Raw genomic sequence first — 144179 nt, 5'->3', positions numbered from 1 at the left:
CTCATCGCCTGCTTGTGTCACTCGAGAATTTCAGACATTCACAGGTGAAGCCACACAGCACACTCTGGACCACGGCACTTCACTCTTGCCCAGAAGTGGTGGGAGGAAGCAGAGCCTCAGTGGGCCCATCAGGTCAGGGCTGCCTGCTGGAGCTTCTGTGTCTCCATCCAGTGGTGACACAGGGGTCCTTCCACATGCCAGCACTCACCCCGGGGGGAGGATGAGAGAGCCTGTGCTGTGAGATGATGGGGCAGTTGTCATGGTTTGGAGGTGGCAGCAAAGGCTGAGACTGGCTCCACAAACAAGCAGCCAAAAGCTCAAGACACAACGAAGCCAAGAGAAATGTGACCCACATGCATCTAACCTGGGCAGACTCTGACAAATGAAGTGTCAACAGGATAAAGCATCCCAAAGAAAATAATTCTTCCCAAAGGGGAGATAGAAAGCTGTAGTACCCTGGAGTATACATTACTGCAATATACAGCCACCTGCCCTCCCGACAGAGTGAGCAGAATACAATCATAATGCATAATAATCGGAATCCTCAAACCATTTGTCTTCAGCTGGTGTGAGTTTAGACAAGCAACAGTGAAAATAATTAACCTACCCTGAGATTAGGATTAATCTAGGCTGACCAAGGCAAAATATAAAGAGAACTTAAGACATTTTTAACATCTGAAGAAAGTTATTTTGAGGGAAAAGATCACTACTGCCTTTGATGAATAAACACAGTCCTACACCCACAACAAGGAAAGAGAATTCATTCAAGGAAAAGCCAGGCTAAATGAGACGTCACAATGTTTTCAACTGTTTGACTGCATAAGAAAATACTAATATTAATATTCTAGTATATATTTGTTTTACAAGAACTTAGAAAATTTCAATTCAAAATTGATCACAAAGCATGTTTATTTTCAGTCTCTGAGCTATGAATGAATCAGGTCCTGGGCACATCATCCTCTAAAGTGGTCCTGAAACATGTTAATAAGAGGACATTAAAGCTAATACATGTGGGATATGCAAATATTTGGATACTAGATTCCTCCTCCCTCTATTTCTGTAATCCCTGTAGCATGCAGCACAGGAACGAGTTCCTTGTTTGTGTTCAATAAAGCTTCAGATATGAGAGGGCACTGCTGCCACCTCTGTCCTCCTCCCCGACTGCCCAGGCAGGGCCTCTGCTCTCATCCCTTCGTGGGGCGCCTTCTCCAAACGACACCACTTACTAGTAAAACACTTCCAGAGACAAGACGACTCGTCAGTCAAGGGCAGCCTTGTGTCTTAAATCCCCAACTGGTGCCTACACAAACTAATGACTGATTAATTTCACCTGCAACAAGATGTCATGGACCCCACAGTGGACTTGGAGTTAAAAGATGTGCTTTAAATGCTGAGTAAGAGACTTTCAGCCCTGTGATGTCGGGAACATAATTTTACCTAAGCATCGGTTTCCTCACTCAAACAAGGGAATTCTAGTACCTAGTTAGAATATAGAGCTGATAGTTGTAACAAACTCAAAACAGGAGAAGCTTAAGCAAGGTAGAAGTGGGCACTGCAGAAGGATCCTGAGACATCCACGCCTGATGTGGCAGCTCCGTGGGGCTAGGAGCTCAGGCTCCTTTCTGGTTCTCCCATCACTGACGATGTAGCCGCGTCCTCAGGTGAAAGGAGGCCCATAATCACACCGGCTGGGCTCACATCCCAGCTGACAGGAGGAATATGGGAACGGGACACAGACCTCTCTCTTCTAAGCGCACAAGCAGTGCTCTGCTGGGGGTGGTCAGAACCAGCCTCTGAGAGCCAGCTGTCCACTTTTCAGAAATTAGAGGAGGTGGTTGTCAAACACAGCCTTTGTTAAAAATTATAATAATTCACAAATTATGTAAAAAACAAGGGCAGCAGATGCTCAGAGCTCAACCCTCCCGAGTTACGGCACTGCCCTGCACCGCTACCCCTGTTCTGTGGTTATCTGCTGTAGTGTCTGCGTGCGGGCACACGGCATCACCATGTGCTCCTGCAGGCCTGCAGACAGTGACGAGCCTTCATCATGCTGCAACTTGAAATCCATCATGGTCGGTGTGTTTACACCATGGAAATTGGCAAACACACCAATTCAGGCCTCAATTTATTGTTCTGCGGATTGTCTAAGATCAGGATCTAACAAACCACACAGAACGTTCAGTCCTTACGGTAAGCAGCGTTTTTGTTTTTTTTTTTTTACATTTTAAAGTATAGAAAGAAAGAAGGAAAGGGAGGAGGGGGAGAGAGCAGGAAAGCATGAAAGCAAATATGTGACAGAGGCAGACGATGAGTGGTTGCAAGCAATGCTCCTGAACCTGATGGAGACACTATTAACACTGCAAATGAAACTGAGAGGCCTCCTTGCTGGCTGTCACTCTCAGGGGATGGAAGCAGCCTCCCTCCCTGTCACGTGTCCCCTCAGAGCTTCAAAGCCAGCACGGGAGGACACCCTGGTGTTGAACCCCTCTCAGGCTTTGACTCTCTTTCACCAGGAAGCACCCAGTGCCTTCCAAGCGCTCACCTGAATAGCTCAGGGGATGCACGCCCTCCTGGAAGCCAGCTGTGCCTCATCCCACGCTCTCACCACCTGCGTGAAGCCCCCCTCCCCCATCTGTCTCTATAGTTACAGGTCCCGCCCCCAATCAAGAGGATGGATTCCACGTGACCTTGGATCGCTGCCATCCTAGAATTCTTCCTACTACAAGGGGAACTTCACTGTTGGTGCCACATCTACCTCTTTTATTTACACCATTATTTTGAGAATTTAATGAGATCATGGACATATAAAAGCACTTTATTACAATATAAAGGCTATAGCATTAAAAAGTGCTCTGTAAAAAGTCACAAGTGCTATGAAGTCTAAAGTCATTCCTACTGACCTCTACTCCTCCTCAAATTCATGCATCTGAATGCTTGATAACAGAGCTCCTTTCCAATTCCTAGTTCAGAACCCATGATGCAGGTGCATCTCTGACCCTGCTCTGGTTTTGTAACTTCTTCCAAGTCCCCCTGAAGAGCTTACTGAGCCCAGACATACGATGTGATCTGAGAACTGAGGAATGCAAGACCCCTTCATAAGTTCACTGTTTACTGAGTAAATCCTTCCTTTGGTAATGAGAACTCAAGATCTTCCACCCTTCCTTCAGTCCCTCTGCCTCCTTCTCCTCCTTTTACTCCCCCTTCTCTTTCTCCTTTTTTTCTCTCTTTCCTTTTACCTCTTTCACTAACACATTAGGAAAGTGTATCAAAAAGCCATCCAGAGTTTGGCAATAGGACGTTAGCTCACACCCCTAGTGAGCTCCCAGTCACTGCTGCTTCGTCCAGAAGCCAAAAGATAATTATTACAGTGTTTTTAGTCATCTGTATAATGTGCATCTGCCACCCACCATATCTATTCATAAGCTACTTCTAAATTTTGTAAGGAAATGAGAAGTCAAACGTAACAGATTCTCCCCCCAACCCAGAGGAGTCCAGCCTTTCAGTGAGATGCTTTTATGCGCCCAGGAACACGAGAATCGTTGAGCCTTCTTTCAACAGAAAGAGTTACAACATTTGATCTGAGCTTCTTTTCTAACTGAAAGCAGTATTTTCAGTATTGATGGTTATTTTGCTCTATTTCTGCACTTCAGGTGCAGGAAAAAAGCAAAGACCAGCCAGCTGTACTTCTCACAAAGGTCTGCAGAACCACTGGGAACCCACGCGCACATGGATCACATGTAAACAAAGCTTGCTTCCCATGGGATTGTATCCTTAGGAATATCTGAGCAGTCTCAATAATGACCATCCTCAGTGAGATTAAAATCGTGTGAGTGAAACACCACCTCTGTGTCATCAGGTCGACATTTTATTTACTAAAGTAATTATGTAACCTAGCTGACCCCTTCCTAATCTCCCAGCAATAAACAAGTGAACAGAACAAAACAAAAACAAAACTCCCATCTGCCACGTCAGATGCCTGCGGTGTCACCTCCACCCCATCTTTCTAACAGAGATAAAGACAATGTCCCCAGCCTTTGTTAAAAACAAGACAGCATAAGGTAGTTTATCCTAAGCCCCATATCACCAGACAGAGAGTTTCAGCTCTCCCAGAAATGGAATCTTAACTAAGTCAACCAGAAATCCCCTGATCAGCACTCGTCAGGCAATCTGACTGATGGGCTCCTGCCATTCCCTAGGGCAGGGGGGGTCCCCAACCTTTTTGGCTCCAGGGACCGGTTTCGTAGAAGACAATTTTTCCACGGACAGGGTGCGGGAGTTGGGGACCCCTGCCCTAAAGGCAAGTAACTTTGCAGTAACCAACCGGCTTTTTTGACTAATAAAACCTCCTTGTTCCCGCTCCCTTCTGCCTATAAAAGTCTTACATTTCGTACAGCTTCTCGGAGTTTCTTTCTACCTGCTGGATTGGATGCTGCCCAATTTGAACCAACGTTTGCTCTTAAAATTTTTCAATGTCTTGGTTTATCTTTTAACAGTTCTGGTGTCAGAGAGGGAACCTAAGGAGACCCCCTCCTCCTGAGGAGCCCCCAGGAGCACCGAGCAACCAGGGAAGGTACCTGCTGAGTCCCTGGAGCTGGCTGTTCTCTTGCTGCCGCTGGAGGTGCTGAGCAAGGCCTCTCGGTCCTGGGTCCTGGATCCTGAATCCACAGCTCTTGCCTTATGAGCTTTCAGGCCATTTGAGCACCTCTTTTTCTGGTCTGGGTCCGGAAACCTCCTGGAGGCTGACTGGTTTGACGTAGAAAGGACCACGCCTGAGGTCAGACTGGATCTGACTTAAGCTGGAGTGGAGCCAGCGTGAGGCCTCAGGTGAATAAAATTGTGCTTCAAGGTTGAAAGAGCAGGTTAAACTTATCAACGGTGATCTTGAATTAGAGTGGCCATAGCGGAGAACTTTTTAACCTAGTTAAGTGTGAAATAAATATATATGAATACATATATATTGGTCTCTGCCCCTGGTTCCCAGCGCAGAGCTCCTAAAACCCTTATAAATTCCTCCGTGATAAGAACACTAGGAGCAACTCTTGTTCTAATATCTGGTGTTGACCCTGGCCCTGACACAGGACTCCTAAACCCTTGTGAATTCCTAAGTGACAAGAGCACCAGGAGCATGTTTTTTCTAATGAGGCAACCCTGCGTGGTCTCCTGGTGAGATCCTGGATGGGGACTGGTCACCAGAAAGACCAAGTCATGGTTCATAACTTGGAATTTGCAGTCCTACCCCTCATTCTTCAGAGAGGGGCTAAACACAGAGTTAATCATTGATCATGCCTACGTGAGGAAGCCTCCATAGCATCCCAATAGCAGGGGATTCGGAGCTTCCAGGTGGGCGAACTATCTACACCAGGAGGGTGATGCTCCCCAACTCCAGGGGGACAGAAGATCCTGCACTTGGGACCCTCCCAGACCTTGCACTGTGTATCTCTTCAGCTCGCTCACCTGTATCCTTTATCATACGTTTTAATAAACTGATAAATGTAAGCAAACGTTTCCCTGAGTTTATGAGCTGCTCTAGCAGGTTAATCTCATCAAACATGAGGGGGCTGCTGGAACCTCCCATCTATAGCCAGTTGGTCATGAGCGCAGGTGATAACCTAGCTGCCACTGGTATCTGAAGTGTGTTTGGGGGTACAGTGTGCGGAGCAGTCTCGTGGGACTGAGCCTTTAATCTGTGGGATCTGACACTCTCTCTGGGTAGATAGTGTCAGTTGTAAATTGTAGGACACCCAGCTGCTGTCTCAGAGAATTTCTTGGTGTGGGGAAGAAACTCCACACATTTGGTGACTGGAAGTTTTAGAAGTGACGTGTTCTTTAGACTCATAGGAGAGGAACACACAGTGGGGAAGAACCGGGGCTTTCTCCAACCAGGAGTAGGAAAACTGAGTTTTTTCCTAAAGAATAAGCTTATCCAATTATGAAGTACCCTACAGAAAAAGAAGTCTCAGCCTAGTACTTACCATAAAGGATGGAGGGAAAATTAACCTTCCTCTTTTACAGTTTCTGGTGACCAGGATGAGACCCCCTTGGAAGAGTCCACTCACTCCAAAGCCTGCAAAAGGCATCCTGGGAAAACTGGCAGAAACCGGCAAAGGGCAAGAATTCTTACCAAAGTCAGCTCCTCCAGATCTCTATCTGGAGTGCCTGGTTGAGAGAGAAAGATAAAATTTCATGTTGCCCTTCCCTTTGCAGATTCAAACTCTTGTGAATTTGGTTTTGGGGTACCTGTTGTTGAATCTTTCTCACCCAGGATGGCTATTGCCTTGTTTGTCTTGTTTTCTGTCCTGAGAATTTAGCTTCACAACCATCAGGTTGGGGGCCCCAAGATGTGCCCAGACAGAAATGCAGGTTGCACTAAATTGGCAACTAGGGTTCTGCCAATTGCTGCCAGGCTCTGGGGGAAATTGTCTACATCTCTCTTCCCTTTGGCTGTCTTTGGGAGTGGCTCTGGATCTTCGGAGAGTAGTGTCTGTCTTTTGCATCCTCTTTGGGGACATCTCTTGTATCCAAGTGGTTGTTCAGTACTGCCAGGAGTATTTACTGTTTGTCCTGGCTGAAACCCAACAAGATGTTTGTAAGGAATTTTTTTTTAAAATTGGTCAGAATTGATCAAATTGGAAGCCAATATTCAGAGCCCAAGAGGAACTTTTCTTTTTAGGTTTTCTCTGCTAACCTAAAATGAAACTATGTACCTAGAGGGAAAGAAAGAAAAATTGAAGTCTTTGTGGAAAGATTTACTAAAACATTCCAAAGACACAAAGCTCTAAATCTAGAACATAAGAATATTTTGATTTCCATTTTAGTTGAAGATCTTCTCCCTGATATAAAGAAGCAAACTGAAAATAATGTAGTTGGATGGGTGGGTCAGCCTCCATATCATTCAGGTGAGTCCCAATTCTTTGAGATATTAAAAAGAATTGTAGGGGCTTTCCTGGTGGCGCAGTGGTTAAGAATCCACCTGCCAATGCAGGGGACAAAGGTTGGAGCCCTGGTCCGGGAAGATTTCACATGCCACGGAGCAACTAAGCCCGTGTGCCACAACTACTGAAGCCCATGTGCCTAGAGCCCACGCTCAGCAACAAGAGAAGCCACCACAATGAGAAGCCCGTGCACTGCAACGAAGACCCAACGCAGCTAAACAAACAAACAAACAAATAAATAAAAGAATTGTACTAGTTTTATAACCCTAGCTTTAGAAGATAAGAAATGTAGCCCTAGAAATAATTCAAAGCACACCTATCCTTTTTACCAAGCCCCAAACCTCCCTTACTCATCTCAAAAGGCTTGCAGAAGGCCTTCTCTGGTGCTCCAGGGGCTAAGACTCCACACTCCCAATGCAGGGGCGGGGCCTGAGTTTGATCCCTGATTAGGGAACTAGATCCCACACCATGTCACAACTAAGAGTCCACATGCTGCAACTAAGAGTCTGCATGCCACAACGAAGATCCCATGTGCCACAACTAAGGCCCAGCACAGCCAAAATTAATAAATAAATACTTAAAAAAAAAAAAGGCTTGCAGAAATTGTAAAAGATTTGGATTTAGGAAACAAAAGCCCTTTGTGATGGAACTTGTATTGTTTTTCAGTGCCTTTTGAGATGTAACTACTCTATGTGGTTTTCTTCAGCAGCCAATGTAATTGTTAATGGGAAAGAAAAAACAACATAAAGAAAAGCTATTTTGAAAACTAGGTCTATAAGAAAATCTTAAAAATCTCTTCCACAAATATTTGTAAAAAGCTTTAGCCATCTGAGCAAGTAATCTTAACTTATTCCATCTGCCAGAAATGCAGTCTGAATCCAATTGCTCTTTTATAAACTAGTGAGTTTTGCATTAGTGTACTTATATTGTGGCTAAAAATTTTAAAGGGAAGTTATAAAATCTCTGTTTGCATCTGTGTATATGTTTATGTATGTCTAGGTATGTATGTTATAAATGTGTGATTTTTCTCTAACTTCAGATATGTTGCCAAAATTAATTTGTGAAGAGTTCTATTTGACTTAAAGACAAATGAGTGTTTATATGTCAAGTATAGTCTCAGAAATATAGAAACTAACTATATTCAATAGCTTATAATAAATCATAATGGAAGGGAATATGAAAAAGAATATATATATGCATCACTTTGCTGTACCCCAGAAACTAACATAACATTGTAAATCAACTATACTTCAGTTAAAAATATATATATGTATAGAAACTAACCCAGATATTTTATAAGTTTACATGACCTAGGATAATCTTTGGTAAATAAAAGCTAGCTTAAGTTTGTTGGTTTAATTAAAACAGACATGTCTTTAGAGTTATCAGCATTAAATACAATATTTTCATTCTACCTAGGTTTACTAAAAGTTAAATAAACTCGTTTTTATCTCTGTTACAGAATTTGTCAGCAAAAAAAAGATAACTTAAGATGGTGGTTAGCTGTTTAATGTCTCATGAAAATTTCAATGCTAATCTATAACTGTTGATCACAAGTGAATTAAATAAATGTAAATAAGATAAAAGTTTATAAATGAGCTTTTCAACAATAATTATGCTTTATGGTATGTTTACTTAAAAATGGTTTCCACAATTTTTAAAGTAACTTTAAATCTGAAAGTTATACTGAGGTAAGTCACATGATGGGTATTCACTGACGAGATCATTTCCAAATAAGATAAAACACTGAAACATTAATTACTGAACATAGGTTTATCCATTTTTGTTCTTTTTACAGAGGAACCAAAGATATTTGGGTCTATTAGTAAACACATCTTGTGCCACATTGAAAATTTTACTATGAGGAAGATTATACTTCTAGAAAGTGTGAAATGTACATATTTATAAATTTTGCAATCCACAGAATGCTAGTGTAACAGACAGTCCACAATGGCTGACTTCTTAGTTTTCACTAGAAACTTAGGATTCTAAGGGTTCATAATTCTAATTAATCTGTATAATTAAAGCTACTTAGAATTAATAAAGGTGAAAGGAAACAACTGTGTACGAAAAGTAAGAAAAGTAAAATGACTGATGGGTCCAGAATGAGACAGAGGAAAAAAACCTAGGGCTGAATCTAAAGGATATAAAAAAGTTGTAGCAGGCGTCTGGGAAAAGAATCTTGGGAAAGGAATTTTCTGTGTGGCCACACTTGCTAAGATTGGAATGGATTTATTTAAGTCTTTAAAAGAGTGAGTTTTAATATCAAATGTATACTGGAGCAAAGTTGGAATTTAGTTTTCTTTTAAAATGACAAAGTTTTATTGGACTATTGGTCTGCTCTTGATAAGTGATTGTGAGAGATTCAGGGGGTGTTTTTATTTTGTTTTGTTTTTGAGTAATCTACATCTTTAATTACTCAAGAAAACCCAGGCTTCTCAACGTTAAAAGGGCTAAGTTTTGCTCACACTATGTAACCTTCTGTATTTGCCTTTAAAATCTTCTATTGATTACATAGATCATTAAATATTATTTCATAATGATCTGTGTTCCTACTTAATCAAAGGTTCAAACATTTGATCTTTTCCCAAAATCAAATTCTAAATGGAGTCATTTGGACCACCAACTAACTTCAAGATTTCCCAGAGGACCCCTGGAAAACCTCAAAGGATTTGTCTCTGACCTTGTAAAAGTGAGATGTTAAACTAATTAGATAAATAACCTATAACTTTAAGCCTTTCAACAAGTAAACTCCACATCCTCTGTGTAATGAATATTGTGTTGGCAACCAGTGTTTATTTGATTCTTTTATTTTGCTCTTCCAAGCATCACCTGACAGTTGCATTTCTCACATTCCTTTGATGCCAAGGTTGTGGATTCACTTTAAGTTTTGCCATTGAGATTCATTTCCTTGGGAATTTGCAAATGCAAAGACGACAGATGCCATATTATTCTTCTTTAGATCTGGTAAGCAAAGGCTCACAGTGGCAGATAGGAGGTTGCACTCCCACAGGTTCTTACCCTGATTCATTCACTTCAGTGACCATTAGCACTGGTTTCCTACAGTTTTTCCTTATCAGAGCAACACCAGTATCTTCCTGACTCTCTGGCCCAGAACTGTAGTGATAAGCATGGAAACAAGCTGCAGCCTGGAAGGACTTCTGCAGCCTCTCCAGCATTTTTTAACCCCAAATTCCCTACATAAACCACTTTCTGCTGCAAATGTCTAAAGCGGTGTTATGTACTATGGAATAATATTCTCTTAATCTTATGACTCAGATAATGAGCAAAGGCACATCCGTGTTCCATCCCCCAAACTACATTTTTATTGGGAAAAGTGCAACTGTCCAAGTAAGCTAGGTTATTTGGGTCAAGATGAATAGCACTTCTTACCAGTCTTTGATACACTCTTAAAGAAAATGCATCTACAGAAACTTACTTCACTCCAGATTTGAATTCTCATTATTATACTGCAACATACTGAATATTGAATATGTCTATAAAACTTTAACAGTGTGTAAAAGTCAATAATGTCTCATGTAAAATAGTCTTAATTATAGCTATGTGGTAAATTTCTTTAAATTCTGCACAAGATCATCAACCTTGGGAAATAAGGAAGGAGAATGAGCTCTTGACCTATAATTTTATAATACAAACACTGTCACAGGAAAGTAATATTAATCACCTTGTGCTGATCTTCTATTGTGGACTGCAAAACCGACAAGGGATTAATTTCCAAAATATCCAGACAACTTATATAGCTCAATATCAAAAAAACAAACAACCCAATCAAAAAATGGGCAGAAGACCTACACAGACATTTCTTCAAAGAGAACATGCAGATGGGCAACAGGCACATGAAAAGATGCTCAACATCATTAATTATTAGAGAAATGCAAACCAAAATGACAATGCGATATCACCTCACACCAGTCACAATGGCCATTATCAAAAAGTCTACAAACATTATATGCTGGAGAGGGTGTGGAGAAAAGGGAACCCTCCTAAACTGTTGGTAGAAATGTAAATTGGTGCAGCCACTATGGAAAACAGTATGAAGTTTCCTTAAAAAACTAAATACAGAGTTACCACATGATCCAGCAACCCCACTCTAATTTGAAAAGATACATGCACCCCAATGTTCATTGCAGTACTATTTACAATAGCCAAGACATGGAAGCAACCTAAATGTCCATCAACAGATGAATGGATAAAGAAGATGTGGTATATATGTGTGTATATATATATATATATATATACACACACACACACACAATGGAATACTACCCAGCCATAAAAAAAAGGAATAATGATATTTGCTACAACATGGATGGACCTAGAGATTATCATACTAAGTGAAGTAAGTTAGAAAGAGAAAGACAAATATCATATGATATCACTTATCTGTGGAATCAAAAAAAATCATGCAAATGAATTTATTTATAAAACAGAAGTAGACTCACAGAGAGAACAAACTTATGGTTACCAAAGGGGAAAAGAGGGGAGGGATAAATTAGGAGTTTGGTATTAAGAGATACACCCTACTACATATAAAATAGATAAACAACAAGGACCTACTGTATAGAACAGGGAAATATATTCAATATATTGCAATAACATATAACAGAAAAGAATCTGAAAAAGAATATATATGTATGTATATGTATAACTGAATCAGTTTGCTGTACACCTGAAACATAAATCAACTATACTTCAATTTTTTTAATTGTGGACTGTAAAAATAACTTATTTCATGATATTACCAAATTTAGTCTCATTAAACAAGATAAACCAGTCTAGGCAGTAGGAAATGGATCGCTTTTTCTTTTTTTTTTTTTTTTTTAATTGGCTCTGTTGTGTCTTTGTTACTGAGCGCGGGCTTTCTGTAGCTACAGAGAGCAGGGGGCTACTCATCATTGTGGTGCACGGGCTTCTGCTGGTGGTAGCTTCTCTTGTTGCGGAGTACGGGCTCTAGGAGAGTGGGCTTCAGTAGTTGCGGCACGTGGGCTTAGTAGTTGTAGCGCAGGGGCTTAGTTACTCTGTGGCATGTGGGATCTTCCCAGGCCAGGGCTCGAACCCGTGTCCCCTGCATTGGCAGGTGGATTCTTAACGACTGCGCCACCAGGGAAGCCCCTGGATCCCTGTTTCTAATGATGCATTTAGAAATAAACAAGTGCACAAATCCTGGTTTGTGCTACAGCAAGCTTGGGAGACAGAACTAGAAGAACCAGACCCTGCTTCTGATAACAGGAAGAGAATGACACTGTAAAATGTCAGAGACAGGTCATATGCTAGGGCTTCCATGAATTGCATTCTGTTTGTGGATAAGATACTTTGAATTTTATTCAACTGTAACATGTTCTCCCCCTCAACCAAATAATCTAATCAGGTTGGACAGCAAGAAGCAGCCAGATACAACCCAAGAAGAATCATCATCAGAGCCTTGGGCGCCCTATGTTAGGATAAAGGGACCATGAGGGCCCACCACCCCAAGAAGAAGACCAGGAGATTGGAGAGTTGGCGCCACTAGTTTGTGTTAAGGAAAGAAAAATTAAAGCAATGAAAGCCTCTCATGCCAGACTTACTGAATCAGAATCTGTCTTTTAACAAGATCCCAGGTGATTTATCTGCAAATTAAATTTTGAGAAGCATGGATCTATGATTCATTGGCAATTATCAGTTGTACTCTCAGAAGAACAAAGTAAAGAGAATAATACTCGGCTTTGTAACGGAGAAATGTATTCCTAGTCACAGGAGAAAATGCTCTGAAAAATAAATACAAATATATGCCAAGGGTGTGGGAAGCCAACCAACATATTTTGAATAAAATCAGTGCTGGACTGAGGATCCTGCTCTACGAAAAAGTCATGTCAAGATTATCAGGCCCACATCTTACAGTTTAATAGCGCTGAAATGTGTCCTGTGAGGGAGGAACAGCATTATTCTGCTATAAGCCAATTCAGATATAGTTTAATTAAGTAATATGCAAGGTCATGGAGTGTGACTGGCAGAGTGATTTAGAACAGAATTAACTACTCCTTTCATTGTGGCCATTTCTGGTTGTCATCTCACACTACAGCATATAAACTCTAAGAAGGGTTCTGGCATTGCAGATTTATCCCTGCAGCCAGGGGAACTGAATTCTCTCTCTCAGAAGCCATAGAAACCCATCCCATCCTTCTGTTTTTAATCCTTTGCTGATTCTAGAGGCTTTCTACCAAGTAATTTGTTGCCAAACAGTTGTTCTCCTTGCGGCTGCCAAGCAGACTGGCACTTGCAGCCTCGGCTTGTGTCCTGTGCTGGCTCTCTCCCAAATGTCATTCCCTATGAGGCTTTCTTTCAACTGATGCATTAGGGTCTTGAATGACTACATGAAATTAAATGGAAACTGACATGCATAAGAAAAGATATTCCTTTCCGATACTGAGACTCTCCACCCATCTGTCATTGCTTCCTTCTCTATCAGCCTCCTGGTTTTCCACAAATTCCAAGCAGCTTGATACAAATATGATCATCAGAGGGTTTTTGTACATAAAGCAAAGTATGCACTAGCAACATTTAGGATATTCTGCCCAGACTAGACTAGACCCTCCCATAAAATATTGTTTTTCGAGACAGTGCAAAACCAAGCCACGTTCCTTTGAATTAGTTCTCCACTAAAATTATTCTAAAACATTTCCAATAAAATTATCCAAAAAAATGTAAGGTCCTTTAATTAATTTTGATGACTTTTGTCAATTATACAATTAAATCAAACTTTCTTATAGTAAAAACACATCACCTGCTAATATGAGAGAGAGAGAGAAAACAGAAAGACAAGGATAAATGATTGATTGATTGATTGACAGACAGATAGATAGATAGATACATGATGTATAAACATGCAACAAATGTTGAGATCCAAAAAGAGGGCTAAGAGATGTTAACAGTGCTAGTTACAATAGAAGATCCAGAAAAATGAGAAACCCTATTTTCAAGGAAAATTAAATTAATTAAAATTTGTTTCAAGAATAAATATTTGGGCTCCATAAAAAATAAGTTTATATACAATAGAAAATATGTGGCAGGAATTGGAGATCCACATAGGTATGAGTTTATAAGATATAGTTAAAGATTAAGGAAGAATATATGCTTTGCAGTGAGGAGAAGAGAGCTGAATATTTAAAGCAAGCCACACAAAAGAAAGCAAGGTGGTGAAGCAGAAAATAAGACCAGGATTTTTAGTCATTCATTAATTCAGTCAGTAAATAATCATTAATCCCCTTCTCCTGGAGGAAAGACCAAGACAGATCCAGGTCACTCCATCCCCATTCTGTAACCACATATGTTATTTCTGCTGGGAGAAATAAACCCATGAACTGATGAATGAAAGGAACACGCAATTCCACTGACTATGCTTTCAGGCCATTTTAAGTTGGAGGCCACAGATAAAGTTCGGGCAAGTTGGTTTAAAATTGGATCCAAACAACTCTTTAAAAGTTAGGGTGATTATTCAGTTTTTCATTTAATTTTTTCCGTTTACCAAATTAGGTACCTTAAGTTTACATTAAATTTCTAGTTTCAGCAGTGGACTCAAAATACATGATTAAAAATATCATCTGGGCCTCTTGCCTTCTGAGACGGCCCATACTCTGTCTGTGGAGTGTGTTTCTCTCTAAATAAATCTACTTCTTACCTATCAAAAAAAAATCATCTGTGCAGCTAAATATTTTCAAAATTATTTTAATTCGTTTAAATGGCAAAGGCAAACATTACTTATAAAAGAGGTTATCAAAATAGGCCAAAAGTAATGCAGTAGGCGGAATAATGCTCCCCTCTCTTCCCCCCGCCAAAAAGATGGTTATGCCCTAATCCCAGAAACTGTAAATACGTTACTTCATGTGATAAAGCGACTTTGCAGATATAAGTAAGTGAGGGCTCTTAAAGCAGGGAGATTATCCGGGATTACCTGGCTGGGCCAAGTGTAATCACAAGGGTCCTTAAAGATGGAAGAGAGAGAGTCAGAATCAGAGAAGGAGACGCGATGTTGGAAGCTGAGGTCAGAAACAGAAGGAAACAGATTGAAAGATATTGTCATTGTCTTTGAAAATGGGAGACGGGACCAGGAGCCATCTAACGCCTGCGGCCTCTAGAAGCTGGAAAAGGCAAGGATACAGATTCTCTCCTAGAGGCTCCAGAAGGAATTCAGTCCTGCTGGCACCTTAATTTTAGGACTTCTGACCTCCAGAACTGTAAGATAATAAATCTGTGTTGTTTTAAGACATTAAGTTCCTGGTAATTTGTTACAACAGCAACAGGAGACAAATGCAAGTATGTAAAATGTTAACATCGTTCACTGACATTAAAATAGAAAACAGTTTATACACACCAGACTCACGAAAAATCACATAACCACCAAAAAGGAAACTGTCGTGCACTGGGGAGGCTCTGGAGTAAGAGAAGCACTCATCCTGGCGGTAGGAACATAAGTCAGTGCAGTCACTGTGGCAGATATGACCCCAATGGCTCCCATTTATGTTGGGCACGGTCCTGTGACTTGCTTGGCCAATGAAACATCAGCTAATGTAAACAGAGGCTGGGTAAGCGCCAGGATGTGGGAGCCCTCTTGGGATAAGGCTGTCACCATATGAGGAAGAACTGTATAGTATCTTGGGGTATGGGAGATGACCTGTAGACAGAGGGACGGGCTCAGTTATTCTAGCTAAGCCCCTCCCTAGTCAACCTTCTGGGTATATATGCAAAACCAGCAGAGGAACACACCTGCCCAGAGAATTGCGAGAAATAATACACGGTTGTTATTTTAAGCCGCTAAGCCCAGAAGGCTAGTTTGCACTTCACATCCCATAAAGCTAAGGCAAGGGAAGCACCAGGAACTTCTAGAAGCAAGAGTGCAGAAGCATTAGGAGCAGAAGAATCGGTTAGAGGCCCTACGTTTCCATAACCCCCTGCATCTGGTTGCCTCCCTAACTCCCCTGCACTCTGGAGAGGCACTAGGGCTCCAGGCCATAAATCTTATGCTGAAAACAAAGGGATCAGGTGAAAATATCTATTGAAGAGCAAGACTCCAATGTGTCAACCAAATTCAGGTAACCGGTCTTAGAATTCCCAGCCACATTGGGAGGGACAGCAAACCAAGACGTATACAGCTGGAGGTCCCTTGTGAGATAGCTCTGTTGGGTCACCACATAAGGAGGACCACTGGAGGATAATACCCAAGCTACCCTCACTCCTGAGTTTCCAAAAAGTTTTAAGTAACTTTCTCATAAATAGGAGTAGACAGGCAAGACCAACCAGCTTTGAGGTAAAGCTCCTACCATAACAGACAAAAAAACAAAAACAAAAAAAAGAGAGAAAGAGAACAAGGGAAATTGGTGCTTGGAGCAGATTTATTTTAATGCTCTAATTGATATCCTCAAAGAGATTTGAGAAGGTATTTTATTGAAGAAACAAGAACAGGAGAATATAAGAGAAGAATATCCAGAGGACAGTAAAGATAGCCCCTGGAAATTGCAATACCATAACAGAAATGAAACTTTTTTTCTTTCAAAAGAAAGTTTGAAAAATAAACTTAAGGGACTATCCAAGAAGATAAAGAAGATAAGAAAACAACAGCAAAAACAACACCCCCCCCCCCAGAAAAAAGGGAAACAGTAGAGGAAAGAGAGGAAAATTAAAATAACTATCCAAGAGGCCCAAATCCAAATAACAGGATTTCCAGACAGATAAAATGGAAAAATTCAGGGGAAGAAATTGTCCAAAAAAACCAGTCAACAAATTTCCCCAGAACTGACATGAAAGTTCAGATTGAGATGACTCCCCCAAACCCAGCATGATATAAAAACCATGTTAAGCAGGTTTTCAGAACTTTTCAAAAAATAAAAATTTGAAAGTGTCCAGAGGGCCAGGTATTCAATCTTCAATCAGATGGAAAATCAACATGACATCAGACTTCTCAAAAGAAACACAAAAAAAGATGCTGGAAAAATCACTTGAGAGTTCTAAGGGAAGATTATTTTCAGTGGAATGGGATCCTGTTTTTAATATATGCAGGTTAAAGTTCTGACTTTAGTTTCTGCTCTCCTAGCACTTGGGAGGATCAGAGACAACTGTCTACTCTGTGCTGCCAGTGAACGGGCCATTGAAAAAACAATAAAAGGAATGTTCACGGATGTCCCCCAAGATGTGTATCAATTTCCTAGCTGACGTATTTGATTTGATTTGTATTTCACGCTTCCTAAATAATAGTCACAGCAATAGGATAATAAACTTTTGCACCAAAAGGAACAATGCTCTGCGACAGAAGAGCTAGACAGTCTGTATTCTATAGTCTAGATAAAAATTCTTATTCTATATTCTAAAATAAAATGTTCATTGAGGCTTTTAAACAGGTCTGAACTCATACCAATCAGAAGGAATGTTCAGATGAATCTCTTTCCTTTACACAGGAGAAATGGCATTAATTTTTTGAACAATATTTAGCAATTTATACACATCAACTCTTTAAGTTTTTATTGCAGTATAGTTGATTCACAATGTTGTGTTAGTTTCGGGTGTACAACAAAGTGAATCAGTTAAACATGTACACATATCCACTCTTTTTTAGCTTCTTTTCCCATATAGACCATTACAGAGTATTGAGTAGAGTTCCCTGTGCTGTGCAGTAGGTCCTTGTTGATTATCTATTTTATATATAGTGTACACCCACCAGCTCTTAAAGCTCAGCCATTTATCCTCAGTAAGAAATTACTAAAGGGGTGGTAAGTATTTATCATTTAATATGACATCACAGTTTTTCCTTTATCAAATTCTGTGGATTAAAAATATACATTATCATTCAGCTTTTCTGTGGAACACATATGTGAGATATATAGTTGGGATAGATTTAAATAACTTACTACATTTAAACATTCTGGAGGCACACTCTCACTTTATTTTTCCCTATATGACTTAGAACCCCCTAATGTAGTTCAGTATGAAGAGAAGATTTTCAATAAATACATAATAAATATGAGAACAAAAATTTTAAAATATTTTCCAATATATTTGGAAAGTCTGATAATAGATACTAGACAAGAAGTTTAAATAGGATGAATTTTATTTAATTTTATTCCGTAAACTTAGTTTTAAAAATATTTCTACTCTGGTGGAATTCTATACAATCGAGTGTTTGGTTTTATAGAAATATCTCCATGATGCTTGTGATTCATAAGGTCCTGCAAGATTTGGAGAAAAGCCAGGGAAGAAACAAAATTTACCCACCTACCAAAATTTCCCAATTCTACCATGAACTAAATGACAACATATACAGCAGTCTCTCCCTCTATCTCAGCATCTAGAAAGGTTGTCTCAAAAAAAAAAAAAAGAATTACAGTGTGCCACTACAGTCCATAATAATTTGACATAAAATTTTTATGTTCTCATTCATTCTGTACCAAATTTCAATGTAACTGTTAGCAAGGGAACATAATCCCATGTCTGTGTGAAAAACTGGCCATGTCTCCTTTATAATGCATTCCAGAGCTCTCCCATCCAAGTGTTATTTCTTTATTATTAATTCTGAGTCTCTGGTTGCCGGTGAGGCAGTGAGAATGGAGATAATAAGCCAGTGTGTCCTCTTGCCCCGAATGTCTTCTTATAAGTGGCCGACTGTATTCTTCCCTGCACTCTTCTCCATCCCATCCTGTTCTGGAGGATGCCACATCGAGACCGAAAATATGTATTTTTATTATACCTCCTCTAGTTTCTAGGCTCCTCTCCTAGCTCCAAAAGTTTTTGAAGCAGCTCAGAAAACATGAAAAGAAGTGAGAAAAGAAAAGATACACTATGACCCAGATCCTATCATAATGCAGGTGCTAAGCTAGACACTGCAATCCGTTCATTTTAGCTCATATTCTCTCATATTAAGAGGATTATTATTTTATTGCCATTTTATAGGTGAGTCGATTGTGACTGAACTTAATTTCTGCAGTTCGCAGAGCTAGCAAACGGCAAAACCAGGATTCACAACCCAGACCACTGGCCGCCCCACTGGGGCGGGGGGGGGTGGGGGGGACGTTAGCCTTGCCAAGCTGCCCCAGTGGGTCTCATTCTCTGCTGTCTGTCTCTTCCTTGCTGTCCCCCAGTGAAATCAGTTTAGGGCTCCAATGCCTTTGTACAGTTTGCCATTTAGAATTGCTGTTACTGAAGATAACTGGAAGTCCATGTGACGCACCAGGTTTTGAACAATGATCTCCAAGCTCTGTGTCTCAGAATCTCAATATATTTAACCAGGATCAAAAAGAAAACTTTACAAATACCTTAGGAAAAAATCAAAACACAATTACTTTTAATTTGCTGATTTCATTTCCCTATAGGGCTTTTAGAAAAATAATGAGATAAATAATTACAAAGTCATAACTAGACAGCATTTAACAGTTTACAAATGCACTACTTTCAGAACCACCTGAAATAAGGACAGTATTCATTCCTATTCATCTTCTCCTACTTGCACGCAAGAATAAAAATGGAATGTTCTGGTTACATTTCATTTTTCCTCTTCTTCCATTCCGCCCTGCTCTATGCCCTGCGAGGCTGAAATCTACAGACTACTTTCCCCAGGCTTCCCTACCTTCAGCTCCTCATTAGATTCAGCCAGTGAGAGACACAGGAACGTGAACTGTGGAAGGAGAAAGTCAAGATGTTTTTATTACTGTCCCTGCCCCGCCCCCACCCCCATATTAGGGCATTGTCACCCATCTTTTGGCATTGTCACCCATCTTTTCTCTGCAGCCACAGCTCCTGTTGTGTCGCTGCTCTGGCTCTGCTACAGCTTCCATCGCATCCCAGGCACAGCTTCCTCTCCACAGCCCTTCAGGCCGGATGGAGGTGACAGCTTTGAGCAGTTATCAGTCCCTTGGTGACTCAACAACACATCATTAAACTCTCCTCAATTGATTCTCTGGTTGTGACAACTGTCTCCTCCAGGAACCCCTGTGAGAGTAATGACTACTAGAGATACTCCCAAAGCGTACCCCTGAAATAGGATAACGGGATAGGATTGCTCACGTATTCCATCAAGGCAGAGAACGCCTCCCTGATAGGGAAAATGGACCTTGCAGCTCTGTGGCCTGTAGTGGCATCCCTGTTACTCACACAAACACTCCTGGCAGCATGGGAAGAGGTCAGGGGGAGGGTAAGATTGGCACTTAGTTACCAAAGCAGCAATACTATTTATCAAGATGCGAGGAGGGATAGCTAATCCTGACTGCTCTGGGGACAGATACATTTAAAGTGTTGACTTCATTCAAAGTACTGGGGATTGCAACCCTGTAACCCTTACAGGCTGATGTTCAACCCTGTCTGCCCTATAGGGTTAAATATGCAACTTGCAGGTCTCCCAGACTAAGGTAAAGCCTTGGTTGAGAAGAAGCGGGATTCTGCATGGCAGTGGCAGAAGCATACTTGAGGCTGAAAAATCAGAATCTCCAAATCTCTCTGTCACCATCAGAGGTATATGAATGAAGAAAAAATAATCTTAACTTTGGGCTAAATTTATTTATATGCATCCACTCTCTTGGGATTTGGGGTTTAATAAATTGATTTAATACTTGGGAATGGTATTAGCAGTCTGCATGATGGACCTTTCTTCTGTAGGCATTTATAGTTAAAAAAAAGTTAAAATGAGAACTCCTCAAGGTAAATCGTGCATGAATAGGGACAGTGACTTAGAGAATGGACCTAATCTATGCAAACTGCTCAGCTACCCCTAACCATTCCCCAGGAAGGGACAGGATATGACTTTCACAAAACATTAAATATGTTGCTGTGAGGTTGACACCATGGTGAAGAGTTTTTCCCAGGATGCCCTCAATGGCAGCTGCCCAGATGACCCACCCCTGTGGACCCAAGGCATCCCCTTTTTCCAGCTACCCTACAAAGGAGCCAAGGTAGCAAGAACAGAGGCTCTGTGTGAGCTCAGTAGCAGCAACTCTCCACATCTGACCTGGCTGCTGCTAGTCCTGAGTGTCCAATCTGCCAGCACAGAAGCCAACACCAAAGCCTGATATGGCATCATTTCCCTGACGGCTGGAACCACCTACAGTAATTCACCAAAATGACCAACACAAACGGACAGAGGAGAGGCCCCGCTGTCTGCTCTCCAGGCCTTTTAGAAAGCACGGAGCTGTTCCTCTGGTCACATATGTGCAGATCTTCCAGAAAGGCACGGTTGCAGGCATCACGGGAACTGCACTGTTCACAAAGCAGCCCAGCCTGTGTTCCTGCGGCGAAACCCGAAGAGTCCGCAGCGTCAGGCAGCAAGCCATTGCCATTGATTCTTGCCAACAGAATTAATTTACGAACTGAGTGCATACACCCGAAGAGCAGAGACAGCTCCCGGAAACGTGGGAAGGAAAAGACTGGAGAAAGAAGGAAGCTGAACAGCAAGTACTTGGGTGGGGCTGAAGCGCCAGCCTGCTCCATGCAAGAGAAGCTGCTTTGTGAGAACCACCAAGCAAAGAAAGGGCTGAGCTGCTGGAACCCACTCCCTACCAGTTCATGGTGCAATAGCCATAAAAAATTTTAAAAAACAAAGAAAGGAAGAAAGAAAAAGAAAGAAAGAGAGAGAGAGAGAAAGAAAAAGAGAAAGACAGAAAAGACCAGGAAGTAGCACTCTTCCCACTGCTAAAGCTCTAATCCATTTCCAGACCAGCTTCTTGCCCCTCGGGCCTTGGCAGGGGACCTGCTCTCTGCGGTGACTAGACCCTGGTGACTTCCCTCTGCCACTGCCTGCTCTTCACTCCCCCCCCCACCATGGGCTTTTCATGACACTCTCTTAGCTCACTCAGAGGGTGCCATCTGCTGCCGGCCATGGACCAGCTCTTCCACAGCTGTCACGTCTGTGAATATCAGGTCAGCTGTACGCAGTGACTCAAGACTTTGGGAACAATACACCTTCAAAAGGTATTATTATGTAATGTTTTCTTTTATGAGCTAAAAAAAAATTTTAAGCCTTTGTATAAGGGATGGCTTCATTTCTTCTAACTAAAGAGGTTACTGTTTGATGATACCATAAATTATATACAGTTGATCCTTGAACAACAAAGGGACTAGGGGTTCTGACCCCCATGCAGTTGGAAATCCATGTATAACTTTACAGTCGGCTCTTCGTACCCACGGTTCTGCATCCACGGATTCAACCCAACTGCAGATGGTGGACCCTGTAGTACATGGTTTTTTTTTTTTTACACAAATTAATAGGAGTATAAAATAGCAAATTTCTATTTGGAAGAGAACCAAAAAGTATTTTTGAATTGAAGACAAAGCTTAATATAGCAGGCTTTTTTTTTTTTTGCCTACTTTCTAATTTTTTTTTAATTGTATAGCAGTTTTTTTGTTTTTTCTTTTTAATTTTTTTATTTATTTATTATTTTTTTGGGGGTACAGCAAGTTCAATCATCTGTTTTTATACACATATCCCCATATTTCCTCCCTTCCTTGACTCCTCCCCCCTCGAGTCCCCCCCACCCTCCCCGCCCCAGTCCTCTAAGGCATCTTCCATCCTCGAGTTGAACTCCCTTTGTTATACAACAACTTCCCACTGGCTATCTATTTTACAGTTGGTAGTATATATATGTCTGTGCTACTCTCTCGCTTCGTCTCAGCTTCCCCTTCACCCACCGCCCCCTCCCAAACCTCGAGTTCTCCAGTCCATTCTCTGCATCTGCATCCTTGTTCTTGTCACTGAGTTTATCAGTACCATTTTTAGATTCCGTATATGTGAGTTAGCATACAATATTTGTCTTTCTCTTTCTGACTTACTTCACTCTGTATGACAGACTCTAGGTCTATCCACCTCATTACATATAGCTCCATCTCATCCCTTTTGATAGCTGAGTAATATTCCATTGTATATATATGCCACATCTTCTGTATCCATTCATTTGTTGATGGGCATTTAGGTTGCTTCCATGTCCTGGCTATTGTAAATAGTGCTGCAGTAAACATTATGGTACATGTTTCTTTTGGGATTATGGTTTTCTTTGGGTATATGCCCAGGAGTGGGATTACTGGATCATATGGTAATTCTATTTGTAGTTGTTGCAGGAACCTCCAAATTGTTTTCCATAGTGGTTGTACCAACTTACATTCCCACCAACAATGAAGGAGGGTTCCCTTTGCTCCACACCCTCTCCAACATTTGTTGTCTCCAGATTTTGTGATGATGGCCATTATGATCGGTGTGAGGTGATACCTCATCGTGGCTTTGACTTGCATTTCTCTGATGATTAGTGATGTTGAGCATCTTTTCCTGTGTTTGTTGGCCATCTGTATGTCTTCTTTGGAGAAATCTCTATTTAGGTCTTCTGCCCATTTGTGGATTGGGTTATTTGCTTTTTTGGTATGAAGCTTCATGAGCTGCTTGTATATTTTGGAGGTTAATCCTTTGTCCGTTGTTTCATAGGCAATTATTTTTTCCCATTCTGAGGGTTGCCTTTTAGTCTTGTTTATGGTTTCTTTTGCTGTGCAAAAGCTTTTAAGTTTCATGAGGTCCCATTCGTTTATTCTTGATTTTATTTCCATGATTCTAGGAGGTGGGTCCAAAAGGATCTTGCTTTGATGGATGTCATAGAGTGTTCTGCCTATGTTTTCCTCTAGGAGTTTGATAGTGTCTGGCCTTACATGTAGGTCTTTAATCCATTTGGAGTTTATGTTTGTGTATGGTGTTAGGAAGTGTTCTAATTTCATTCTTTGACATGTTGCTGTCCAATTTTCCCAACACCACTTACTGAAGAGGCTGTCTTTTTTCCATTGTATACTCGTGCCTCCTTTGTCAAAGATAAGGTGCCCATATGTGTTTGGGCTTACTTCTGAGTTCTCTATTCTATTCCATTGATCTTCCTTTCTATTTTTGTGCCAGTACCATACTGTCTTGATCACTATGGCCTCGTAGTATAGTTTGAAGTCAGGAAGCCTGATTCCACCAACTCCATTTTTCCTTCTCAAGATTGCTTTGGCTATTCGGGGTCTTTTGCGTTTCCATACAAATCGTAAGATTTCTTGCTCTAGTTCTGTGAAAAATGCCATTGGTAACTTGATAGGGATTGCATTGAGTCTGTAAATTGCTTTGGGTAGTACAGTCATTTTCACGATGTTGATTCTTCCAATCCAGGAACATGGTATGTCCCTCCATCTGTTTGTGTCGTCTTTGATTTCTTTCATCAATGTCTTAAAGTTTTCTGCATACAGATCTTTTGCATCCTTAGGCAGGTTTATTCCTAGGTATTTTATTCTTTTGGTTGCAATGGTGAATGGGAGAGTTTCCTTCATTTCTCTTTCTGCTCTTCCATTGTTCGTGTATAGGAATGCAAGAGATTTCTGTGCATTAATTTTGTATCCTGCTACTTTACTAAACTCTTCAATTAGTGCTAGCAGTTTTCTGGTAGAGTCTTTAGGCTTTTCTATGTATAATATCATGTCATCTGCAAAGAGTGACAATTTTACTTCTTCTTTTCCAATTTGGATTCCTTTGATTTCTTTTTCTTCTCTGATTGCTGTGGCTAAAACTTCCAAAACTATGTTGAATAATAATGGTGAGAGTGGACACCCTTGTCTTGTTCCTGTTCTAAGAGGGAATTCTTCCAGTTTTTCCCCATTGAGAATGATGTTGGCTTTTGGTTTTTCATATATGGCTTTTATTATGTTGAGGTACTTTCCTTCTATGCCCATTTTCTGGAGAGCTTTTATCATAAATGGATGTTGAACTTTGTCAAAAGCTTTTTCTGCATCTATTGAGATGATCATATGGTTTTTATCCTTCAGTGTGTTGATATGATGTATCACATTGATTGATTTGCGTATATTGAAGAATCCTGGCATCCCAGGGATAAACCCCACTTGATCATGGTGTATGATCTTTTTAATGTGCTGTTGGAGTCTGTTAGCTAGTATTTTGTTGAGGATTTTTGCATCTATATTCATCAGTGATATTGGTCTGTAGTTTTCTTTTTGTGTGACATCCTTGCCTGATTTTGGTATCAGGGTGATGGTGGCCTCGTAGAATGAGTTTGGGAGTGTTCCGCCTTCTGCAATATTTTGGAAGAGTTTGAGAAGGATAGGTGTTAGCTCTTCTCGAAATGTTTGATAGAATTCGCCTGTGAACCCATCTGGTCCTGGGCTTTTGTGTGTTGGGAGATTTTTAATCACTGCCTCAATTTCCGTACTTGTGATTGGTCTGTTCATGGTTTCTATTTCTTCCTGGTTCAGTCTTGGAAGATTGTATTTTTCTAAGAATGTATCCATTTCTTCCAGGTTATCCAATTGATTGGCATATAGTTGCTTGTAGTAGTCTCTCATGATCTTTTGTATTTCTGAGGTGTCCGTTGTGACTTCTCCTTTTTCATTTCTAATTCTGTTGATTTGCATCTTCTCCCTTTTTTTCTTGATGAGTCTGGCTAATGGTTTATCAATTTTGTTAATCTTCTCAAAGACCCAGCTTTTAGTTTCATTTATTTTTCTTATGGTTTCTTTCGTTTCTTTTTCATTTATTTCTGCTCTGATCTTTATGATTTCTTTCCTTCTGCTCACTTTGGGGTTTCTTTGTTCTTCTTTTTCTAATTGTTTTAGGTGTAAGGTTAGGTTGTTTATTTGATCATTTTCTTGTTTCTTAAGGTAGGACTGTATTGCTATAAACTTCCCTCTTAGAACTGCTTTTGCTGCATCCCATAGGTTTTGGGTTGTTGTGTTTTCATTGTCGTTTGTTTCTAGATATTTTTTGATTTCCTCTTTCTTTAGTGATTTCTTGGTTGTTTAAGAGTGAATTGTTTAGCCTCCATGTGTCTGTATTTTTTGCAGTTTTTTTCCTGTAATTGATATCTAGTCTCATGGCGTTGTGGTCTGAGAAGATGCTTGATATGATTTCAATTTTCTTGAATTTGCCAAGGTTTGATTTGTGCCCCAAGATGTGATCTATCCTGGAAAATGTTCCGTGTGCACTTGAGGAGAAAGTGTAGTCTGTCGTTTTTGGATGGAATATCCTATAAATATCAATTAAGTCGAGATGGTCTAATGTGTCATTTAAAGCTTGTGTGTCTTTATTTATTTTCTGTTTGGATCATCTGTCCATTGATGTAAGTGGGGTGTTCAAGTCTCCCACTATTATTGTGTTACTGTCGATGTCCCCTTTTATAGCTATTAGCATTTGCCTTATGTATTGAGGTGCTCCTATGTTGGAGGCATAGATATTTACCATTGTGATATGTTCTTCTTGAATGGATCCCTTGATCATTATGTAGTGTCCTTCCTTGTCTCTTGTAATAGTCTTTACTTTCAAGTCTAATTTGTCTGATATGAGTATTGCTACTCCAGCTTTCTTTTGACTTCCATTTGCATGGAATATCTTTTTCCATCCCTTGACTTTCAGTCTATATGTATCCCTTGGTCTGAAGTGGGTTTCTTGTAGGCAGCATAAAGAAGGGTCTTGTTTTTGGATCCATTCAGCCAGTCTGTGTCTTTTGGTTGGAGCATTTAATCCATTTACATTTAAGGTGATTATTGACATGTGTGTTCCAATGACCATTTTCTTAATTGTTTTGGGTTTGTATTTGTAGGTGTTTTCCTTTTCTTGTGTTTCCTACTTAGAGAAGTTCCTTTAGCACTTGTTGTAAGGCTGGTTTGGTGGTGCTGAATTCTCTTAACTTTTGCTTGTCTGGAAAGCTTTTGATTTCTCCCTCAAATGTGAGTGAGATTCTCGCTGGGTAGAGTACTCTTGGCTGTAGCTTTCTCTCTTTCAGGACTTTCAGTATATCCTGCCATTCCCTTCTGGCCTGCAGAGTTTCTGTAGAAAGATCAGCTGTTATCCTGATGGGTTTTCCCTTATATGTTGTTTGTTGCTTTTCTCTTGCTGCTTTTAATATTTTTTCTTTGTGTTGAATTGTCGTTAGTTTGATTAATATGTGTCTTGGTGTATTTCTCCTTAGGTTTATTCTGTATGGGACTCTCTGTGCTTCTTGGACTTGGTGAATTATTTCCTTTCCCATGTTGGGGAAGTTTTCCACTATAACCTCTTCAAATATTTTCTCAGACCCTTTCTTTTTTTCTTCTTCTTCTGGGATGCCTGTAATTCGAATATTGGTACGCTTAATGTTATCACTGAGGTCTCTGAGACTGTCTTCTATTGTTTTTATTCTTTTTTCTTTTTCCTGCTCTGTGGCAGTCATTTCCCGCATTCCATCTTCCAACTCACTTATTCGTTCTTCTGCCTCAGTCATTCTGCTGGTTATAGCATCTAGAGTATTTTTAATTTCAGTTATTTTGTTTTCCATTGCTGTTTGTTTTTCTGCGTTCTTATGAACTGCTTCTTGTACTTTATTTTGCTATCGAGATTTTGTATCATTTTTACTATCATTACTCTAAATTCTTTTTCAGGCATTTTTCCTATTTCCTCCTCATTTACTTGGTCTTGTGGGTTTTTTTCCTGCTCCTTTGCCTGCATGGTGTTTCTTTGTTTCCTCATGGTTGTCCAAACTTTTGAGGTTGCTTGTCCTGGCTATAGAGGTGTTTACAGAAGACTGTCCAAGCCTCAGACTAATGTCCAAGTATTTGTAAACGAATATTAAGTGTAGGAAACACATACATGTATAAGACACACAATTACTGAATCCATAAGGCTCTAGAAAGACCTGACAGAACCCCAGTGTGCTATCAGATATTCAAAGAGAAATCCAACAGAAACTGACAACTGAAACAGAACAAATCAGAGACAAAAGCAAAAGCAAACAAACAAACAAATAACACCTTACGCATACAAACATTAATTCAGGGAGATTTTGTAAGCTAGGATCAAATATAGAAAAGAGCCAGAGTACCACCAGAGAGAATGGAGATTCTCAGAATGTAATTAGACAACTGTACTAAGAACTAAGATAAAGAGAAAAGGCTAATATTAAATACCAAGGCAGTGCATCATCTAGAGAATAGAGCAAGGAGTCTGAGCAGATCGATAGTGTTGCTTATAAGTATGTTAAGATAAAATAAACTTAAAAAGGCTGGAAGAAAGGGGAACAGAAGAGTGTAGTGTGGTTGGAAATATGCAAATAAAAAGAAAGGAATAGAAATTTATAAAAGATAGGGATGAAAGGAAAGTATGAGAGATATATTGTCCGTACTACCAAAAACTTAGCTAGATATAGAAGTATATAAAAAGGCAAAAAATAAAAAAATAAAAAATATCATTAAAAAAATTATGTTATAAAACTTATAGATCCCTTAGGGCTAAGATCGTATTTAATAAAGAAAAAAAAAAAAAGGAGAGAAGAAGAAAAAGAAAAAACCAGAACTGATCCCAGAATGGACTAGTTCAATAGGAATTGATACTAATATTTCTGTTTCCTTAGAGTCTCAGCTGTAAGTGTCCTTCTCCTCGCCTTGGGTTTTTTTGCATTATTCTGTGACCAGCAGAGGTTCCTTTATTGTTCGTCTGTAAGCGTCGGTGTGTGGGGAGGGAGAGGGTACAATAGTGGCTCCTTCTCCTGGGAGTGATTGAGCAGTGGCGCACTGTTGTTTCAGTTGTGCTTGGAGGTGCCTGTTGCAGAGGGATGCTGGTGGCTCAGGTGTAAACAGAAAGTCTTAGAGTTGGGCCTCTCTCGGGTTTTTTGTTGTTGTTGTTGTTGTTGTTTTTCTCGGCAGCCTCCCTGCTGCCAGTGTTCCAAGGGGTTTTAATCTAGCCCCGCCCGAGCGCCTGAGGGTGCTTGTTATCCCTGAGCGCCTTAGGTGGCCCACGGGAGTCTCCCCACTGCCTGTTGCAGAGGCGCCGAAAGAGAGAGAGAGGCTATGCGCGCGGCTCCTCCTCCCTGCCCGTGAGCCTGCAGCATCCAGCCACCATCATGGCCGGGCAGCTCTCAGCAGCAGGCACTCCTTGCCGCAGACCTCTCCCCTTCTGTCCTCTCGGTCGTCACCTTACTGGCAACAATGTTTCTCACCCTGAACCAGCTCTCCAGTTCCCACGCTCCCGCTCCTGGACCCTCTGTTCAGCTGTGGATCGACGTCTCGGTCCGGGAATGCTGAGCTGCACTACAGACACTCCGTATGTTTCTCACTCCCTCCCGTCTGCCACAGCTCCGCCGCTTCACCCTCTTTGAGCCGTCGTAGATGCCTCCCTACCGGCTATGTCGGGCTCCTTACGGTACTTTCTGGTGTCCGAGGCCGTCTGCTGGTGTTCAGCTGGTTCTCTGTGGGAATTATTGCGTCCTTCGGTGCATTCCCATTGCATCTGTGGAGAGGGATGCATTCCACGTCCCTCTACTTCGCCTCCATCTTTTTCCTTCTTTGTAGTACATGTTTATTGAAGAAAATCCATGTATAAGTGGACCCACCACCAGTTCAAATCAGTGTTGTTTAAGGGTCAACTATAATTCCCTATTTGTCATTATTTGTTCAGTAAACATATTTACTATTCATCTCCACTGTGCTTAGTACTAAGGATACAGCAGTGAACATGGTCCCTACTTTTATGGAATTTCAAGACGTTAAAAAAAAATCAAATTAATGAAATAAGTAGAGATGAGTCCTGGTGTTAGGAGAGGAGTAAGTCAGGTGATGCCACAAAGGAGGCTACTTTCGATCTGAGGGACAGAAGCCGTGTGCAGGGCGGGAGTGGGGGTGGTGTCCCTCTCATTTTCCATTTTCTGCTTTAGTTCAGCTGTTTACATTCTCAGGTACCCAAGAAAACAGCTCCTCCCCGGCCCCAGGAGGTAAATGTTGGTGACTCTAAGCCAGTCGTGGTAATTCCATCCCCTTGACATTGACTTGGGCATGACACACAACCCTATCCAATGGGACACACAGGGATATCTGTGGGGCGCCTTCCTGGAAGGATTTTTTCTCCCTAAGAAAAAAAGACATAGATATAAAGGTTCCTTCTTTTTTGTGTGAATGGCACCATAAACAACTGTGTGCTCAAAACTGCGACAGACACCTTCCAATCATGAGGTGACAAGACTGTGTCCAGCCATGTGCTGAGGACAGCAGAGCAGAAAGATGAACAGAGCGGGGTCCTGGATGCCTCTGCTGAGCTGATAAAGCTTGGACTCCCCAGCCCTTTAATTACGTACGCCACGCTTAGTTAGCTTAAGAGCATTCAGGTGGGCAAGAACTCAAGGGAGCCATCACATTTAAGCCAAGACCTGAGAGTCGACAAGAGGCCAGCAATTGAAAACGCAGGGGGCAGAGTGAGGGAGAAACAAGGATAAAGACCCACTATCTGAGAAGGGCAGGGCCACCAGCTGCCAAACAGCCCCAGCCTAACTGGGTGCACGCGTTGTCAGTCAGCCGTGTCCCCAACTTTTTCTTTCCTTCACATTTCCTTTTCTAAGATCGAATATTTATCCTATACATATTTTTGTAGGCTGTCTTAAATAATATTCAGAGAGTATAAAAAAGTACAGAAAGAAATCCCCCAAATTCTACAGCTGTTCCAGGTTCAAATACTTTGTCTACTTTTTTCTACTATATTTTACAGAACTGGAATCCCAGTTTTGAAGGGAAAAACATACTCACTGTAATCATTATTCATGTTGGACACCAATCCCAATGTTTGAGTCTGATCTGACTCACTGAGATAGCCCAATAGTTATCAGCCATAGTTTATTCTGATAATAATTTAGGCCATTGTAAAAGATAAGTGAATTTACATACATCAGCTGTGATTCCTGTTTTGACCATCTTGAGTGTGCCCTTCTATAATTTTTCCTATTATTTATTTTTACAAGGCCCATGGGGTTGGCTGAGTCTGTGGAGAAAGGCTTCCAGACAGTCATTAAATGTGCTTTAACATAATCCCTTTGTTAACTGCCAGTATACTCTCTCCAATAACTATTAAGCTTCAAAACTCATGACTTACTGTTTGTGGTTTGTGACATTAAAACATGCAGGGTCTGTAACAGTAAAATAAGAAACAAGCTGAACGGTCTTTGAATTCTAACCCTGCAAGACTGAAACAGTTCCCTGATTTTGTTCAAGACGACTGTTTCCAAAATAGCAGAAAAAAAGCACAACGTGCAATAGGAAGTTTAGCCATAATTGATTTTGAAGCAAGACCCATGGTCTGGAGAGTGTGACTTCATTTATTCTGTGGTTTTCTTTGCTTCTCCCTCCTTTATTTTTCTCTTTATTTTTGTACCTGAATAACTCCAGGAAGGGTGTTTTGCCATTAGTCTGCAGTGACTCAAGCCTTCTCAAGTTTATTATAAATCCAATACAGTTGTGCAGTTGCATTGTAGGTGTCTGATTTATGGATTTCAGCTAAAGAAATACACCCAATGAGTATTTCCACCTGTATGTACAGTAAATATTTGGTAAGGCACAGTTTAAATTAGGTTTGGTAGAAAAAGAGCTATAAACACATTAGAACAGTTTTAAACAAACTATTCCAAAACGTATGAAAGCCCTATAAGTGCTAAGTTATAGCACTGCTCAACACATTATGCAGTTAAGAGCCTGTGGGTCTCATCATTAAAAATCCTTTTTTCAGTGCTGTTTAGCACCCGTATAAATATTCCATCTGAACCAAGATTAAGGATATAATGCCTCAGTGAAAGAACAAGATATTTCGGGTTCTTAAAAGCTTTGGGGGTTTTGTTGTTGTGGTTGTTCAGTTAATATAAACCAACAATCTACAGAGTATATTCACTTTGATTTTGCCCTTTTATTTGTGAAAATACAATGACATGTTTTGTTGATGCGAATTGACAAGATTCTAAATAATAAAAAAGTGCCTTACTCCTATGGTAGTATTTTTCAGTCCAAGTAACTAGCTATGAATTGGTTTGTCACTGATTAAAAGTAGACACTGCTTTTCAAAATATCATCCCCAGGAGTTCAGAATATTTATGGCATATCCATTAAAGTAAACAGATCATGGGTAATGCATGCAGTAGATGTATTTTCCTACTTTTGCCCAAGCCAAATAATAAACATCTCTCATCACTCGTGTTCTACTGCCACATGGCAAAGCTCTTGAAAGCCTACTGAGTAAGACCATGTGCGTGCTTAGATTTTTAATTTGTCTATATAATCCATAACATTATTCTTTGACTCACACAGTGGTAACAATGGTGAATGGAAAGACTTAGGCTAAAGCCCACGTTTGCGAGGTTACACTGGCCGGTCCTTTATTACCTGTGAGTAGCCACGTCAGACCAGCATAGGGTTCCAGTAGCTGATGTGCTATAACAACTGGTGTCCTTTGGTTTGTTGATAATGGCATTTCTCCTCTCTCACTGATTTTAATCAATTATTGGTCTTAGTATTATTATATTATGTATTTAAATCCTGCATAACATTTTAATATTTAAAAATTGTAGAGGAGCAGGAAGCAAGTCGCTGTAAGCCATACCCAGGGGGAAGAAGCAGGATTCAGGCTTCCAGATTACTCAAGAATCTTGTAGAATGTCTCATCTGCCCAGAGCAGGAAAGAAGGGCAGTGCAAGCAGTGCAGGCATTCAGGAAGACCCAGATGACCCTGGAGACCCTCAGGGTACGCAATGGAAAGTTTCACCATCTTCCCACGTCTGCTCAGAAACTCACTTTCCGCACTGAGCTTGGCCAGAGATCAAGAGTTGTGATTTTTCCCTCCTAGGTGAGCAAGATGGCGTTTGCTGCTGCCAAACCAAACATCAATGCTTTTTCTCCACCAAGAACTAGACCTGCCCTGCCCTCACTCGCCCCCACCCTTGTATGATTTTAATTCCTTTATAGAATGACCAGCAGCACAGGAGACTGGAAGAAGACCCTCCTGATAATGGGTGGGCAGTCCAGTTTCCATTCTTGAGAAATGTCCACCTTTAAGAGATAGGTCACGTTTGTTTCCCACGGAATTGCCTGAGCCTCTGGCTCTCTTACCAAAAGTCTAGATGCTGCCGCCTGACTTCCTGAGCAACCAGCACAGCAGGCGCAGTGGACGTAGAATGAACAAAGAGGCAGAATCAGTCCCGATGAGTAATCTGGCTTATCTCTGAAGGCGACTGGATGAGACTTGGAGAGACCCAAGACATATTCTGTTCCTGCCCTCAAAGACGGAACACAAGACAGAAACTTCAGTACTGCATGATGAAGTCTGCACTAGGGCATTAAAAAGAATGCTACAGAAGATCAAGACAATGGGATCTCACAGAGGTGGGCAGGTGGGAAGAAACCCCTGTAGGCGAAGCCAGGGAAGTCAGTCTGGAAGAAGATAAGCATTTAGGTGAAGACTGGAAGGGCCCCCATCCACTTGAGAGCCTCCCCACCAAAAATAATTAGAAATAGATTTTTCACTTCCAGCCAAATCCCATCGCTTGGCTTACTTCCCTGGTTACTGTGAAAAGTTGACTATAATTAATTTGGGCTCTAAATTGTTCTCAACTTTTTTTCTGGGTAAAAAAAACACTGTCTCCGTGATTAATTGATATCTCCTTGAGGGCAGTCGCTGTCCTGGTCGTTGTCTGCAGTCCCCAGTGTTTACCAATGCCGGAAACGGTGAATTTAATTAATAAAACTCTTGATACATGAATGATTGGTTCACATTTTAAAAAATAATGTTCACCAATATTTTATAAATGTCGACTACTATACTCTGTCATCTTGAGATGAGGGAATCTCTTCAAATGAGTGTAACCTGTGTAGTGCTTTTTAGGTCCATTTATCACTTTTATCTCTTCTTTAAAAGCATGAGAATTATTGATATTACCTTAGACACATAATTCTACGTCATGACCTAAATCTACCAAAAATATCCTTTTTCATAATGCAGATTGACAGAGAACTGGATTTTCCACACCATTGTTGCTAATGAGAATTTTCATGATTAACTTTAAAAGCTAAAGCACACAAACCCTAGCGTGCACTAGCCATGCACCTCAAGGACTGTCTTATCAAGTTCTTGGACAAACTGCCACTGAACACTATTCTCTTTAAACGCCCTCATTTCCAAACTAGCAAATATTTTTCAACAGAAGATATCAGTCAACAGCGTAAACTAAAAAGAGTCCTAAAAATGGCCAAATCAATATAAACAAAATTTATTTAGTAGCAGAAAATTGCTTCTGTGCAATTATCTCGTACAATGTGTTTTAACTTAAAGAGGATATTTGACAATGATAAGCAGCTGGTGACAGCTCCACAGCTCTGTCACCGACAGCACATCTCTGGCTCCTAAATTACTGTCCTGTTTTTGAGTTTAATAATTTTTCTTGGCGGGTGGGGTGGGGGGGAGATGGTGGCGAAGTAGAAGGGCGTGGAATGCATAGCTCTCCACAGATGCATCAGGAATACATCAAAAGATGCAATAATTCCCACGGAAAACCAGCTGAACACCAGTAGCCGACCTTGGACACCAGAAAGGACTGCAAAGATCCCAACGTAACTGGCGACCTCTGAAGTCTGGATTCCTCGACCAGAAGTCAAGTTGGAGACTCTGGGGAGGGAGCACCGAATCCAGGACGCTAGACCGCTAGAGAGTCCTCAGCCACAGGGAAGATTAACTGCAGAGAATTCTCATGGAGTCCTGTATCAGAGTCTAAGACCCGACTTCGCCCAACTGCCTGCAACTGCCAGTGCTGGCTACCTCACACCAAACTACACAAAGACAGGACACAAACCCACCCATCAACACACAGACTACATAAAGCCATATTAAGCTCACAGATACCCTAAAACGCGCCACCTGACACGGCCCTACTCATCAGAGGGAAAAGACTCAGATCCACACATCAGAAAGCAGGCACCAGACCCTCCCATCAGGAAGCCTACTCAAGACACTGGACCAACCCCACCACAGGGGGCAGAGAGCAGAAACAAGAGGAATTACTACTAGGCAGCACAGGGAAAGGAGACAGCGGATACTATAAATTAGACAAAATGAGAAAACAAAGAAACCCCTTGCAGACAAAGGAGCAAGATAAAAACCACAAGACCAAATAATTTTTCTTAAAGTAATTATAATTGTTCAAAATGTAGTCCTAAAATAAAATACAGACCCATATGAAGAAGCATCATGTCTGAAACTAATACAAAATGAAATATAAAATTAAAAGTATTTAGAACTATTTTATAAACAGAATTGTTTGATTTGTTATTTCTTCTAAGAAAATTACTTTTGTGACTCAATGTGGGCAAGAGGTAAAATCTTTCAAAAATTACACAGAAAAATATGTTTTTGAGCTTTACAAAGATGCCTGAAAACCCCTCCTATAGTTTAAGTATATATTTATAACACATACAGTATTGATAATGTAACAAATGTAATGCTAATAATATCTTTTCCCACACTCACACCCCCCCTCCCCCGACCATGTAACATGATTTACTGGGAAATGGTACTAATTTGGGCTCTTCCTCTCCTATTCTTATAATTGTCTGAACTTGGAAAACAATGAACATGGGCAAGCTATTTAACTTCTCTCTGCCTTAGCATCTTATCTGTAAAACCAGACAATGTCACTTAGCTGGGCTGGGCCAGGATCCTGTAAAATATTTCCCCTCGGCCAGGCTCCCCTCCCCGTTGGGCTCTGCCAACAGCAGGCGCCAGAGCGAGGCCTCAAGGCTGGAGGAGGAAGGAGGGACCTGCTGCTTGCTGACTGCGTCCTGTCACGCCCTCTGGCCTGCCTGCCTCCTCCCTGTTCCCGTCAGCACGACCCTGGCCTTGCTTCTTCACCCTGGCAGCAGCACTTGGTTCCTATAACAGCCTCTGAATGCAGTCTGGAATTGCTCCAACGCTGTGGGACCAGCCCCATCAGAGACAGCTGCACAGCAGCAGCACCTGATCTCAAAGCCCAGAACCCTAGCCTCCCGCGGCTCCTCCTGTGACATCAGCCACACGATGCTGCCCTCCAGGCTTCTAGCTGTCATCTTTCCAGCCTCAGTCTGAGCGACGACAGCTGCTTTCTGAAACTGCTCCCTGTGAGAGCTCAGTTTTCTCTGTTGGCTTTTTCAGTTGCCTAGCAAACAATTTGTCATATCAGATGAACAATTCTTTAAGTCAACTTTCTTTATTAAAACAACTGATGAGGCTCCTGTCTCCATGTTACACCAGGCCTGACGTAACAGAATCTCTATACCATATCCCTGTCATGAAGATCACATCCACTCTTTAGTCTCTGGCATTATTTAGCATCTTTAGAGCGGAGATGTATCTGGTGCTGTCCTAGACAGTGGATGCAACATGTTGGTTAAGACATACAACATTATGCTTTAGGATAAAATTTAATTTAATTTAATTTCACAGTGCTGGACACCACAGAGAGCTCCAAAATGTAGAGAAGCCTCTGCTTCTCACTCCAGTTAGAATCCTTATAGTCAAGCCTACTGAAAATAAAGCATATTATACGTGGTGGCAAATCCAGGAAATTAAAAACTCCAGTATAAGTGAAGGAGTTTTTTAACAAATGCATGTCACCAAGAAGTGCTGCTGTGAACTAGCCCTCCATTCCAGGGCAGGGAAGCTTTTGCCTTTATTTGCAGAGGCTGCCCTGGCTTTTAGTTTAGCTCAGTGAAATGACACAGAGAAGACAAATTGGAAGGAGTTCCAAGAAGTTCACAGAGAAAAACAAAATGACTCAGAGCAGCAGAAGGGCAGAGAAATGAGGCAAGAGTGCAATGACTAAATGTATTTTTATCTAGTATTCAACTAAGTGCAATTGTGACGTCTAAAAATAAGTGAGGCAGAAAAAAAATAATTATAGGGAAGATAATATATAATAATTAACTACTGAAAAAGAGTATGCTTTAAATAATGGGATACAAGTAAAGCAGGAATAACTTGAGCTGATTATAGAGACTCAATTTCTCATACTGAGGTGCGAGGAGTGTTATCATTTGAAATTCACAGCCCTTAAAAAAAAAGAACAGACAAAACATGTAATTATTATCTGCCAACAGCACAGTCCAAAATGATGCAGTAGTGTTTGTCCAATTTATAAAGTTCTACATGTTTCTCAGGTTATCCAACTCATTCATTTCTCTTTAATTGAAGTACTCAAAAAATTCTTGTAAATCTTAGAAATGCCTGTGATGTTCTCTTTCTAAAAGGCACTGGTAAGTGCCACAAAAAAATAATGCAGTCACAAAAAATCAAAGTTAGAGATCTCTGTAGATACAGCTTTCACTGTGTATCGTATAACAAACAAATCTGAAGAAAAACAAATGCATTTTATGATGAAGCATAACCTCTGACTTTCAAAAATAATCTTTACGTTAATATGGATCTGTTCCCAATCAGCTAGCAAAAGCGACTAGATTATTTTGTGGTCATTGGGCCATAAATGGTCAACATCAGAAGTGAGCAGAAAAGATCTTTCACCCAGATATCCTCAACCTCACCATCAAATTTGCTCTAAAACACTCTCCTGTGTCACTCTTTATTCGACCCTTCTCTCGTATTTAAGGGTCTACACTTAAGTTAATCATCCTTGTTGGTCCTCACTATAGACATTGATTGTCTTTATTTGTGCAATAACCTTTTAGAAACACGTCTTCAGGGCTCCCTGTCACGTTCGGCGTACAAAGTCCTCTTTGTTACCAAGAGAAAGGAGTCGAGGACTGGTTTGAGTTAAATATCACATCACTGTAATTGATTGACAACACAACTCCTCCGAGGTTTGGGGCCATGTTTTTCTTTTTGTTCTTTGCACCTCTGCCATATTTTTGTCCATTCTTCAAAAGGTCTTGAAGCTCAGGTTGTATGTCTTCCTGATTATTGAAAGCTGAAAAAGAAACTTTTCTAGAGACATAGTAAAATACAAATGTGATGTCATTTTTTGATGTTTAAGTTTTATACTTATATTTTTAAAGAAAATCTTCACATAATTTATATGTTGGTTGAGAAAATACGTTTTAGAAACAGAATTACCACGCAGAGCAGAAGTTAATCAAAGCTGACTCTAGATTTACAATCTCATCAGAATGACTCATCTAAATATTACCCAGAGATTCGGAGGGTAACTTACTTTTGTCTGGTTGGTCGCCTGGCCGTCTGGCCCTGCTGTAGTTGAGCTCAGACCATAAAGCCTTAACCTCGTAAACTATAAAAGCCTGTTTTCTAAGCGGTGACTCTTTGGCTCTGAGGGTGATTCGGATGCTGTGGTTGAGTTGGCTGCTCTCGCTGCCCGAGCTGATGTCACTTTCCTCTCTGCTTGTTCCATATAAACCCGGAGGAAGCCCAGCACAGCACTCAGAACCACACATGGACCCACCTGATCCAAAGGTTACAGAAGTATAAGGGGACTCAGTAAGCTAACTCCTCCACTCTACGGGAGATAAATTGAGCCTGGAGCCCTTAAATTAAAGCCCCACAGCATGTTATGAGTGATGTATAGTAATAACAAGAGTGTGTATTGAGGATTTGATGTGCTTTAGTCACTAAGTGAAGGGCTACCTGTATATTATGAGATTTAATCCTCACATGAGCTATGCGAGAAAGGCATTATTATTACCCTTATTTTACAGAAAAGACGACTGAAGCACATATAAACGGTGCAATTCATTTTAGGTCTTACATCTAGAATGTGGAAAGATTAGAACTCACATGGCTGGACGTCAGACATTATTCTCTCTTTTTTTTTTTTTAATTAATTAATTATATTTTTTGGAGGGGTACACCAAGTTCAATCATCTGTTTTTATACACATATCCCCGTATTCCCTCCCTCCCTCGACTCCCCCGCCACCCTCCCTCGAGTCCCCCCCATTCTCCCCCTCCCAGTCCTCTAAGGCATCTTCCATCCTCGAGTTGAACACCCTTTCTTATATAACAACTTCCCACTGGCTATCTATTTTACAGTTGGTAGTATATATATGTCTGTGCTACTCTCTCGCTTCGTCTCAGCTTCCCCTTCACCCCCTGCCCCCTCCCAAACCTCGAGTTCTCCGGTCAGACATTATTCTCTTAACCACTGTATGTAATGAACTTATCTATAGTTGGTTCAACAAATAATTATGAGCTAAGGCAGCACAAAGCAAAATGTCAGAGACCCAGATGTGACTAAAGCTTTGTCCTTGCCCACCTGAAGGTCACAGTCTAGTACAGCGGTTGACAAACTTTCTCTGTCATGGTCTAGATAATAAATATTTTAGGTTTAGTGAGCTATTCAATCTCTTTTGCAACTACTCAGTGTTGCCACCGTGGCAAGAAATCAGCCAGGGACGGCATGTAAATGAATGAACGTGGCTATGTATCAATAAAACTTTACTGACAAAAATAAGCTGCGGGCCAACTCAGTTTGCCAATCTCTCTGATCAAATGGAATAATCAATTACATAAATATATTACAATGCAACATGTGTTCTGAGGGTGGCATATATAAACCACTGCAGAATCACAGAAGAAGTGATTTATTCTGCCTGAGGTATTCAGGGGAAGAAACATTTGAGAAATATACCTAAACATTAGTAAACTAATTAGGCAAGAAGGTAAGGATACCAGAGGCAGAGGTGACAGCATAAGCAACATCTTAGAGGCAGGACATGTGACAAACAGTAGATAGTTTAGCAAGATTGAAGTACAGGTATCTGCCGAGTAACAGTATAAGAGAAAAACAGAGGTAGATGGAACAGAGGCGGCATTTCATGACAGGTCTACAGTAGAGTGCTAAGGAATCTGAATTTTAGATTAGAGAAGATAGGGAGATATTAAAACTCTTTAACAGAAATAGCAGAGAAATATAATCATTAGATTTATGGGTTTTTTTAAATGAGTAATCTTTCAGGATTTTCTTCAAAGGGATAAAATGTGATACAGCATATTCCCAAAGCACCTTTTTTTTTGTATTGGACATATCCAAGTTTTAAAATACAAGTTAACTTCAAGAAATACAGTAATACACTGTAAGAAGAAACAATGGAAAGGGAAAAAGCCCATGTTGGCTTTTTTAACTTGTGATGCTATTACAGCTTTTTTATTAATGCCCTCAAGCTATACTTTTTGTTTAATTAATCTTTGCATCTTGGATTCATATATTGTCTTTATGTTGTTCATGAATAGGAAATTTGTTTAATAATTTTCCTCTGATCCAGTCCAAATAAAAATGTTTAATAGAAATTTATATTTACAAAAAGTCTATCCTGTGCTACCATTTAAAAATATATTTTACATCACAATATTTTTTGGCACATTATGCTTATGTTTTTTTCTAGGTCCACCCTCAATACAATTCAAAAGAGAACTCTGGTAGATAAAAGGCATGGGCAAAGAGCAATGACCTAGAACTTAGGACAAGTGAGACTTCTTTAGACCCTGCCACCAATTAGCCATTTCACCTTGAACTTTCTAATTCTCAAACCAAAAACTCTGCTATAACAATGTATCTGAGGGCTTCTCTGGTGGCGCAGTGGTTAAGAATCCGCCTGCCAATGCAGGGGACACAGGTTCGATCCCTGGTCTGGGAAGATGCCAAATGCTGCGGAGCAACAAAGCCTGTGCACCACAACTACTAAGGCCAAGTGCCACAACTACTGAAGCCAGGGAGCGTAGAGCCTGTGCTCCACAACAAGAGAAGCCACTGCAATGAGAAGCCCGTGCACCACAACAAAGAGTAGCCCCCACTCACTACAACTAGAGAAAGCCCACAAGCAGCAACGAAGACCCAACGCACCCAATAAATAAATAAATTAATTAATTAAAAAAAACAAACAACCCAATGTATCAGAGTATTTCAAAAAGAAAAGCCAGGTTCTATGAATATACGATATTTGGCAAAATTAATCATATTTTTATGGCTTCAAATTTTTACTTTTCCTACGTTTTCCTTTCACCAACAGGCAAATCCTTTCCAATCACATAGACACAGATACAGACAGACACATTCACACACACATACTCTCTCACACATTTCCAAATGAAACCTTGGAAATTACAATAATAGGTAGAAAAGATTGTCTTTTGAAATAAACTGTGAAATGGTCAACAGAACCTATGACAGAGTTATCTTAGATGACTCCCAATAACATGGAACAACATGAATATTTTTAATATAACCAACATAAAATCACAGGGTTTTTTAAACCTCCAGTTAAAATAATTGTTCTTTCATATCATAGGCTATGGCTTAAGTTACCTTTATCTTAAGCTCAGCCCTGTCTTGGTGTCTAGATCTTGGCATCGACAAAGACAGCACTGCTGAAAATTTAACAATGAATTAGATATAGCCACTTTCACAACAGGATTCCCAACCTGAACTAGAAACAGGTTATTAATTGTTCTGAAAAGATCTTTCTTCTCTTAGGACTGGTATGGTGATGTGAAGAAAAACTCTCCTTTAGTCTGTTAAAATGGTGAATACACTATTAATTTTTTAATGTTAAATCAAATTGCATTCCAGAGATAAACTACTTTTCATCATGCGTTATCCTTTTGATATATTTCTAGAATCAAACTGTTAATATATCATCAAGGATGTTTGCAGCTATGTTTATAAGAGATAGTAGTCTGTAATTTTCTTTTCTTATAATGTCTTTGCTATCAGAGTACTGCTGGCCCCATGAATCAAGTTGGGGACTCTGCCCTCCTTCTCTAATTTCTGAAGGAGAATTTGTACGATTGGTGTTATTTCTTGCTTCAATGTTCAACAGAATTTAACCTGAGAAACTATCTGTTTGGAGTGTGCGTATATGTATTTGGAACAAATTCAATTGTGTGTGTGTGTGTGTGTGTGTGTGTTCATTTTTCTATTTCATTTTGTGCCACCTGGATACAGTCTGGCTTTTATGAATGTGTCTATTTCAACTAGGTTTTCAGGTTTATTGACATTAAGATATCTATAATATTCACTTATCTTTTTAATATCTGTAATCTCTATAGAAATAGCTCTTCTTTTATCCCTGCTATTGATAATTTATGGTCTTTCTTTCATGTGCAATCTTTCTCAAATGAGTTTCCATGAGGAAATTAAGGCCCAAAAATATCCACTGAATGTAATGAACTAACTTATCTATGCACTAGAATGACAGAAACTATGGATCATTTGGGGGGCAACTGGGAAAATAGTCCCTACATTCATTTTCTGTATTGTTTAATTCCCTCATGGAAATTTGTGTGGTAAAGACTCCTCTAGGAGTTACAGTATTTTCTCTTAATTTATTGCTGTCTGTTCTTCATATAAAATGCAAAGACACTGAAATAACAGAGTTCCATGTATCCTCCACTACTCCAAATGCATTATGATCTCAATTGAAGTGGTATTATTTTGTTTAAACATTTATGTAGCTTTTTTAAAAATTAAGAGAATGAAAATATTTGATATTTTCCCACATATTTACAATTTCTCGTGCTTTTTATTCTTTCCTGGAGTTTTTAGCTTTCATATTCTGTTGCTTTCCTTTACCCAGAAGAACCTCAGCATTTCTTGTAGTGCTAATCTAACTGCAACAAATTCTCTCAGTTTTATTTATCTGAAAATGTCTTTATTTCACCTTGATTTCTGAAGATTGTTGATGCATGTAAAATTTAGACTATTATTTTCAAGCATAAAATTTTCACATTACTTTCTGGCTTCTTTTGATGAGAAACCAGTTACCATTTGTATTTTTGTTCCCCTCATTTAATGTGTAATTTTCTTTTGCTACTTTTAACATTTCCTCTACATCTCTGGTTTTCAACAGTTTGGCTATCACAGGCTTAGTTGTGCTCTTCTTTGCATTCATCCTATTTGGTGTCTGCTAAGGATGATGGATTTACATGTTTGTGTTTTTCACCAAATTTTAGAAATTAAGTCATTATTTCCCCAAATGCTTTTTGTCCCATTTTTGCGTTCTCTGGGGCTCAAATGACACCTACGTTACATGTCTCATGAGTCACTGAAGTGCTGTTCATTTCTTTAATCTTACTTCTCTCTGTCCTTTAGAAAAGATAATTTCCTTGTTAGATCTATAAATTCACTGACCCATTCTTCAGCTATCTTCAGGATACTGTCAAATCTGCCCAGCAAATTTTCCATCTCACATATTTACTTTTAAGTTCCAGAATTATTTGATTCTACTTTATAGTTTGTAATTCTCTCCTTAAATTTTTCTAGTCCCCCATCATGGACATAATTCTCTTTACATTCTTGAAAATATATTTATGACACATATTTTAAAGTTCTTGTATGTTGATCACAATATCTGAGTTATCCTGAGTTGAGTCTTTATACACTATAGGCTCCCCCCGCTACGCAAAAGTAGACCATTCCTATGAAACCTTTCATAAATTGAAATGGCACAAAGCAAAGAAGCAGTTACCTTAGAACACACCTTGCTAATGGGTGCTGAAAATAAATTGAGATAAAGCCAGATACTCACAGACACAGTTCAAGGCTATGGCAGCTTAGTGCTTTGACAACAGTCTTAGCACAGTGAAGGAAACTATCAACAAGATGAAAAGGCAGCCTACTGAATGGGAGAAGATATTTGCAACCAATATATCTAATAAGGCTTAATAAACAAAATACACAAAGAATTAATACAACTCAACACCAAAAACAAAAACAAAAAATGGGCAGAGGGTACAAGAGTGTAAAGCAATTATATTCCAATAAAGAGCTTAAAAAAATTGGCAGAGGATCTGAAATAGACATTTTTCCAAAGAAGACATACAGGTGGTCAACAGGCACATGGAAAGCTGCTCTACATCACTAATTATCACAGAAATGCAAATCAAAGCCACTGTGAGATAGTACCCCACATCTGTCAGAATGGCTATTATCAAAAAGACAACAGATAAAAAGTATTGACAAGAATGTGGACAAAAGGGAACCTTACTGCATTGTTGGTGGGAATGTAAATTGGTGCAGCCACTATGGAAAACAATATGGAGATTCCTCAAAACATGAAAAATAGAATTACCATATAATCCAATTCCACTTCTGAATATTTTTCTGAAGAAAATGAAAAAATTATGAAAATTTTTTCTATAATTAGAAAAAAATACATGCACCCCTATGTTTATTGCAGCATTATTTACAATAGCCAAGATATGAAAGCAACCTAAGTGCCCATAAGTATATAAATGGATAAAGAAGGTGTGGTATGTATATATATGGGAATATTACTCAGCCATAAAAAAGAATGAAACCTTGCCATTTGTGACATGGATGGACTTAGAAGGTATTATGCCAAGTGAAATAAATCACACAGAGAAAGATAAGTATCACGTAATCTCACATGTGGAATCTAAAATCAAATGAATAAACATAACAAAACAGAAACAGAGCTATAGATACAGAGAACAAACAGGTGGTTGCCAGAAAGGAAGGGGTTAAGAGGAGGAAAGAAATAGGTGAGGCAGATTAAGAGGTACAAAATAAATGTCATGGGTATGAAATATACATATAGTCAATAACTGTAATATCTTTTTATGGTAATTCATTGTAACTGAAATTACTGTGGTACTCATTTTGAAATGTGTGGAAATATTGAATCACCTGTGTTTATTACAGGAACTAACATAGTGTTGTAGGTCAATTATACTTCAAAACCAGCCAACCAAACAACAAACTCATAGAAAAAGAGATCAGATTTGTGGTTCCCAGGGACAGGGAGTGGAGGAGGGGGGAATTAGATGAAGGCAGTCAAAAGGTACAAACGTCCAGTTATAAGTAAGTACTCAGGATGTAATGTACATCATGATAAATATAATTAACACTGCTGCATGTTACATATCAAAGTTGTTAAGAGAGTAAATCCTAAGAGCTCTCATCACAAGGAAAAAACATTTTTCTATTTCTTTAATTTTGTATCTATACGAGATGATGGATGTTCACAAAACCTATTTCAGTAATCATTTCATGATGCATGTAGGTCAAATCATTATGCTGTACACCTTAAACTTATACCATCCTGTATGTCAATTATATCTCAATAAAATTGAAAAAAAAAAGCTGCAGTGGCTTGATGCGGAAATGCTGAGTGCAGTTCATGGGGAAGGAGCTTGGCGGCGCCACTCTCCCTGCTGAGGGTGAGCACTGCCTCTATAACAGCTCCCTGCAAAACCAACAAATCAAAGCGGAACGCTATTTTCCTATTTTTGCTTTTGGTCTTTTTTCTTAAAAAAAGTGGAAATCCGCCTTGGATTTCCTCTGGTTAGCGAAAACAGGTACTCATGTTGGTCTTTTATAAAAAGCCAAGTGGTGGAAAGCGAACTTTCAAAAAGCGGGGGATGCCTGTATTTTTTCTCTTGATTTGGGGTCACATTATCCTACTTCTTTACAGGTCTGGTTTGTTTTTATCCAAGATATTACGTATGATATGTTATAGAGACTCTGGAATCTCTTATCCTTCTTTGAAATATTGACGTTTATTTTAGCCAACAGTTAACTTGGCTGGACCCAAACTTCCAACTCTGTCTCCCAGAGATGAACAGCAGTGAAAAATCCCTGCTCCATTCTTTCAGGTTTCCTGATGCTGTTTTTCAGCGGCAGCTGTGACAGCTCCCCCGCACACACCAAGTGCAAGGGTAGGACAAGGATTTGGGAGCTTCCCTTCCATGGCTTCCTTCTCTGTGGGATTCCCCACCTCATATTCTAGCCACCCAGGAAGCCCCAAACTCCATTTCTCTGACGATAAACCAGTAACCCAGTGGTCTCCTTCTTGACATCCTGGTCGTTGTCCTGAGCATTCACGTAGTACGTTCTTGTGTTGGTCTAGAGCTATCATTGCTACCTGACAGAGTGTTAGTTTAATACAAGCTACTTCGCCATTACTGGAAGTCATTCATATACCTTTTATCCCCATGTGGGAAAGTTAAAGACATAAATTCCATTTTTATGGCTAATAACATTAAGCCCTGCACATAGTAGGAATTCGGGGCACATTATATTGAGTGAATTTACGTCCTCCTACAGTCTTTTTTTCAATTTTCTGATTTATAAAATGAGAGAGATTTCTTACCTTAAACTCCAGTTATATTCCTCACTCTCCAGCCTGTCCCGTTTCTCTTGCCTGTATTATTTTAATAATCTCCGCCTGTCATTCTTTCTCTATACTCTCAGCTCTCCACTGTGTTTTTCACAATGATTAATTTATGTCTCTAAAATCCAAAAATGATAATGATTTCCAGCTTCATCTCAAATAATAAGATCTTTGGTAACTATCACTGCCAGAAAAAGAAAAAAAAAACAAAACCTGATTTTTTTTAAAGTTAGCAAGTCATCTATTATCTCCCAAATTCTGATTCCAAATTAACTTTTCTCCTTTATGCCTCACACACCCTGAATTCAAGCCACACATTCTACTTCATTCAATAGATCTTGTATCCTCCCCACTTCACATCTTCCCTCATTATTTTCTACTTGCCAAATATGCTAATCTTCTCCAGTTAAAAATAACACTTCCCCTGTAAAGCCTTAGAATTAATCACACTAGGGACTGAATAAGCACTTTTGAGCCATTATTATGCTCCTTTATCATATTCATCTTCTGTCTTGTAGTTCTGCAAAATCATCCTCCCACCTTCATAAGCATTTTGTAGGAAGAAGGTACGTTTTATTAATTTGTGTTGCAAGTATAGAGCTAAATGTATGGTACTGGTCATTCTCTGATGCAACTTCAAAGCAGCACCATTCACACAAGTGGACTCCATCTATAGGACTCCATCTACAGGTGGTACCAACTATAGGACAAAATATAAATATTCCTTCCCATTCAAGGCTGAGAATTCATCTGACTCATCACACTGTATGCTCAGCAAATGCCCGCAGAATACAATTAAAACTACTTAAGCCATAGTTTAATAAAGTTGAAAGGAATGTGATGACCTCCCTCCGTGTCTCTCATCTGTCATGCCCTCGGGTCCTACATATCTAACAGATATTCTATGAATCATTACCATGCTCTTTCCCATCTCATGGTTATCAAGTTCATGGCTTGAAATATGAAAGATCAAATAGCCAGGTTTCACTGCTGGTTTGTCTCACTTTCATGCCAAGCATCAGTCTGGCTAGAGGAGGAGCTACGCTTCCTGTCTGGGTCTTGTCCTAGCTATACCAGCAGTTCCTCATATATTCTCAGCTGAAAATCAGTTCATGTTAGAAGGAATTTTAAAAGCAGAAAAGGTGGAACTGTGGAAGAAATTGATGCTTTGCTGAAAAAAAAAAAGGCATCACCAAGCCCTTTCATCCTTCTGCCACCAACAATAGAGACTGGAAAAATATAAAGCATCAAAATGCATTTTCTCAGCCTCCTTAGTAGCAAGCAGTGGATAGTAACCTAGTTCTTTCCCACGGGATAAAGACGGATGGCCCATCTTCCTGATAAGAGGGAGAGATGAAGCCAGTGTCCTTCTCCCCTATTCTTTCATCTGTGAAGGAAGATATAACATCTGCAGCAGCAGCATCTACTTTGCAAACATAAGACGATACCAAAGAAATCATATAAATGTCAGCTTTTACATGATTGAACTGTTGAACCAACTCCAGTGAGTGCTTTACTCTGGAATTTTTTGTTATATAAGAAAAGTAAACCTCTATTTGCTTAATAGATCATATTCATTTTTCCTGTTGCTTACAGCAATATCCATTCCATCACCAAAAAGGCAAAAGATAACAAACGCTGGTGTGGATGTGGAGAAAAGGAAAGACTTGTGCACTATTAGTGGGACTGTAAATTGGTCCAGCCAGTACGGACAATGGTATAAAAGATGCTCAGAAAAATTAGAAATAGAACTCCCATGCGATCCAGCAATTCCACTGCTGGGAATACAGCTGACCTTTGAACAATGTGGGGTTAGGGGTGTCAACCCCGCATGCAGTTGATAATCTGCATGTAAGCTCAGACTCACCCTAAACTCAATGACCAATAGCCTACTGTTGACCAGGGGCCTTTACCGATAACATAAACAGTTGATTGACACATCTTTTGCTTCTTATATGTATCATATACTATATTCTCACCATAAAGTAAGCTGGAGAAAATAAAATGTTACTAAGAAAAATAGAAGGAAGAGAAAATATATTTACAGTCATGCACTGTATTTATCAATACCATAAGTTTATATCATCTGTTTACACGATAAATCATCTATGACATTCAGTATTAGACATATTCATAAAACAGTACTGGAAACATTGTTACTTTTTTTGGTGGGGGGGGATGGAGGAAGGTGGTCAAAATAGGCAAACTTCCAGTTATAAGGTAAACAAATACTAGGGATGTAACGTACAACATGAAGGCTATGGCTAACATTGCTGTACAACATACAGGAAAGCTGTTAAGAGGGCAAATCCTGGCAGTTCTCAACAGAAGGAGAAAACTTTTTTCCTTTTTTCTTTTCTTTTTTCTCCTCTTTTTATTGTATCTACGTGAAAAAAAATGGATGTTAGCTGAACCTACTGTGATAATCATTTCACAATATGTATAAATCGAGCCATCATGCTGTACCCCTTAAACTCATTCAGTGACGTATGCCGATTATTTTTCAGTTAAACGAGAAAAAAACCTCACAGAACTATGCACCAAAAGGTTGAATGTAATGTATGTAAATTATACCTTAAATTTTTTTAAAATATCAACTTCTAAAGACAACCCTCAGAATGGGAGAAAATATTTCCAGATGAAGCAACGGACAAAGGATTAATCTCCAAAATATAAAAGCAGCTCATGCAGCTCAATATAAAAAAAAAAAAACAACCCCATATTAAAATGGGCGGCAGACCTAAATAGACATTTTTCCAAAGAAGACATACAGATGGCCAACAAACACATGAAAAGACACTCAACATCACTAATCAGTAGAGAAATGCAAATCAAAACCACAATGAGGTATGACCTCACACCAGTCAGAATGGGCATCATCCAAACATCTAGAAACAATAAATGCTGGAGCCAGTGTTGAGAAAAGGGAACCGTCCTGCTCTGCTGGTGGGAATGTAAATTGATACAGCCACTACGGAGAACAGTATGGAAGTTCCTTGAAAAACAAAATAGAACTACCATATGACCCAGCAATCCCATTCCTGGGCATACACCCTGAGAAAGCCATAATTCAAAAAGATACATGTACCACAATGTTCACTGCAGCACTATTTACAATAGCCAGGACCTGGAAGCAACCTAAATGTCCATTGACAGATGAATGGATAAAGAAGATGTGGCACATATATACAATGGAATATTACTCAGCCATAAAAAGGAATGAAATTGAGTTATTTGTAGTGAGGTGGATGGACCTAGAGTCTATCATACAGAGTGAAATAAGTCCGACAGAGAAAAACAAATGCCATATGCTAACGCATATATATGGAATCTAAAAATCAGTACTGATGAACCTAGTGGCAGGGCAAGAATAAAGACACAGACATAGAGAACAGACTTGAGGACACAGAGGTGGCAGCGGGGGAAGCTGGGAGGAAGTCAGAGAGTAGCATTGACATATACACACTACCAAATGTAAAATGGATGACTAATGGGAAGCTGCTACAGAGCACAGGGAGATCAACTTGATGCTTTATGAAACCCAGGGGTGGGATAGGCAGGGTGGGAGGGAGGCGAAAGAGGGAGAGGATATGGGGATATATGTATACATATAGCTGATTCACTTTGTTGTACAGCAGAAACTAACACAACATTGTAAAGCAATTACACTCCAATAAAGATGCGGAAAAAAAATATCAATTTCTAAATGAAATGTGACCTAGTAGTACATAAGCTATCTTATGTCTCAAACACTGTCCTCAGCTCTTTAGCTTTTTGTTTGGGTTTTCTTTTTTTTTTAAGTTATTCCTTATGGTAACACATTCCTTATGGTAACCATCTTTTTGGTTGGGTAAACTAAGATTTAGGAAACACAGTGACAGGGTGAGTGGTTGAGATTATGGATTTGGATATCAGACAATTCCAGGCTTCTTCCCCGCACCTTGCCACTGCCTGTTTAAGTGATGTTAGGGTTGCTGCCTCTTTAAACTTTAGCTTCCTAATCTGGAAAGCAAGAGTAAAAGAAGTCCCCATTTATAAGGTGGTTTTGGGGATTAAGTGAGACAAGGTGTGTAAAATGCTGAAGAAGAACCTGACACGTACTAAGTGATGAAAAAATGTTGCTCTTTGTCATTATTTTTGCTAGTATTATTTTATATATTTCATTACTACCACATGCCACAGAGACAGGAAGTGATGGAGAGTTACTAATCAAAAAATGACAATATCAATCAATAAAATATCAATGAAACAATAGTCAAATCCAAGCTTCTTCAGTCCCTAACTTGTGGGTTTTTTTCTATACTGTGATAAGAATATTTAGATAGCTATAATTTCTCCAAGAAGTCATTGGGATCCAATGTATACTCTGTTGTGTGACATTTTATATTTCTATAATCATGATTTGTGTGTGTGTGAGCTCAGAAAGTGGCAGAAAAATACCTTAAATATATAAGTATGTACATCTTTTGGTGCTTTCTGATTTCTTTCTCTTCAAAGAATTAAAAAAAAAAATCAGAGCAAGCCTTAAACAGACTGAAAATTCCTCTTTGTATGCCTAAGTGCATTAACAATGCACACATAAGTGTGTACGTGTGGACCACGCACGAACACCCACCCTCACCAGCCCAGCGCTGGATGGATGGCGATAACTGCTTCGGATGCTCTGGTGTGAATACAGTGTGTCCAGCGAGAACACGAGTCACCTGGTTCCCCCGTCGATGATGACGGCAGGCAGCAGGCAGGATGCAGTGATGGCACGTCTCACTTTTCTTGTTTATCAAGGAGAAGGTGAGACAAATGAAGCGGCCGACGAGTCTGCTATTAAGCCTTTGAGGAGCATATATTACGATATTTCATTCCACTCAGCACAGAAATAACAACCCAGAATTAACTAGGATTTCAAATAACATTAGAAATCTTGTCAGTAGTACCACAGCCAATGTATGCTAACAACTGGTCTTAGTGAGAAGGCTTCCTGTGCGGTGCTTGTTAAATCAGAGGAGCCTGAGGAGAAGCACCGTTTCTCAGGTAGAATATTTCAGAGTTCTTTAAATTAGAATTATCGGGCATCTCTCTCTCCTTAGATGTCTAAAAGGATGATTCATAGAGGAATAAATTAAATTATATCAATAAATAGTGATGCTTCTCCGACCAATTAAAGTTGCCATCTGCTTAGCTTTGAGAATTCCCCCCAAAGAAGTCATCTTACAGCTGATTTAAGCCACTGCGGGAGCTTTACACCAAACAGAAACTGCAAGTTTCTTTTCTGCCGATTTCAGAAACATTCTCAGTCTGAAAGGCGAACATCCTAAAGGCAGGTTGGATGATATAGCACCTTTTAGAAACTCTGATTTCTAAAAGGTCTCTAAGATCTAGTCCCTAGAGAAAAGGCTTAACTTTTGAACTATCTATTGCAAAGAAATGAAATAAAAATCTAAATACAAGTCAAGAGATGGACCTAACTTATTTGAAGAAGAAATATTGCAGGACGGAAGCTTAGAAGAAAGGTTAGAAGGATAAGGGTGGCACCTGCCTGTGAATCTCCGTGTAGGGTGGGCTCTTAGCTTCCGAGCAACATCAGGGCTGGTTGACAATGTAGCTGCCACCTAAGCCATATGACCAGGGGCAAGTCCCTTAGCTGCCAGGGAGCTCATGGAAAATAGAGACACCTGCCTGCTCCCTGAGATCATGGGAGGGCTGAGTGAGAGCCCGTAGCAGAGACCTGGCCCATAGTACTGGCTCAAAAATGGTAACTCTTAGTATGAGTACAATTCAATAAAAGCCAGTGGCAAACTATTAATTTATTCATACAAACCCTTTAGTAAGTGTAGATTGCCAGAACAGATGATGCAGGAAATAAGTTATAATTCTCCTTGAGGACTGCCCTGTCTAATCTGTGTAAATGAACAAATATAATTAAGTTTATTATATACATGGGTTGGTTCCCTTCTAGAGTGTGTCTCATGTGATGGGGATGCTTAGGCCTTTATTACTGTCCACTGTGGACAGTTTCAGTAAGTTTATGCTATCCCTCTATGAATACAAACAAATATCGCAAAAAAATTCACAAGAGAAGCATTGTTCTTTTTCTTCATTCACAATTACTGCATCACAGAATGGAACTTAATTCTGAAAACAGCCTGGAAAAGAACTTTTATTATAACAAGAACTACCAGTTAGTGTTTATTGAGCAAATATTCTACCATTTAATAATCAAAGGTCCAATGAGTGCTCATTATAAATGCGCTCCTTACAGATGGGGAAGCTGAGAAACACATGAGTTACACGGTTTCTCAAAGTCATAGGACTCCTCATTGGAAAAGCCAGAATTCAACTGGCTCTCTGGCGTCACTCAGAAAACAGTTTTGCTGAAGCAAATACAGCGGTGGACGTTCAGCCCTGTTCCTCACGTTCCCCCTTCCGGCAGCTAGACTTGCCCTTTCCCATCAGTGGCAAGAGAACATCCTCATCTTTTCAGGGCCATGTCCCAAGAGATCCAAACTTGTCCTGCTGCCTGTGCTCAGATGGGTTACTTGGCCAAACTCTGAAGGAAATGCAAGGAAGCTCACTTACCCCACAGCTGGAGCAAAGTGATGTGGGCGGTTTCATCCGTAGGAAAGCACACATTTTGTTCTCTATCTCAGCTGACTCCTGTTTCTATCCTTCAGCTGTTTCCAAATTCAGATGTGAAGAAAGGAGGTGCAGTTTATCATTTCAGAAGCCAAGCGTGTGTCGGCAGGTAGTTAGGTAAGAGTCTCCTTAGCGTAAATGAGATTCTGTAACGTCTCTCTGTCCTTTCCAAAGTTAAAGCCCTCTGCCCTCAGAAATATATAGCCTCTCACATACTATCCCATCCAACTCACGGGGTTATAAATCAAGAAAACAGTATTATAGGCTGTATTGTTCCGGGAGACCTGAGAAGATCCTAGCTAACAATAGCATGGGATGTCTTCTCAGCTGGAGAGGAAGTAAAAAAGCTGAAAGTGGAGAAAAAGTTCATGGAAGGTGCTCCTGGCACCCGTTTTAAGATGAGCAGACTGTGGCGTCAACCCCACCCTGACAGCTGACACGGCCAGCTTACGCCCAGATGCTCAGTCTCCTCTTCACAAAGTGAACACCGTCTCTCTCTTCAAATTGTTCTAAATGCTATTATTTGAAAATATTACTATTCATATATGGTGAAGCCAACAGATCAGGAGGTGACTGGCATAGAAAGATAGTTTGTTGTTCCCAGTTCCTGAGTGGGGAGGAGGGGCATACCACACCACAGGAGGACCCTATTGGCGGGGGGGGCGGGGGGGGCGGGGGGGGGGGTTGGGTCCCTCCAGAGGAGAGAGAGAGGGAGAGGGAAAAGTGGGCAAGAGACTAAGGTGGTTTCTGCAGGAAGAAAAAGGCAGACAGGGTAAGCAGGTTTGGGACTGGCTAACCGGAATCACTGCGGTGGGTTCTGAGGCCTGGAGGCTGCCCCTAGTTGTCTGGTACCCAGGCCTGGGCTCCTTAAGACAGGTGGCAAGCGGCCCAGAGAGTAAGGGCTCAACAGTAGCAGCTGGTTGGGGGATGGGATCTGGATGAGTTGCTCGCACATGAAAGGCACCTTCTATCGGTAGCAACTGGCTGACCCTGTTGGCAGAAAGTCTCTCCAGGGTCAGCAAAGCTCCAGATGTCAAAGAATCAGAAACATATGGTTAATACACTCTACTCTTCAGTTATTCTTGCCTTATCCACTTTAAGCAAAAATATATCCTAGTGAAGGGAGAAAAGATAATGTAGAAATTTTAAGTCGTAATTCAAAACCTCAAAGGACAATATATAAATAAATCATAGTTTTATTTAAAATTTACAAATATCATCTTTATACATATTGGCTTCTGCATGTTACATGATTTCTATGCTTTCTTTTCCTAGCAGAGAATAAGCTGCATTCATGCTATCAACACAATGATGTCCTCTTACCTATTACCTATCATGGTCACAGGTCACATTCCTGGGGGTTTTTTCTCCTAATAATTCTTATAATTAATCTCAAATGAGAGAGAGAGGGTACCACGTGCTCAGGCAGTATGACATGCTGGCTGTTGGTAGTATGGGCCCAGGACTCCACTCCCGCATGAGCTTAGAGTCTAGTGTAGGAAGCAGGTGGTTTGGTTTCTGTGGCCACAGACCAGCAAACACATTAGACAGATGATGGCTGCACACCTTGGGGTGTTTGGATAAAACCTCAAAAGCTGAGGAATTAATTGGATGTTTTGCCCATTTGACTCCAGAACACTGGATACCTGAAACATGACATTCTTACTGGGAAGATAAGTATAATAATACGCACCATTCCCTAATGACTAAACATCAAGATGGTTAAGAGGATCTTTAATCTTTCATCCAGAAAAGCACGTGAGAACACAAAGGCTGCAGCAGTGTGAGACATCTGATAGCTTATTAGAAGATCCTCATGCTGGTGATTCTACCGCTACAGAATAACATGCAGCTTTAATGATGAAGGAAAAGAAAACAAACTTGGCTTATTTTGACATTATTGCCAGTTTTTCTGTGATAAATAAGTATCAAAACATCCCCACCAAAACCACGAAACCTAAAGCCATTAATTTTGCTCTATAAATGTACAAAATGCCAGCAGAACTTTATTTTATTTTACCTATTAGATTTGTTTCTTCAATAGATGTAATGATAATTTTATACATCAATTCATTCTGCCACTGATTTTCATTATGATTTAGAAATATGGTCTCTAATAAATAAGTCCAATCTGAATAATGAACAAAGTCCAATCTTCAAAACTCTGAGATTCATTTATTATAGCATGAACAGTGAATCTATTCATTTTCCCATAAAAGAGGCAAAAACAAGGCTAAAACTCTAAATGCGCAGAATAATTACATGCTCACGATGAAACAATCTAATTAAGGCTTCATGTTGCCCATGTTTGTTATTGACCCGGATGATTTCCAGAAGATGTCAAATGACAAACTCGGAAGTTATATCTTGCTAAGTGGTAGCTGATTGATCAAATGTTTAATAACATACGGGTTATTCAGAACTTGGTACCTAATTAGATAACCATTTATGTGGATAATTTACTGAGAAAATTTAAAGTTTCTTCTTGCCATTTAAGGTAGCCAATTTATTGAGAGAGATACCCTAGGTGAGCTTTTCAGGCTTAAGGGGATTAAGAATAACTTCTCCATTTTTCTTTCTTTTGCTTTATATTTTATGGCGTAACTGATCGTAGAGTAACTTTAGCACATTTGAAGTGTCAGCTTTGAAAACCTGAATTCCTCAAAGTGTGGGGACTCACTTGGAACCCCACAGTTGGTATAAGAATTATTTTAAGCTGAAGACATTTGAAATTCAACATATGGAGAAAGAAGCCTTTTCAGAGCTTCTCTTATCTGACTAAAAACAGAAACTTTTGAGAAATGAGGACTGCCTTAAATTCCCTCTTCATGGCAGCTTCTACTCCAAAGAGAGAAACTAAGAGTAAACCTACCATAAATCCCCTTTCTGGGAGAGTTTTATGACCCTGAAGAAAACAGAAAGACCCTGAAGAAGACAGAAAAGAAAAACAGAAATACCTGCATAGACAAACATTACCATCAACTTATCTCCCATTTTTTTCTCCTAAAAACCCATTTATCTTTCCTAAAGAACCCTATCTGTTCTTCCCATAAAGCTATTTTTCCCCACTTCCATTCCCCTACTAAGTCTGCCCTTTAATTTTAACCATTTAACCAACAAGTGATTTCTTTTGTTGGCTCTTGTGGGCATACAAATAAACCTTTTATATTCTCATCTTTTATCAGTTTAATTCACGGGCTCCAGTCACTGAACCTAAAAGGGAAAAGGAAAACGTTTATCTTCCCCCTGAAAGTACCATACTATGGTAAAACATGAAATTCCTGGAATGTGTTGATGTGGAGATGGGAAGGGGGTATGGAACTGGAAGGACATCAGAGAGTTAATCATGATAGATCCCAACTTATTTATAAAATTTGGGGGGAGTTGAATTCTCAGAAACAAGTTTGAGATGAGCCCAGGATCCTGTTCTTACGGTAGTGCAGCTGTTCACCCCTCATTTTTAATTCCTTTTATTTTTCCTTGGTAGATGATATTGATGCAAAAATTTGACACTAAAGTGTTCAAAATTTGAACTATGAAAGTGTTTCTCCCTTAGGTACTTATTCTCCAGATGTGTTTTCTGCAGAATGAATATCCCTATGTTCAATTTTAAAATAAAAGTAATTTCACCCTTTTCTTTTCTCTTTCCCACACAGAGATTTTCTGGTATTTAAAGTGCAGCTAACAAGTTTTCACTCTCTTGGAATTTTCAGTGGCATCTGCATGAAAATTAAGAAATACTTTGGGAAAGTAATTTAATTTTGCAAATGCAAAGCTAATCTCTGCTCATCATTGAGGCAATAAAACATAAGAGATGTCTATATGAGGAATCTCAATTTTAAAAACCTTACAGAAGTGAATTACAATGAAGTAAGCAATCTTAGAAGCAATACCACAGTGGAGAAGCATCCCAATTACACAGTTATCCAGCCAAGAATTTAGAGCCACATCAGTCTCAGACACCCCTGTCCAGCTAACCAGACTGTTGGCAGTGACTACTGCAACTTCTTAACTTTTTTCTCCTTCCAAGATTTCTGGCTCCTAGCAGAAGACAAAAATCTTCAAGTTGAGAAAATCAAACCGGAAAAAGGGAGAACATTTAGCTTTTAAAGAAATACGTGCGGCGTTTACACACTTTTATCCTTTAGAAGGTGGTTACATTCCCAACCTTTTTAAAAGAACTCTGGACCATCTGGATTTTACAAGCAGTGGCTCATCCACCTCCACTTTCTACAATAGGGAAAAATCCTGCTCTCCCAGGATTTAGCAAACAAACTGACTTGGACGTGAAGATAGAGCCAAGGCAACTTTTCTGTATTATCTGGCAATTTTTCTTTGTAAAATTAATTTCACAAATGCATATTCCCCTATTTGGACTGTAAGTATTTGGGAAAGATTTTTTTTTCTCTCTTCTATACTGGTACTAACAATCTCAATGGTGTCCTAGTATTAATTAAGATTAAGTAGTCAAACAAGAAAAATGATTAGCATTTGTGGAACTTATCAGCCACATATGTTGATTTTATCTATTAGAATTACTTCAGTGATAAGCTTGTTATTTCATAGCTTATTTTTATTTATTTATTTATTATTTTTTGGGGGGTACAGCAAGTTCAATCATCTGTTTTTATACACATACCCCTATATTCCCTCCCTTCCTCGACTCTCCCCCACCCTCCCTGTCCCAGTTCTCCAAGGCATCACCCATCCTCGAGTTGAACTCCCTTTGTTATACAGCAGCTTCCCACTGGCTATCTATTTTACAGTTGGTAGTATATATATATGTTTATGCTACTCTCTCACTTCGTCTCAGCTTCCCCTTCACCCCCTGCCCCCACAAACCTCGAGTTCTCCAGTCCATTCTCTGTATCTGCGTCCTTGTTCTTGTCTTGTCACTGAGTTCATCAGTACCATTTTTAGATTCCATATATGTGAGTTAGCATACAATATCTGTCTTTCTCTTTCTGACTTACTTCACTCTGTATGACAGCCTCTAGGTCTATCCACCTCATGACATATAGCTCCATCTCATCCCTTTTCATAGCTGAGTAATATTCCATTGTATATATATGCCACATCTTCTGTATCCATTCATTTGTTGATGGGCATTTAGGTTGCTTCCATGTCCTGGCTATTGTAAATAGTGCTGCAATAAACATTATGGTACATGTTTCTTTTCAGATTATGGTTTTCTTTGGGTATATGCCCAGTAGTGGGATTACTGGATCATATGGTAGTTCTATTTGTAGTTTTTTAAGGAACCTCCAAATTGTTTTCCATAGTGGCTGTACCAACTTACAGTCCCACCAACAGTGCAGGAGAGTTCCCTTTTCTCCACACCCTCTCCAACTTGCATAGCTTATTAACTATTTATTTTTATTCAATAAATAAATGATGCAAAAGATTTTTTTTTTACAGAGTGGCTTTGGAGCCTAGAGATGGAAAGTATATTCTTATACTACTGGGACTTAATTTTCATTCATAATCATTTAAAATAGTATGTTGAAAAAAGACTGTCTCCTCTTCAAAGTGACTGTGATGATTCAGAACCATACTGGACATTCTTAACCTCCCAATAATGCTTTTCTAACCCTGGTCTGAGACCTGAGGATTTCTTTCACTCTCCGTTCTATTCAATATACTTCTTAAAAACTAACTAAATGGTAAAGACTTGTATTAAAAAAAACAAACAAGCTAAATTCATTTCAACGAACTCTTTGATTCCTGGGCCATGTTTCTCGGATGGGTATTCTGCTTAAATACTGAACCACGTGGTCTCAGATTAAACAAGCTCATACCTTCTTCTAGTTTTGTGTCTTCCTTTATTCTTTCTCTCGTGACTGTGACCACATCCCTCCCCTCCATGATTCTAAAATCTTAACTTTTTTCAAAGTCTTGCTTAATAACCTATAATTCCCTCAAAGCCTAGACATTCAAAAAAAAATGTTAATCACTTTCTCCTTTCCTGATATCCAAAACTAACTTTTCCTAAAAAATAATTATACACTTTGGTTAATGCCTTTATATTATTTTGAAATTGATTTCAGGATGAATCTTGTCCTCCAAGCCCAGAATATTAACTATTTCAGAAGGTAGGCTAATTCTATTACATCTTTTATAAACTAAAAAATGAATGATACACACTCATATACTAAACCAGTGATGCCGTTGTCATTTTTTCCCTCCACCCAACCCTTTTATGACCATATATTAGGTTTCTCCCTCTCCCATATTATGCAACGATACATCACTTTAAGTGTCATGTACATGAAAGCAATGTTACATCCTTGAAATAAAGCAAAAATTGAAAGGACACAGAGGAAAAAACAAACCTATAATTTTATGAGGTATTAATACAGTCCTTTCAGAAACTTTTGAGATATGCATATAAAAATGAGCAATAATAATATTTGGATAATATGATTTAAAAAGTGGAACTTTATACCTCAATAGAAAATGTACTTGCATCAAACACACATTAAAAAATGACCATGTGGAGATCATAAAAGGATTCTGAACAATTTTACAGAACTAACATTATAAAAACGATATTACTGGATTAGACTGCAATAAAATTTGAGACCAATGATAACACATGGCTTAAAAATCCCATGTGTTCTGGGAAATAAAAGAGTACTCTCCTTCATCTGCCAGTAAATTTGAAAATATAGGTAAAATGGATAATATTTTTGATTAAAAAATGAACATTCAAAATTGACCTGAGAAGTGGGAAACTTGACTAGATCACGAAAAATCAAAACTGTGATAAATGTTCTTTCACAAAAGTCACCTCACTGAAGTAAGTAGTCCTACAGTTTTATCAAGTTTTCAAAATCCACATAATGATACAATATCTCTCCTACTCAGTTATTAATGGTAATGACTCCTCCAGAGTCAGCAATTTACATTTGGGCCTAGAGTTAGAAGAGATGAAGATACATTCTGAAATTCGATTTCCTTAAAAAGAGAACAGTCAGTTTATATACTTTTAGGAGTTATACACACCAATTTGAATAGAGTCACCCAAGATGGCCAACCAACATGCAAGGCTTTTCAAAAGGAAATAATATATTTAATCAGAGACAACATCACACCATTGAAGTCTGGGTCTTTTCCTACTAAAAACTGAGACATTATAAGTAATAGAAGAGTTCATCATGAACACCACCAGCAAAAGTAAATGAAAAAATGTAATGAAAAAAGTAACAGTAGTAAAATTAATTTAAAAATATTGAGAAAATAACTAGCATTGTGTAAAATATTTATGAAGTACATTCTGAAACTTTATTAAAAGACATAAAAGATACCTTAATAAATGCAAAGATATTCCATGTTTATGTGGGAAAGTCTCCACACTATAAAGATAATGTGTGGGTTAATTTAGAGAATCCAGTTATTCTAAAATTGAGTGTAATTCCAAACAAAATCCAACTGCATTTTTTTGGAAACCTGACTTACTGATATTATACATTACAATGAGGAATGATTGTACCAGTAAAGCTCTGAAAGCAGCTCAAAAATATCGAAATCATACAAAGGGAACTTGAAATGTCATACTAATTAAAAGAGTGTACATTTGGTACTGGAACAAAAAACAATAGGTCGATGGAACCAAATAAAGGGCTTAGTTTACTACAACTTCCTCTATGACAAACAATGCAGAGAAAGGCGTTCATCATTTGGGGAAAAAATTAAATCCCTCCTCATATAATATGTAAAAAATACTTAAGGTAGATGAAACTTCTTAGTGTGAAAAGTGAAACTTGGAAGGATTAGAAGAAACTACAGGATAAAAAATTTATGATGTTATTAGGGTAAGAGCAGATTTCTTAAATAAGTCTGAAGAAAAAAAACAAAGTACAAAAGAAAAGACTCATAGACTTGGCTATGTTAAAATTAGCAACATTTTATAATGAAGAATGCAATAGATACAATCACATTAAAGTAGCAGGCCTTGACAACACATCTGTAAAGTGTATAACTAATAAGGATGAGACTACATATAAAAGGCCTAAAAATCAACAACAACAAAAAAACACAATACTGGACGATGGGCAGAGACGTGAACACACATCTCACAGGAAAGAAAAAACACACAAGTGATAAATAAGCTTAGCAAGAGGTGTTAAAAACCTCAGTAGTAATCAATGAAATGGAAATTTTGAAACACCACACTTCCTGCAACATAGTTTTAAATAACACAATATTACAGAGGCTTCGGGAATAAACATCCTTGCACACTGTTCTCTGGGAGGTGAACTGATAAGACACTGTGAAGCACAGTGGCAGCATCTGACAGAACTGAAAATGCATGTATGTATACAACTACGTGATTTTCACCCTTGTTTCTAACAGCTAGAAGTTGGAGATAAACTAAACGTCCATCAAAGTGGAATGGGAAATTTGCCAAATTCATAAGCAAAATACCATAGAACAGTAAAAGCAATAAATAAACCTGCATTTGTTAAGATAGATCTCAGACACACAATCTTGAGTAAAGCAAGCAAGATTCAGAATAAGACCGAAACTATGATACAGTTTACACATATTTTTAAAGCAACACAACATAATATGTATCTATTAGAAGAATTATAGACCATGAACTGGGGGCATGAGGCAGGGGGAGAACAATGGAACTGGCAATAAGAGTAAAGATGCCAAAAGGAGGAATGAAAATAAAAAATAAAAAAAGACTTACACCAATAATGATACTGTTCATCTAACTGAGGAGCACAGTGAGTTGAGTCAACCCAACTGTGTGATATCCTGCATGAAGAAAATAAAATAATTTTAGAAACAAACCAAAGGTAATGGTTGAACAGAAAATGCTAAGCACAGGAGAAGGCAGAGGAGAAATCTATTGTACAGAATAAGTGGAAGGCACAATACACAATGGCAAGTGGACATAAAGAAGCCAATTCCCTGCAGTCAAAAGAAGAAACTAAAAATGGCACGATCACTGTATTGGACTGCTGAGTGGAAAGGAGAAAGGTACATAACTGAGCTAAACCATTACCTTCTTGAGTTAATTTTCTATTGCTGCTGTAACAAATTACCAAACACTCAGTGAATTAAAACAACACAAATTTATTATTTTACAGCTTCGTAGGTTAGAATTTCAAAATGAGTTTCACTGGGCTAAGATCAAAGGGTAGGGAGAGCTGTGTTCCTTTTTGGAGGCTCCAGAGGAGAACACATTTCTTTGTCTTTCCTAGCTTCTAGAGGTTGAGCACGTTCCCCGGTTCCCGACTCCCTGTTCTGCCATCTTCAAGGACAGCAAGGTTGCGTCTTTCTGACCATTTTTCTGCAGTCACATCTCCCTCTTACTCTCCTCTTCTGCCTCTCTCTAAAGACTCTGATGATTAGATTGAGCCTGTCTAGCTCATTCAGAGTAATCTTGCTTTCTTGAGGTCATCTGATTAGCAACCTTAATTCCATCAACAATCTCAATTCTCCCTTTGCCAAGTAACATATTTGCAGGTTCTGAGATTAGCATGGAGCAAAGGGTCAGCTAATAAATTTATCCCCCATTCCAGTATATGCAGCTAAAGATACACGCCTAAAGCTTTACTTTTAATTTACTGTTTGTTATTTGCAGACATTTTAACCCTGCCTAAAGTTTATTAAAAATTCTTCCTACTAAATGCTGTCCAGATAGTTTACCATTCGCATCTGCCCTGCTCCGCAGTGCCATCTTCTCCCCTTTTCTGAAATATGCATTTTCCTGGCATTTAATGAACTTGGCTTGAGCAGATAAAAAATGGTGCTAAGAAACTGGAGCAGTGACCAGAAGCAGCTGTGATGAAGTCATGATGTTACAAGATTAAAAAAAAATACGACAACCTGGTAAAACTACCTTGACTAAGTGATCAAGGTTAACATAACCAGTGGTAACTCATGTTGATATAATGTAGTCACTGATGATGTGATCAGAGGGGTACTTTGCCTCTGTGATATTGTCCCCAAAGCCCACAAGCCCAGACTAATCATGAGGAAACATTAAACAAATCCAAATTGAGTGACATTCTCCAAAATGCCCGACCAGTACTCTTCAAAACTGCCAAGGTCGAGAAAAATAAGGAAGCAATGAAAAACTGTCACTGACCAGAGGGCATGAAGGAAACATCACAACTGCATGTAATGGGATATCCTGGTTGGGATCTTGGGACAGAAAAGGGGCATCAGTGGAAAAACAGGTGAAATTCAAATAAAGTTGAGAATTTAGTTAATATTGTGCCAATGTCAGTTCTTTCATTTGATGAATGTACTAGGGTAATGTAAGATACTAACACCAAAGGAAATTAGATGAGGAGTATATGGAAACATTCTCTACTCTCTTTTCAACTTTTCTGTAGATCTAAAGTGATTTCAAAACAAAAGATTTATTTTAAAAGAAAAGGAAACCTGACTGTATGACAAATGGATACGGCCAACCATTGTGAGAAAGGATCCAGAGTTCTCAGGACTTAAAGAATGAAAGAGATGAATTATGGTCACCACCCATACCCCCAGATTTATTGAGGGATTATTGTACTAAGTGCTTTACACACATTATTTACTCCACTTCAGCTCCAGATGACACATATTACTAGTACTGACATTTCAGAGAAGAAGCAGTAAAAGTTTAGAGATTAGCTACTATGCCCAAGATCACCCTGCTTGGAGGAAGTGAGAGTCAAATTCAGAGGTCTGTTCACGAAACCCACCCTCTTAGGCACTAAGCTTGAACATTCCATGACCTCTTCCATTGCTTTCTGTTGTTTTACACAAAGGCATATTCCAGTGAACTGAGAAAATACTCAACTATGCCACCCTACACATGGTCTCTGCAGAACAAGTTAGCAGAAAGGCATAATGAGGCTTGTTCTCTATGAGATGAGAAGAAATAAGCAAGGTGTACATGAAGAGAAGGTCAGCAAGATAAAACAACACACATCTGGTGAGAAGAGCACCACTAAACTCACTCTGAAACAATCACTTGCCTACTTTCTCAGGATAATCTACCATGACCTGATCTACTGAAACATCTGTACAGCGTAATTGTTATACTTACTCTTAACTTGTCTCTGTCCACTAGAACGTAATGTCTAGGAGGGTAATGCTTCTTGTGTGTTCTGTTCACTGGCATTTGCCAAATGCCTAGAAGAGAGCCTCGTACGTAGTAGATATTCAATAAGTATCCCTAGAAAGAAGAAAGACAGAAAAGAAGGTAGGGAAGGCGGAAGGGAGGGTGGAGAGAGAGGAAGGCAAAGGAGACAAAGGAAGGCGAAACCATTTTGACTGTCACCATGGAGGGACATAAGTTGGGAAGAAATGTGTACATTTACTTGATTTCCCTAACTTCAGGAATAGATCTTGAGGAAAACTGGAAAAGCCCCTTTTCTATCAGGTCAGAATCTCAATTTTAGGCTATGAATTAAGTGGGCTCCACTCCCAGGACAGGATACAAAGTATCAAACTTCCTTCCAAGTTCAAGACATCATTTTATTCAAGATATTTTTGTTTTAATCCATAGAAACACTGAGACCAAATTCTAACTGCTACTGAAATATAGAAGATGAAAACCCTGAAAAGCCGGAGTTTCCGCTGACAAACGCTAATGCGCTCTTCTCTTCCTGAACTTGTGAAGGGCTTCAGGGCCCAAATCAACTGGTATTCTTCCAGGAGGAGGAAATATTTTTGAACTCTCTTCTTTTGAGTCGGTTGATGACAAATGAGGCTATTTTGCCAAATTTCTACTTGCTTCTGGGTTTCTCCTTGGTGTATAAAGAGTTGATTTACCACTGAAGCAAAATCTTTTGAGGGTTTTATCTTTTATATGGTGGTGAAAACACTGTAATCAGTTCTGCATTCTTGGTTAGAGTTAAGGACCTTTCACGCATTCCATTTCTTATAAATGTGGACATTATCAAAAGAAGCCAATTTTAATAAAAGCCTCCCTCCAAAAAAGTATCAGAGGCTTGCTCCTTCTGCTGTGATAAATACTTCCAGGTGGTATTTGATGGACAATAAGACTCCTGTGCATCTGGCATTCATAGCAGAGTTTAGAGTTAGAATTTCAGATCATGCTGGCAAGCCTGAGTAATTCTTTAATTCTTCAAATGGAACACAATTTGCTCAATCTTCCACAGCATCCTGATTTTAATTAAAATCTACTGTATGATATAGAACTATTACATCAACTTGCAAATCCCTACTTGATGGAAGTTGGGGAGGGGGTGCACCAAACACTGCTATTTAATTGTTTGTATTATACTTTGTCAGAAGAATCTAACATCACCAGAGGAACCAGAACAGTTTCACACAGAGTTTATGGGATCTAAGCTTTCCAAAAGGAGGCTGTAGTGCTATAAAACAGATGCAAGCAGTCTTCATTTCTGCAGAAAAGCTTTAAAAATAAACACTGATATCTGCTTCTTGAGTGACTAGTTTTCCCTGTAAATTTCTTCTCATCACATGCTGTAAATGGCATTTTCAAGAATAGTAACTCAGGAAGAGCAACATCTAATTTAAGACCAGAGGGATACTCATTGTTTTAAATCAATGATTGAGTTTCACAATTCAGTATCAAACAAGGGATTGGGGTGGTGTGAGCAGCTAATCAGAGACTTTGAAATGTTGCCCATGTGTCAGTAAATGTTCACTATATTAAAGAGTTGTGGGTAACAGCAAGAACTCTGTCCAGACCCTCCTGCATCTTTGGAAAAGAAATGGAGACTGAGAAATTGTCCTCAGTGCCTGGACTGCAGAAACCTGAAAACTCTTGGAAAGTGAATACGGTGCTCAGTACTGCTAGATAAATTTCACTACTGGATTTTTAAATGTTCCAAAGCGATTTTTATTCAGGCTTAGAATGGAGAATGGCCTTGTGGGCTTCTAGCTCAGAAAAGGTGCATATATTGAGCTTTCGGACAAGTATACGAAATTCTTCTTGGTTGAGTCTATAAAAACGTATTAAAGACACTTACATCTCTATTAGGAGAATTTTACCGAGTGACAGGACCATTCCCAAACTGGAGCTTTCCTAGGCTTTGTACTTTTCGGAACTCATGAATGAATTACAGCCTGTATAACCAGCCAAACTGTATAAATCTTCAAGACAACTGCCTCTGGAATTGGGCCCAGTACAAGGACAACGAATTTCTTTTGGTTTTATCATTGAATTGTACAAAATTCTTGGTCTTTGCTTCTAAACTAGACTTCAGTAGAGCAACTGTGCTCATCCTATATTCTATACACCTCCAAACTCAATCTACACGGGGGCAAGATAGGAGAATAATTGCAATAGTCAGTATTACTGTTCCAAATTAGTTACCAGCCTACATCCCTAAGCACTGCCATGTGACTTACAATGCCTCCTTTGTCCCATAAATGACATGCTTGGTCATGTGATCTGTACTGGCCAATAGAATACAAAGAAAGTCATGTACACCACATCCAACTAGAAGGCTTATGAGTCCTTGCTTTTTTGTCCATTGACACTTTTTCTCTCTGCTCTGCGCATACCATGTCCCAAATGTGGTAGCTCCTTTAGCTTAGAGCATGACTAGAAAAAGACGAACGGAGCAAAGGCACAGCTAAGCTACACAGACTGCAGCTAACATGCAGTAAGAACAAGAAATCTAAATCTGTGTGCTTCTAAATTACTGATATTTTATTATCAAATCAAAACCTTAGCAAAGACTAATACTGTTTCTAAAACTTTCAGTATCAATTGATAGTCATTGAGTTGCTAGTATATTCTCACATTGTGCTAAATGCATTCATGAATGTAATTTTATTGTCATCATTTATATAATTTAGAATTCAGAAATTCTGAGCTTGCAAACTCAGTAACATTCAATCTACAGCCTTAGTTTTTTACATAAAAAATAACATTGTGGTGCAGTTTGGGAAGCTAATGTCGTTAATTCTCCAGCCACCATGTCCCCCTTGCAATTCTCTAAAGGTACTCTAGATTTTCATCCTTTGCAAGTGTCGTTCTGACATTCAGAATACATTCAGTAATACGATAAAATCTCCGTAGGGTGACAGATGGTAACCAGACTTATCGTGGTGATCATTCTGTAACATACAAAAATATCTAATCACTCTGTTGTACACCTGAAACTAATATACTGTTGTATGCCAAGTATAATTCAATAAAAAAAAAAAGAGAGACGGTCCCTATCTCTCATGCAACTCCTCATTTCTACCTGTAAAAGTTATCTATGTCATAGGTTTGTGCTCAAATGCCACCTTCTGCTTAAAATCTCTGATCCTTCCAGTGGAGTCAATTTCACCATCTCCTCTGCTTTCACACTAGTTATCTTTTTACTCCAGAAGACACTAGAATGTAAGCCCCTTGAGGTCAGAGACATTTGCTGTTCTGCTCATTCCTCTTTCTCTGAAGCCTAGAACAGCACATGGCCAAGAGCCCGGGTTCAGCACACGCTACAGTGAATGAAGCCACACCTGCTTGCATTTCTATCACTCACCACGGAGTAAATTCTGAGCAGAAAAAGATCTATACCTCGATCAACGTTTTAGCCCCAGAGTACCACACATGGTGATTTGAACATAAAAAATGTTTACTACTGAATGTGAATTTAACAAAAAATCTATAATACGATCAGTTTATTTGTATCCAAATACTTTTTTTAATGGCTAGTTTTCATGACTATCATACCAGTTCAATTGCCTGAGACTCAAGTGGCTATAAAATATGTTGGAACAATATTAAAAAATCACAGATCATTTGTGAGATAGTCATTGCAGGCAGACACATCTAGTGGATCCAAGAAGGGAGCTGGAACTAATTCGTTTTAGCTTTATCACAATGGTCATCCCCAGCGTTCTTCAAATTCTACATGTCTGGCTACATCCTTATCACTCAGTTGCTCTTCAGCATCTCTCACTTTTTGAGTTGGATTTTTCTGCCTTGACTCACAAGGAAAAGTTCTGCAATGTTGCACTGGCACGACTGGGTCTGATACCTAAGACAGCTAAGACCTGAGCTGGGGACAAGGTGATGCATTTTCCCCTGACAACGTTCTCCTCCACCTGTGACAGCTGAAGATTCAGAGGACCAAATCCCAGTAAATACTATCACAACCTACACAAGGGGCTATGAACTGCTGACACTTTGATCCGGTCCCTCTTAATTTGATTCATGTATTCAACAAGCAGTTGCCCATGTACTGTAGAGATTGGCTGCAGACCAAATCCAGAGGGAAGAAGCGCTTTGTTTTTACTTGGCTAGTGTTTTAGGTTCAAACACTTGATCAGCTGGCACATTCTAAAAATCAAAATGTTTTACATAAAAGACAAATTTCTGATGTCTCTTCAGAAACAGATGTGACCACACTGCCTTGTGCTTCTGTATGGCAACATTGGCTGGAATGGAGAGGTGGCTGTTTTTCCTCTGGAAATGCTCCTGCTTTCTGCAGTCTGGAAGCCCTCCTTGTGTCCGATACCAGACACAGGTGTAATCTACATAACCATGGAAACACATGAGTTTGTAATACCCCTTTTACTATGTCCCTCACACTGTGAAAGTGCCGGAAGCCACAGTGAGGAGAGGTGTTTGAGAATACAACCACCCTTATCTCTAGCACAGTGGTTCTCAGCTGTAGTCTGTGCGGTCCCCATGATCCTGCCATGGCATCTAGAGGTCAAAACCATTTTCATAATAAAGATGTTAACTGACTTTTCACTGTGTTGATATTTGCACCTACAGTGCAAAAATAATGGTGGTAAAACTGCAGGAGTTTTAGCACCAATCAAGTCAGTGGCACCCAGGAATGGTAATACTCAGTATATTTTCCAATGCCACACACTTGAAGTAAAATAAAAGAAATTCAGCTACACTTAAGAATGTCATTAATGAAGCAATAAAATTTATTTAGGAAGGTTAGGTTGTATTTAATGTTGATCCCTGACTACTACTATACTAATTTTAATAATCCTATGACAAATGGGAATTGCATATAAAACACTTATGTTACATGCCCAAGTACGATGGTTGCTTCAAGAATAGCACTTGGGTGATTGCATTTTGATCTGGTATCTTCATTTTTCATGAAACACCCTTTTTTTTTTTAAAAGAACAGCTAACAAACTAATATTTAGCAGAAATTTTCTTGAAAATGAATGGCGTGAGCTGTCACTTCAAGGAAAACAACTAACAGTATCTATTACCAACTTGAGCTCTCTAGGAAAAAAAAAAGAAAATTTTATCTGCTACTAGGAGCTCGAAATCTTTCCCAAAAAAAGTTGACTTTTCCCATGAGAATGGTCATAACATTAACAAATGTGATTTTTTGATATTGTATGAATTGGGCCAAAATTTGGAAGTGAGCCAACACTTCCCAATTGTCTAATACATTATGTTACAAAATCATCCATCAGTAAAAAATGCTTCACAGGATAGAGCAGTGAGTTTTAACATAACAAGGTACAAAACATTAATGGATATGTTTTCATATTCTACACTGCAAACAGCCCTCAAGAAACTACAAGTTTTCAAGTTTGGGTACAGTATTAAAGAAGAATGAGCACAATATCTGAAAAGGCTATTAAAATACTTCATTTCACCTACATATCTGTCCAAGGCTGATTTTTCTTCATGTACTTCAACCAAAACAAACTGCAACTGATTGAAAGTAGAAGCAGAGGTGGAAATCAAGCTATTTTCTATTAATCCAGTCTTTAAAGAAATTTTCAAAAATTAAAACAATGCCATTCTTCTATTTTTTAATTTTGAAATATAACTGTTTTTATAAAATATATAATTTGTTATCAAATGATAGGTTCATCTTATTTTAATGAATTATTGAAATATATTTTAAAAATTCATCAGTTTAAATTTCTGGTACAACAACCAACTCTACATAACCCATATTAACAAAGACTCTTTGGGGGTCTTCAATAATTTTTAAGATTATAAAGTTGTCTTAAGACCAACAGTTTGAGATTTGTTGCCTTAGCATGTCATTGATCACCTCCTTTACCTTAATGAAATACACATTATAACAATTGCTTATTTTATTGTCATTTCTGAAAAGGAAAGAAGAAAAATCCATATTTTCTGAATCAGAATCGGTAGCAGTCAACATTTTTAATCTTTCAAAGGCACTTGTAATAACCAGGGGGGTGTAACGTACAACTAACAAGACTTTGATAAATAACCAAAAATATCATTTTTCCAGGATTTGCTATTATGAGGGAACGATCCCAATTTTACTCCTTTTATGTATCATTTACTATATTAATTCCCTCTACTGAGATAGCAACTCAGTGGAAATTTTTAATTTTAGCAATTAGAGATTATATAATACACAAATATATGCACATGTATGTATGCCTGTGTGTACAGATGTGTGTTTACATAAATACGTGTGTGTTTATATATGTGGTTGCCTTGCCCTCACAATCTACATTTGTTTCCTATTGCTGCTGTAGCAAATTAAAACAATATAAATGTACTATCTTAAATTTCTGTAGGTCAAAAGACCAAGAGGTCTCATTGACTAAAATCAATGTGTTGATACGGCCATATTTCCTTTCGGGAGACTAGAGGAGAATCTAATCCTTGCTTTTCCAGCTCCTCAAAATCTCCTTCTTCACTTTCAAAGCCAACAATGTTGCACATCTCTGTGTCTTTCTCTTGTGGTCACATATCCTTCTGATCACAGCTGGGAAAGCTATAAAGAGCCCTTGTGATCACACTGAGGAATCCAGGATAATCTCCCTGTCTCAAGAACTTTCACTTGGGAATTCCCTGTTGGTTGAGTGGCTAAAACCTTGTGTTCCCTATGCAGGGGGCCTGGGCTCAATCCCTGGTCAGGGAACTAGATCCCGCATGCCACAACTAAGGTGTGCATGCCACAACGAAGATACCACAACAAAGACTTGGTGCAGCCAAATAAATAAATATTTAAAAAACAAACAAGAACCCAAAAAACTTTAACTTACTCATATCTCCTAAATCCCTTTGCCTCGTAAGGTAACATATTCACAGGTTCCAAGGATTAGTATGTGATCTCCTTTGGGTGACCGTTATTATGCCTACTACACAGCCAGATGAAGTCAATGAACTGCTTCTTTGTAAATCCTCTCTGTGCAATCAACATACATATCACAGTAGTCTGCTGAATGGCAAATAGTGGTTTGTAGTAAACAAGCATTCTCTCTAGTACGCCAAATCTCCTGAGACTTTCATCAAAGAAAAGCACTGTGCCTCTGAAAATCAGCTGTCTATTAGGGAAAAGCCAAACCATCTGATTATTCAAGTGACTAGTCACCTCTACATGGAAAACGGTTTCACGAGGTCACATTCCCATTGACCTCCTCTGCTACCCTTCTGGCCCTTAGTAACCATTGCAAGAATTTAATCTCCCATAGGCATAGAGAACTCCTTTATTCTTGGGCCACACTGTCCAAAAAAGGAAAATGATGAGAGAAAAATTAAAAAGCAAACACACACATCAAACACACATACCACTCACCCCCACCCTACCCCACACATACACATTTGTTTTCAGCCAAGTGGAATCGTTCCTGTTTTTTGAATAAAATTCAACTCTATAAAAATGTCAATATTTTCCATTGCAGCCGAAGACACATTTAACACTGGTTGCACGTTTGTAACCAGGTTGGTTAATTATGGCAAATCACATTCCAAGACACTAATGGCCAGAGCATGCCTATCCTGGACACAGCTATGACGTAAGGGGGCCGTGCAGTGACAGGTCATTCATTTGCCTATAATCATTTCCTGGCCTGGCATCTTCTAGGTCCACTCGATTCAGTACAAGCCAGTAGAATCCGAGTCACAGGAAAATAACACTGGGTGTAGTGATGATGAAACTGGGGATGATTTTTAAAAGAAAAGCAGCTTTGGTACCCACTCCAAGAGCTGGGTGAGTCTCCCACTGCACACTGCTCTCTCTGCAGTGCCATTTGAGGGCAACTGTAAGGCAAGCTGTACACCTTCCTGTCCCAGTCATGGTGGATGTCAGGGTCCTGGCTGAGGACAGTCAGAGCCAAAAGTCCTGATTATCAAAATGATGTGACTTCCATCATCTAATGCAGAGGTGCAAACGCAGTTATTTTCACAAAACGTGCTACTTTCTCTTCCTTTTGCCTGGCAAACCTGAGAATCCAAAAGCTTCACGGGGACGCCTAAAGAATCCCACGGGCGCCTCGTTCTGACTGTAAGGCTCACAAATACAGAATGGGCACTCACTGGAGGGCAAGTTTCTCGTCACTGGACATATTCAAGACAAAGCTGGAAGACTACTTTTCTGGACGTTCTTCGGAAGTTTCTATGTAAGAAGACTTTTCTATACAATCTCATTTAAATGAAAATTGCTCTCTATAAGAGAGTTTTAACAGCCATAACAATAACAACAGATGCTATACAGTGAGGAAGAAAAGTCTGCTTTAAGAAAGTGCTACCAAATCAAGTTGACAAGCAAAAATTAACTCAAAATGAATCACAGACCCAAATGTAAAAGCAAACACTGTAACATTTAAAGAAGAAAATATAAGAGATCATTGTGACCTTGAAATAGGCAAAGTGTTCTCAGGACATAACAAAAAATAAATAAATAAAAGAACCACCAAAAAAGAAAAAAATGGCAAATCAGATTTTAACAAAATTAAAAACCTTCACTCTTCGTAAGACACTGTTCAGAAAATACAGACAAGACACAAAATGGAGGAAAATATTTGCAGTACATCCATCTAGCAAATTCAACTCATAACTGGATAAAAAGACAAAAAATAAATTTAAATTGTCACAAAACTGAATAGACACCTTACCAAAGAAGAAATAAGAATGGCCAATAAACACATAAGAAGATGGTCAACTACACTAGTCTTTGGGAAATATAAATTAAAACCACAAGATACCATTATCAGCTTTAAAAAATGGTTTAAATTAAAAAGCTGATGATCCAAGTGTTGGTGAGAATGTGGGAGAAAAAGGTCAAGTGTAGGGTTAGACCAGTGATTAATTCCATAAGAAAAAAAAATTTTAATGTAATATTTGGGGAGAGAAATGGAGACAATATACCCTAAATATTACAAACCAGATGATCTCACTTAGGTCAGTAATAAAAATTGGAGAATCTTTTTTTTTTTAACTTTTTTTTTATATGGACCATTTTTAAAGTCTTTCTTGAATTTGTTACAATATTGTTTCTGTTTTATGTTTTGGTTTTTTGGCCCCGAGGCATGTGGGATCTTAGCTCCCCACCCAGGGACTCAACTAGCACCTCCTGTGTGGGAAGGGAAAGTCTTAACCACTGGACCCCCAGAGAAGTCCCTAAAAAACTGGAAAATCTTAAGCAGCATTATTAACCTATTTTGGGTCCTAACACTTTTTTTTTTGAGAATCCAATGAAAGTTATGTGTTGTTTTCTCTAAAAAGTATACAGGCACACAAATGTTCTACCCTTCTTTCCTTTGGCTCAAGTTGTATAACTTATTTAAATTCTAGGTTTTTATAAGATGTTGGCAGTCTTGGCATAAAAAGAATGTTTTCAGAATGAATTGGGCTCAAGTAAATATATAAATAAATATATTTCAATATACTGCCAGGTAGCATATCATCAACAATTTTCACAAATTTACCTGAATTTAACTAGGTACGGAAGTTTTCAAACAGTGTACTGAAATAGCATGTCCGTTAAAATGCATGTACCATAATGTTCATGTCATCTGTATACATAAAAGTCAAACTTGAAACAACTCAAACTCAAATGTCTATCAACAGATGAACTGACAAACAAATGTGGTGTTTCCATCCAGAAGAACACTGCTCAGCAGTAAAATGGCAACTAGTGACACACACAACGAAGTGGGTGAATCTCAAAAACATGCTGAGTGAGAGAGGGCAGACATAAAATAGTACATACTGGAGGATTCCATTTATATGAAGTCCCAGAAGAAGCAAAATTAATCTACAGTAACTGAAAGCAGACCACTGGTTGTCTGGGGCTGGCATGTGTACGGAGACAAAAAGGAACACTTGGGTGCGGGAAATGTTCTGGGCCTTGATTATGGTGGTGGCTCTGTAGGCACATCATTTTTCCAAACTCGTCGAAGTGCTCACTTTGGGTGTACTTTATTGTATGTAAATTAAGCCCTAATGAATTTGACTTTACAAATCTCATAAATGAATTTCCCTCTACATTCATGATCTCAAGAGTGACTGCTCCCACTCACTTCAAACACATTGTTATCGACACATATCTTCAACACACATATCTTCAACACACAGCGCGCACACCGGGGCTTATTCGGAAATATAATGCATCCAGTGCGTAATTATGTTCACTCTCTTAGGTCTACGACCAATCACAATATTTACCACACAGTTACACAGGTACAGTTTGCTCCTTTGACATTTACCAACACACATCTATACATGCTGTGTACACAAAATAATACCACTTTGTATTTAAGAAAAAAAATGGCATCCTTAATCTCCTTGACAAAATCAAAAGAGATAAAATAGCAGGTAATTTTTAAGCTCTAGCTTGCATCTGGAGAAACTGAATACAACATATTAATTTAGTAGGTGCCCTTAGGTCACTAATGAGTCAGAAATAAAGTCAGAAACTTAATTTCCATTCTGCTGATTTTCATTCCATTATGTCTAATTCCCAAAGACTTAATAAAATATCAACAAAGTCACTTGTAGGTAATAACATTTCTTCAGTACTTCTAAGCAGTTTCCTCTAGGGATAAACAGGCATGTCTATATCTATTTAATAATAACTCTAAACTGTGCAAGAGAAATAGCCTCGATATTACCGTTTCCAAGCTCAAAAACATGCTGACATTTATTTCACGTTTAACATTTGTGGGCAGGTTGATCCTATCACTACAAGCATTGGTCCCAAACCAGGATTTAAATTAATATCTTATGTCCTTACTAGTATCTAGATAACCATGAAGCTTCATGTCCTCATCAGAGGCATATAGTTATATTTTATCATATATTTAAGCAATTTGAAAGAAATAACCCCTGTAAAACATTGACACTAAATTATTTGAATTGTCTCTGTATTAGTCGGGGGCTGCCAGGTTTGTGAGGATGCTTGTGGAGGAATCACCTTTATCTCATGTGGCATTTTTCCTGTGTACCTGTCTGTGCCCAAATTTCCCCTTTGTTATAAGGACACCAATCACATTAGAATAAGTGCTCACCTTGCTCCAGCATCACCACATCTTATCTTAAGTAATCACAACGGCCATGGCCCTATTTCCAAATAAGGGCACACTTTGAGGTCCTGGAGGTTAGGCCTTCAGCATAAGGATTAGGGGTCAGGGACACGATTCAACCCAAAACAGCCCCAAATTATCTTTCTGGCTTCCCTTTAATATCCTCTTTGACACAGAATTCAGGCATCTTTTCAGTGCTCCCTCTAAAAATAGAACAAGATGGAGGGCTCCGGGCTCCGGGCTCCCGGGATACTGCCTGTCCACCTGCTTCCGATCCTGGGCCCGTGTCTGGTGGTGCTAACTGGGTAGAACCAAGACTGGGAACTCCAGGTGGCTGCAATTCTGGAGGCTCCTACTGAAGTCCAGAGGGTGTACCAAGCAAGTGACCCCACCCCTTCCACCTGTCTGGCACCAGCTGCCCATCTTCACCCCAGACCCCGCCAGGGAGAAGGGGAATCCCCTTCCCCCACCTGCAGGAACAAGAATGAGGCTACAGAAGCGCCAGGTGCCCAAAGCACCAGGAGTGGGACGCAGGCACAGGCTTGAGGCCCCTGCCCCATACACCTGCCCCACCCAGCCCCTGCCCACCGCTCCCCCGGCTGAAGGACAAACACCCACATCTTCCAAAACTACCTGTGTTTACCCTCTGCTCTCATCTCTCACCATTTCCCTATTTCCAATTAAACCGTACTTCTTTGAATGCCTGGACCACAACACGGTGTCTCTCCTCTCTGGACTTTCACATGGAATTCCCTCTGTCTGCACCCTCACCTGGGCAACACCTGCTCTTACTCTCAGCTCAGATGTCCCTCCCTCACTCTGACAGCACCTTGGATTTGCCTTTTCTTAACAGGCCCCGCTGTAGCCACGTGATCTCACCTGTGCAGAAGCTCTGTGCCGCCTGCACCTCGCCAGCTCCAGAGCCTGGCACCGGTCTGGGCTGCGGACTGTCCAACAGCCTGCTGTCTGTTGGCGAATGACTGAATGAGCAGTGTCTGCAGATGGCCTTGACTCAGTGCTCTGAGAGAACCAGAGGGCTTTTATTTCCGGGGGAGCGGGGGGGGGGGGGTTGTTTTTCACTTAATGTCCCATCTTCCCATGATTCTGTGTAAACACCTTGTTTCACAGAGCCTTTCCTCACCGGTACGTGCCAGCCCACAACCAGCCCCAGAGCGTCAGAACTGGAAGCTGTCTTACAGAGCACGTGGCGATGAGCCCTCTTACTTTCTAGCCCAGGGAAGAGGACGGACCCAAGTCCAGCCAGCTCAGAGGTGACAGAGTGGTGCCCGGATCTCAGAGTCTCCATTTGGATCTCTGCTCACCTACTTTCTATGGTCTCACTCCATCTCAAGACTCCAGGGAACAAATGCAGACTTCTGAGTCCACACTGTGCTCTGTGAGGTCCCAGCCAGGGCTACACCATCAGCTCCGGCTGATTTTACCTTGTACCCCACAGGCTACACTTCCGTAAAATGAACTACTCAAAAGGGCATCCCAGACACACACTTCTAATAACATTCAAATAATGCAATTCAGGCTGTTTTCCCAGTCCTCAGTCCTCTTGCTTCCACTGCCTTAGGCTCCCTTTAAATGCATCTATTTTTCTGTGATTCCAACAGGAATTTTTCCATCTCTGGGCTGCAGAACTAACCCCATGTGCATGCTTATATCAATGTGCAATCAATCACAGTCTGTTCTTTTTAAAATAGTTTTCTTTTTAAAGACCCAAAGCCATTTTGCACATTTTTATCAAGACTTCAGATTTGAATGGCTCGTTCAAATCAACTGGTCACTTAGGAAGGAAATTAACAATCTTTTCTGATTGCAGATCAAGATTTTCTTTTTTTTTCATTATAATTGCTATTATTTTATCCTGAATACAAAAGCATTCTAGGGCTATACAATTATAAAACAAACAGTTCAGTAATGATTTTTGTATGAATTGCTGATATACAACATAGAGAAGGAACATCTGAAAAAAACGGCCCTTCTAAAAAAGCAAATGTTGAATGGACCCTACCATAAAATACAATTATGACCAGAAATACATTATGCTTGTGCAATACTTTAATCAGAATATAACACTATATGTCAACTATACCTCAAAAAATATTCTGCAGCTCAATGCAAACATAAATGAAGGTCTAACATTTAACATCAGTAGAAGTCAATAAAAATAATACTGATGGTCCTTGACAGGGGTCCCTGTGAAATAGGAGCTTCTAAAACTTTAATTTCTGGAGTTTTTGGTGTTCACAGTTAGTTGCACTTCTATGGCTTATCACCTTGATTTCAACTTAATTTTAAAAAGTGTATCATTAAGTATTTGTCTAAGCCATTGAAGCATGAAAAATGACCTGTTACCAAATAAACCAGAGAAGAGAATCCATGAAGAGAAGACAAGGTTAGATGAAGAGGGACGACGGGGTCAACTGACACTGCTCTTGACTGGAAGCCACTAACAGAAACTCAATTTGTGGTGAATGTGTTGGAATCACTGAATTATCAAATGTAAATGCTCAGGTTTGCATTAAGGAACTTCATGCATTTCAGGCTCCACTCTGAGGTTACAAATTCTAATTTTAATTTTTCCCTTCATTTTCCTACCAGCAAATTTAAAATATCCTTGAAATATACCCAAATACCTAAAATGTAATATAATCCCCTTTCATTTTTGTACATTAAAATGAATATATGTTTAACCTATCTTTCCAATCCTCACATATTCTTTATTTTCATTAAAAGGCAATAACTTTTACTAAAAAAAAAAAATAGCATATATAATAAAGGCTGGTTGTTTCATTCTGTCTAATGAAGCTGACTATAAATCCAGCAAATTGTTGGTTCCTTTATATCTTGTAAAACAAAGAGATATTATTTAAGACATTTCTAAGACAAATCACCTATCATCATAATAAATGAAAATTCAAAGCTTTTCATCTAAAGTTTGTAAAGCTTGGAGACCAAGAGACCAAATCTACTAACATACAGTTTAGATACTGCCCCAGAAAATGTTTTGGAAAATAAAATTTGGAGATGTAAACTGTAAATTATCTTGTCATATCTAGTCATACTTATCTACCTAGTGATTACTCCATATCTACAACATAAACTCCCGAATCACTCTTTAGGGATTCCAGCCCAATTTTCAACCCAGACAGGCACCCAGTATATCTAACACCACACTCATGCAGCTCCCAAGCCTTCTCTCCTCTTCCTGCATTCTGTCTTGGTGTGTGACAATGCCACCCACCTGAATGCCTAACCCAGAAACCCAGGACTCATCCTCGTCTCTCCCTTCTGCCCCCCTCATAAACAATCATCACTACTTCCCAATTTTGCCTAGAAACATCTTGAGATCTGTCCAGTGGCACGTTGGCAAAATGGCTCTCTGTGCAGAAAACAGAAAATGTTCTGAAGCATTAGAAGAAATTTTGACAAATCTAAATTTTGGAAAGCAATAAGTCTGCTTGCTTCAACCCCAGATGTTTTTCTTGGGTCACCACTTCAATAATTTACAGGAAAATTGCAGGCGAATCTGTCATTAAACGCTTCTTTCTGTTTCCTCATTCTCATTAAAAAAAAAAAAATGAAAGTCTCCAATAAACTAGCTTTTCAAAAATGAAAATGTTAGTTGACATTTTTCCCCTATTATGCCAATCAGGTTTCAAAATATGTTATGATTTTTGTCTTTGAGATTTCTTTTTCTCCCCTGTTAACTTTTCAGAATCAACAGAAAGGTTATCACAACCTCACACTCTCTTGGACCCTTCCAGTCACTGCTTTATCAAGCGTACCCACTGTCTTAACTTCTAATATAATGGATCAGGTTTGCCTGATTTTGGACTTCGTATAAACAGAATTGTGCAATTATGTATTCTTTTTTGTCTGACTCCTTTCACTCATCACAATGTATGTGAAAGCCATCCACCTTGTATTACAGAGGTTTGTTCTTTTTCATTGCTGTGTAATATCCCATTGAATAAGCACACTACAGTTTATCCATTATGGTATTAATAGACTCTTGGGTCATTTTCAGTTTGAAGCTGTCACAAACAATGCTTCAACGAACATTCTTGCCCATGTCTTTGGGTGAAGACGTGTATGCACTTCTGGAGTGGACGCACTGGGCATTATGCAAATATTGATCTTGAATAGATATCATCAAACAGTTTTCCAGAGAGACTGTACCGTTCCCCCCAGAAGCATATGAGAATTCTGGCTGCTCCATTTCCTTACCAGCATCTGAAAATGTTCAGTCTTTTTCATTTTAGCCATCCCTGTGAGCATCTAATCCTATCATGTTATGGTTTTACTGACCAACTGATTATTTCCTCACCAAATAAAAAATATGGAACCCATTTTCGTATTTGAATAGCCTATTTTATAAAGTGCTCTCAAGTTTCTTGCACATTTTTAAGGGCTCTCTTTTTTTTCTTACTGTTTGTAGGGATTTTTTTTATAGTTTGAAATAGGCCCTTTGGCAGATAAATGTATTGGAAACGTCTTCTATGCTGTAGTTTGCCTTTTCGCTTTCTCAGGGATGTTTTCTGATCAACAGAAGTTCTTAACGTGGTTCAACTGATCAACCTTTTCTTTAAAGCTAGTGTTTTTTGTGTCCTATTAAAAGAAGATTTTTGCCTACCCCAAGGTCATGAAAATACTGTCCTATGCTTTTTTCTATCAGTTATATTGTATTTAAAAGGACCACATTTTATCTGTAGGCTTAGTTGTGGAGCAGACATTTTAATAATAATAAGCACCAATAAATGCTAGAACTTTAGTCACTGTATGAAAAGTCATGAAGCAGAGACAAAGAAAAATATTCTTTCTCTTGCTTTTCTTTATGCAAAAATAAGAAGAAAAGCAGCCTAGGAAAAAGAAAGAGAAGCTTCACCTTGAATATATTCAAATGGTGTGATTCTAAAGTCCTTGCCAATGTTTCTTTCCTATAGAAACCTTCTAGAGATCTCCAAGCACTGATTCCCCAGAGGCTCACACCGTTTCCTCCCAGGGATGCTGATACATGTGTCTGGGAAGCTTCTGATCTATTAGGTGCCAAAGGTGAGAAAAGATAAGACCAAGAATGCCTGTGACATCCAGTTCTTTGCTGGAAAGAAAAAAAAAAAAACCCAGCACTGACTGTCTGAGCAATGCGATTTCCTACAAACTGCTGAGACACTCCCTTACTTCTTTAAAGAAAAAGTATAAAAGACTTTCACTAAAGGTGAACCAGTTACATTATAACCAGAACATGCCCACTGCCCTATTTTTTTGAAGCACAGACACTTTAAATAAATACAGGTAAAATATATGACCCTGGAAATCACCTGGATTACTGAAAAACAGGCCCTGAAATAAACTATGGAGAACATTTTTAAATGAGAAAACAAAAACAAAAAACAAGTGAAGAGTCCTTGGCATGTCTTAGAATTCGTCCAACTTGGTTCAATGAAATAGTGAATTTTTCTCCTATGTGTGGCTGCTCACTGTTTTGCAGTTGGTTCCTTTCAGATAAGGGTGCTCCTTAGAATTTTCTTTCTTGCGGTCACATTTCAAAAAATGTTTATTTCCATGCTCTAAAAGCCAGTAATGTGGTTGAATTAGTCATTTATTTGTATTTGCAAGAAGTGATGTAAGACTGTTATAAAGTGTGGAAGAGGACTTATTTGCCAGCAAAAAACATGAATAAATTTAGTCCATGTTTGATTGATGGCAATGTCCTACCTAGTGAGGAAGAGTCACCGGGAGACACACGTAGCTGGAGCCTGACACGCATGGTGGTAACACTGGCTCATCACAGGGCTGAGGGCAAATAACCGTTGTCAGACGGTCTTAATAAAGATACTAAATCAAACATATTTTACTGTCTTGGTGATGATGATGAAAGGGAAATAGTCCCCTGAACAGGAGGGAAGTGATTAGTTATATAACAAAGGTGAGACTATGCCTGATAAACCACGACATAAAATCTCTAAAAACAGCAGCAGTACAGGAGGGAAAACAAGGCTACATAAATCACCAAAACGTAAACAGATCTTCATTTTACGGTCCTTTGTTCTGCATGGTTTCAGCTTCTCTGTTAAACATTTTGCTCATTTGGAAAAAGAACTCAGTAGCGAGACCTGCCTTGGTCTTGATTCCTGCCCAGAGGTGCTATCTTGAGAACGTTCTGCACCAACCCAGAGCCACCTGGCCAGCCCAGTGGGCTGCGCCTGATAACAGTCACCCAAGGCGAAGGTCCTCAAATGCCAGGATCACGGGACCAGCCCCACCTGCTTTTTCTGCCCCCCAATGGGCCTTTTTACTTTAAAATTCACATGATAAGAAATGGGGGAACTGTTCTGCCTGCTCTCACCGTTGTCATCTGAGGGCAAGACAGGCTATCTGGTCTTGAGTTCTGAGCATGTGCAATAAGAATTTTGACCTACCTACTAATCTGTAGTACTTACTTGAAGCAAAGAGAAAAAACCCAGAAGTAAAGGCAAGACTGCCTCTATGGTTTTAAGCCATTATTCTCATATCAATTTTAAGTATATTCTTTACAGGTTCTCTTTAATAAGGCGTGCCTCTGAGGAAATAATGCTGATGTCCACAGATAGGTTTAAAATGGCCTTAATTTCCTGATTTTCAGAATTCCAAACATGGATCGTGATTATAAAACAGTCAGCTGTGATTGTATAGTCATGCGCTACACTCTGTGGTTACTGTCTTTCTCCCCCCCGCCCCATCGCATTGTAAACTGCATGACTGGCAAGCACTGCACGTGCTTCTCTTCAGGGTTAGGTCCCCGGGACCTACTGTGATATTAGCAAGACGACGGTCATTATTCCAATTCAATGGATTAAAAGAAAACCTGAGGCTCAAACTGGTTAACTTTAGTAGCCAACCATGGCAAAACTTGGACGTGAACACAGGCATTTCGATTCCAAACGAATGCTCAGTCTCCGTGCTTTCCTGCCTCCCCATTTACATATGTAATCTGGCAGCGGCCACTTTCAAAAACACGGCTTCTCGCCGGGCGCGGTGGCGCGCGCCTGTAGTCCCAGCTACTCGGGAGGCTGAGGCAGGAGGATCGCTTGAGCCCAGGAGTTCTGGGCTGCAGTGCGCTATGCCGATCGGGTGTCCGCACTAAGTTCGGCATCAATATGGTGACCCCCCGGGAGCGGGGGACCACCAGGTTGCCTAAGGAGGGGTGAACCGGCCCAGGTAGGAGACGGAGCAGGTCAAAACTCCCGTGCTGATCAGTAGTGGGATCGCGCCTGTGAATAGCCACTGCACTCCAGCCTGGGCAACATAGCGAGACCCCGTCTCTAAAAAAAAAAAAAAGAAAAGAAAAAAAAAAAAAAAAAAAACACGGCTTCTCTTATCTTTCATCCAACTCTTATTAATTATGCCTGTGGACCACCTTCGTTCAATAAACGTGCATATCGAATCCTGCCAGTCACATAAAGACATCAACTCAATTTTTCCCCACGTATCAAAAACAGCGTTTCTCCATAACTACCTTGCGTTGCAATTAAAGTTCTTATTTCAATTAAAGTGTTTTCCCTCTAATACTATTCTTTGTGGAAAAGCTGCAGAACATAATTACTGATATTTAGGCTTTTTGCTTTTCTATCTAATTGGTTTACTATTCTTCAGCTTCAATCCCAAATAAAAAGATAAAGATTGAAAGCTCTAAACAGATACTCTAATGCGCTTCTGCGCCCTCCGTCTATTTGATCACAGGGGCACAGGAAAAGAAAGTAGATAACCTCGGGAAACCAGGGCACTTCAGAAGGAAGCCCGAGACTGGGTCTCCGCCTCTGGTCACCCTGGGACGGCTTTCACGGCGCCAGATGGAGCGGGCCTGTTTGCTCCTCCCCACAGGCCCGCGTCGGAGTGACTAGAGAAGAATTAATTACTGTATTTCTGTTGTTGTTGCACATGTAGAACAATCCTTTCTGTGGGTTTCACAAAACCAGAACAACACGACATCCTCATTCGTGAGACTAGGGCCATTAATCAACGTGCACAATGCCCTTTTCCACCTGGGTCCTCCTCCCTGGCAGGCCCGGTGCCAAGTCCCGGTTTGGGCATTCATCATCCCAAGCTCTCTCTCCACACATCAAAGCCCCCTTTCCGCAGAGTCTTCTCCACGTCCCTGCTCACCCATTTCCTGCTGTGTCTTCCCCTACTACAAACAGCCTCTGTCTTTCGCCATTTCTCTATGCCTTATAGAAGGTTCCTTGTTTTTCCCAAGTTTTGTGAGCAAGATGAGGTGGAATAATATTCTACATCATATTGTACTTGAGTTACGCAGCCAGAGCAGTAGCTGATACCTGTCAGAAATAATTTCTTGAATAAGCACAACATGTTAAAGCTTCAAACGTTAATCTAGGCCAGACGGGTACACGTTGTCGGCCGGGTCATGACCCACACGACGGAGGGGACGTCAGAGCACACAGCACTTCCACCTTCTAACCTTCGGCCCCCGTCTACCTCTCAGAGATTCTGAGATTCATCAAGCAAACTGGCACAGCCCCGTTTGAAAGTGTGCTCCAACAACCACTACTTTAAAACACAAGGGGTGTCCTCTTCTTTACGGGTTGTGAAGACGAGGCCTTGTCCCTTGGACCACAGGCAAGGCAAGGGCGGGGCTCCCTGCCTGAGGCCCACACATTTCACAAGGAGGAGTCAGGCTAAGTCAGTCGGAGGCTTGGAAGTTCTGGACTTGGGGGGCGGGGGGCAGGGGGCGGGGGGGGCAGGGGGGAGGAAGGCAGTCACTGTGGAGCATCATGGGCCAATCACCGACCCTCAAGTCTCCTTCTGATTCTTAGAAACTGCGATGACCCATCAGGTTTGTTAGAGCACATCCCAGTAGTATCACTGTGTATAGACCACTGATAGGTCCATGGTCACCGTCGACCTCTTTTTTTGCTGATTCTGTTCAACTTTCCAAAGAGGCAGTAGCTCTGTTTCCTCCTTCTGGGGCCCAACTGCTTGTTACCTCTGAGCCTCTCACACCCTCCAAGCTCATGGTCATGCCCAGGCTCAAGGCTCAGCAAAAACAGTCCTTCATTACATCACGTCGGCTTTCTAGATTAACAACAGGGAAGCTGGATGCACTGTGGGAATATCGTGGCAAGGTTAATAACACGGCCTTTGCCATCAGAACCGGAGGTAAACCTTGGTTCCACCCCTGGACATTTAGGTGACTTTAGGCAAATAAATGAATCTCCCTAAGCCTCAGTGAAATATGGCAATCACACCTCCCTTATGATACAGTTTCTAGGATGGCACTTTTTAAAAAAAAATAAATGCAGACTCCTGAGTGTACTCCAGGTGGAGCCAAAATCACGGGTGCTGAAACCAGGTGCCTATATGCTCACTACCCCCACACTCAATTCTTACACACAGACATGTCTGAAATACACTGCAAACTCTGCACAGTGATTCTTCACAGAAAGTGCAGGGTGTAGTTGAAAATCAGACTGTCTCTGGGAGTTTTATTTGCCCCTCCCTCCCATTTCCTGGACCAGGGGGCATCCTACAATCTGTTCTGATTTCTGTTCGAAATTCGAGGTTCTGGATTTTTTCCCCTTAATAAAGAGGACATCCCAGGGGTAAAAACAAAGTAGTCGTTAACGAGTGAACATTAAGGGCATAACAGCCTAATAATATTTCTGTGTCACTGAGTTTTAGGATGCATACAGCTTGCTTACAACTACGTGCTTCACGACCTCTCCCCACCCCCTCTTGTATTTCGGGAACTGCTCTTGAGTAAGGTAGAGGCTGGTCCTAGCCAGGGTGTCCTCAGTGCCTCTGGGGAGTGGAGAGGCCTGGCCCGCTGACAGCGGTCTTGTGCTCAGATCAGGTACCTGTCCTATGACACCACCATCAGGGAAGGAAAGCCACTTGATGAATGGAGATGCTCCTGGAATGGGGGGGAGGGGGACCAGCATCTCAGGCACAACGAGGGACGCCTGGCTTTATGAGACGCCTCTCCCCCTGTGGATACTGAAGCCAAGCCCTCATAAAAAAGAATGGAATGGGATAGTAATCAGAGAATCCTGACACCTACTCAGAACCAGTACTGAGCATCTCTGCTTTACAAACGCGGCTGTGGCAACTTGAGAAGCAGCTGGGCCAGGCTTTGGGGCAAAGAAGAAAAAAGCACGAGGGATGGGGAAAGAAGCTAGACAGAGTGGCTGAGAAATTTTCCACAGTGGTTGTGAGTTTCTTTGCACCTAAAGCCAAAATGAAATGCCTCATAAACTGAGTTAAAATTAAAAATTATTACTTGGCAGTTTTGTTTGAAAGAAAAGAAGCTCTACAAACATGGTGAAATGTATTTATATCAAGTAGCTTAACTAACTTTTAAACATGATTTAATCTCTCTACTCCCATAATAATATTTATTTATTGTTTTATCTTACCTTAATTAAAATTCAATGCAATGTGGTTTTATACATACACAGACACATACACATAAAATTTTTGCAAATACAATCTTGATTTTCAAACAGTCATGGTTTTAAAAGATCAGATAAAATTTTCAGTCACTAAAAAAGCATTATTGGTTTAGTTTTACCGAATCAGATTGAAGCATCATGTCTTATTAAACTAAAAGTGAGCGTCCTTCGCGCTGCAGCGATACTGATTGATAGTCCTCTACTGAGAAAACTCCCGAGTTCATTTCATCACTGCATCACTTGCAGCTAAGGAGACATCAGTCCTCCTGACTGCTTTTGCTTCCCTGACTTGTCCTTTACTTTTAAGTTTGATAATAATCTTCTTTGACACAATGAGTATAAAAAGGTAATCAAATCTATTGAGATGTTCCTTTTTAGCTTTCACCTTTAATAAAATGCTTAGAAACATCCTTCCCACCGCTCAAATGTCCAGTCAACCCTATTTAATTTCAGAATGTCTTCTAGTTCTGTCTTTCCTTTATTTCACACTGCATTCCACAAAGGCTCCCTTTGAGACATTATCTCATTGCAGGGTGAATCTACAAACACAGTTGCTCTGGAAAATACCATTAAGTCCACTTCCCCTCTGGTTTTAGCAGATCTTGGAAGGGATGCATGTTACAGTCACCTGGTCAATCAGTAAGTGTTTCTGGAGCAGTTACTCTCTAGAAAACATAGGGGTGGGAGAGAGGGGGATGGTGAAGGGATAACTGACTCAATCCCTGTGGTGTGCATGTCAACTTTAAATGGGGAAGTAAAACAAATACAAAGGAAATACGTTCTCAAATACATCTGTTGTGGACTGAGTTATATCCCCCCCAAAAAATACTTTCAATTCCTAACCCCCTGGTATCTGTGAATGTGACCTTGTTTGGAAATAGGGTTTTACACATATAATCAAATTAAGATACAATCATGCTGGATGAGGATGGGTCCTAAATTCAGTGACTGGTGTTCTTGTACAAGAAAGGAGTGGGAGACTTGGCCCAGGGATACAGACAAAGGAGCCACGCAGAGGGAAGGAGGTTATGTAAAGGTAGAAGCAGAGGTCGAACTGATGCTGCCTCCAGCCGAGGACTGCCAATTGCCCCAGACACTGAGGCCAGGAAGGCTTCTCTCCAGAGTCTTCAGGGCAGCATGGCCCTGCGGCACCTTTACTTCAGACTCTGGCATCCGGAACTGTGCGATAACAGATCTGTCTTAAGACACCCGGTTTGTGTTACTTTGTTATGGTGGCCCTAGGAAACTAATACAACACTCATTCCTCCTCTATGACAACTGGCCAAGTATTTTACATTCTTCTAAGGATGCATCTGAGTGCTCTGGACTGAGCTACTCTTAGGGTTTAGAGAGTTTCCATATCAAGATGGGACAGATTTATATTTCATAACCATCACCGCTCCAGGCTCTTAGAAAGAAAGGTCAAATAGAAAAATAGAAAATCACAAAGACACACATGAAAAATAATACAAAATAAATAGCTCTCTGAATCAGAAATATAACAAATACCCAAAACAACTAGCGGTGTTAAGATCCCAGTTTGCTGGTCTCCAGGGGTGAAAGCAGCTGGAGAAATCAATGGGACCAGAATTGCTCCTTAAGAGATGGGCCACTGGATCCAAGCACACTCCTAGAAACCAGGCCAGATAAAAGGATCCCTAAGGCCACCACTGCATCCTAGTGTGACAGGCAGAATGGGCTCCCAAAGATGTCTACATCCTAATTCCTGAAAACTATGGATACATTACATTACATGGCAAAGAGGAACTAAGGACGCAGGTGGAATTAAGGTGCTAATCAGCAGACCTTAAAATATGGAGACTGTCCTGAATTATCTGGGTGGGTCCAATGTAATCACAAGGGTCCTAAAGTGCAGAATAGAAAAGCAGAAGCATTACCGTCAGTCATGTGACATGAGAAGGACTTGCTCGGCCATTGTTGGCTTTGAATGTGGAAGGGGTCACAAGACAAAACTCCACAAGCAGGAAAAAGCAAGGAAATGGAAGGCAGCCCTACTGATGATTTTAGCTTGATAAGACTCACGCTGGACTTCTTCTATCCCAAGAACTGTAAAATGATGCATCTGTGTTGTCTAAGCCAGTGTATTTATGTTAACATGTTAGGGTCACAACAGAAAATGAATACATCTAGCATTTAGGAAAGGAGGTTGGACACAACTGGACCTCGGCTCCTAGTGAATGACAGTGCAGAAGAGGAGACATCAGTACAATCCCTGGCTCTGAGGATGGACTGTTCTGTGACTCCAACAGCTTCTGAAGCAGTAACTGCACACGGCTGTTTACATAACCAGATTCAGAAACGGGGTTTGAAAGAGCCTGGAAGAGTCAGACAGACACACAGAGTGAGCGGCGCAGAAGGGAGGGAATGAGAGAGAAACAAAACCAAGACTAAACAAAATTCTTATGCCAAATATGCCTCCAAACCCAGATTCTAAAACTGCATGGAAAAATTTAATGCTAAGAAAGACAGCCAACACAACCACAGCTCTGAACAGGAATTCACTCCTGGTGACAGTCGTTTCATAGAATGGTCAGACAAAACCTTTTAAAAGAAGCACTGAAATAGTTCAAACAGCTAAAAGCTTTTTTCACAAAAGGATACTTGCTACTATGGACTAAATGTTTTTATCCTCCCAACATTCATATGCTGAAACTCTTCTCTTTGATGTGATGGTTTTTGGACATGGGGCCTTTGGGAGGTGATTAGGTCATGAGGGTGGAGCTCTCCTGATGGATTAGTTAAGAAGAGATAGGAGAGAGCTCGCTTCCCCTAAATCAGCTCACCACCAAATGAGGATACAAGAGAATAAGCCAGGAAGTGGGCCTTCACTAGACACTGGATCTGCCTGCCCCTGGATCTTGGACTTCCCAGCCTCCAGAACTATAAGAAACATTTGTTATTTATCCATCCAGTCTATGGTAATTTGTAATAGCAGCCCAAACCGACAACAATACAGAAGCACAACAGGTCAAGAATAAAATAACAGTCATTAATATGAAACATGAAATACGTAAGATAAACTCAAGTAGAGTCAGACTTGGAAAGGAACTCTCAAAATGGAATGTGCTGCAAACAGCAGTGTAGCACAGAGATGCAATCCCTTATGATAAATCAATCCCTAAGATGAGTATGTATATATTCACATATGTATTACACGTGTATTCTATATTTTTAATTTTGCAAGAGCAAACAGAGTCCAAGAGTGATAGTTTTTTTTTCTGATAACAAACATCTTCTATACACAAGAACATACTGTTTACTCAAAACAAGATATTGGATTTGGGAAGCTCTAGTCATGATGGATCCTAAATTGGAAGTTTGTAACTCTGTCACATGGCCAAGGAGGTCCCGGAATTTTGCAAGTAAAAGATAGGAAGACTCCCATTCCCCAGCTTTCTGCTGTTCATCCATTCATTGAGACCTGAGCCAGAAGGAGTTTAGCTTCTGACCATGCGGGAAGTGTGGGAGGGTGGGAAGTGAAGGAAGAAAAGACCAAAGGCAATAGGGAACCCAAAGGTAGAAAAAAATAGCATTCTAAAAATAGTATCCAGCCACACTAGCAATATAAGTACAGCTATTCATTCATTTAAAAGATTCACTTTTTTCCAGACAGCCAATTATGTCATGGCTCTCTTGAGAACTCGATAAACAAATTATTTTGAAGAGAATCCTTGTTGAGTTCTGCAGCCTAATAAGGCATTAGTGCCATAAGCTCACCATGAATTCTCACCCACCTCACAGGACAGCATCTTGGACACACCCAGATAAATGAATATTCTATTTCTGGCTCTGCCACCAGCTAATCTGGTTTCTTTGGGTTAATGGTGCCACATCTTAAAAAAAGTTAGGACTGGACTAGAAAATGAGATGTAAAGAATATGAGATAACTGAGAACAAAGTTGGTTAGTATGGGTAAGTGAACTGTGCCTTAAGCATGGTGTAATTACTGACTAAATGATGGGTATACGGATTTTCTTACATCTAGAATTAAAACCACACAGCTTTGTACAAATTCATTAAAATTATATTCATAGCCAAAAACATATTTTCCAGTTGCTACTGTTACATCACAAATCATTCCAAAAGAGTGGTTTCAAATAATAACAACTTACATAATTAATGGGTCTGGTATTGACTGGAACCATCTGGAAAGCTCTTGTTGAGGTTCTTTCCATGGCCATAGGCAGATGCTGGTAGGGACTGGGGTCATCTTAAACTCTTCTCCATCCACATGTCTAGTGCCTGGGCTGAGAAAACTTAAAGAGCTGGACAATGGAACGTCCAGGGCTCTGTGCACATCCCTCTCTAGTCATTCCAAGCGGCCTCTCCGTATGGCAGCTGCAAGGTAGCACGTCTCCTTCCATGACGGCCAAGGGCTTCCAGAGTGAGCACCACAAGAAAAAACCATTAGAAGCAGCATTGCCTGTTACACCTCGTCTTGAAGGTCATGCAGAATCCCTTCTGACAAATTCCATTTATGAAGCCAGTCACAGAGGTAACAGATATCCTCCTCCTGCTGGGAGTATGGCAAAGTTCTGGACAAGCATTTGAGGTAGGAAACACTGTTGCAGCCATTGGAAAATATGATCTGCCAAAAGCTAGTTGGGATAAGAAGACCCCAGTGATTTTAAGAAATAATTTCCAATTTATTGGGAGGAAAGAAAGACTTGGCCATTGTATTTGTTTTCTTTTCTTTTAAAAAAAAAATTTATTTATTTATTTGGCTGTGCCAGGTCTTAGTTGAGGCACTCAGGATCTTTGCTGCAGCATGCCGACTTCTTAGTTGCGGCACACATGTGGGATCTTAGCGCCCCAACCAGGGATCAAACCCAGACCCCCTGCATTGGGAGCTTGGAGTCTTACCCACTGTACTGCCGGGGAAGTCCCGTACTAATTTTCATTTGCTGCCATAATGTGTTGTCACAAATTTAGTGGCTTAAAACATACATTTATTGAAGATTATTTTGTAGCACCATAGTTCAGAAATCTGTTTCAGGTCTCTCCAGGTTAAACTCAAGGTGGCATCAGAGCTGTATTCCCTTCCAGAAGCTCTAGCGGAGAATCAGTCCTCTTGCTCAAACAGACTGTTGTCAGTATTCATTCCCCTGCAGCTGGAGAACTGAAGTCCCTGTACTCTGGCTGGCTTCCAGCTGGGGCCCATTCCCTGGTGCTTCTAGCCATGGGCATTCCTTGACTCATGGCCGCCTTCCTCCAGCCTCAGAGCCAGCAACAGCTCTTCACACTCACTTCCACACCTCCTCTCTCCCCCCTTTCTTCCATGGCATCTCCGTGACTGACCCTTGATAGAGAAAATCCTCTGCTTTTAAGGGCTCATGTGATCAGATGGTGCCCACCTGGAAAATCCTGGGTCATCTGCCTATCACAAGTTCTAGCACCTAAATCACACTTGAAGAGCTCCTTTGCCATGTAAGGCAACACAATCTGGGGATTAGGACTGGGCACCTCTGAGCGCCATAATTCTGCCTACCTTAGACGTAACGTGTTTCATTAGAGACCATCGCAATGGAATTAAAGAAACTAACGTTAAAATTCAGTGATTCCGGGGCCTCCATGAAGCAACTCCACATGCATTAAGTATATTTATTTAATCAAGTGATTTCCCTTCTCGCACCTAGTCAGATGTAGAAACGTGCATGCCCTTAGGTCCGTGAGTTTTCTCAGTGGAAAGAAAGACCTTCTCCCTAAAATTTAATTACCTCTATTTTACATGCAATTATAATAAAGGTAACAGTTTCTAAGACCAAACAAACCCAGCAGTTACAAATTAGAAAGTGCAAATACCAATCAACAATGACAAGTGACATCTGGCAAGAAAGAAGAAATCAAAAAAAACTAACACATAGATAAAATATCTACCGCACATATACAGACACAAATAGCAACCTAAAATCGTTTGTTATCAGAGCAGACATTGCTACCGCTGAATACCACCATGCGGCATTGAGAAATGACTAAGTTAAATTCAAAATATTATAGAAATATTTTACTTCCCTGGAAAAGGCTAGGGTTTTCTTAAAACAAGACTGGGTGCACATACAGTGTGGTGGACATGTTGGCAAATGTGGCCGCTCCCACCGTGCCTGCTGAGAAGGAAATGGACCACGAGACCACACTCCCTGGACATACACGTTTGCCCTGTGGGATGTGTGGCCCCGGCCGGGCCTGGGGCAGGCCTGTGGCCACGGATGGAGGGACGAAGCAGAGCCTCGGGAGAAGCCAACTGTGAGACACAGTTAGGACCTGGACAGCCTCCGGGTTCCAACTCCCACTCCCTCCAGAGACGGAGCTGCAGTTTCTGCCTGTGAGTCCCCTACTGTCTTTCCAATCATTTCGCTTATTTACTTATTTTGGCTTAACACAGTTCCAGTGAATTTCTCTTCCTTGTGACCAAACAATTTATCACTAAGACAAATGGGCAAAATCTCAGTCATGTGAAAAACAATCCAGCTATCAAAAAGGATCGATTCTCCAGAGGTTCCCGATGGCTGTCAAGTTTTGTATTTTGTGTAGTTTACCAAAGTGCCTTTTGTTCAATACAAGTGTGTTTCAATAAACTATCCAAGCCTTGATTAGAAGAATGTAGTTTCCCACCTCAGTAACTAGATTTTAATATCACAGATGTCTGAAATCATATTTCAAATATGACCCAATGATGGGGTTTGATCAAAATGAGCTGAAACACAGCAGTTTTCAAACAATGTGCTTATAATTGGTTTTAATAAATCTCACACCTTTTGAAGTTAAGAAATTAAGTCGTAGGAATTATAGGTTTCAAAGAAAAATCCTATCACTTTTTTTTCACCAGGAAATTTATATTTTTAGAAAAATTAAATCACATTAGCATTATAGGCAATAGAATTTATTCCTGGAAAAAAGTCATTAGTCAGGTTAGAATTTCAGGATTTTGAAGTTCAATGATTTTTATCAGTCAGGATCAAGGCAGTAATACAGAGCCCACCCCAGGTAACTCAATAGAGGGAATTTAATATGATGCACCAGTGACAATAGTGTTGAAAGATTTGAAAGGCAAACAGGGAACAGAGGCCAGCTAGAGATCAGCCACAGCAGCTAGGCTGCTGCACACCACAGGGCTGGGGGACCAAGGCAGAAGGCCAGAACTGCCAGTGGGGAGCTAAAACAGTCTAGGAGAGACACAGGGTAGCTGAAGACCCTACATGGAGTGGAAGGAAAGAGGGAGAAACACCTGGCTTTTTCCACTGGCTGGTCTTAGCTGGCAGGCAGCTGGCAAGGGAGCCCAGGCAAGGTAAATGACAGGAGAGGAACCCCCGCAAACCGAGCAGATCACAGAAGAGTGGAAAAGGTTCTGAGTATAATAAGCAGGCAAATAACCATCACAACCATTGGGCAGATTCTTATGCTTTAAAAAACACATTATAATATATGGAGTGACAGAGGCAATTGCTTCTGGCACAGAACGTTTCCAGCTGAAAGCCACATACTATCCCCAATGATCCTGCTGTGTTACTCAAATACTGAAACCTAAAATATACTAAATAATCCAGAAATCAAATAGAAAAATCAGCAAAGATTTTATTTTACTGCCCTCTGGCATACAGGAACAAAGCTAGGGCTAATAATTTGCCCTGGGAGCAAATAAAATACTATTTATTGTCATTATTATTATATTACTGTCCACAATTATATAATAATTATAATTGATATTTATGAAATCCGGGAGAAAATATTATGGTTGCCTTCCAAAAGCCACTCCACCCTCTCTCATTGTTTTGGGTGTGTGTGACCCCAGACCTTTCTGGAAGTTGAGTCATGATATGCTTAAGCCACTCAGGGGAACCCCATGAGTCTGACAGCAGTGGTTCAGAGACAGTGTGCAACCCAGGCACAAGCTGATCAGTATGTGACATTCCCAGGCTTCAAAACTTGTGCAGGAATTGTCCATCCATAATTTCATTCAGTAATCGTGAAAGTGAAACTCTATCTCCTGCCTCTTAGAGGAGAATGAACAAGTATGATACCTCAACTCCTTTTTGAATCTATCCAATGACCCTGAGAGAGCTCAGCACGGACACAAAGTCTGACCTCCGATACCCAGAGGATGTCAAAACAAGCGGATCACAGAAGAATTAAAACAGAGCCCTGATCAAACCATGCTGGAATTCCATGTATTTCTGAATATTTCAGGTACATAAGTCAATATACTCCCTAAATTCCTTCCGCTAGTTAGAGCTGGTTTTAGTGGTGGTTGTTATTAGAAGCCAAAAACAAAATATGAGGGACACTTCTACATGTTTTACGTGGACTACTTCACTTACTTCTGTCAAACTTCAGGGAAGTAGGTTTTATTACTACCTCCATTTTATATTTGAGGAATGTGAGAAATGCAACTTGTCCAAAGTCCTGCAGTCTGTAGAGAGTAAAGAGGGTTTGAATCTGGTCTGTCTTCCGAGCCTATGCCCTAGGCCATGGCACCACACGTCCCCACACCCACCCTGCAGTTCCAAAACATTTCCGTAATGGAGAGCTCTGCTGGCTTTCAACTTTGAAAGATTGTTTTCAAATAAATGACTTTAGGGCTTCCTAGGTGGCACAGTGGTTAAGAATCCGCCTGCCAATGCAGGGGACATGGGTTCAATCCCTGCTCCAGGAAGATCCCACATGCCGCGGAGCAACTAAACCCGTGCGCCACAACTACTGAGCCTGTGCTCTACAGCCAGTGAGCCACAACTATTGAGCCCATGTGCTGCAACTACCGAAGCCCATACGCCTAGAGCCCGTGCTCCGCAACAAGAGAAGCCACGGCAATGTGGAGCCCGCGCACCGCAACAAAGAGTAGTCCCCACTCACTGCAACTAAAAGAAAGCCTGCGCACAGCAAAAAAGACCCAACACAGACAATTTAATTAATTAATTTAAATAAATAAATAAATAAATAAATAAATAAATAAATAAATAAAAAATAAATGACTTTATAAAGCCCCAAAGAGAAAACAGGAGGACAGGTTAGAGAATGTTCAAATGTACGTAACCAAAAAAAAAAAAAAGTTAAACTAAAGATATATTCAAATAGAGTAGCTTTTACAGAAATGAGTCATTCAGTTACATTAGACATCCATGAGCCATCTTGACCAGGGGTCCCCAACCCCCAGGCCACGGACCCGTCTCGGTCCTCAGCCTGTTAGGAACGGGGTGCACAGCAGGAGGCGGGTGAGCAAGCGAAGCTTCATCTGCATTTGCAGCCGCTCCCCATCACTCTCACTCATCACCACCCGAGCTCCACCTCCTGTCAGATCAGCCGCAGCATTAGATCCTCACAGGAGTGCGAGCCCTGCTGTGAACTGTGCACGCAGGGGAACTAGGCTGTGTGCCCCTTATGAGAATCCAACGCCTGATGAACTGAGGTGGAGCTGAGACAGCGATGCTAGGACCAGGGAGCGGCTGCAGATACAGATTATCATTAGCAGAGCGGTCTGACTGCTCAGAGATAATAAATCAGTTGCTTGCAGACTCATAACAAAACCCTATCAGTGAGTGGCAAGTGAAAACAAGCTCAGGGCTCTCACTGATTCTGCATTATGGTGACTTGTATAATTATTTTACTATATATTACAATGTAATAATAATAGAAATAAAGTGCACAATAAATGCAATACACTTGAATCATCCCGAAATCATCCTTCGGCCCCGGTCCGTTGAAAAAATGTCTTCCACGAAACCTGTCCCTGGTGCCAGAAAGGCTGGGGACTGCTGATCTTGACCACACAGATGAAAAATGTCACATCTTTAGAAATACTTTTAGAGACAGGTAAACAAAAGGGGATATCACCAGGGCATCCTATTCTGTTTTTAAAACTAGGGGAAAGTGTTGGTTGTAACTCAACAATGTGAACATCATAAAATTTAGAGTTCTCTTAAGACTGTGGTTCCTTGGCTTGATTTTCTAAACCATCAGTTTAGTATATGTATATTAAAGATTTCAGTACAGGTCCTTGAAAGTCATTCTTACATGAAAGAGTTTTGGCAAAAATACCTCACATGTAACTTATACACACAGACATAATTCTATGTATACATGCATAAGCATATATACACACATAATTCACATACACATAACCTATCCTTAGCCCCTAGATACATATGAATTAGATTATCCTTATAGTATTCTTTCTCACAATCAAGTAAATAACAAACGCGGGTGCTGCCATCCCTGACATACAATCTCTTAGAAAACTCAGTACAAGATAAGTCAACTAAATGAGCTAGATTTGCTCACGTTCCCAAGATACTCCCAACGTTCTCCCCGCAGTAGTCAAGTTCAGTGGGGGCCCCTGAGGATTAGAACATGCCATAGAAACGATTCATTTCATTACCACCACGGCAGCATGTTAACCACACCACTGCTGGAAACTGACAAGCGCACTGGAGAAAACCAGCTCCTTAGCGCCCTTCCTATTAATAAATGTGTACTTCCCCCTGGAAAAGGTCCCTCCCTGCCTGAGGAACCAATTAGTAGCTATTCCTGGCAGAATTTAATATTTTTCTTTTGACCTACTGTGAACATTTTGACTCTAATGTGTGCCCATTTTCCCTAAATAGAAACCACCACGGGGTCTACACTGAATCTTTAAAAAGAGAAAAAGGTAAAAGCTTTTGGTAACCCAGCGTTAAAAACAGAGGAAGCAAAGACGGTATGTTTTATGTTGCTAGTTCTTCAGTTTAAAGAAGCAGTAACATTTGAACTCACTAAACCCACTCAATGCCATGCAAGCAAGCGTTAGCTGGATGAGGCTGTTTCTGCCCCAGGGATGAGGACGTGTCAAGGTCCTGGCCTGCTCCAGAACAGAAATAACATCCTGGGAGCCAGGCACTCCTTGCATGAGGGACTTGAAGGCCCTACTGGAAGGCATTCACTTCATGGGAAATTTTCCTGTTCAGCACACATGTCATTTAAACAGAAGTGAATCTTTATATAAATTTGATAGCAGACAGACAAGCGTTGATAAAATTTCCAGGGAAGAGGGTCAGGAAAAGCCTGGAGCATGTAGTTACTAAAACAAGACAGCTCAGGCTGCAGGTAGGGGCCGGTGTCCCAGCGGAGGGAGCCCAGACCTCCAAGTCAAGCAGAACTGGTTTGATACCTGGGCTTACTACCTACTTGCTGTGAGATGTTAGGTAATTCTTCTAACAGTTCTCTCTGCTTTGCTCGTCTCCATTTTAAAATTAGACCGATACTGACTTCAAGGGGTTATTGAGATGAACTTATGAGATTACTTCTCAGTAATTGGGCTGGTCTTCATTAAACCCTCGGACACCCTCTCCAAACACACACCCTCACTTCAGTTCCCCCATCCTGCAAACAAAGAGCTGCATTCTCAGAGTACTAAGAGGTACTTAGTACTTTTGAAGGTACAGAGTCTCATTTTCTTAATCTCTTTCTATGGTCAACAAAATTCTATTAGCCATAAGAAGAATGAAATAATGCCATTTGCAGCCACATGGGTGGACCTAGAGATTATCATACTAAGTGAAGTAAGTCAGACAGAGAAAGACAAATACCATATCATTTATATGTGAAATCTAAAAAAAAAATGATACAAATGAACTTATTTACAAAACAGAAATAGACTCACAGATACAGAGGACAAACTTAAGGTTACCAAAAGGAAAGCGGAGGGGAGAGAGGGATAAATTAGGAATTTGGGATTAACAGATACAAACTACTACATATAAAACAGAAAAAAAACAAGGACCTACTATATGGCACAGGGAACTATCTTCAATATCTTTTAATAACCAATAATAGAAAAGAATCTGAGAAAGAATATGTATATTTATACATACATTATATATGTGTGTATGCATATATATGTATAGTTTAATCATTTTTGGTGTATACCTGAAACTAACATAACATTTTAAATCACCTATACTTCTATAAAAAAAAAAAACACCTTTAAAAATGGCCCCCAGGATTGCATACCGCAACCCTGGAAGCTGTGGATCTGATGAGGTGTCTCTCACCATCACTCCCATCTAACACGGCACAGTGATCGTGTGGTGCTATATGGCACTGTTAACCTTAAAACAGGAGATTACCTGGGGGCACCACAGGGGTCCTTGAAGGTGCACAGCTTTCTCAGCTGGCAGGAGAAGGCTGGGAAGGAGAGATATGAAGTGTGAGGAGGGCCTGACATACTGTTTCTGGTTTGAAGACAGAGGGAGCCACAGGACAAGGAATGAATGCGGGTGGTCTTGGGGAGAAGAGAGAGGCCCCAGCCGGCAGCCACTGAGTGAGGAGTGGGACCTCAGTCCTACAACTGCTAGGAACTGATTCTGCCCAAACCTGAGTGACCTCGGAAGTGAGTTCTTCCTCAGAGGCTCCAGGAAGGAGAGCAGCCCTGCTGACACTTGGATTTCATCTTTGTGAGTCTGAAGCAGAGAACCCAGCTGCACCAGGCCTGCCTTCTGACCTACAGAATGTGAGATAAGAAATTTGCATGGCTTTAAGTCCCTATATTTCTGGTAAAATGTTACAGAGCAGTAAACAACTGCTTCACTTCCACAGAGACAAAAGAGAAATTGAGACAGAGACAGAGAGAAGGAACTGGTGGGGCAAAATCAATAGCCAACAATTGATGCATCTGGCTAAAGGGTATGAGAGACTTCCTTGTATGATTCTTGCAACTTTTCTGTGAGTTTGAAATTATAGCAAAAAAAAAAAAAAAAAGAAGAAGAAGAAGGCACAAATAATTAAAGCACAGGGCAAGATAAAAGCCTTTGGCGTCTGTGTAACTGCCAGTAGATAATACAGTTTCATTAGCCCTTCTTCAAGTGTGTAGGAGCCTTGGGCTGTCAGCCACTGGTGGTCCTCAATGAAAAGACCAGTACCCAGCGACTGTGATGATAAATTCTCAGGTCTATTTCAGACAGTAAGAGGTCAAAAGATGGCTTCCCTTCTTACTTCTGGCATCACCATCTTTTAAAAAAAGATGATCTCTGCCCGCATCTAATTGTAGGAGGTTTATGAATATTATGGGGCCATGAATCTGAGGACAGAGTATTGTACTAAATCTGAATGTCAGTATTTCAAAAAGTGCGTGATAATTCCCTTGACAATGTCTAAAAACACATCTGTGTAAAGAGAGATTTTTCACAATACCACAAAGGAACCTTTCAGACACCAGTTCATTGGGTTTACCATGCCAAGTCTCAAAAAATTAGTACAGACACAATAATGTCAATACCTATTCCACCCCTCAGTGGCTTTCCGTGGTCCTTCCAAATAAAGTAAAACAAACATGGATAAGCTGAGTCTATTCTTGTTTATTGATCTGCTTCACACTTACTAAGAAACACATTTCAGAGACTAGAAATAAGTCAAATGTTGCTCAAGTTATGTTTTTAAATATCCCAGAGCTCCATTTTCTGTTATTTCTTTTGTCAGTTCTCTCAGTTCTGCATTTTCCATTAAGCTTCTTGGATTAACTTTCATCCCCGTACCTCTGTCAATAATACCCTAAGATATTCTGACATTGATTATCAACACCAATTTTGGTTTGATGCCATCTGTTATGTACTGTAGGACTTCAGCATGCCTTTCTTTCCTTTTTTTTCCCCTAAGCTCATTTCAATTCCCGTATCTCCTGATGTGTAGGAACATTATGATACTACAAAGTATTTTTTAAAGGAAGAAAATCAGACTTTGAGTTTCACCACTCTTCCGTCCTTGGGAAACCATCTCCCTTGCTTGTAACGACTCACCAGTGCTCGGAGAACTAAAACCAGGGGCCCCTTGAATCACCATCCGCTCTCTTTAGGGCTGAGGCAAGAGTTATGGAAGGAAAGCCTCAGCCTTTCTCCCAAGGGAGCACTTTCATTTTTAGACAATTATAATGATTTCTTAGAAAATTATTCCCTGTTACAGGGAATGCACTTACATGTCTATAATTTCTAATCATTGCTCTGTTTGGCCTTTTATGTCCACCTGAGTTAAAACTATTCTCTCTTCCAGATGACTGCTCCTCTAATATGTGAAGGCATCCTCCTCCCTCCCAGTCCCCAGCTCCTCTCTTTTCCAGATGAAGTGTACCAGGGTTCTCATAAGGCTTACCTGTGAGCACCTCACACCTGGCCACCCTCCCATGTTAGCATCATCCTGAGAGGGCAGCCTGCCCACCCCCCCTTGTCATCTCTAATAGACGTATCACACTAGAAAGGACTGCAATTCCAAGACAGTGGTGCTATTTTATTATGACTAACAGGTCTAGAACACCTTTCCTGTCATTTCACTACCTGAAGCAAAGTCAGTCAGAGTATAAAACTTTACCAAGGGACTTCCCTGGTGGTGCAGTGTTAAGAATCTGCCTGCCAATCCAGGGGACACAGGTTCGATCCCTGGTCCAGGAAGATCCCACATGCTGCAGAGCAACTTAGCCCATGAGCCAGAACTACTGAACCCACATGCCACAACTACTGAAGCCCACATGCCCAGAGCCCATGCTCCACAATAAGAGAAGCCACCGCACTGAGGAGCCCACACATTGCAACAAAGAGTAGCCCCTGCTCGCCACAACCAGAGAAAGCCTCTGTGCAGCAACAAGACCCAACACAGCCAAAAGCTAAAAATAAATTTATTAAAAAAAAATTTACCAAAAAATGAGTGATAGTACCACTCTAAATTAACACAATTGAGTGAAAACATAAAGCTGCAATTTTTCATGTTAAACATTCAGTATTGTGATTCTATACTTCTACATACTTTATTTAAACATATTAAAGTGTTTTATTTAGAATAATGATAGTATCCCAATGTTTAATCCTCTCATACACGAAATTTGAGTGAGATACAGATATACACATATACCTCACATTGGTCCAGGAATTTTTTTATATTTTAGTCATCTTAAGATAAATAACCAAGATTTCAGTTGCCTAAGTGTAAAATGCAGCAGCAATGTTCATGGAACAGAATTGGAATTTTTAAACTTAGTGTGAACTGCTTTTGCATTTTGGAAAAATTAAGAATTTTGTTTTAGATGCCGTTGTCCTTCCTCACGTGCTGAATAAGAATGTTCACATATTTTACAAAATAAGATCTAGGGTTGCCCCTGAATCTGTATTTTCAAACTGTGATATAACCGAGAAATATAAAAATTAAAGTGCCTACCAAACACAAATGTTCTCCTAATATAAAATGAAAATTACCGTTCTAGTTTGTTCTGCTTATAAACTCCATTCATTTTCAGAGGTTGCTGCTTTCTTCCTAATATCTCTCTGGAGTTGTGACCAGCTGTTCCTGTTACTTAAATGTTTGATAGGAAAACACCTGGAAATAAGTGGCTTCCACAGGGACACAGGTTGCACCATTTGCCAAAAAAGGAAGGGGGTTACAAATGGCTACACGTGAATAACTTTGCTACTCCGTCTTTTTAAAAAATATAACATCATAAGGTACTGATTTCACATATGTAGGAAATCTTAACTTTTACAAAAGTCTGACTCTTTAACAGGAATGCTACGCTCAGCTTTACTGTTTTTATTTTAATCCAATATGAATGCTATGGTTGACTTTTTTTTAAATCTAACCGTCAGGTCTAAAACTATATGCAGCAAATGAATTAAATCTGCAATATTTAATATGTACTGTCAAAAAATACATTTTAGAGAACTGTAAAATTTTCTGCTCTGAACTTTCACTGAATCCCTTGCTCCCTGACACAAAGATTCTAACCCATTCTCTTTATGTTCTTTCTTGGAGTCAACAGTCCCAGGAACAGAACAGAAACTGTGGAGACAGGCCAAATTAGAAAGGAAAATAACCCCATGACACATGGTCCAAGTGTGACAAGCAGCATCTTAAACAGGTGTCCAATATGAACCAGCATTCCTTTGGACTTTTCAGTATGCTTCACATTTAAAACAAAAAACAAAAGGAAGATAACTGCTTTTGTTACTGATAGTCATATAATGAAAGGCCTGTGAATAACAATCATGACAGCATATTTGGGCCAAAGACTCCATGGGTGATACCAAGGGCTTTCTCGTGTATCACCACTTGGGCCCCTGTGAGAGCTCTCTACCATTGGCAGGACAGGTCTTCTCATTTTCACTTTAGCAATTAGTACCATGGGGCTCAGACAAAGTGGGTTAATAGGCTCGAAGGACTTCGTACGGGGATGCAGGACCCAGGCTTTCCAACGCCAAATGTACAGTTGTTTCTTCTAAAACCTGCCTCTAAAACAAAACAGCCAGCCTTGCTGGGAACATTTCATGCAGAATATGCTCGATGAGTACTAAAAATGTACCAAGAAACAAAATGAAGCTGACATGCATTTCAAAAATCTTTCCAGGGACTTTCCTGGCGGTCTAGTCGTTAAGACTCCACGCTTCCACTGCAGTGAGCACGGGTTCTGTCCCTGGTCAGGGAACTAAGATTCCCACATGCTGTGTGGCATGGCCAAAAAAATCTTTTCAGAGAAGCAACCATAGATAAAATGGAATAAACCCAGATAATTATCTCCACAGTCTAACAGTGACCAAGCAAGTTTTATGACCTCGGTATATTTTGAAAAGTCAGCCACAGCTGCCAATGAGTCCATACATAAGCTTCAGTGTTTTATATTATTAGTATAATGATAACTTGCTTCTTTCTTTCTTATTTCAGGTTAGGAATGTTTTAAATTAATATACTAGTTTTTAAAACTTACGCCTTATTTCCTGGGCATTGCTTTGCCCTTCGATGTTCTGTCAGGCTTTCAATCATGCAAAGATTCATTATGTCTCCACTGTGTGATTATTCACTATGCAATTGGTGTTGTCTGTGACTATTCTGAAATATTCATAGCACATTAATTGTTCTACCTGGATAACAGATCTCAGCCACAGCATATTCTGACGAGGGTATCACTCAAGTTTAGGACACATCGAAGAGATCTTGAGCACCAACTAGCATTTTGCTTTGTAGCATCAGTGTAAAATGCCATAAACTCTCTGCCTTCAGAGAAATGAGGCCAACAATAACACAGAAATTAGCACTTTTTTATTAAAAAGGCACTAATGTAGCAGGTGCCAAATGACTGACCATAATAATGCAATCACTACATATGAATGACACTTCTTGGACCCTTTATCACAAACCAAAAAGAGCAAGTCAAAAAACAAGCTGTCTGCCTCCTCCGAGCCAGGCACTGCGAATGGAGCATGAGATAACAAAGCCATACAATCCAATGAAATATCATCCCTGTCTTCAAGGAATGCACAGCCAAATCAGGGCCAAACACACAAAAAGAGAACATGTCAGGAAAGCAAGGTCATTGCTCTGATGCGGACAAATAAGGATGCTTCAGATGTGGAGTGAGTAGTGGTCAGAGAAAGCTTCCTGGAGGAGATGACACCTGAGCTGAAACCGTAAGGATGGATGAGATCAGACAAACAAACGGCAGCGGGAAATGGAATTCATTCCACAAATGAGCAAATTTTCCTGAGGAAGGTTAGAAACACTTTTGCTCCCAATATCAAGTTAAGAATGCCTATTTCCTCAGACTCAAACACACACATACAACCCCAAAAGACTACTTTTTAAAAATGCAAGTTGACATGCAAAAATGTTACCTCATTTGGGGTTTTAATATGCAAATATGGAACTCTTAACTTTAGTGATTATATTACCTAAGGAGAGTCAGAGGGAAACCAAAGCTGCAATCACAAGGAAAGCAGATTATAACCCAATGGAGGCTGGCAGCCAAGGAGCAGGAGATCTGAGAATGTTCTTTCCAAATCCAACATCTTACACAAGTCTGTGGCTTAAAGGTATCTAGCAAAGATTAGTAAAGTGGATCCAATAATGAGCTTTCCCCTCAAAATGAAAGATTCTTAGTAGCAAGCTAAATTTCTAAAAAAGCACATCAGAACCTTTAAAAATTTATTTCAGGCTGAAGATACATATATATATAAAATACGCTAATTTATCTGTGCGATTTAAAGAACTAGATTTCCATAAAGCCATATTCAATAATACCATACTCTTTCATAATCATGGCAGTGATATACATCGTTTCACAAGAGAGGATTTGAATATTATTTATTCACTTGATTATCACTTTAATCTTCCTGAAATTCTCTGTCATATTACATGAATTAAATAATCAGAATTTATCAATATAATCAATTCTAGATTTAACTAGGTTAATTATCACTAGATTAATGCTAATTGGTTACTAAAACATTTTTAATTCTGCTTTTAAAAGTTCTTAGTTCCATTTTTACATTGCAAAATAAAAAAAGGATATTGCAAAAGTTGACAACCAATATGGAAATTTAATATATGATAAAGGCTTCACACCAAACAGTGAAAAACAGATTATTTTTAAAAATAGTACTGGGATAATTGCCTAGCAATATAGCAAATCTTAGGAGAAAGCATGGAACAATTCTTCTATAACCTAGGGCTAGGAAAAGCTTTTCTTAAATATGACTCAAAATCTGGAAACAATTTTATAAATTTGGCCATGTAAAAAAAATTCTGTGATTAAAAAATATCAGAGCAAATAAATGACAAATGACAAACCAGGACAATATTTGCAATTAACATCAGGCCCAGGGTTAATATTCCCACCATTTAAAGAGTTCTCTAAAAATAGAGAACATACTCAGAGAAGAATGGGCAGGAGCCACACACAGGAGTTCACAGCAAAACATGCAAATGGCTCTCGTCTTAAACGTAAAGATACTCAGCCTCACCCATTACAAGAGAAAAATTTAAAACTCAGAAATATCATTTTGTTGGAGGAGGACACTGAGGGGATGTGACCCTTCAAGCAGACCTGGGCAATAGCAGGGTCCTCACTCCCTCCCCTGACTTGGAATGTACACTCTGCTCACGGTTCCCCCAGCAGGAACGTGACTGAACTGACCTCGGGTCTGCCTGCCTTGCCTGATGCACAGCAAAGCCAATCTACTGACACCAGGTTGTGGTGAAGGAAAGTACAGTGTTTACTGCAGGGCACCAAGCAAGGAGAATGGGCAGCTCATGCTCAAACGATCTGAACTCCCCAATGGCTTTCAGGGAAGGGTTTTTAAAGGCAACATTAGGGACAAGAGTTGCAGCCTGCCTGATCAGCTTATGGACATTCTTCTGATTGGGAGGTGGTGAGGTAACAGGGTAGTATTTCAGGAATCTCAGTCATCAGTTTTCTGGTTCTGACCAGTCTCGGGTCTTTGTGCTGGTGCTCAGCACACAGTCAACTTCCTCCACCTGGTGTGGGAGGTGGGGGAGTATCTTAGTTTCTGTGGAACAATTCAAGGATATGTGTCAGGATATTATCTATAGCCCTTAGGAGGAACTAAGGGGTCCTTTTCTTTGTTTTATGGCTAAGCTATTATTTTCTTTTGCTTGACTGCTTTCCTTTGTTTCTGTATTTTCACATTTCTCTAATTATTAACTGATTACATTTGCCCTTTGGAAGTCGGGGAAGGCCTAGGAGGCTAGAGCTTTTCTATGAACAAGAAGTGGGGTACATGGTGGAGAAGGGGGTCTGTCCCCAGGAAGGCCCTATGGGGTCCTTCTCAGGTTTTAGGAACTGTTTCAAGGATGCAGCCTTGCAAGGGTAAGGGGTTGTTGAGAACATCTGGATGATACAGGTCAGCGGTCCCTAACCTTTCTGGCACCAGGGACTGGTTGCATGGAAGACAATTTTTCCATGGATGGGGGGTGGGGGTCAGGGGGTGGGGGAGTGAGGGGATGGTTCAGGTGGTAATTTGAGAAATGGGGAGCAGCAGATGAAGCTTTGCTTGCTTGCCCAGTTCCTAACAGGCCGCGGACCAGTACCTGTCTGTGGCCCAGGGGTTGGGGACCCCTGATATAGATGACTGAACTCAGTTAAGGCCTCTGCATAAACTTTTAATATTCTGACAGGTGGATGTGGTGATCTATTTGCCTTGTGGCCGCCCAAGACAAGCCTTGTAAGTCCCCTTGCTCATTAAAACCTTCCACATACAAATCTGGAATGGTCTGCCTCTTTCTTCAGTCTCTCCTTGCCCTCTGTATACCAGGGCTAGTTTGCAAACCAACACATTCAACACTTATACTGCAAAGGGGCTGACCACTTACTTGGTTGACAAGATTTTAATAAACAGACTCTCTCATACATTGCTGATAGGAAGAAAAAATGGTGCAACACCTATAGAGGACAATCTATTGATATGTAACTCAACTGTGTCAAGGTTAATTTGGGGGTTTGGCCTCAGTAGTAGGTAAAAATTAGTACTATACTAAATGTTGCTGTGCTCCCACCTTAATAAAGTTTAAAAGCAAATCTGAGGGGATCAACCTGTTTCCAAGTAACTTAATCCCTAAAAGTCAAACGCAAAGTGAAACATGTAAGCTAACTACCACAGTGATTACTTAACAACACAGGAAGTAGTCACTTCAAGTGAATTTGAAACACAGCAATTTGACTGGTGGGAGATAGCCTCAGGATAAAAGCAAGGTTAAGAAATCTTAAACTTCAATTGGGATGATTGTGTGTTTTTGTCTTTTGTTCTGCTTTTGCGGTGTGTTACATTGACTGATTTGCGTATGTTGAAACATTTTGCAATGCCAGGAATGAATCCCACTTGGTCATGATGTAAAATCTTTTTAATGTACTATTAAATTCAGTTTCCTAGTTAAAAAAAAAAAGAAAAGAAATCTTAAACTGTGCTGAGCAATATTGCTTGCCATAATATCAATACTGTTAATCTGAAACTATTATATGTACACACACACAAAGCAGAATAAAAACGAGGAATTATTTTAATCAAGATCTCACTGGAAAAGATGTATGAATGTTAAATCTAAGAATTAAAACCCTATAATTCTAAACTTCGATTAGAAATATCAGCATGAGTGTATAACACATTTTCTCTGAAAAATATAAACAAAAATATATTTCTGTCTATGTCTGTCGACAAGGCCTTGAAACAGTGAGACAGACCAGAAGCAGTGAGCCCTGGGCACCCAGGTTTTTAAATTTGAATACCATTTCTCACTAAAACAAAGGTGCCTAGAATACAGAGCTGAGAGTGCACTGAGGAGCACAGGTGGGTGAGATTTCTGAAGAATGATTCTATATAATACCAACAGCTGATTGAACACAGTGGGGGAAGAAGAACAAGAAACATAAATTGATTCCAAAGGCCTAACGTAAGGAGATGATTGTGTTATTAACATACAGATAATCAGCAGAAATAAATTTGAGTTATTATATAAGACTAAAAAATGGTGCAGTATCTTCTTTCTAAAGATGCTTTTGACTTCCTGGCCCAGGCTGTTTACTCCCTTTCCCAGCTCCGTGACCTGGCTAGAAGTCTTGTGCGTATATACGACCCATCTCCAGAGGCGCTGAGTTGTCTCTCCACTTCCTGACTCAGAAGTAATGGTGCTCCTGGGGGAAGGTGGCGGGGTGGGGGGGGGGGGGACTGGGAGATTGGGATTGACATATATACACTAATAATGTATAAAATAGGAAAAAAAAGTTATCTTGCTGGAAAAAAAAAAAAGTGATGCTATTCCACGGGGGACAGGATTTGGCTTCCTAAATGACACGACAGATAAGCTTTAATTATACTATGCCTCCAAGATTTCGGTTTTAGGTCTGTTTCCTGAAGCAACATAATATACCCTGTCGTGACTCTCTCTCCATATATATATACACGTTTGTATGTATATATATATAATATCTGCATCTCTATATTATATATATAGATGTAATGTATTTATACTATAGCTGCATAACCTTTCTGTCCCTACCACGTGTTACGCTCTACTTCCTCTCAGCCTTGGTTAATGCTGTTTCCCTCACCTAGAGGCATTTTCTCACCTTTATCCTGGTCCACTACTTCACAGGAGTGTGTGGCATGGTGATTCCAAACGTCGTTGTTCCCCTCTTTCCTAGATTCCCAAAGAGCTGTCTTCTATGGAAATTGTGGCACATCTTTCTGCTACCAAACACTGTATTGTCTTTTATACAGTGGTATTAGTTGTATGTTTATTTCTTCAGATTCCTACTTTAAGACTTTTTTCCTCCATACGTTGAGCAAGTCCAACCAATAACCTATATCTATGCCTTACTGTGTGCCCGGACCAGCAGCCGATCACTGTAAACAGAGGTGTAGCTACAACCACACAGGGCGGGGACCCAGGTGAGGAAAGTGAGGTGCCTCAGGATACATATGTCAAGGCACTCGTGGTCAGGCTTGTTCGGGTGCCGACTCTGAACTGCAAATGGTTAATATTACTGAAAACCCGGGGGTAAGGATGTGGGAGGGTGAGAGGTGAGACTGGTTAGAACGGTAGGTAAGGGCTCAATCATGGAGAGCCCTGTGCATCCTGGTATGGAATCAGACTCTATCCTCAAAGTAAAGTGGAACCGAAATGCAGTGAGGACCAGGGGAGGGACGTGTTTTCAAATGGATGTGTCAGAATGACTGACTTCACATCAGCCTGGAGAACGGGTTAGAAGGACTAAGGCCAAGAGGCCGGGTCAGGAGAGAGAAGTGTTTAGACTGCTTCATCCAAGGCAGTAGCAGTGAGAACAGAGGAGATTACTCACAAGAGATCAAAGGTGAGGAATTGAGAGGATGAGAAAGAAATCAAGGGAGGCAGATCAAGAGAGCCACCTCCTTTCTGCTTGGCCTCCTGGGTCTTTCACAGGCTGTTGACATTACATCCAGGCCTGGAAGACTGAGTAAGGACTACGCATGTGCAAATGAGGAGGACGGCACAGAGCTAAGAGAAGAGTCCCTCGACAGTCCAACAGGATGGGCGAGAAGCTCTCTTCTGATGACTCTGAAATGTGGCCAGATTCTGAAGCCATCACAAAGCCATCATTCAGGGACTTCCCTGGTGGTCCAGTCGTTAGGACTCCACGTTCCCAATGTAGAGGGCACGGGTTCGACCCCTGGTCGGGGAACTAAGATCCCACATGCCACACTATGAAGCCTAAAAAAATTAAATTTAATTTAATGAAAAAAAAAAAAGCTATCATTCAGTTACTTTGGACAACACACTTAAAAACTCTAATACTCAGAATCCTCCACTGAGAAAGGAAGAGCTGACAAGACACCCCCTCACGCCCCAGCCAGCACTCACCCTCTGTGCTGCTTGCCTGCCAGATCCCAGGTCCTTTCTCAATTAGAAAGAATTCGGAGCCCATCAAGACAGCTACAAGAATAAGTCCCATCAAACTCAAATGAGAACTATGAAGCTGGATGTGGGGGCTGATATAAAACAAGAGAGAGATAGCAGCACTTGGACAAAGAGAAAATATATGGCTCCCAGAAACCACAGAGACAGAACGTTTGAAGATGAACACAGTCCCCTGTGAAGAAGTCCTCTTACAATTAGTCATGTTAAATTGCCAAGGTACATTATCAGCATGAGCCCACAGCTGTCCCATCTCAGTGCCAGAGAATGTTATTTTTACTCTTACAGTTACGGCAAAGACTCTAATTACCGAAACTGCCGATGTCACCTTAATTACAGTTTTACCTAATGGTCACACTGGGCACTCCTGCATGGCGGGATTTTTTTAACTCAAAATATGGCAGAGAAGTAGAGGGGGAGAACTCAGCTCCCAAAGGACTATTATTCAGTTTGTTGGGGGGCATAAACTTAAGAGAAGTTGGCAAAGAGCTCCAATTCAAAGGTAATGTTGAAACTGAAATCTGGCATTTGTTGTTCCAAAGGTTAGAAAAAATAGCACGTTTTCAAAATGGAAGTTTTTATTTTTCCAGCCAGGCATTACTGGAAATCGTAATCATTGATACTTTATTTCTCAGCACACAGAACTCTGCTAGAAACACAACCAAACTGTGTGGGAAAGTTCTTACAGGAGCTAATGATTTGCACATTTCCTGAATGCCCGTGGTAGGATGGCACTAGGCAAACTCCAGGAGCCTGTAATTTCACAGTGGCAGTGAGTGACAAAGACATACATTAACTGTACATAAACAGCTGGGTGCTAAACAGTCTGAAAAAGTGTGACTAGTGGTAATAGCCAGGTGTAGTTAATCAAAAAAAACATTTCTTATTGCAATGCAAATGGTGAAAGGTACAATACAGATTTCACCTTGGAAAACTTCTCTGTCATCGCCTTCCTTCTATTGGCAAAGAGAGTGAGGCTCACGGAGGCCAGGGCTTTCCCAAGTTGCACAGTAAATGAGTGACAGAGCTGACATTACAATCCAGGGGCTCTGAGGCTCAGTGCCACCCAGGGTCAAATCCCGAGCAGCCTTCAGAAGAAGAAAATGGAGAGAAAGTATGTGTGTGCATGTGTTTGTGTGTGATAGAGGTGGCAAACAGAGGGATACCCATTTGCAAATATCATCTCCAACATCCTCAAAGACAGAGGCACTAGTACACGTCATGATTTGTTGTGTGAACAGACGAGAACGACACAGAGGGTGGGAGAAAACTCTTAGGATAATGAGTGAAGTGGGCTGTGAGCAATTTACAGAGAACTACACTCTGAGACCTTAATTTCAAAAAACGACGGGAAGCCATTTCAAAATTACCAAAAAAAGGGCTTTATATAATCAAAACTTATTTTGCTGATAAATCTTGCTTCTGTAAATAGGACAGACTGAAGGCGGGAGAAGCTAGAGTAGCGAGAAAGCCAGAAATAGGGCTGTCACTGTTAATTCAGAATCAGCTAGATGTACGACTGGGAAACAGGAGGGAAACAGTCATCATAGAAGAATCTGGATGGAGGGATAAGTGAGTAAAGCCTGGAGATTTTATTCAAGAACAAAAAATTTTAATATCTAAGAATACAAGTTTGTGAGTCAAAGAAAATACTGGTAGTGAAAATTTGGATTTTGGACAAAGAACAAAAATTTCATTTTTAATATATTTCATTTTAGATGGCAAAGGTCTCCCAGGTGGAGATATCGTGTAAAGAAGGAGAAATTAAAATTCAATTATAACAATGTTCAGGGCCAGATACAGAAATGTGAGAGATAGCTATATATTAAATTTTTTAAAAAATACTCCAAATACCTGAATTCCTATATCCTGTAAAAATATAGATTGTGAAAACTTAACTTGGTTAAATAGAGAAAAAGTATTTTGGTCAAAATATAATTTATTTTATACCAGCAGCTTTTAAAAACTGGAAAATAATACAAGCCTTCCCTACACTAATCTGATACTAAGGAATCATCCTCAAGATTATCAGAAATCGCCAATAGCTCCATGAGGCTAATGTTACTCTTTATGGGACATAAAGCTGCCTTAGCATCAGGCTTATTGCAGAAGGCAGCTTGAAAAGACATATTTGCCCTGCTTAAGCCTTTAAAAACTTATAAAAATAGCAAGCACATCTCATCTGGCTCTACTGAAATAACATCCCTGCAAAGGAAAAGCATTTGAACGAGCCTGAGAAACAAATGCCTCTCCAGAGATCTGGCCTCTCTTTGCAGAAAAGACTTTTTGTCAAAGCTCTTGGGGAGTTTTATGTAGAACCAGATGGGGCAAATTTTTCCTTTTATTGTCTTCACCTCTAATTGATGGGTATCCAGAGAGAGCCTGACTCATAAAGTGCAAGAAACCATCTTCATCCACTCTCCCTTAAGTTCTTTTCAAGAGGTTTATTTTCCGGAAGTCTACCCCATTGACAAGAGTGGAATCAATGCAATTAAAATGAACAAATCACTTTGCAAATCACTACCTCTAATTTCTACAATGAGCCTCCTTTTAAAATCCATGAAGGCTTTTATTGCAGTCTACTTTTCTCCATAGAATTCAAATCGCTGCAAATTCGTGGAAGTTTAGATAAGTTGGAGATAAATCAGCATTTGGGATCAATGAGTGAAATAACTCTTAAAATCCAACCTTTGTCCCCAAATTCTACCTCTGGGGACAAACATTGCCAACTTCAATGTACTTTCTATTACTGGACAGAGTTGCCTGGTATGCACTTCCCCTCAACCTCGCTGTTCAACACAGCCCATAAAGGAGGTATAATTATCAAAGAAACCTACACAGTGAACAAAGTGAACACAGAAATATGTATTAATAGTAAAATGTTGTCTGTGTCCAGCTCATCTCCCCACAGCACTTGACACTGAAGTACATGTCAAAGATGTCCTATTGCTCTCGGCCCCTGTATGGAAGACTAACTGAAAGTGCTGGGAAACTAAGGGTGCGATGGAGTTGGCAAATAAATACCCGTCTTCATTGTCCCTTGCTTGGATAATTCTGGAATCTGACAGAGCTCCAGTGTTTACTGACATGATTCAGCCTCTGCAGCCTGGTGGCAAATCGCTCCATAAACACGAAGTTTATTGGCTTCCTTCCTTTCCCTGCCTTACTTCTCACAACCCTACTGATGCTTTCTGGAATTACCACCCAAATAAACACTTGCATTTAAAGTTTGCTCTATGGTAAACTAAAATAGGTTACTACAACATAAGTCCACAGCAGCTTACATGAGGAACAGATCAGGGAATGAGGAGCTTGCCTCACCCCTTAATAACTCCTCTGAAAGTGGAATTCTAAACAGGTAAGAAGCAAGCCAGGATGTGATAGTGACTGAGTACCTGTGCCCGGCAATTAACTTTCTCCTTTATCACCGAAGAGGATCTTGACGGGCGTGGCTATGAACTTCCTTCTATCCTCCGCTATCCGTTCCTTCCTTTTATCCAGGTGTCACAGGTAATCAAAAGCAGGCCATGAGTGTGTTCTCATACAAATCAGAGCCAAACAAGTATTCTGCATAATATTACCTTAAAGAAGATATTTTCTTTGGGATACAGTGTAAACTTTAGGCTTGATCCTCAAATCACCATACCTTCCCGGAACCTCCCTTATTTACCAACTTTCATAGAAACTCGTTTGTAAATAAGAGAATTCAAAATTTGAAAACTTAACGTTAGTTACCGTTTTATATTTGTATAAATTAAGCAAAATTTGTAAGTGTAGGCTAACACCCTTTACCAGTATCAGAGAAAACAAGTTCAAAGTCTATAAACTTCATCAGAAATTAACATGAAACTAAAAATATATGTAAAAGAAAGTCTTCCTTAGAGAGGTGAGTTTTTTTGAGCATTGTTTTCCATTTACCATTTATCAAGAAAATTAGACTGCCTTGTAGGTGCTCGTGGATAGAATGGACAGTGGGGTAATTTTGCTCTTAATGCCTGGTTATGTGATTGTCTGTCTATGACAGACACAGATGCCCCCGGCTATGGCTTCTTCTTCCAAGTCTTTCCCCTCTGGCTGAACTTCACACAATCAAAGTGAAATTTATCTGCTTAATTTAATACCTGCTTTGCTCAATTCATTTATCTTTGTTTGGCTGATTTCTTTCCAAGTGGCAGATATTTGGGCGTAAATATTTTCTATTGCATGTGTAATATGTAGCCCTGGGTACCTTTCATCATGGATGGCATTAAGCTATGTGAAATGATGGACTGTTTTCCTTCACATTACCTTCCTCCAGGTAAACTACTCTGCAGATTAGTAACCGGTTTTCCTTGATTTATTTTTGAAGGTTACTCCATATTCCTTTACACAGTACTTTTCGATGAATTATGCATGCTGTTAAGGTCCAACACCCAGCAAAGGATGTGGACTGTAATTTCTCCTCTTGTAATTTACATCATACCACCATAAATGACTTAAGCTTCTAAATTTTTCATTCAGAAGATACAGCTTGATACTCAAATGGGAGATTTTGAAACCACCTGATAATATCGCAGTTGAGTTGATAATATTGCTTCAAAATTGATATTTCCATATGTTTTCATTATAACCCTTACATACAAACCAGGATATAAACATGTCCTGTGTAGGACATGACCCCAAAATGTAAAATCTAAAATATGAGCATTGCCTATCACTTTTCTATCTGAAGCAATAAAGTGAGTTGAGAATAAAAAGAGAGAGAGAGAGATGAATGGGGGGAATAAAAGAGAAAGAAAGAAACTGAGTGCTAGAGATGTTGGGTTTAATTATCTTATGTTGCCCTGTTTTGTTCATCAAGCACATCTAAATAACATTTTGTGAAACCTTTATTTCCTTTGTTGCTTCAATGAATTTTGTTTTAGCCTGTGCCTGTCCTTTTCCATGTTTCTCTTCTATGTAATTTTCTCCTTTAGTTATTAAAATCATAACCTAAAAGAACAGGGAGGCCCTGGAGATCCCCGACCCAGCAATTCTCAAAGTGTGATCCTCTGGCCAGCAGTCATGGCCTCACCCAGTCCCTGTCCAGACCCACTGACGCAGAAACTGCTGGGATGAGACCCAACCCCCATCGGTTGCAGTCAGTCGTACAGGGGATTCCAGTGTCTGCTCCAGCTTGAGCCTTCCCAAAACTACCTCCCGGGCACTGCCTCATGCCCCTCTGCTCATCTTACACCAGCGACTGCTTGCTAGACAATGGCCTCCTATAGGTGTCATCTGCTAACACCTGGCCTTCGTAATTTTTCACATTCCTCCTGGGTCTCCAGCCATCTGGGATGCCCTTAAAGATCAGCTTGTCCCTCATATTCCTACAAGCTAATGTGCAGAAGTAGGGGTGATTGAGGCCCCACTGGGAAGCCTTTGACCAGTGGGATGAGAGCTGACAGACGAATGTTTCCAAATCCACCTCTTGGATGGAAATTCTGAGGCATGTTCAAAACAGCTCCCCATTAAGTGGTAGCCAACTCAAAGAGAGACCTTTTACTGGCCCACCCTCCTTCCTTGTTTTAAATCCCCTGTATGTGACCCTTCTTCTCTGAGATGACTTCCCAAAATAAACTGCCAGCATTTAAACAGGGTGGAAGAAATCTAGCCTTCGAAGAAGCAAACTCATTTTAAAGAAAGAACTACATATTGTTGGTGTTTATGTTTAAGTGAACCAACCAAGAATAGTCAGAAAAGTCCTCTGGAGACAGACGTGGGAATCCCATGGTTTCCCTTTAAAATCGCAGGGATTTGAGTTGGTTGCTTTTTAGCTGTTTTTTTCCCTTCTCTCAAAAAAACAGTGAGGTTTAAAGTGAGAGTTTGCATTCCTCAATAAAACAAGCGGGGGGAGAGGGGGATATAATTCCAAGGACATCCAGTCTGTAGCAATTATTAGAATATCTATAAAAAGAGGTGAATAGGGGCTTTCTAGGTGGCACAGTGGTTAAGAATCCGCCTGCCAATGCAGGGGACACGGGTTCAATCCCTGCTCCAGGAAGATCCCACATGCCGTGGAGCAACTAAACCCGTGCGCCACAACTATCGAGCCTGAGCTTTAGAGCCCGTGAGCCACAACTACTGAGCCCATGTGCTGCAACTACTGAAGCCCACGCGCCTAGAGCCCGTGCTCTGCAACAAGAGAAGCCACGGTAATGAGGAGCCCGTGCACCACAACGAAGAGTAGCCCCACTCACCGCAACTAAAGAAAGCCCGCCTACAGCAAAAAAGACCCAACACAGCCAATAAAATAAATAAATTTATAAAAAAAAAAAAGAGGTGAGTATTTCCACATTTCAACTGGGAGTAGGTAGTTTTAGTAACTATATGGTACAACATGTGACTCACTGGCTTCATGAAGCATTAACTTCTAGACACGTGTTTTTGTATACGTGTGGTGGGGGGGTCAAACTAGTCTTTCTGTCCTAAAAAAGAAAGTGAATTCCAGTAAAACTTGAACTTAACTAGGAACAGAAGAAGCTGATGCAAAGCTTGCTATTAACTTAATGCATCACAAAATGACGTCACCTAAGTGTGTTCTGTGCCCACTAACGTCTGTAGTATGATTATAATAATAAGTTTCTTAGAGAAGGAAATAATTTTCTTTTCTGAAAATTATTTTGCCCGCAATCATGAATATTGCTTTAAAATTTATATTTACATTCTGTTCTATAAGTTATTTTTCTAAATACTTTTTCAACAGCACACACAATGAAAATGTTTTAAAATCATTGCAATGAAAAGTACTACATTCAAATCCATAAGATAGCTCCACTAAGGTAATATTCTATTATGTTGCTTTATTTTTTTTCTTCTTAACATTTAGATACATACATTTTAAAAATATACACAGTATCTAGAACAATCATTTTTAAATGACATGTTTGGTTTGGCAATATGTTTGAGTGAAATAGTTGCATAAGATGCATTATTTTAGTCATTCATTTGTATGAAGACAAGAATGGATTTGGAACAAAGAATATTTTTATTCAAATAAACTGTACATAAATTATGCATTTCCAATAAGTCCAAATTTTCTCCTTTTTTCCATCTTTTCCATGGAAAATATTCTACCTTTTAAAATATATTCTTTAAAGCAGCAGAATTTAAAAATGTGAAATTATAATTTTAAAGTTGCAGGGACATATGATCATTTAAGTGTTTAATTAATTTCTTATTTTTAAAATTATTTCCTTCTCTTAGAGGGCTTCACAATTAATTTTTCATTTAAGTGGTATTCTTTGGAGGCATTGTCCAAAGATTATAAAGTGCCCTTTCTTGGGACTTCCTAGGTGGTGCAGTGGTTAAGAATCTACCTGCCAATACAGTGGACACAGGTTTGATCCCTGGTCCAGGAAGATCCCACATGCCTCAGAGTACCTAAGCCTGTGTGCCACAGCTATTGAGCCTGCTCTCTAGAGCCTGTCAGACACAACTATTGAGCCCCTGTGCTGCAACTACTGAAGCCTGCGCACCTAGAGCCCATGCTCCATAGCAAGAGAAGCCACCGCACTGCAAAGCCCATGCACCACAATGAAGAGTAGCCCCCACTCGCCACAACTAGACAAAGCCTGTGTGCAGCAACAAAGATCCAATGCAGCCAATAAACAAATTTTAAAAAATAAAAATAAAAACTAAAGTGTCCTTTCTCTGTTGTATAGCCATTAGGTAAATATTTGGAACTTTTACTGAGCCTCTACCATCAAAAAAAGTTGGGTATCACTACTGACAGGAGATAAATGAGGCTGGCTGTAGAAGGCTTTACACAGATAGGATTAAAAAATGACTTTCTCATTTTCAAGGCTAGAGATGCTCCCTTTAAGTCCAGCTGGAGGGGTCAGTATGACATGTATATTTTACAGAAGTCAATTTGATACAGAAGCCAAGTTGACACAGAAGTCAATTATACACACACACACACACACAAATGTGTGTGAATGTGTATCCCTTATTACTTACAAAGGCTATTTATGAAAGTTTAGTTCCATAACAAGACAAATCTGAATTCCTTTGTTGCTACAGACAATGTTGTAAAATGAATCCTGACATTTCAGCAAACACTATAATGTTACTTTAAGACTTTAAAGGTATAGGCTTGGTACATGCATACAGTGAATACTACTGAACTATAAAGCAGGAAGGGACTCTCGATTTATGCCACAACAGGGATAAATCTTAAATGCATTTTGCTAAGTGAAAGAAACCAAACCCAAATGGCTACATACTGTATGATACTATTCATGTGACATTCTAGAAAACTCAAACTGTCTGGAAGGTAAACAGGTTTGGATCGTGGTTGCCAACAGCTGATTGTAAGGGGAGAGGATATCTGCAAAGCCCCTACACAAAGAGATTTCAAGGTGACGAAACTGTTCTGTATGCCACTTTTTTGGTAGATACACAACCAAGAATGCATTTCTACACCACCAAGAATGAACTTAACCATATGCAAACATTTATTTTACTTTTTACAGTCTAATTGATATATAATTGATAATCCAAAGAACTGCACATATCTGTGTACAATCTGATGAGTCTGGACATACGCAAACACCCGTCATACCATCACCACAATCAAGGAAGCAGACATATCCAACATCTCCCAGACTTTAAAAAAAAATCAACCTGGGGACTTCCCTGGCAGCCCAGTGGTTAAGACTCCACACCTCCACTGTAGGGAGCACAGGTTGGATCTCTGATGGGGGAACTAAGATCCCTCAGGCTGGGCACGGAATAGCCAAAAAAATAAACAAAATTAAAAATTTTCTAAATGAAAAAATCAACTTGGATATCAGGGGATCCCAAAACGGAATGCAGATGGTAACAAATGAATTTAACTACACGTAGTAAGCGGAGTTCTAAAACTGTTCCTGGACTTCCTACCCTAACCCCTGGGACTGGGATTATGATGAGATCTCATATCCATGGCTATGTTATGTTACATGTCAAATGGGATTTTTCAGATGTAATTAAAATTACCAAGCAACTGACTTTCAGCTAAGCAAAAGACAGATTTTTCAGAAGGCCTAATCTAATCACATGAGCAATTCAAAAGCAAAAAGTTTTCTCCAGCTGGTAGCAGAAGTTAGATTCTAGGCAGAGGAGAGATTCCTGCCTGACTTTGAAGCAATGGATCATTGCTGGCCTTTGAAGTTTGAGGGAGCTACATCCAGGACCAGAAAGTAACTCCTAGCAGCTGAAAGTGACCCCAGCCAAAAGCCAGCAAGGAAATGAAGACTGCAGTCTTGCAGCTGCAAGAAACTGGCATCTGCTGAGAACCGGAATGGGCCTGGAAGCTGGTTCTTCCACAGAACTTCCAGACAAGAGCCCCAGCATCCTGACATCTGCCTTGTGAGACCTTAGGCAAAGAGCCTGGTGCAGCCCACCTACACTGCTGCACAGCTGTGAACTAACAAATGGGTATTCTTTTGCAGCCACCAGGTTGTGGTAAATTAACACAGCAATAGAAAACTAATACCCTGAATTACAAATGCATGGCATATCCTCACTGGAGACAGTGGGGAAAAAATGCACTGACCTACATAACTCTGGAAAACAGTATTCTGACTGGCTATCGAAGATTAAAGACAAAAAGAACTACATGCAAACACTGTATTCTAATGGGTAAGTTTTTTCTCCCAGGAATACAGGCTAGCAATTCTGAAACTACTTTATATGCATGCTAGGATTAAACAAGCAAATAATTTGTACATCGTGGGAGTCAGGTTTCTGACTATTCCAGGAAGAAGTTACAAAAAGGCAAGGGGAAAGGCTAGAATGTGGATTAGAGTATAGATATAAATATAAACTCATGTTTATAGATAAGACACGAAAATAGGTGTGCATGTATACACGAGTTAGTATACATTGATTTCCTAGCTCTGTTCACCTAGTGAGCCTAGAATCAGTGACACCCCAGTAGCAACAGTGAACACACATGGTGCCCAGATCTTAATTTCTAAATACCATTTTCCAATAAAAGGAGCCAGGGCTCTTTGGAGAAACGGCTGATTTTGAACGGGGTCATGAAATAGACACAATGAGACTGGAATATCTTCCAGTGCCAGGAGTAAGGAAGTGCTTAATAAACAAAACAAAACAAGAAGGAAAGAAAAAGAATGGAGGCATAGCACAAGGAACAGGAGTCAACTGAGAGAGCTCGCAATGGCCACAGCTGAAACAACCTTGGCAGTAAATATGGATATTATTGGACTACAGCCCAAATCAAAAAATAAATATCCATGAGTCTGTACTGATGAATAAACAGGGGGAAAGAGACAATCTTCCTCACAGAAGAGTCTCGGATAAGAAATGTAGAAGAAATGCAGCACATGCAAGATCACCATTAGCACACAATATCTACTGCAGGTAGAAACCCGTGGAAGAATGCTAAAATTAGGGGGTAGACCTTTCAGGAGAAACAGAGTGCATGCACGGCCTCCAAGCATCTCCAACAAAACATTTATTAATTACTGGAGCGGTTTTAACCTAAATCCAGAAAATCTTTGAAGCTCCTCTGCCCAGGAGGTATATATACCTTGATCATGTTTCCTGTGGCTCTGGGCTGGACTTAGTGAATGGCTGCTAAAAAACAGATTATGTAAAGGTAAAGAACGGTGGAGAAAACTAGCAGGTACCACTTCAGACAGGTGATCAAGGTAATGGTCTTTGTTTCACTCACACTGACCTCAAAGACTCAGGCTTTATTTTTCACACTGACCTATCCTTTGATAAAAACAAATAAGGAAGAATATTTTGGCTATATGACTTTTTGAGCTACTAACTGTGATGATTAATTTTCTGTGTCACCCTGACTGAGCTCAGGGATGTCCAGATCCTGGAAAGACATCATTTCTGGTTGTGCCTGGGAGGGGGTTTCTGGATGAGGTTAGCGTTTGGGTCAGTAGACTGAGTAAAGAGATCCAGTCTCATCGATGTGAGTGGGCACCATCCATCACTGAGGGCCTGCATGGAACAAAAAGGAGAAGGAAGGGCAACCTCCACCCCCCCACACCCCCCACCCCCCACCCCCGGCTTTCCGAGCTGGGACATCCTCCACCTCCTGCCCTCGGACATCAGAGATCCTGGTTCCCTGGCCTTTGAACTCTAGGCCTTAGAGCATCAGCTTCCCTGCTTCTCAGACCTTCAGACTCAGACTGAGTTACATCACTGGGTCTCCAGCCCACAGACAGTAGATGGTGGGCCTCCTCAGTCCCTATAAACACGTGAACCACATGAGCCAATTCCTATAATCAATCTCTCCCTCTCCCTCTCTCTCTCTCTACATATATATGTATGTATATATGTACACACACACACACAGACACACACACACACCCTATTGGTTCTGTTTCTCCAGAGAACCCAATTTTCACATACCACCTTGCATGACCTTCATCTTCATACATGCATATAAATTTAGATCCTAGACAAAGAGACCCACAGCCTGAGTCTGTGGAACCAGAGACATCTTGCAATTATAGTGGAAACATATGTGATGGGCATATTTTTTCTGAAAAGAAATTTCATTCCTTCTCAATCCAGGTATCAGACACCCTCAAAATGTTAAAAACAAACAGAAAAACAGTAGTCTTGAGGATAGCCATTTTTTGCTTCACTTATCTCTGTAGAAAATCTAGTGTTTTTGTAAAGAAAATAGTTGATGCTTAAGTGGAATAAATAAGTAAATTAAAGATATAAAGTATTTAAACTACTTGACCATCTACTGAAAACAATGATTCTATCTGGATTTGAGTAACAAATGATTCTCCAAATTTGAACTTCCAGTTAAGCCAAAATAATTGTAGCTACTATCATCTACAGGCAATTCATTTATAGTTCAATAAAGAATTTTCTTATGCAGAGCTTTATCCTCATAAATAGAGCAGGCTTGTGTCCCAGTTTATCCCTGCTATCCTAGCATATTGTTTCACCCTGTCTGGTTTGGCACTTGTCCTGGATTTTTCACATTTTAATACGGTATTACTTTAATACATGCACCCACATGAGCTAAGCTGGATTTGGTAGAGCTGCACTGTGTCCTTTCAGCCTCTGCCAGAGCCTGCAAATGAAATGTCTGAGTCACAGGTGCAGAAAAACAGAGGGTTTACTGAAGCATGTGGTTAAACCTACAAGGCAACTGGCTGTAACCTTTCTCTTCCCAAGCACTTTTCTGACACATGGTAATTAACACCTCCCTCTCAAGGACAGTGTGCAGGGCACTCACTGATAAAATGCAGTGCTCCATGACAGGGGCAGCTAGGGACAGTGATCCCATCAGGTGTTGGGCAGTGAAAGCAGGAGAATAGGACATGAGCTCCTGCTGGTCCCTTGGTGTGGTGGTTTGCACCACTGCTTGTGGGAGCACAAGGCCACCAGGCAGACGGGGGCAGCGGGGAGTGTGGGGAATTACAGGTTAGGCAATTTCAAGTTAGGTTATGCAAAACAAGCGTGCAAAGACATAACAGTCTGATATTCTTGCTACAGAGGTTTTGTCATTTCTTGTATGTGCAAGTCTGTTTTATTTCATTTATGTATATTAATGCTTTTTTGTTTTGTTTTGAAATAAACCTTTGACACCAATGAGCTCTAAAATGTGTGTTAAATTTTTTAAATCATGAGATTTGATGTCAAATGATTAGAGTGTCTAGATCTCACCAACCACAGGAAAACCAGAAAACACAGATTTGCTGAAAAAACACCAGCATCTATTTCAAAGTCAGTTGCTATTTTAAGAAGATAGCACCAAAGTCACCAATCCTCATTCTGCGACAAAGTACTCAACTTTTCACTGAGATCAAGGGACTGTCCTCCTAAGCTAATTTTGCTTAATTTTTTTAAGAATTTTACTGAGGTATAATTGACATACAAGAAACTGCATATTTTAAAGTGTACAATTTGATATTTTTTTGTTATTATAAATGTATATATGGCAATCCCAATCTCCCAATTCATCCCACCCCAACTCCCCACTAATTTTGCTTAATTTGATTCCAAATATTTTCTGTACACATAAAAAGTACAATGATTTCTTTTAATATGTTAGTGCCACTTATAAAATAATAACAGCAACAACAACATCTCAAAATTTAAATGATGCCACTTTATATCAGGACTATCACATATTTTAAATACAGAATTATTTGTTAATACATTTCAGTAAGTGTTCCATTTTTCCATCCAGTTACTGGAATCAAATTTAAGCTCTGGGACGTTTATTTGTCGGAAGGTAAAACATCCTTTGCCATTATAGGTGCAATAAAAAATTAAGTAAAATTCTATTTTGAAGAAAACATTACATGATTTTTTAGTGATAACAGAAATTTTGATGGACCACAGTATCTTGGTAAAGGTAATGTTCTTAATATATTAAGAAATCCATAGATTAGAAATGTATTTAAACTTGGCATTTATCACATTTCATATCAACCATTTCATTAATGTAGTTAAATCTGGCAAGTGTATCTTATCAAATTGGCAACCTAATATGCTGCAGGTTTGGAAGCTTTGGAAACTTGGAACTTAATATTATTGAAATAAAGTCTGCAAAGAGAATAGAAATGATATTTACTCTTGAAAAATAAAGGGAAGACCCAAACTTACAGACGAGAGCTAAACTGGCATATGAAATTTAGTTTTGTATTTCTATAACAGTGTTTTATAATATCCCAAGTTCCTATTTATTACTGGATAAATATTATATTCTATCTTAGAACTATACTGAGAAAGGCTACAATTTGGGAAAACATCTAAATTTGATGAAACAGTCAAAATAATTATTAATAGAAACAACTTAAGTTTTCCTTGTAAACATATTTGACAAAGAAAATACTTTACATGTGGGCAAAAAGCCAGTGCCCATCAAAATATTTAGGCTGAGATATTTATGTCTCAATGTGACACAAACAGACGAGAATATTCTCTACTTAGCAGAATTTGACCCGATTTTACCTAATGACTAGGCATTTACAGTTTTTTCTCAGATTTAAAAATATTATGGCTTATGGAAAAGTCATTTGAACGTACACTTTCACATTTATTAAACATTAAATGCAGTTTTGAAGAAGAATGCAGGCATTTTTATTTTTAAAAATTAAAATACATTTTAAAATCAAGAAATCAGATGCACATAATAAAATAAAGATAGAGCTAAGAAACAGAATAAAACACATGAAAATGAACCCAGAAATATTATCCTACTTACCTTTTTTTTTTTTTTTTTTTTGGCTGCGTGGCATGTGGGATCTTAGTTCCCTTACCAGAAATGGAACCCATGCCTCCCTGCAGTGGAAGCGTGGAGTCCTAACCACTGGACCACCAGGGAATTCCCCTACTTAACCTTTTTAGAATGTTCGGATAATCAATATAAAGAGGTTTTTTTGTTTAATGTACATAAATACATTATTTTTAGAGTTATAGAAACTGTTTTAAGGAAATAGTTTTAGAATAAAAGTTTACTAGATTCACCAATAAAATGACTCAAACTTGTTAGTTTATGTATTAGATAAGTTTAACTATTTACTTATTATTAAACTTAGGTACAAAATCAACATGCAGAAATCTGCTGCACTTCTATACACTACTAATGAACTACCAGCAAGAGAAATTAAGAAAGTAATTTAGAATTTAACTATTCTAATTTTTTACTTTACTCTCAAAAGTGTCATCCAAAAAGTTTAGATGGTCAATTATAAGAAGAAGAATAACTCCATAAGATAACAAATAACACCGATTATTGTCTGTGTGACTATATGCTTACTTACACTCACAAAATAAAAGGAAGACTCAAACCTGCTGATGGACGAGAGCTACAATGGCATATAAGATTTAGTTTTTTCTTCTATTGCTGTGTTTTAGAGTATCCCAAGACACACAGCCCAAAGTCACACAGCAGGACGTGGAAAGTCAGGGACCTGAGCCAAGTCTATGGAGAAGCATTTAGTGAGAATTTACGATCTAAGGAGCAGCAACATACCATGTGCAAGAAACACTGACATGTGCTCAACACGCTTCATCCATGCAGAACACAAAAAGAGAGGGGAGAAAGCAGTTAGACAGCCCAGAAGTCCTAAAAAGGTCCAAAATATCAAATTTTAAAGAACCCAGAACAATAATATACAGAATAACACAGTGCTGATTGGAAAAGGCTTTGAAAAGTGTTCCTGTCTGGAAGAATTTTGAACCATGTTTTAGTAAAGAAGAAGGCAGATCGATGTCCATTCCAGGGAGCTCGGCTGGAGCGTGTGGTTTGGCGGGTAGCTGTGTGTAGATGCAAAAAATCAAAACCAGCACAACATCTGTGGGAACCTAAGGGTCCCTAATGGCCAGAAGATCAGGAGCTGCGATCACTAGGTGGAATGCTAGCTTTTAAAGCCTTGTATTAGAAAGGCTGGGTAAAATGGAAGTATTACAGCTGCTTAAACAGAAAAAAAAAAAAAAACGACATAATAAAGTTTGCCTATAATGAAGAACATCTATTTGGCAGTCATTTATTCATTCATACATTCAACAAACGTTCACTGAATGTGTACAGTGTGCCAGGAACTGCTCTATGCAGCAAGGAGAAGACAGTAAACAAAACAGAATCCTTGTCCTCGTGGAGAACTAGTAGAGAAAACAAACAACACTTCATAGGAATCTTAGACTACAATATGATTAAGTGCAATGAAGAAAAGCAAAGCCAGGCATGGGGACTGGAGCAATGCGGTTCAGCTTTAGATAAGGTGGCCCGGGAAGAACGCCAATGCTCACTTAGTTCACTTTACATACATTAACACATTTAATCCTCACAACAATGGTATGAGCTAAGTTAAGTGTGCTGTTATTTTCCTCATTTTATAGATGAGGAAACAGACACAACGAGTGGCTTAGCAACCTGCCCAAGGGCACAGCTAGAAAGCAACAGAGTTATTTCAAATTCAGACTGTGTGGCTTGAGTCCATGTTCCTAACTGTCATGTTAGTATTGCTCCATGACTTCAAGGAGGTGACTGTGAGCTGAGACCTCAATTAAGCAAGGGAGTCGGCCACGTGACGACCCGAAGAAAGACTACGCCGAAGGGAACAGCAAGGGTGAAAGCCCTGATTAAGGGTACACTTGGCATGTTCAAGAAACAGCAAAATCACAAGAAGGAAACTGAGAGAAAAATGGTGTCAGATCATTAAGATATGGTGGCCTGCTGAAAGAAGAAGGGATGGTAGAAGTCTGTGTGTGGAATCAGAAAGATCAATTAGCATAACATCAGCCAGGTGACAGGTGATGCCCGTTTGAACTGAGATGTTGATGCGTGTGACAATCTTTCTGAGTTGTCAACTTGGCTAGGCTACAGTCCCCAGTTATCCAACCAGACATGAACCCAGGTGAAGGTATTTCTGTAGATGTAATTGAAGTCCATGATCTATTGACTTCATTTTTTTTAACTTTTTATTTTATATTGGAGTATAGGTGATTAGCAATGTTATGTTAGTTTCAGGTGTACAACCAAGTGATTCAGTTATACATATACATGTATCTATTCTCTGTCAAATTCTTTTCCCAATTAGGTTATTACAGAACACTGAGTAGAGTTCCCTGTGCCATACAGTAGGTCCCTGTTGGTTACCCATTTTAAATACAGCAGTGTGTACATGTCAATCACAAACTCTCTAACTATCCCTCCCTCCCACCCTTCCCCCCTGGTAACCATAAGTTCGTTCTCTAAGTCTGTAAGTTTCTGTTTTGTAAATAAGTTCATCTGTATCATTTTTTTTTAGATTCTAAATATAAGCCATATGAAACAATATTTCTCTTTCTCTGTCTGATCTATTGACTTGAAATAAAGGAGATCGACTAGGATAATCTGAGTGGGACACATTTGATCAGTTGAGGCTTCCCTGAAGACAAAAAAATCCCCCTCCTGGACAGCAGCTTCCGTTCTTCCCATGGCTTTGCCCTGCAGATTTACAACTTGCTTATTCAGTCCCCACAATCACATAAACTAATGCCTTGCAATAAATCTCTCAAGACATACCTCCCATTATGTGGCAAAGCAGTAGATGTCAGGCAGATTCAGAATATATGCTGATGATGTCTTTAAACACTGGATACAGGTATGAGAGGAAGAGAGCCACTCTCTTTATCAACAATCTAACACTTTAATTCTTCTCCCATTGGGGTGGTCAGAAAACAACGAAATAATCACTTTTTTTTAACCTCCTTTGGCATTGTCTTCACATACCCTCATGTCTTTGGGCAAAATATCAGCCACAAAAACATAACCAACTATCCTGTTGCATATTTGGATGAGCTGTTCCAAATAACTAAATCTATGAATTCACATGAAGGGGTCCATGTGCAGAAAGGGCATTCACAGCCCTTCCTTCTGGATAGAGACGCTTTGCTGAGAGACCTAATAAATATAACAGAAAACAAACAAAAGTCTCCCAAATAGTAGAATTTTCCAATAAGATTTGGCCTATTTACACAATGGAAAATTACCAAGCCGTTAGCAAACGATATTTGACAGAATAATTAAATAAGATAAAATGACTGCAATATTTCATTTTTAAGGTTGATTCAGAATACTTGGGACAGTAATTCAGAGTCAAACTTTCATCTAAATAGAGCTGCATTTAAATCCTGCGTCAATCCCATGTTACCAGTACATCCTTGGTCCATGTACATAAACTTCCTGAGCCTCGCTTCTCACCTCTCAAGGTTAATATAGTGACTAAAAGGGTGGAAAGTGCTCAAGAGTAAACAATCAGTATCAAATAAATCTAGTTATCCTTTGTGGACACACATTTGATGTGCATGTGTATCTATACATACATATATATGAAAATACTACATATAATATAGCTGTATATATATAACATAGTTAATGTATATATACACACAGAGAACAAGGTGTATATGTATTAATTAAACACACAAAACTATTTTCATTTTACACCAAATAGCAAATGTGAATCTCTGATTGGGTCTGTGAATTCATTTCACTCAGTCAATAAATATTTATTAAAGTACCTTTATGATCCAGGCACAAAATGCTAAGTAAAGAGTAAAGGGTGGTAAATATAATTGTTTTTACTATTTTGGTTATTTTCCAAGTTTTCTATAATGAGTTTAAATTACTTTTGCAATACATAAAATTATTTTTAAGGACAATGTAACTTACAAAAGAACAAAAAATTTGTTCTAACGGTATATGTAGAGAAAAGAAACACCAAAAAATAAATAAATAAAATAATAACTGCAAGGCACCTGGCTCCACTCAGGATAAGAGCAGGTCACCCTGAGCCTGCTCCTATTACACCTGTGATGATTTTCTCTGCTCCAAGAGCTTAAGACCCAGACTTCCTTCCACATCTCCTGGGTGAGTCCTGCTATTATGTCAGTGCGCTCTTGTGATTGCATCTCCTTTCATAACAGCCTTCAGAGTCTCATGGACAGATTTCCTCTGGCCATAAACTTCCTGGAAATGTTTTCCAGCAGGATCTTTGCCTTTACAGGAGCTGCCTCATCCCTGTTAAAGACTGTGTGTGGATGTGTAACTCAATTACCCCTTCCACCACCTTCTGCTTCCTGGCTGAAAGAGGAATTATAAGATATATGGTCTGTCGGGCTCTCCTATCATAGGCACCCTCTGTGTCCTCAATTTCTGTCTCTGTAAAAAGGAGCACAGTAATGGCCACCCTGCTTGCATAAAATACATTAGCAGTTATTAAGTGGGTTTAGAAATGCAAACATACCACTCTGATATGAAAGACTGTTTAAACTGTGTGAAGTGACTATAAGCACATCTCCTCTAAAGGCATTTTCCTTTGCGGCCATTGCTTCCATATCTTACGAAAAGAAGGATAATACCTGGCCCAATTTCACATAGCTATTACAAAGAGCATCTAAAATGTTATTTTAAGCTACTGGAAAATTATCCTCTAAAAAAAATGTCAGCTTAGTGCTTATCGATAGTAATTTGAAATACACAAGATGTCAGGGTGAACTATGTACTTCGTTCTTACAGATAAAATATACTACATGAGTTCAAAGCATTTATTCAAATGCCTCTCTTGAGAGGCTAACAGGGCTGCTGCTGCTCGAACATTCGCTGCACTAGATGCAGAAAACCCAAGGAGTCTGTGGCTCTGTTGGAAGATGAAGGACTCCCAGCTCCCCCGTCGCGGCCAGCTCCCAGCGCCCTCATCCATCTCTCCAGAGGGCTGTGGGGGCACTGCTTTCCTGCTGCAGTTTTATAAACAGAAGGCAGTGAGCTACTGTTGCCACATACACTCATGCTCAACTACCAAAAGATAAATACTTTAACTCTTAAGCTTCAGAGAATAGAAAATCTGTCTAAACACCAAGAGAGAAGGAAATTGGGTCACTGGGCACCCAGAGAAATGAGTTCACAGAAAAACAAGCACCAGCTTATTCTCCAAGCTCCTGGTGCTGACTATCCATGGTGACATCACACAGACAGCGAAGGGACACTGCAGAGACCAGCACAAAGATTATTCATCAATACGCATTATTTATTGTTTGAGGTTAAGTGTCGATTTCATTTATGCTTATTTCTGTTGCTTTTCCTTTGTGAATATGGTTCATGCCAGAATTAATCACTCCTTTCCCATGGTCTCGCAGCAGGTTTTTTGTACCTCACTCTGTCTTGTGTTGTCACCAGTGTATATCCGCTCTTCTTGATCTGTTCTCCTCCCTAGCAGCACCCCCCACATCAGAGGGCAACATAAGATACACCCCACAGACAGACCCGGAGCAGTGCACTGTGTCCACTTCAAAAGCACACTGTTGGGACTTCCTAGGTAGCACAGTGGTTAAGAATCCGCCTGCCAATGCAGGGGACATGGGTTTGAGCCCTGTCCCAGGAAGATACCACATGCCACAGAGCAACTAAGCCAGTGCGCCACAACTATTGAGCCTGAGCTCTAAAGGCCGTGAGCCACAACTATTGAGCCCATGTGCCGCAACTATGGAAACCCACATGCCTAGAGCCTATGCTCTGCAACAAGAGAAGCCACCACAATGAGGAACCCACACACCACAATAAAGAGTAGCCCCCGATCGTAAAAACTAGAGAAAGCCCAGTGTGCAGCAACGAAGACCCAATACAGCCAATTAAAAAAAAAAAAAAATCCAATAAATAAATAAATAAATTTATTTTTAAAAAAAAGCACACTGTTATTGGGATACCCTTGAAATCACTCTGATCTTTTTTCTTTAAAAAAATGTTCACAAAAGATCAGCAAGGATTTAGAAGAACTGAACAACATCATCAACCAACTGGATCTAGTTTACATTTATAGAACACCAATAACAGCAGAAGAAGCCTTCTTTTCAAGCAGTCATGGAACATTCACCAAGACAGAACATATCCTAGGTCATAAAACACACCTTGACAGGACCTCCCTGGTGGCGCAGTGATTAAGAGTCCGCCTGCCAATGCAGGGGACACGGGTGCGAGCTTCCACATGCCACAGAGCAACTAAGCCCATGCGCCACAACTACTGAAGCCTGCTCGCCTAAAACCCATGCTCCACAACAAGAGAAGCCACCGCATTGAGAAGCCCGTGCATGGCAATGAAGACCCAACACAGCCAATAAATAAATAAATTTATTTATTTAAAAAAAACACCCTGACAAACACAAAAGAACTGAAATTATAAAAAGTTTGCTCTCTGACCATAAAAAGTTAATCTAGGAATTAACAGAAATATAATAGGAGAATAGACAAACACTTTGCAATTAAGCAAAACACATACACATAATCCACATGGGAAAGGGTAAATCTCCAAAGAGATTAGAAAATATTTCAAGCCAATGAAAGTAAAAATATAGCACACCTACATCTGTGGGATGCAGCTAAAGCAGTCCTTGTAGGGAAACTTTTAGCACTAAATGTTCATATTGGGAGAAAACGTATCAAATAAATAATCAAAGAAATTAGGAAAAAAGAACAAAATAAAGCCAAAGCTTAAAAAGTGCCATGGTTCTATAGCTATTACTAAGTTAGCTCCTATAAAAATTCCCTTTAAAGAATATCTCCAATACCAGGCTTTCTGTGAAGTGTGAGGAGGTGTTTAAAATTTTCAGAGAACACATTCCAGTTGAAATATTCAATGTGCAGAACAGGTACAGAGCCCCACTGTGAGTGAGGCATTCTCCCAGGCACAGGAAGGACGAAAGGTAGGTGAAAGGGCATGCTTCCTGCTCTCACGTGTTTTCACCATAGTGTGAGACCAGAAATTAAAACCTGAAGCAGAAGTTTAAAATATGATGGAAATATTGATAGTTAAATCAATGTGCAGGGTGGAGTATTGAGATCAGGGAAGTCCACTGTGACCAATTTTCTTGAAACTTGTTATTTGTACCATATTTCAAGAATTTTGTTTTTAATAAAACTATTTGTGTGTAAAATTTAAAAGTCACCAAGCTACATGTACCTCTAGTACTATTTCCACCACAAAAGAACTGACAGAGATGAGGTATCATTAGTCCCATTTAAATGAGTGGAAATGGAGATTTAGAAACAGTATCCATTATCAAACTTTACTAATAGTTTCAAGGACACAGGCAATAAGGTTCCAAGGAAGCAGGGACAGGTATGGGTCATGGAGGGAGGACAGCCTCCAGCCCTTTAGGACATTCCTTCTCTGGCCTAGAGAAGGTGAAGTCTCTGAGATGAGCGGGATATTACCTTATGGGAGGATGTCTAGTGGTGAAGCAATTCCACCTGGTCCTCGTGCTTATCTGATCGTACACAGGAAGCCAGGCCTCATCAATCCACAGACTGTGACATTATTTACTATCTGCAACACTTAGCCAGGGGCATCCCGCTAAAAAATAGTCAACAGATACACATAGGGTAATGACTGATTATATCACTGGTAATTTATTTTATTTCACTCTTGCAGTAATCATTCAAGGTAGGCTTTGTTATGCCCATTTTAAAGACAAGAAAACTCAAGTGCCCGGACTTCCTAGGTGATGCAGTGGTTAAGAATCCACCTGCCAATGTAGGGGACATGGGTTCGATTCCTGCTCCAGGAAGATCCCACATGCAGCGGAGCAACTAAGCCTGTGCGGCACAGCTATTGAGCCTGCGCTTTAGAGCCCAGGAGCCACAACTATTGAGCCTGTGTGCCGCAACTACTGAAGCCCACGTGCCTAGGGCCCGTGCTCCACAACAAGAGAAACCACGGCAATGAGGAGCCCCCCCACACTGCAACTAGACAAAGCCCGTGTGCAGCAACGAAGACCCAACATAGCCAATAAATAAGTAAATAAGTAAATAAATAAATAAATAAAAATTTTTTAAAAAAAGAAGAAAGAAAACCCAAGTGCCAGTAACTTAAGTGACATGCCACATGGTTTAGCCCAGGGCTGGGCTGGGGATTCCAAGGCTGGCAGATTTGGGTCTGTGTCACATCACATTTTTGCTGTAACTGCATGGTTTCTGTCATCTGGCAATGAATCAACAGGCTCTGAAGCAGGAACAGAGGAGGCTCTCCTACAGGGTAGGCCCTTAACTGACCACTGTAAGGCCTCAGAACAGAAGGGGTACAAAGAAGTGTTGGAGAAATTGCTAATTACCCTTTTGGAACAATTTGGTGTTTGTGCAAAATGTGTCCTTGTGGGCCTAGAAGAGTTAATGTGCGCGTACACACACACACACACACACACACACACACACACACACACCCCAAGGAGTCTGAACAGGGGGAAATCTGCTCCAATGTCTTCTGCCCTTAGAATTCATTATGTAAATTTGAAGGAGATTATGACTGCTGTTTGTTAAGGTACATGACTAGGGCTACTAGCTTTAATTTTACTTGGCAGGTCTCAACATGAATTTTGGAATCACGAGATTTTAAGTAATAGAGAAAAGATCAGATGGTCTTCCAGGAAAAATACTACAAGGTTGGGGCTAACTCTGTGATATCGGTCTTTAACAGTCTTGGGGCTATTTACTCTGTGGAGAACTCTGTGGGATTTTTTTTTCCCTTTTGATGTGGACCATTTCATTCTGTGCGCCTTTTTCCAACTCAGTGTATTTTATAATGATATCCATCATGTCTGTTTGTCAGTTTATGGCAGCTTAAGAAATTGCCTCAAGGCCAGTAATGAGAAGAAATCTTTCCCACTTCCTCTAGATTGTTTTATGTGCTTCACAGTTTTCTGCACCAAATAATAAAAAATAACATTGCTTTCCAAACTGTCCTTTATCTTGCCTCTCTTTTTCTTCTTTTAATCCTTTATGGTTTATTTCCCTTCACTTTATTATGTTTATTCTACTGTGGTTTTGTTCATAATTAACAAGGTATAAAAGATAAGAATATATCCTCAAAATGGGAAGTTTTCCATAGGCCTTGTTTAAGCTAACCTTTAATCCAACACAAAGGAAAGTATCCAGAGTTTTTAATATATATCCTCTCCCTCCCTCCCTCTTTCCCTCTCTCTATATATATCTATAGATACATAGATAGATAGATACATAGATAGATAGATACATAGATAGGTCGACAGATAGATCTACCAATCTGACAAGGCAGTCCACAGTTTAAGAACTGTTCTTTGAAATGGAGAAATCAATACACACTAGGGATGAGGGCGGACACAGCTGAGTTCTGAAGAAACTGCTAGCTAACTTCAATATGGAAAGAAACTTACAATTTCCTCAATTAAATTATATTAACACCTGGAAGTACCAATGAGTCTCAGAAAGGTCAACTGTTTCTGGTTTTGTTAGAAATATGCTGGTGATCATCAGAGGAACCTGAAATTTTTCCAGAATGGCAAGTCTTCTACTCTAATTTTTTTCATCTCAAATTCCTGCCTATCTAAAACATCAAGTTGTGCAATAATTCCCTGCACGGATTACTATCTAGCAGTGCTTGGCATTTCCAAAACATTATTTTCACTGCCATCCTATCATGAAAAAGCTTAAATCTTTTGGCGTCAGGAAGCCGGTAATAAATTACTTGAAGACAAACATTTTCTGAAGCATAGTCCTAAATCTTCCCTTCTGTGAGAATTAGCTGAATTAGCATGCTTCATTAGCTACTGATTGTTGATTACCCACAATTGAACAGGGGATATCTGGGAAATCAGTCTTTCTTAAGTAAAAATGGTGAATAAGCGAAGTTTATTTTTATTTGACCTCAATTCATGTTTGCTTGAAGGAATGAATGAATGCTAGATGGATGGACAGATGAAAAAAACAGGCAGATGGACTGTTAGACAGATGGATGGATAAAACAGGTTTGACTGTTCTTCTGGGAAATTATATATATATATATATATATATATATATATATACATGCACATACATATATATAATATTTCTGTCTTATTCAGTCTAATACGACAAATTATCATAGACTGGGTGGCTTAAATAAAAACCATTTATTTCTTACCGTTCTGGAGGATAGAAGTCCAAGATCAAGATGGTGGCAGATCCAGTGTCTGGTAAGAGCCTGAGTTCTGGTTTGCAGATGGCCATCCTCTCACTGTATCCTCACATGGTGGAAAGAGAACTGGCCAGCTCTCTGGCCTCTTCTTATAAGGCACTAATTCCATTCATGAGGGCTCCACCTTCATGACCTAATCACTTCCCAAAGGTCCTACCTCCAAATACCATCACACTGGAATTAAGGTGTCAACATACGAATTTTAGGCAGACACAAAAGGACCACTGCTACAAATAATAATATAATATAGTATAATATAATATAATATAATACAATGTATTTTTATTCTTAGCTCTCATTTTGTGAAAACTGAGGCTACTTAGTAATTCCTGCATCTGCTCATCATACTCTACCACCTCCTTGCCTTCTCTCCTTTTTCTCCATTTTCTTTCATCTCTATTAGCCACACATACACAAAAATTACTACTCACGTATTTTGTCCTATTCGGTATAAAGGAAATGTGCTTATCCAAAGGAAAATTCTGTGTATGTCTGTGTTTGTATTTAATTCGGTAGAGTGTATTAAAAGGAACCGTTCAATGAGAAGCTTTGGCAGTTGGGTGTGGGATTCCCTTGAGAACATCAGTCACCGTTACCTGCAAACCGTGATAACCAGCCAGGAATGGGCCACACTGCCCACAGCAGCAAGACATGACAAGCCCCTCTGTTGGGTGCTTTTTCTTACAGCAAAGGAAGGAGATCTTAGGCAGCTTGGAACTTCAGAAGACCAAATATTCGCCAGTTATTTACCATGCTTAGGGCTGAGATCTCTTGGATGCGGGCCTTTTTGGTGGTGGTGATGCAGCCATCACATTTGGGTAATCGGTCCCTTTGCCCCTCCCTGCCCTGCAGTCACATTAGACCTGTCTTACTCTCCACAAAATCATCCCTGCTGAGGAGTTCCTAATGGATCCACAAAGGACTAATAGGTGTTAATGGAGAAAATGTCTCCATAGTGGACAAAGGTGAAGCAGGTTACTCTTCTGAACTTCCAGTTTTATGCCCTGAGGCTCCAAAAGTGGGTTTTGTGAGCTCTTCTCACACTTATTGAAACAAACAATACTTCATTTGTGTATTAACTCATGGGGTCAGAGTAACAGCAACATGCTCTCCTAAAGGTATTTATATTTTAGGTTGCCTCCAGATAAAAGCAGTGATACTTCTTTGAGATAATAACAACATAATATTAAAGCCATCATTGAGAATCAATTATATACCAGACATTGTTTGCTATGGACTGATGTGTGTGTCCTCCCCAAATGTACATGTTGAAACTTTAACCCCCAATGTGATGGTACTTGGAGGTGGGGCCTTTGGAAGGTAACTGAGGTTAGATGAGTTCATGAGGGTGGGCCCTCGTGATGGGACTCATGCCCTTATAAAAGAGGGGCTCTCTATCTCTCCCTCTCAGTTTAATCCACCCAATCTATAACCTGAAATCACTAAGACACTGTTCTAAAGCAGTTTAGTTCTCACAAAGAATAGGTAAGGAAAGTGAGGCACACGTGATGTAATTTACATGTGCGAAGTCACAGAGCTGTTAGGTACCAGAGCCAAGATTCAGAGCCCAGTACATGTTTTTAAGCATGATAAGTATTGGGAAGGAGCAGCAAACAGGGCCCTAAGTTGGGTTTCACAAACACTAAGATAGAGATGTGCATGTAGGAGGATTTTGGAGAATGCTCTTAGAACAACATGTGTAACTGAGCGTGGGAAGCAGGATTAGGAAGAGGGAGACACTGAACAAGGCAGTCACAGCAGAGGCCTTAGCCTATGTGATGGGCAGCACCGGAGCCAGAAGGATCCTTTGAAGATGTCCCAAAAGGAGGGAAGGAAGCCAGGGTTGTAGCCTCCTCCCCTCCACGGACCCATCCCTGGGTGTGGGCTGTCTCCAGGAAAGGCATACACTCTTCAATGTGCAGCATCCTTTAACTGAGGGCAGGGCTTGAAGAGGAATACAGCTGGGAGCCAGCAGCTGCCAAAACTCCCAGCAGGTGGGAGGAACAAAACTTCTGTTGGTGAAGGAGTAACCTTGGTGGTACACCACAGCATCACCTGCACATGGGGCCATAAACTGGGAAAATTTACCAAATCAAAGAGATGAAGGATAGGTGTTCCTCGAGAAAGACTCTTATCCAAAGGAAGACATGGGTTTAATCAGGCAAGAAGAGTGACGAGGCTTACAAGGAGAGGAAACATCATGTGCAAATACTCTGTGAAGTGGTTAGGAGAATTTAAATTGAGAAATTGAAAGGGCCTGTGTGACTTAAGTAAAAAGCAAAGTGGGTGCCTGGTGTGGAATGGGACTACACTATGCAGAGCTTTCAGGCCTAACAGGAAAGAAAGAGGACAGAAGCATAAACTAAAGTAAGTTTGAGCATTTTGCATGTGAGCTCCCATCTGACTTTGTCTGAGAAGGGAAGTGGAGGTGAGGTGAATACCGTGACTGCTTTTAACTCAATTGGATTAGACTGTATTGGGAAACCGACCCAAATAAAATAAAAAGAATAAATGAGAACACTAGAAATGTGGAGAAGCACTCAGAAAAGAACCAAATGATTTGAACGTGGAAAGATACAAGAAAAGAATGATCAACCATGAACTGTTCTTCCTATCCCTGTACAGAGCTTCTTGGAATCACATTTAACAAGCCAGAGGCCTGCTGTCTGAGCTCACACCAACAGTGAGACCAATATCTTAGATCATCTTCTCCAACCGTGGCAACTCCTACTAAAAAACTAAATCAGCATTTTTTAGAGTGGCTAGTTTTGAAAGACATGGGATGAATTGTTCTCTAGGGCCTGTTTAAGAATTTGGAAAAAAATATAAGGCAATTTAAAAAGCAATAAGCTATCTTACTCAGCAGTCTGGCCACCTAAAAACGCATCCTGCTCCAGCTTTCAACTCTGTCTCCTGCATCTTTGATTTTCATCTCTAAGAAATAACACTGTGATGCTTCTCTCCAAATGAATATGTTACTGGAATTGTCCATAGTGGCAAAGAACAAATTGGAAAATACATGTAAGCTTCTTCATAGACTTAATAGCTGATTAGTTTAATTTGTACAATTAAAAAACCATTTACTTGTATCCAAGAACTTAACGCAAGAAAACATGCAATGAGCTTAGGCTCTTGGTAAGAAATAAAATTACAAAATGTACCAATACTTATAATCCAAGTATAACTGTTAGCATTAAAAATTTAATTTGATATTTAATTTGGTATTAATTTCATTTTATGACTAAAACACTTTCTCAGTCATAATACTCTCTATTTCCAATTAAATATTGATTCATAATTTTGAATTATTTGCTATACAGTTGTAAATTGAGAAGTTAAAAATAATTAATATTTTCAATTTCTATGAAATTTTTGAAGAATCTTAAAGACACTTGGACATCACATTTTCATCCAGAGTAAGCGTAAACAATGTTTAAATAAAATACCTAAGATGCATCCATTAAACATCATGTTGTAAATACTCTCGTTCAGATAAAAAATTGTAGATTATAATGTTAAACAAAAACAAACAGGATAAACTTAACAGATTGAACAGACAGGAAGACTTGGATCCTTTCCCAAATTCCATTAAGATGAGACTAAAGATACTGTTGGACACTGAAACATATGAACAAAGGAAAAAGAACAACCATGTTTTGGAAGCTGAGAAACAGAAGAACAAGCGTTTGTTAATTTGGCCGACTTGAGATAGCTGAATCTTAAGTCATCATTGGGAAAATGGAGACAAATAGGATTTACATCCAGAATCCTCAAATTACCAGAACACAAGCATGCAAGTATGAGGCTGAAAGTAGGAATATGGTCTGCACCTCTGTTGAAGAAAGAGAGAGATGCCCAGATCTGCACCACACATTCACAGAAAGACTCACACTTCCCACATTCTCCGAGAAGAACAAGAGGCTATATGTTAGAAGAGGAAAACTTAAAATCAAAACTATTCTCCTGAAAGAGCCAAAAGGAAACAATATAGCCATGAAACAAGGATGGTATGAAAAAGAAAACATTCACATAGGGAAGCCCCCCCAAAAAATGCTTACACAAATTAAAAATATGACAGTAGAAATGAAAAACGCAACAGAAAATCTGGAAATTTAGTTGAGGCCATCTTTCAGCATTTAGAACAACCCAACAGGGAAATATTGAGAAGGATAATTTAAAAAGAGGAGTTCAGCAGATCTGACATGTACAGGAGTCCCAGAGAGAGGAAAAATGTGAGGGAGGGAAATCAGAGATAAAGTACTTGTTCACACGTAAACACAAGAACATTTCCTAGAACTAGAGGACAGGTGCTGCCCGTTGAAAAGTGCCTGATATGAGAATAGAGACTCAGGTCAAGGCATATTACTGCAAAATCTCAGAGGGGATTAAAAAAAAAGGAAGAATCTACAGGTTCTCAGAAAGGAGAAAAAAAACAAAACTAAAGATGCAGGCTCCCGACAAAGAAAAATTACTGGTCACATACAAAGTTTTAAGAATTTAAATGGATTTCAATTTGCCAATAACAATTTTCCAACTTTTTGGAGATATGTGGATGGTAAACCATAGGCCGCCACAGCTTTTAACAACTGTCATTGAAACCAATGCAACCAATCCTGTCTTCCTACTGAAGCTAACCCCATCCTATCACACCCACTCTTCCCTCTGAAACACACTTCGCAGCTGTTTTCCAACGCAAAGAACCTCTTTCACTGTTTCCAGCAGCACCATTTTTAATCACTACCTCCAGAAACAGAGAGTGTGTGTTTGATCGGTTGGGGCAGAGAGGCAGGGAGAAGGGATTCCATTCGCCTTATCCAGATGTTGGAAAGAGGCGGGGGAAGGAAGATGCCCTCTCTTGGTCTTAGAAGAAAAGAATACTGTTTCAGGGTTGAGAAGTTAAAAAGAGTAGATCCCAAAGCTGGGTACATAATGGAGCAAAGACATGCGCCTAGAAAAAAAGACTGCAGCTAGGTGGCCTGGAGTGTGGAATGCTTAGCCCTTGTGTATAGAATAGAAACCTATAATAACAGCATCTCTATATTTCAGTTACATTTTGAGTTAAATTGACTTCTGGAGGCCCAACCACCATTTTTAGCATCTGTTTCCATAGGAAAATGTGTTTCACATTAAAGCCATCTATTAATGATCCGATACATTGAAAGCTCACATTTGTAACATCACAAAGCCCAGTCATTCATCACCCAAATTACAAAAGTTCACTCCTACAGATAACCAGTATTTCATAAATCAGGGTTAAATCATACTGGTAAAAATGGCTCATAACTCTTCAGCATCTCTCTCCCTGCTTAGCACCTTCTTCTTGTCACCACTGTCCTAATGTACTCTGTTGCTTTTCTCACTCATGGCTCATCTCACTGTATAGGTTACAAGCACAGAAATGGCCAAGGACCATCACTCACACTCTTCCCAACACTTTTAGGCCAAATCTGGCACCTCACAAGCTACCACTACAGTTAAGAGTTTAATTTCTCAACAGTTTGGATTCATTCACCAGTTCACATTATACGGTGGTAAAAAACCAGAGTGTCTTGTGGTTTTCCCTCAAAGTACTCAAGCGCATACCTCACATGCCTAAGAGAGCACACTTCTGAGTAGACAGACATGCACTGCAGTCTCATAAAGATAAAGCCCCTGGGTTGTCCCAATGCCAGAACTTGTCCCTGACATTAAGCAGGATACCTGGGGCCACACTGGAACCACACAGCACAGACTAGGTCAGAGCCTCTTCATGACCCAGAAAAAACCATTAAAGCCAGATAAACCATAGCAGATGGTAACAGTAACTTCGGAGACTCTAGCAATCAGCTGGTACAATCTAGGAGATGTCTAAAGAGAGAGGTAGGGGAGAATTAGTATCATCTTCTAGGGCAGACTATCCTGGGTTTCAAGAACCCAGATAGGTTTAGGGGGAGAGTACCAACTATGCAAAGAGCCTTAGAGAATATGGACATGTGGGAAGCCCACTGCGGGCTTCGAGCACCATCAGTGAGACTTACTCTGGGCAGAACTCCTTGTTGCAGAAGTTCTGCAGAAACACTGTGAGGGAATAGGCAGCCCTGTAAACTCGCACTTCACCTGTCCTCGTATCTTTGATTTTCAGTGCTCAGCAAGTCACTCTCATCTGTGTTTTGCTCATTGCTTCACCTCCTCACAACCCTGTTTACATTTTATTTTACCCACTAAAGAGTCAGCACTAGTTTTTGCTTCACACTCATCACAGTCACCAGCTATTGACTGAACTGCGGATAAGGGAAAGGAGAATGATCTAGCAGGACATCATAGGGTGAAGATGCCAAGAACAGCAGAAGATGAGGAGCCTGCCGATCACACCTTTCAAGAAATTCATCAGGGGGGAGAAAGGATGGCAGCGAAGCAGAGGGATGTGGAATGCATCCCTCTCCACAGATGCAATGGGAATGCACCAAAAGATGCAATAATTCCCACAGAGAACCAACCACCAGCAGACGACCTCGGACACCAGAAAGGACCGCAAGGATCCCGACATAACTGTTAGGGAGACATCTACGACGGCTCAAAGAGGGTGAAGCAGCGGAGCTGTGGCAGACGGGAGGGAGTGAGAAACACACGGAGGGTCCGCACCGCAGCTCAGCGTTTCCGGAACGAGACGTCGATTCACAGCTGAACAGAGGGTCCGGGAGTGGGAGCGTGGGAACCAGAGAGCTGGTTCAAGGTGAGAGAAATTGTTGCCACTAAGGTGACGGACCGAGCGGACAGGAGGGAAGAGGTCCGCGGCGAGGAGTGCCTGCCCCTGAGAGCTGCCCAGCCATGATGGCGGCTGGATGCTGCAGGCTCAAGGGCGGGGGGGAGGAGCCGTGCACATAGCCTCTCTCTCTCTCTTTCAGCGCCTCTGCAACAGGCAGTGGAGAGACGCCCTGTGGGCCACCTAAGGCGCTCAGGGATAACAAGCACCCTCAGGCACTCAGGTGGGGCTGGATTAAAACCCCTTGGAACGCCAGCAGCAGGGAGGCTGCCGAGAACAAAGAAGCCCGGAGAGAGGCCCAACTCTGAGACATTCTGTTTACACCTGAGCCACCGGCGTCCCTCTGCAACAGGCACCTCCAAGCCCAACTGAAACGACAGAGCGTCACTGCTCACTCACTCCCAGGGGAAGGAGCCACTATTATACCCTCTCCCTCCCCACACACCAACGCTTACAGAGGAACAATAAAGGAAGCTCTGCTGGTCACAGAATAATACAAAAAAACCAAGGCAAGTAGAAGGACACTTACAGATGAGACTCTAAGGAAACAGAAATAGTAGTATCAATTCTATTGAACTGGTCCATTCTGGGATCAGTTCCGGTTTGTTTGTTTGTTTTCTTTTTTTTTTCTTTATTAATTATGATCTTAGTCCTAAGGGATCTACAAGTTTTATAACATATTTTTAAATTCTATTTTTTATTATATTTTTATTTTTTTGCCTTTTTATATACTTCTATTTCTAGCTAAGTTTTTGGTAGTACAGACTACATATATCTCCTCCCTTCCTTTCATCTCTATCTTTTATACATTTCTATTCCTTTCTTTTTATTTCCATATTTCCAGTCACACTATGCTCTTCTGTTCCCGTCTTCTATCCATTTTTAGTTTATTTTATCTTAACATACTTATAAGCAACACTATTGATCTGCTCAGACTCCTTGCTCTATTCTCCAGATGACGCACTACCTTGGTATTTAATATTAGGTTTTTGTCTTTATCTTAGTTCTTAGTACAATTGTCTAATTTCATTCTGAGACTCTCCATTCTGTATGGTGGTACTCTAGCTCTTTTTTATATTTGATCCTAGCTTACAATATCTCCCTGGATTAGTGTTTGTATGTGTAAGGTGTTATTTGTTTGTTTGTTTTTGCTTTTGTTTCTGTTTTGCTCTGTTTTGGTTTTCAATTTCTGTTGGTTTTCTCCTTGAATATCTGATAGCACACTGGGGTTCTTCTGTCAGGTCCTTCCAGAGCCTTATGTGCTAATGGATTCAGTAATTGTGTGTCTTATACATGTATGTGTTTCCTAGACTTAGTATTTGTTTAACCCAACACTCAGACATTAGTCTGGGGCTTGGACAGTCCTCTATAAACACCTCTATCGCCAGGACAAGCAACCCCAGAAACTTGGACTACCATGAGGAAACAAAGAAACACCATGCAGGCAAAGGAGCAGGAAAAAAACCCACAAGACCAATAAATGAAGAGGAAATGGGAAAAATGCCTGAAAAAGAATTCAGAGTAATGATAGTAAAAATGATACAAAATCTCGATAACAAAATACAGAAAGTACAAGAAACAGTTCATAAGAACGCAGAAAAACAAACAGCAATGGATAACAAAATAACTGAAATTAAAAATACTCTAGATGCTATAACCAGCAGAATGACTGAGGCAGAAGAACGAATAAGTGAGTTGGAAGATAGAATGGGGGAAATGACTGCCACAGAGCAGGAAAAAGAAAAAAGAATAAAAACAATAGAAGACAGTCTCAGAGACCTCAGTGATAACATTAAGCGTACCAATATTTGAATTATAGGCATCCCAGAAGAAGAAGAAAAAAAGAAAGGGTCTGAGAAAATATTTGAAGAGGTTATAGTGGAAAACTTCCCCAACATGGGAAAGGAAATAATTCACCAAGTCCAAGAAGCACAGAGAGTCCCATACAGAATAATCCCAAGGAGAAATACACCAAGACACATATTAATCAAAGTAATGACAATTAAACACAAAGAAAAAATATTAAAAGCAGCAAGAGAAAAGTAACAAATAACATATAAGGGAAAACCCATCAGGATAACAGCTGACCTTTCTACAGAAACTCTGCAGGCCAGAAGGAAATGGCAGGATATACTGAAAGTCCTGAAAGAGAGAAACCTACAGCCAAGAATACTCTACCCAGCAAGAATCTCATTCAGATTTGAGGGAGAAATCAAAAGCTTTAGACAAGCAAAAGTTAAGAAAATTCAACACCACCAAACCAGCTTTACAACAAGTGCTAAAGGAACTTTTTCTAAGTAGGACTCACAAGAAAAGGAAAACACCTACAAATACAAACCCAAAACAATTAAGAAAATGGCAACAGAAACACACATATCAATAATCACCTTAAATGTAAATGGATTAAATGTTCCAACCAAAAGACACAGACTGGTTGAATGGATCCAAAAACAAGACCCTTCTATATGCTGCCTCCAAGAAACCCACTTCAGACCAAGGGATACATACAGGCTGAAAGGAAAGGGATGGAAAAAGATATTCCATGCAAATGGAAGTCAAAAGAAAGCTGGAGTAGCAATACTCTTATCAGACAAATTAGACTTTAAAGTAAAGACTATTACAAGAGACAAGGAAAGACACGACATAATGATCAAGGGATCCATCCAAGAAGAACATATCACAATGGTAAATATCTATGCCCCCAACATAGGAGCACCTCAATACATAAGGCAAATGCTAACAGCCATAAAAGGGGAAATCGACAGTAACACAATAATAGTGAGAGACTTGAACACCCCACTTACATCATCCAAACAGAAAATAAATAAAGACACACAAGCTTTAAATGACACATTAGACCATCTCGACTTAATTGATATTTATAGGACATTCCATCCAAAAACAACAGAATACGCTTTCTTCTCAAGTGCACACAGAACATTTTCCAGGATAGATCACATCTTGGGTCACAAATCAAAGCTCGGCAAATTCAAGAAAATTGAAATCATATCAAGCATCTTCTCAGACCACAACGCCATGAGACTAGATATCAATTACAGGAAAAAAACTGCAAAAAATACAAACACATGGAGGCTAAACAATTCACTATTAACCAAGAAATCATTAAAGAAATCAAAGAGGAAATCAAAAAATATCTAGAAACAAACGACAATGAAGACACAACAACCCAAAACCTATGGGATGCAGCAAAAGCAGTTCTAAGAGGGAAGTTTATAGCAATACAGTCCTACCTTAAGAAACAAGAAAATGATCGAATAAACAACCTAACCTTACACCTAAAACAATTAGAAAAAGAAGAACAAAGAAACCCCAAAGTGAGCAGAAGGAAAGAAATCATAAAGATCAGAGCAGAAATAAATGAAAAAGAAAGGAAGGAAACCATAAGAAAAATAAATAAAACTAAAAGCTGGTTCTTTGAGAAGATTAACAAAATTGATAAACCATTAGCCAGACTTATCAAGAAAAAAAGGGAGAAGATGCAAATCAACAGAATTAGAAATGAAAAAGGAGAAGTAACAACGGACACCACAGAAATACAAAAGATCATGAGAGACTACTACAAGCAACTATATGCCAATCAATTGGATAACCTGGAAGAAATGGATACATTCTTAGAAAAGTACATCTTCCAGGACTGAACTAAGAAGAAATAGAAACTATGAACAGACCAATCACAAGTTGGAAATTGAGGCAGTGATTAAAAATCTCCCAACACACAAAAGCCCAGGGCCAGATGGATTCACAGGCGAATTCTATCAAACATTTAGAGAAGAGCTAACACCTATCCTTCACAAGCTCTTCCAAAATATTGCAGAAGGAGGAACACTCCCGAATTCATCCTACGAGGCCACCATCACCCTAATACCAAAACCAGGCAAAGATGTCACAAAAAAAGAAAATTACAGACCAATATCACTGATGAATATAGATGCAAAAATCCTCAACAAAATACTAGCTAACAGAATCCAACAACACATTCAAAGGATCATACACCATGATCAAGTGGGGTTTATCCCTGGGATGCAAGGATTCTTCAATATACACAAATCAATGTGATACATCATATCAACACACTGAAGGATAAAAACCATATGATCATCTCAATAGATGCAGAAAAAGCTTTTGACAAAATTCAACATCCATTTATAATAAAAGCTCTCCAGAAAGTGGGCATAGAAGGAAATTACCTCAACATAATAAAAGCCATATATGAGAAACCAAAAGCCAACATCGTTCTAAATGGGGAAAAACTGAAAGAATTCCCTCTAAGAACAGGAACAAGACAAGGGTGTCCACTCTCACCATTATTATTCAACATAGTTTTCGAAGTTGTAGCCACAGCAATCAGAGAAGACAAAGAAATAAAAGGAATCCAAATTGGAAAAGAAGAAGTAAAATTGTCACTCTTTGCAGATGACATGATATTATACATAGAAAACCCTAAAGACTCTACCAGAAAACTGCTAGCACTAATTGAGGAGTTTAGTAAAGTAGCAGGATACAAATTTAATGCACAGAAATCTCTTGCATTCCTATACACTAACAATGGAAGAGCAGAAAGAGAAATTAAGGAAACTCTCCCATTTACCATTGCAACCAAAAGAATA

The sequence above is a fragment of the Hippopotamus amphibius genome, chromosome 16, assembly GCF_030028045.1.
Source record: "Hippopotamus amphibius kiboko isolate mHipAmp2 chromosome 16, mHipAmp2.hap2, whole genome shotgun sequence".
Taxonomy (NCBI): domain Eukaryota; kingdom Metazoa; phylum Chordata; class Mammalia; order Artiodactyla; family Hippopotamidae; genus Hippopotamus; species Hippopotamus amphibius.
This window is presented reverse-complemented; position numbering follows the sequence as displayed.